The 144179-nt window shown below is 33.2% G+C and overlaps 5 protein-coding genes and 1 long non-coding RNA gene across 6 annotated transcripts in view; 4 read left to right on the top strand and 2 right to left on the bottom strand.

The window, feature by feature from the left end:
- Positions 1-3302, bottom strand: part of LOC127844042 (leucine-rich repeats and immunoglobulin-like domains protein 2) — a 14319-nt gene extending 11017 nt beyond the window's left edge. Inside the window, exon 1 of the mRNA XM_052373998.1 lies at positions 2382-3302. Within this exon, the coding sequence (XP_052229958.1) occupies positions 2382-2460 (79 nt within the window). The 5' untranslated portion in view covers positions 2461-3302. The remainder of the gene's footprint in view (positions 1-2381) is intronic.
- A 38867-nt stretch (positions 3303-42169) lies between these two features.
- On the bottom strand, positions 42170-45541 carry LOC127844039 (uncharacterized). The gene is made up of 5 exons (XM_052373994.1): positions 45280-45541; positions 44953-45145; positions 44289-44675; positions 43328-43723; positions 42170-43134 (listed from the first exon to the last, which is right to left on the bottom strand). Exons 1-5 carry the CDS (start codon positions 45403-45405, stop codon positions 42866-42868), a joined length of 1371 nt encoding a protein of 456 aa, XP_052229954.1. The 5' UTR covers positions 45406-45541; the 3' UTR covers positions 42170-42865.
- Positions 45542-52509: 6968 nt separating this feature from the next.
- LOC127846106 (low-density lipoprotein receptor-related protein 4-like) lies at positions 52510-126052 on the top strand. Its single transcript, XM_052377282.1, has 16 exons — positions 52510-52546; positions 64602-65073; positions 65239-65491; positions 65627-65792; positions 66147-66257; positions 120133-120288; positions 120521-120631; positions 120845-121007; positions 121240-121380; positions 121613-121730; positions 122123-122261; positions 122468-122587; positions 122895-123125; positions 124018-124210; positions 125276-125403; positions 126033-126052. The coding sequence occupies exons 1-16, from the start codon at positions 52510-52512 to the stop codon at positions 126050-126052; spliced, it is 2559 nt and encodes an 852-aa protein (XP_052233242.1).
- Positions 68457-69831, top strand: LOC127844048 (uncharacterized). The gene is made up of 4 exons (XR_008032529.1): positions 68457-68571; positions 68778-68897; positions 69183-69413; positions 69689-69831. It is a non-coding gene; the product is annotated as an uncharacterized LOC127844048 (long non-coding RNA).
- LOC127844046 (uncharacterized) lies at positions 77901-79746 on the top strand. The gene is made up of 3 exons (XM_052374015.1): positions 77901-78203; positions 78475-78649; positions 78829-79746. Exons 1-3 carry the CDS (start codon positions 78040-78042, stop codon positions 79072-79074), a joined length of 585 nt encoding a protein of 194 aa, XP_052229975.1. The 5' UTR covers positions 77901-78039; the 3' UTR covers positions 79075-79746.
- Positions 126053-127111: 1059 nt separating the features above from the next.
- LOC127844045 (uncharacterized) lies at positions 127112-129915 on the top strand. Its single transcript, XM_052374014.1, has 3 exons — positions 127112-127445; positions 127711-127885; positions 128078-129915. The coding sequence occupies exons 1-3, from the start codon at positions 127174-127176 to the stop codon at positions 128300-128302; spliced, it is 672 nt and encodes a 223-aa protein (XP_052229974.1). The 5' UTR covers positions 127112-127173; the 3' UTR covers positions 128303-129915.
- Positions 129916-144179: the final 14264 nt, after the last annotated feature.

Here is a 144179-nt window from a genome sequence, read left to right as displayed (position 1 = left end):
TTTTCGATTTAACTGACCATAATTTTTTTTACGCGTGATTATTCCTGTCATTGACTGCTACTAGATTGCCAACACGCCAAAGGCCTACTTTTGAAGAAATCACATTGTATCTGAGTCTAGGTATAAGAATAGATTGCTAACTCTTGCGGATTGTTTTGCCAAGTTACAGAGGCTATCACTTTAAAAAGGTGCATACTTGCCTGCTTACAGAGAATATTTATTCTTTTTTTTAATATCATAACTTTTCATTTGGTTATCCGATTTTTTGGATCGTAAAACTGATAACTTACATTCGGGTATGCACACGATAAACCACGTGCAGAAACAAATATTCGATTTTAATGAAACGAGTAAAATAATATTCCATATCAACTTATAAGAACATCATAAAAAATATAGTTTTCTCATTCGATGAACTTAATATTTCATATATTGTGTCTACACAATACTTGCGCCAAATCCCTCTTGGTTTATATCTAATTAATCAGAACTCAAAATGGTGTTCATTGACTGATAAAAACCGGAAAATTCACAATGATTTTCTAATTATGATAATAATTTTTTTATGACCAATGTGCAGTTTTCATGTGAAAAATGATTGTGCCATATATGCTGATACTTGTTTTCGGTAAAACGATGACCCAAACCGTTATACTATCACAAAACTGTTTGTCTTACAGAATATTTTCACTCCAACAAGTCACACAGTTATCATAGAATTTCTGAACATTTTGAGCAAGCAAGAATCTGCGATAAATGATAAGATTTTTTTTAATAGACGTCTGGATAATGCATCGAAATATTTATTGCTAATACAGGATACGTCTAGGATCAAATCCGAAAGAAAATGTATGTGTTTTTTTCCGAAGGCAGATGAATATTAATGATTAATGGATGCTTTTCGAGAAGTCACGGGTTGCGCTTTCGCCACAAATATGCAAACGCTCGATTTTACCGTTAAATTAAGATTAATGAAACTAAAAATACTTTCTTGTAAACACAATAACTGTTTAAATATTTTTTACTAGTTCTTGCACTCATATATAGGGACGATAATGCCATATTGAATAGTTCTTCTTGCGTATGCAATTGATCGTCGGCAAAACATAATTACACTCTTCTTAGGCATGTTGAGTTGTGTTTTGCGAAAAAGTATCTTATCAAATATGACTAGCACACTCTTGCTTAGGGCCAATCAGTCTGCTAATGAGACCCCGCCAGTTTGCGGGGCTTTATAGCAAATAGCTGAGCTCCAGACCAGAATAAGCGAGTGCTCTGGTATTGAGCTATGCTGGCCGCAGGGCGCGGCTCAATACATATTTTCTAAGGTATCGATCCTTGTTTACCGTTCGCATCTATCACACATGAAATTTGTGATATGATCAAAACAACCATTGCCTGCAAATGTAAGATTCTGCATTATCGACGTAGTTTAAGTTAGAAAAATCAAAATGTGTGTCAAAGTTACGGTTTTTCTTTTAATATTCAATGTTATCACTTTTTACGTAACCCATTTCACATCTTTGCCAGTGTTCATTTATGACATACAGCTACCAATATTGAAGTTGTTTATCGAACAGTTCCAAATTCGAAATCTGGTACAATTGTGAACAAATTCTGAATGTCAGCAAAATATCCAAAAAACGTGTTTTTATAAAAGCAATATTGTCAAAAACAATAAACATCTTCACATATTCACCCGAATGCTATCTGAATCAATTAACAGCAGATGAAGCGCAGCATTGTAAATATAATAGAGACGATATTCATAACAAATGCATGACCTCAAAAAGGTGACCCCTGGGGAGTAAGTAACTGCTATGTTTTTGACAGCAAAACTGTGAACCAGATACACATGACGTTCAGACCTACAGTAAACGTTCACTGGTATTGTGAAACTGTTTATTAAGATTCGGTTTAATGCCAGTAATAAAAACTCGTCGTTTTATCAACCTGGCTCGATATTGTTTATATCTGAATAGGAATGCTACTGTGGAGCCATGTGCATCGACTGACTTTTATCATTGATTGTTCTCACTTCAGTGGGGACCATTAAACTGTCTCATATAACAGAGATACTTTAAAAAAGGGCACTTATGTTGTGTCAAATCAACGACTTTTATAACAGATAGTTTATACTACATCAATAAACTCGTTTTAACACCAAAACAGCTGCAAATGATTTATAACGGTTAGTGAACTGTAATTTAATGGATCAAACGAATAATTACATTTTGGATTGAAAAACGAACGATGGATAAAGTGATCGTTTTGGGTAAAAAATATGCTGTTAAGGGGTTATTTTGCCATTATATGTTATGAAAACAAATAGGTCAGATCGTGTGCATTCTTAATATCAAAGCAAGGACAATGTAACTTACCTGGAAACTCAGAAACTACGAGTGCCGCGTTCATAAGCAAGACCGCCGCAATCTCCAACAATGTGACTGTACACGTCATGATCTTTGCTCTTGTTGTGTATACAATATGGTTATATCCAGTGTAATTGTTTGTTTTGTCGCATTAATATCAAACGCATTTACAATAAAAATGTTTTTAGCATCGATTTTATTAAAATTATAATTTTTATTAGTTTTTATGAGTTTTCATTTAGTTTAAGCAATCGTACAATTTAACACTCAAGTTATAAGAATATAAAATACTTGCGACTAGACTATTGCAAAATATATCAAAAACGCTAGCCGAAAAAATTTTCGCTTTTTCGAAATAAAATACTTCTCCATTCATACTGAGTTTAAGTCTTTCATAAATATTTATCTTTCCATCAGCAATCTCCTTCAAGTCTTCTATTCGTTTGAAATATGTGGTCATATTTCAGAACATATTTCAGAACATGAATCAATGTTAGAGCTAGACATTGACTCCGCTTTCCTATCACAAAGTACACCATCATCAGAATAAAAATGATCGATCTCTTTGATCGAAATTATTTCAAAGTTGGAGCGGGGCTAATACAATAATTTCCATAAACCTTGCATTTCGTCGATGGACGAAGTTCTTCAACTTTAATTCCATTCAATTGTCTTTTGGACTGTTTATCCATAAACTTTCATAACTTAAGCAACAACACCGGTCAATGTTTCGTACCTTGATAATCAAATTATTTGCCGCGGTGATATCCGATCGCGTCGATATATAATCTTCTTTATTTCCATAATAATGCATCAATTTACAAAGGCATTAGGCGTTTGCCAATAACACCTCACCGAAAGCACATAAGTTGGTTTTAAAAACTTGTATGAAAGCTTCCCTGATCCGCCATAAATCAAATATTCACGTCATTTTACATCAAACAATTTACCGCCCGTGTTATCATAATAAGCTCATGTTATTCCTGTTATACGGACATGTTAATAATGAATTTAAATTTTCGGAGACAAGGTTATAGCATATTACACACATTTGTTTTCAATAAAGCTCGTTCACTGTTTGCTTTAAAGCGATGTTATAACTCACCGGTATCTTAAAACATAGTTTCATCAATGCGGCCAATGATTAAACCGTCACTACATTGTTCAACTGAACGCTCCAATACAAACTGATGCTTACCGGCGAACAATCCCGCTTCATATGCTTTGTTGATTATTGGTTATCATAGTAACAGGGCGTCCTAGCCACCTCAAATAGTGCCCACTGCACTGCAACAAAACTAAAGAACGGAGCTAATAGAATGTAAAGAGGTGACGCGAAGTACATTCAAAATCTTATTTATTACTAATTTACCATCTGTTTGTTCCCGATTCAAAGATACATTTGGAAAATTTAAGACTGTACACGAAAATAATACCATTAACAATACGATGTATTAATTGTTTTTAATAACCTAAATTAAAGAAAGATAAATAATGTTATCCCGTTGGTTGATGTTAAAGTTGAAGATGGTGATGATGATGGTGAAATAATGTTGATGTCAAGATGAGGAGGAAGAACAAATGATGATGACGATGATGATGATGATGATGATGATAATAATGATGATGATGATGATGATGATGATGATGATGATGATGATGATGATGATGATGATGATGATGATGATGATGATGATGATGTTTCAGGTGGGTATTGGTCATATAATGTACATATGTGGGTATGTATATATCTAAAATATGCAAAATAAATGTCATATTTAACATAGCATGATATTTTTCCTCAAAACTGCGTCAAGCCTTAATAAGGGGAAAAATATTCGCTCGGTACACAAGTCCTAGGAATGTCTTGGATTTGTTTGTTTTGGTTTTTAAGGAGCTGTTGTTTAAACCGTATAGACAGTCTATTAAGTATGCGCCTCTGTTTTCCTCAAAAGTTTGCATGTATGCACTTAATTAAGTATTTAGAGACATACTTTGTCTCCCAGTCTATCCTGGGGGACATATTGTTTTTGCCCTGTCTGTTTGTTGGTTTGTGTTTTGGTTTGTTGGTTTGTTGCGTCAAACTTTAACATTGGGCATAACTTTGCAATATTAAAGATAGCAACTTGATATTTGGCATGCATGTATATATCATGGAGCTGCACATTTTGAGTGGTGAAAGGTCAAGTTTATCCTTCAAGGTCAAATGTCAAATATATGGGGGGACATAGTGTTTCACAAACACATCTTATTATAAATGGAAAACACAAATTTACTAAAAAGTGTGTAAGTGTACATTTTCTTTCGAAATTGTACTATGAATATTCTTTGAAATTATAGTAAAACCACACTGAAAATCACAAGCATTATATAGTTAGAAAGCGGGTGTTGTTTTTTTTCTTAATAATAAATTGTAAAGTGTGGAAAACATCAGTAAATACCTATTGACGTGTTGTTATTGTATCATATTAGTTAAGGTTGTTTCCATCTGTGGTCACGTGCGATATTGTGTGCATTCCCAACAGTAATGCAAAATGTATGCAGAAACCGTTAATATGATATTCCAATTATATTAAATCACCGATGCAATTGCTAAATGATGGCCTAAAACAACTATACCTGTTTATATCTTGTTTTGTTTTTTTATTTAAATATTAAGTATATCTATGCAAAGATCTTTAAATCAATCTTAATTTAAAGATAGTTGATATCTATTTGTATATAACACGTGCATGACAAGTTTGTTTGTAGTATTTCTTTCGCGCTCTAAATAACGACATAAATTGTTTTCTTCTAAGGTGTTGCTGCACTATTTTATCCTGGTATCATGTATGTGGTTGTTAGTGGAAGGTGTCCTACAGTATTTCCGGTTCGTTATGGTGCTGCGCACCTACATTCCAAATTTTATGATGAAGTCCATGATACCTGCATGGGGTAAGCAAATTTATATCTTTGAGTGAGGTATAAGTTAATTGAGCTGGTACATTTATCCGGTTGTAAATTATAATGCCTAGTTCGTGTCGATGGTAATTGACTTGAGCAATTTAACCTTGGATAGCCGCCTCTTAAATTTACTGTCTCTACATATGATCCCCGTTTTGCTGAATTAACTTCCGATTCGTCACCCCTAAGTTAATTTTGATTTACCCCCCAGACTAGTTGTCATATCTTAGTTAATTACGAGTTTTTTTTGTGCCAAGAATTGTGCTTAGATTAACTTATAGTCCTGATTGCATTCTTTGCAGGCATTCCACTCATTCCGGTTATCGTGATCCTGGTTGTTGATTATGATATGTATTACGGCGGGAAAGGATAGTAAGCTACCTAGTGTTTATATGAAATGTTAACATATAAGCCGTGCTATGTGTAAGAGGGCTTAAAGCATGTCCGCACAGGCTAATCATGGACGACACTTTCCGTTTCTTCTTACAAAAAATCAAGTTTATGCGGAAATTGTCGTCCCTGATTAGCTTGTTCGGACTGCATAAAGCCCCTTTACACAGAGCACTGTAAAAAGGGGGTTTAATGCATGAGCGTAAAGTGCCGTCCCAGATTAGCCTGTGGAGCCCAAACAGGCTAATCAGAGACGACATTTTCCGCCTTTACTGGATTTTTGCTAAGAAGAAATTCTTAATAGACGACAAAAGTGTCATTCGTGAAGAGCCTTTGCGAGCTGCACAGGCTAATCTTGAACGACACATTACGCATATGCATTAAAACCCCTTTTCACAGAGCACGGCCCATATGAATATAACAGGCGGCATTAAGTCCGTGCGTTCGTGTGAACCATTGTTTTTCCTTTGTCCGTAATACGCTGGTCATGAAATGACTCACAAACTACCTAAGCTAAGTTGAGTTACTAGGATACAAAAATTGACTGTGTTTTTTACTCTAAATAATTAACTAAAAGTGTTTTTCTTTACCCCAATAAGGCTTAGATTGATAACTCGGTTTGTAAATTGAAAACTATGTAGGGCGTACGGACGCTATATCAGTGGCGTTTTTCGTGTGATCGCAACTGTTTCTAAGATCAATTACCAATATCACGAACCTGCTATTACAAAAAAAGTACTCAAACAAGATATATGAAATCTGGGGCTAGTTTTTCTTTGAAAAAGCTATTTTCCTTAAAAATGCAATCGCATTTAGTGTACCGTTTCGACATCATTGCACCTGTGGTGGGGTATACTCTGTTTGGGACAGCCTCTCGTTGCCTTTTAAATACAATTTAATTTCCCTATTGCGATGGATACACTGTCTGTGGAAGGTTCGTGCTTATGAAATACAGGAAGATGCATACACCAAACAAATTGAACATTGGCAATCCTGACTTGATACGCAACGTGACTTATTTAGAGTAATACGATAGTTTGAATAAACTAGTCAATGAATGATTTGTGATACACTATTATAGTGTTCTTATATTATCTTGGTACTGTTTCAGTTGTTGGCTGTCTCGAGATCCGATGATTTATGGCTTCATTATACCGCCGGCCGTCATCATACTCGCTAACATTATCGTCTTTACAATGGTGATGTGTAACCTTTCCCGCCGGAAGAACAAACATATGTCGTCTAGCCAGTCGGAAAGAAAGACGGCCTTTCTGCATTTCCAGGCTGCCGTGTCCATTGTTTTCATTTTAGGAGAGTATCTTTCCTTTTCCTTATTTATATTTTTTTTCGTTATTTTTTCTAGTTAAAATAATCCAGTTTGGATTGGTTATTGGTATAAAAAGTGTGAATCATTTGCAATTACGTTAACGTAACTGATAGAGTCCATAAAGGCTAGATAGCGTAGTGGAAAAAGTCCGTAGTGAATATTGATCTTTATCGATCCCAACTCTTGATTTCTCCTTTGAGAGTATGCCTTGATATACTTAATCTATCAAGTATATTGACTCGAGCTCGTCTCAGACAGCCTAAAGCATCGGATTAAATTGACATCAATAGGCTTAAAATAAAACACAATTTCTTAACATATACTTATTCATACGAAATCACAGTTTTATGTAGTCAATTATAGTCAATTAATGGATCCAATTCGGGGTTTTCACGCTACTGTAAAGACTACTACCTAGCTATTTGTTAAGGAATAATCCGTATGCGTCTAAATTCAAAAACATTCAAAAACTTAATAACGTGCTATGTTGACATTTATTTAATTATGTTTCGTCATGTATCGTTATTTTATTGATATAAAAGGCATCTAAACCTAATATAGAAAAATAAAGGGTCAGCATGTGACTAGGCATAGCCAATGAGAATTGAGCATTATGATCTAGGTAAGATACAAATATAACTATAATGGAACTCAAAACTCCCCATTTTCTCATGTAACTGTGGTGTGCGTCAGGGAGAAAATTTATCGCCCGTCCTCTTTTCCCTTTTCCTAAATGATCTTGGGAATTACTAAGAATCTAAAGGCCACCATGGTTTAGAACTTACAAATCCAGAAAACGATATTGCTACTTTTCTCAAAATAATTGTACTATTATATGCAGACGACACAGTCTTAATTGCTAAAAATGCCCAAATACTACAAAACTGTCTGAAAGACTTCGCTGATTACTGTAAAACATGGAAGTTAAATATAAATAAGGATAAAATAAAAGTAATGATATTCGGATCAAGGCAAAATAGAAACTTCTCTTTTAAAATAGACAATACGTCTCTAGAAATTGTTAACTCATACAAATATCTAGGTGTTTTTTAGCAAAATCTGGTAGCTTCTCACTGCAAAGATACATCTTGCACAACAAGCAAGGAAAGCAATGCACCTACTCTATTCAAGAATTAATAACCTTAATTTACCAATAGATCTGATATTAAAACTTTTTGATAACACTATCCTGCCAATATTAACATATTCAGCAGAGGTTTGGGGCTATGAAAGCATTGATTTAAGAGAGAAAATACACAATGAATTTCTGAGAAAAATTTTCAATCTAAGAAAAAGCACCCCACTATATATGATATACGCAGAATTCGGAAGATACCCCATAGAACTCACTATAAAATGCAGAATGATTGCATATTGGAATAGATTAATAACTGGGAACACGGATAAATTAGCATATCTCATATATAAATACATGTTAAACCTTCCTAACTTTGAATCTAAATGGATAAATTACGTAAAAAACATCATCACACAAACTGGCAGAAATGACATCTGGCTAAATCAAGATCAAATCCAAAATAAAAAAATATAAAGTACACTATAGACCGTTCCATAATTTAGTCATTACATAATTATCTTCCCTGAATTCTCTCCGCGTCCGCCATTACACTGCTGCTTAACAATCGGTAACATATATAAGAGAGCACTGATTATCAACGGATGAATTTCTTTCTAAATTCTAAGGCCGTCATAACATGGTCTTGGTTGTCTTGGAAAACTAACACATTGACACATTAAAAAAAGCATTTAATTAATTTAAATGCAATATTTTTCATTTGATTATTTGCATCAATCTTTAAATCGTGTATGCCTTTGCATTCCAGTGTTGAATTGCCCCTTTGTTCTGCATAATCCGATTATCTCGTTTTGATCAGATATTGTCCAGACTTAACTAACCACATGGTGTTATAAACCACACTGGGTGGCGGATGACAGTCTGGTCATTAAACACAATTGATGATGCCACCATGTCTCATCTTCCTGGTAGTATTAAGCAGTCATTTGGTAAGATAATTTACCTCCGACATACTTAACAGTTGCGTAAATAAGATATGTTACATATTTTACAAATTAAAAGTTATGTCCAATATAGAATATCAGAAATTGTACACCGTAAAGATACTAGCCCGTTTAATTTATGAAAAAATAAAGTATTTAAAAAAAATAAAAATAAAACATTTAACGTATTTAGCGGGTATCGGTTTATTAAAACTACGTCATTCCGTATGAAGATTTGATGTTACGGCAATGCACGAACGATATCATAAAACAATAAATTATATTTGACACCAAACAGAGGTAAAAAATATTTAAAAATGTATATATGTATATAAATATATGTGTGTTAAAATGTTAGATATGTGTCACTCATACTTACTAGTAACGAGTGTTCAATTTACATGAGTACACAGTTCAATTTGCATCATATGAAGTTGTGTTTTTTCAGTTGTATGTTAATATTCCTCAATAGCGTCATTCTTTGTACAAAACCCATCAAATTAAAATTACATGTAAATACTGTCATGTCCTTTGCTTTTAATATGGCTTTGTAGTATGTTTATTTTCAAAGCACTCCTTACACTTTCTAACACTCATTTATTTATCACACTAGCGTCCTCATGCCATTGATAAGTATATTTTTATAATTAGATGTATTACTATTGTAATTTATTGAAGCTTTTCTGCAAAAAAAATATTACGGCTTATGAATAGAGCTCTTTATTGTATCAAATTGTCGGCCTTTCAGTCTTCAGATAATCTTTAATTTGATGCTTATGCCGCTTTTTTTAAAGTTGCAAATAAATGTATTAATAAATTCGTTTGGCGCTTAATAATATATTTTTGAAATATTATTTAGGTGTTTTTTTTTATCGGAGTTTTTTTGTGTGGATTAATAGACTAAACATTTGGTGTCGTTATCCATCTGTTTTGCGTTACTTCAAAGACCTATAAAATATAATTTTTAGTATGTTTAGCTTTATAGCTGTTAAATGATTCAAAGATGAAAATATAAATATATCACATAGATCGCATTCTCTTCATCTTCCGATTAATCACATAAAAGATCGTCAAGATCAATATCACTCTCTCATGATAAAAAGCTCGTTTTTTTAACGTGACAAAATTCCATCTAAAAAAATAAATATAAATCCAAACCACAATTTTTTATCTCTGAGATCAGTTAGAACAAGAAAAATAATGGAAGGCGTATCAAAAATATCATACTTAATATAATATGTAATGATTTTGGAATGTAGATTTTTACCAAATGAGATCAATTACAAACAATTAGCGATAATTAATTGCGCGAGAATCTTTTATAAGTATTAATTAAAATATAATCTGCTTGATGTTGCGGCTATTAAAATCAACACAACAATACATGCGTGAATTGTTTGTGAAACGTTAAAAGTATCAAGTCTAATCAAAGACATAGTATGAGCGACTGAACCGGCAAATTTTCGCCGATGATTACCACTTGATTACAGATAAAAAAACAAATACACGAAAGCATTTTAAACATTTTATTTGTAACAATCAATCTCAACTTCAAACAATCATTTACACAACAAAAATGTGATAATCGCCTCACATTAATTCATTAAGTAATTTTTTTATCCGACAACGGTGAAGCGGGTATTCTCTACGTCTTTGGCTTTTGGAATCGCAGACTCGCACAAGTTAGCAGCAGTGTAATGGCGGACAGTCACGTGACTGACAATATGGCGGCGGTCAATTTATCGATTATGGAACGGTCTATAAGACCGTTCCATAATTTAGTCATTACATAATTATCTCCCCTGAATTCTCTCCGCGTCCGCCATTACACTGCTGCTTAACAATCGGTAACATATATAAGAGAGCACTGATTATCAACGGATGAATTTCTTTCTAAATTCTAAGGCCGTCATAACATGGTCTTGGTTGTCTTGGAAAACTAACACATTGACACATTAAAAAAAGCATTTAATTAATTTAAATGCAATATTTTTCATTTGATTATTTGCATCAATCTTTAAATCGTGTATGCCTTTGCATTCCAGTGTTGAATTGCCCCTTTGTTCTGCATAATCCGATTATCTCGTTTTGATCAGATATTGTCCAGACTTAACTAACCACATGGTGTTATAAACCACACTGGGTGGCGGATGACAGTCTGGTCATTAAACACAATTGATGATGCCACCATGTCTCATCTTCCTGGTAGTATTAAGCAGTCATTTGGTAAGATAATTTACCTCCGACATACTTAACAGTTGCGTAAATAAGATATGTTACATATTTTACAAATTAAAAGTTATGTCCAATATAGAATATCAGAAATTGTACACCGTAAAGATACTAGCCCGTTTAATTTATGAAAAAATAAAGTATTTAAAAAAAATAAAAATAAAACATTTAACGTATTTAGCGGGTATCGGTTTATTAAAACTACGTCATTCCGTATGAAGATTTGATGTTACGGCAATGCACGAACGATATCATAAAACAATAAATTATATTTGACACCAAACAGAGGTAAAAAATATTTTAAAATGTATATATGTATATAAATATATGTGTGTTAAAATGTTAGATATGTGTCACTCATACTTACTAGTAACGAGTTTTCAATATACATGAGTACACAGTTCAATTTGCATCATATGAAGTTGTGTTTTTTCAGTTGTATGTTAATATTCCTCAATAGCGTCATTCTTTGTACAAAACCCATCAAATTAAAATTACATGTAAATACTGTCATGTCCTTTGCTTTTAATATGGCTTTGTAGTATGTTTATTTTCAAAGCACTCCTTACACTTTCTAACACTCATTTATTTATCACACTAGCGTCCTCATGCCATTGATAAGTATATTTTTATAATTAGATGTATAACTATTGTAATTTATTGAAGCTTTTCTGCAAAAAAAATATTACGGCTTATGAATAGAGCTCTTTATTGTATCAAATTGTCGGCCTTTCAGTCTTCAGATAATCTTAAATTTGATGCTTATGCCGCTTTTTTTAAAGTTGCAAATAAATGTATTAATAAATTCGTTTGGCGCTTAATAATATATTTTTGAAATATTATTTAGGTGTTTTTTTTTATCGGAGTTTTTTTGTGTGGATTAATAGACTAAACATTTGGTGTCGTTATCCATCTGTTTTGCGTTACTTCAAAGACCTATAAAATATAATTTTTAGTATGTTTAGCTTTATAGCTGTTAAATGATTCAAAGATGAAAATATAAATATATCACATAGATCGCATTCTCTTCATTTTCCGATTAATCACATAAAAGATCGTCAAGATCAATATCACTCTCTCATTAAAAAGCTCGTTTTTTTAACGTGACAAAATTCCATCTAAAAAAATAAATATAAATCCAAACCACAATTTTTTATCTCTGAGATCAGTTAGAACAAGAAAAATAATGGAAGGCGTATCAAAAATATCATACTTAATATAATATGTAATGATTTTGGAATGTAGATTTTTACCAAATGAGATCAATTACAAACAATTAGCGATAATTAATTGCGCGAGAATCTTTTATAAGTATTAATTAAAATATAATCTGCTTGATGTTGCGGCTATTAAAATCAACACAACAATACATAATCAAAGACATAGTATGAGCGACTGAACCGGCTAATTTTCGCCGATGATTACCACTTGATTACAGATAAAAAACAAATACACGAAAGCATTTTAAACATTTTATTTGTAACAATCAATCTCAACTTCAAACAATCATTTAAACAACAAAAATGTGATAATCGCCTCACATTAATTCATTAAGTAATTTTTTTATCCGACAACGGTGAAGCGGGTATTCTCTACGTCTTTGGCTTTTGGAATCGCAGACTCGCACAAGTTAGCAGCAGTGTAATGGCGGACAGTCACGTGACTGACAATATGGCGGCGGTCAATTTATCGATTATGGAACGGTCTATAAAGGGCATATTACTTGATCAATACCAGCAAACCTGGCATACCTTACTTCAACTCAACAAAAGGCTTAAACTATTCAATATTTAAGAATAAGATTGAATTAGAGAAATATTTAATCACATTAACTAAATATGAATCATCTTTATTTATTAAACTTAAACCTGGAAATCACTTTTTCCCAAATGAGACAGGTAGATGGACCAGTCAAGACATAAATGAGAGAACAAGCCCTCATTGTGCATGCAGAGATGTGGCGGATGAATTTCACTACATGCTTATATGTCTCTTTTTTAATGAACATAGATGAAAGTTTATAAAAAGATACTTCTACTGTAGAACAAATACGCTAAAATTTAAAGAATTGTTAACAACAAGGTCCTGAAAGGATTAAAAAAAATAATGTAAATTCAAAAAAGTATTATTTCAAACATTAACCCGTTGATACGTTTAACTTGATGTATATGTTAAATTATGTTTGTAATCTTTTATGTATTTCAACAATTAAACTTCATAAGACTAATTCATATCCACAAGGAAATATTACTTAAACGCTAACACGTTGATAAATTTATTTATGAAGAGAACAACATCTTGTATAATGCAGTACTTTTTGCATTTCGTCTCAATCAATAAATATTTTATAAGATGAATGCATAGCTTACATATTAGTATTACTACATCATAGTTCATGTTGAATACCTAACTTCATTCACTATGCATGTTTAAAATATTTTATGCATATTTTTTTTAATCTGGAAACCAATATCAATGTCACAAATTACTTATTTAATAAAAATGTTGTAAGCAAATTGTGATTTATATTTTAAACATTGCACTAGCCAAATTATATGCAATGTACATGTTTGTATCTCAAGCATATTGTTAACCTTGCTGGAATACTTCATAATATGTTTTTTAATCAAGGACACTTGACACTTATTACTTATTGCAGCACTTTTACTCAACCTCCATCTCCATCACCCATCCATGCCTTTGACCATTGAACTAAATAAGATTTCCTGTGCCATGTGTAAACTTACACAAGTACATGTACAGTAAAGTACTTTATGTCATGCAATTTCACTACTGCAGGTCAAATTGACACAATTTAGTACATTATTATATAAATCTACTTGCTGAAAGAAACAATAACATAAAGTCCTTTACTTACGAATCACATGGTCACTGGCAAAGGTCAAACATGGGTATGGTAAATCTGGCCGGACACAACATCGGTCAATGTCACGTGAATGGGTCACTTCACATTTGATCATTATTTCATTTAAACACACCAAAAAAAACAAGTAGAAATACCTTAAACAGACAATTACAGTCCACAAAATGTAAATCTATACATCACTTTAGTTAATATGCAAACTATGAATGAAAAACTCTCCACGATTATTCTACAGAGGAAACAGTGAAAACACAAACAAAACGAACATTTCTGACCTAATTCCAGGGTTAACGCACAGATCAGCGAAGCGCCGCAGACAAAAATAAATTAACTAATCAAATTCACCGGGTTTTAAATAGAACCGAATGGAAAAACCATAACTATAGTCTGTATCACTCAGTAATCCATGTAAACAAACAGGTTATTCAGGCCACTGGAAAAAATGTTTATTTCTCAGGTCAACATCATCATTCCTCCACTCAATTCAAATTTATGTCTCATATCTTATTTTATCTCCACTTCTTTTTCTCTTTTCTATGTTAAGTTTAACACCATGTCACAATTGTTAATAAGTCTTTGTAAAAGATGCATTATCACTGTATACTCATGTGTCACTATATTTGTGATTTGAGCTTAATAAAGGTTATGTTGTTGTTGTTGTTGTACAACTGCTAAACTCGTAATGTCCAGGTGAAATGTGTAGTTACTAATGTATGTGTGTCATGCCAGGACTTACATGGGTGTTCGGGTTCCTGACAGTAGACGATATTCGTATCGCCTTCCACTACCTGTTTGCAATCGTCAACGCATTCCAGGGACTGTGTGTGTGTTTCTTCTTTTCAACGCAAGGGAGAAACTGGTACAGATCTGTTATAACTATGTAATGCAGCGCGTGAACGGATTTGTGCATGTTAAACAATGTTATAAAATGTTTTTACTAATAAGATTGAAATATCTCTAAAAAATATAGTATCATGGAAATTTTTTTTTGCTGATTTGTGATCATTTCCCTTCAACACATTTGCTACGAAAAGGTCCGAAACATTGAGTTTACTACTGAAGTGTAGTTGTATTGTTGTTACATGTGTGTGCTAGCAAATCTTTAATCGTACAGACATAACAGATAATAATGTCATGATCAATTTAATTTTGGATATCGTTAAAACATAAAAAGCATCTGGCATTTGTGGTCGGGGAACACTAAGTGATTTTATTTCTTATATTAATCGAAATATATGTAAATCTCAACTTATTTCATCAATGTATCTACCACTTTTGGGCCAGACGCTTACAACCATAGCGAATCACCGGATACTTAACAAAAAGGCTACATAATTTAATCGAAACATGTATCGGAATGCCGCTTCATACAGAAACAAAAAACAAAAATAATACATATGGATGTTAATACAACGATTCTCAAATTCGAAAAGTATGAAAAATTTCACAAAGATTCTACATTTGCAACATTGGTATTTAATTAATAACGTCTATATCATTAACGGAAACGGAAAAACGAACACAAATGATTTAGTTGCGATCCCTTAACAATCATCTCACTCAAATTACACAATCATTATGTGAGTATTCTTCTTGAGAAAACTGAGCTTAATGCATGTGCGTAAAGGTTCGTCCCGTATAAGCCTGCGCAGTTTGCACAAGCGAATCAGGGACAAATCTTTTCCGGATGTTTTGTTTAAAAGAAGTCTCATCGAAGAACAAATCCAGTTTAGGCGGATAGTTAAACTGGTACTATGCTTAGCACAGATGCATAAATCCTAATTTTTCCACAACGCGACTAATTTGTATAGATAAACAACGCAGGAGGAAGTTATTTACGTCTATACTATTTACAATCATCAGAAACGGCAAACACACGCATTAAAATAAGTACGGGAATATTCATGCAACAAAATAAGTTGCGATCCCGGCTTGATATCTATCTCATTTAAATGATAAAACCATTATTTCATCATAACAGATAAGGATTGCTTGGAGAAAGTTATGTTGGTCTTACATAGTTTGTTGTAATTATTATTTTTATCATTTATTTTGTATAAGTGTTTATTTACTTATTATTATTTATTCTTTTATACCTAATGATAAAATATGACATTTCTGCAGTGATACAACAGCAGTAAAAGAAACAATTTGTTATTTTCACCGGTGAAAAGAACACATTTTCGGAACTCCTTTTTCTATTTTTAGATTATAATAAATAATTATATATATAATTCTATGATCACGAGTGAACTAAAATCGACATTTTACCGAATCCAACACATTTTCTTTTTATTTTATGCTTTTTCACCGTTTATTTACCTTTTTAAAAAGTTAAACTGGAGAATTTCGCTGGGATAACGACGTCATTTCGTCACACTAATGACCTCATTTTGTGTTTTGGAATGTATTGAGGCACGCCACGGGAGAAACTCCGAGAAAGGGTATCATGTCAGCAAAAGGAAACAGCTGTTAATTATTTTCTTGAAAAGCGGCATAAAAGAAACAGAAATTGTTTCATGTCAGTGTAAGATCGTTGGATATTTCACTCGTGATCATAGAAAAATAATATTTTCACTCGTGGCTGTGTCACTCGTGAAAATATATTTTCTATGATCACTCGTGAAATAACAAACGATCTTACACTGACATAAACAAATATCCTCTATTTATTTTTATTATTTATTTGTTTAATTTAGTGTCATTTATTTATTTATTTATATTTACTTGTATTTTTTTAACAATCATTAATATCAACATTACAGAAACAGAACGTTTGGCGGAAGTAATGTTAGACTTACATAGTTGTCCTTTTTTTATTATAATTATTATCATTTATTTTTATTAACTTATTATTTATTATTTTATTTATTATCATTTTTGTTTATATTTATTTTTATTTACCTGTTTTACTATTAAAATTATTTACCTTTATTACTATTAAACAATCATTAAAACATCATTACAGATAAGGAACGCATGGAGGAAGTTGTGCTGAGGCAGGTCATAGTACAAGGCGACCACCTCGGGCTCGGAGAACACCAGGCAGAATCACAGCAATGGCGATACCACAACACCGGCCTCAGCAACTGTGAGAAGGGGCATGATTTTGCTAGGACACGGTAATGAGACTTTTTTTATAAAAGGCGACTCGATAAAGAGACGAATTGATAAAAAGGCGACTCGATAAAGAGACGAGTTGATAAAAAGGCGACTCGATAAAGAGACGAGTTGATAAAAAGGCGAGTCGATAAAGAGACGATTTTAGAAAGAGACACTTATCGGTGTACGTTACGTGGCCGTCAATTTTCATAAATTACCCATATAAATAAGCCTTGCTCTGGAAAGAGTATACTTAATGCTTATCATGTGCGTAAAGTGTCGCATGTATTGTATTTTGCGTTGAAAGTAAGTCTCTTCTTGGAAAACACCCAGTTTAGGCGTAACGTGTCGTTCCTGATAAGTCTGAGCGGATAGTACTGACTAATATGGTATGACACTTTACGCACATGCATTAAGCGCTGTTTTCATACAAAGCGGCTCCAATGATTACTTGATTGGTTCATATTTGCATAGAACCAATTCGCAGTGTATGTAAGAAACAGTACTATGTAACTAAGCATGACTATATCATATCAATAAGATGTACATAGCATATATATATATATATATATAGGGACCAACTTGTATATTGTTTTCAGAACTATGCGAACGCATGTTTTCTTTGCATGTTTTGATCGTTTATTACATATCTGTTTTAAACCGTGGGTGCAGGTGTGTGTTTGTTTTAGCTCGCCTTTGCACAGCGTGCCCATGACGACATATTGGATACAGTAATGTTTCTGTTGTGATCCTATATTTAAATTGTTTAACTCGTTTCTGTAAGTTGATTAATTAGGTAACAACTACCTTCTGGTGTTTTGTGATTAAACAAGTCATACATCTTCTCCTATTACACCGAAAGTCCATGTGATTTAATTATTAGTATATATAGTATTGCAATGTGGTTGTCTACAATATTTATTTAAATGATGCACTTTGGGTCAATACTAGTCCCGCTCCGAGGGTTAACAATTCTACACAGATTTATTTTGAGAATTCTTTAAAAACTAGTCTTGTCTTTGACATGTGGCATCATCTTAAGGACATTTACGACATTTATTTTAATTATGTTCCTGGGATGAACGGTGTCCTCGACCCGGGGATCATCAGTTTTACTTCCCAAATTACACAATTTATTCAAATCATGCAAGAAGCTTGAAAATAGACCATTCAACAAGGGCTCGTAATTATAATATGAACACACAGCCATGCAAACATTTAAGTATTATCCGAAACAACAAGGTCACCAGCTTTTATATTGAGCATATCACCTCCGAAGTGGTCGTATACAAAGTGTATTACATATTCATGCCTCTGGGTTAAAAGCTGACCACGCCCGATGAGTATACTGATTTATAGTTATATGATATAGAAAAATAACTTCTGAAACGAAGGGTGGAACTTGTGTAAATATTTTGTGCGCTTAAACCTTATATTGATCGTATCATGATCCACTATTCAGCGTGTCAAATACATGCCCCTGTAGTAAAAAGTAATCACAGACCAGGCATCTCGAGTATTATACCTCTGTTCCTCAGGTGAGCGATCACGTATCCTCCGGGTCCTCTTATTTGTATTATATCTTTAAGCTCTTCTCTCCCGTTTTAATCACATTATAGGGTATGTTCAGGATACAATAAGTTGCTACGTACTTATGCTGATTTAATTAGCATATATACTATTAAGGTAGCGCACCCCTAATGGGCACATATCAAAATATAATCTAATTAATTATTTTCTTAATCAGCATCATTTAACTGAACTACATGCAAATTTGTAGGTAGGCTTTCCATGCTTCTAAAAAAATATACCGATTTTTTCAAAACCACCCCACGCTCGGCTTTTGTCCAGTTTATTTTCACCCCTGGGGTATATAAAAGTTCCATATTTCATTCAAATTTCCAAATATGGGCATGCAGTTGGTGTGTACAGATGCAGTAAAGGTGTTTAAAGTTTAAACAAGATGAAATAAGTATTCTTTTACAAACATTGATATTTTACAAATTTTTATCTATAGAAGAGCGCCATAAAATGTAAGTGATTTCAGTCCAGTAAAAATTGGGTTGGTTAAAAACAAAGTGTCATAAAATTCAAAATAGTATCATTTAAGTAATATTTTGAACTTAGTTTTTATAGATACACTAAAATACCAAGAAATAGAGATATTTACCGTTTACTTTTTGCAATAAAAATAAAAATGCAACATGCATGATTCATATTTTCAGCAGTAAATCATCCAATTTAGCCATAACGTTGTTTTAATTTTAAAAATTGAAACATATGCATGAAAATTGCAACATATTTAACAATAAACATAGCTTATATGCTATATTAAATCAAATTACGTTAGAAAATAAATAAAAAGCGCCGAAAAAAGTTTACGATGCCGGCAGGATTCGAACCTGTGCGAAGATCCCAAAAAAATTCTGGTCTATCGCCTTCACCACTCGACCACGACAGCATCAATTAAAGCTTAAATCAGATATAAAAAAATAAACAGTTCAAAAGGATCTGCGCTCTTTGAAGAAGTCGTATTTTTTAGATGATATTTGGTATATTTATTTTATATAAAGTCAATTTTAATTGTGAAAATACTGTATTATAAAGGAATTATGTAAACATATATCAAAATTCAAAGTGTGACGAAAAAAAATTCATCTCTCGGAAATCATTGAAGATCGGCAATGATCGTAAAATAAATCGCGGGAAATCATTAGGGGTGCGCTACCTTAAATAGCAACATTTGCATACTATATGTGTGAATTTAATATCTACACAATACATAAATACGGTTAAATACCAATATTAATATAATCTGTTATGATATGCTTGTGATAAAATGCCTATTCAACACATTTCAATTTATACCATAAATTTTCTGAAAGCTTTATTTATTTTATGTGTAGTCTTTACAAATCATAATGTATACTTTCATTATAATGAACACAGTGTTCCTTACGATTTCAGCATATACTTTATTGTATAGCTCCCGTTAGTATATCGAACATGCTATCACAAAATGAAAAATATTAACCGGGCCGTGCTCTGTGAAAATTCAATGCGTAAAGTGTCATCCCAGATTAGCATGTGCAGTCCGCCCGGGTAAATCACGGACGACACTTTCCGCCTTAACTGGAATGTTCGTGAAGAAGTTCCTTGATATAAATACAATTAAAGTGTAAAGTATCGTCCCTGATTAGCCTGTGTGGATGCACAGGCTAATCTGAGACGACAGTATACGCACATGCACAGAGCACGGCCCATATATTTTCTGTGACCAGGGCCATTACCCGTCAACCCAGATTTAGACTTAAGTTCAAAACAGGATTATTCTTAAATCTTGAATGTTCTGCCGGTATTGAACAGTTTAGTTTGAATATGACAAGGAACTCTACAGCTGATGAATAAATAGCCCTTTAATTCAAACATTCTATTTCTGACATAATCATCAGTGAGTAGTCCGTATGTATTTAAACGCCGAATGTATCTTCCAAAGATATTAGTGTTTTATTTTTTACCATGTCGAATAAAAGGTTGACGGGCCGCGTTCGACGGAGTTGACACTACTTTTATTATGCACATTCAACTTTTAATGTAATTACAATATGTTATAAACATTGGTTTGCCGCAAATGCAATCCATATATTCACCGTTACATATAGGTATGGAATTAAGTTGTAATATGTATGTGTATGTATGCTGTCATGGTAGTATGGTGAAATACAGCAAGCTAGCGTCTATTCAGCCAACTAGCTCCTCCTGTGCACGTGACACAAGTCAGGTTCAATAGCTTGTTTTATTGGAGTTTACTAATGAGTAGACGATATTCATTGGCCGTGCTCTGTGAAAAGGGTTTAAATCACCCCCTGTACGTCGATAAACCAAACTGAGTAGGATAATTCAAACTGAAGAAAAATAATATTCATCAAATATTCAAAATTGCAAAGAGTTCAAATTGTATTAACATAAAATCGGAAGGAATATTACGTAATTGATGAACTCGGAGAGAAAAATAGTTACAAGTCCACAAATAATATTCCCACTAAGGTTGTAATGGGATTCAAAGTCATTCCATATAGAAGTCGCAAGCTTTCTATGCTAAAATACCGTTAAAAGTCGTTTATCGTCAGTGAACATGCGCATAACGGGACTGGTGCAAATATTTCTATATTTTTTTGTTTTATATATTTCGAATGTCGTGTGTTTTCAAATCAATTGCTTATTTATTTTAAGTGCATGTTTTATTAAAACGATTTAAAATTGCTCAAAATCAGCGAATACTTCGTAACAATAAGTTTACCCATTAAAAAATCAGTTTTTCTTCTACCAATAGCAAACATTTCAACGCTAGATATGGTGTGGTAACATTGATTAAATGATATACAAAATGCTCGTTTTTATTTTTTGTGTTACAATACATTTTCATTAAAATTTCACGCGACGTTATCCGAACATTTACCAGCGAAAGCGAGATTGGCCTCGGGCAGCATCGGAAGAATGCCGTAGATTCCTGTTATATATAATGGAGTTTGTAAAATATGTCACTTATATTTATGTGTTTCTTTTAACTTTCAAAGGTCATTCCTTATATTTCAATAATTAAATTATATTTCATAAGTTATCACTTCAAACAACGTTTACTGTATTGCTTTACATTTGTAATTGAAATGGTGTGCTTATACTCGCATGTACCTGACTGTAAAATACCTATGCAATATACTCGCATGTACCTGACTTGTAAAATAACTATGCAATATAATTCTTATAGTCCGGGATAATAAATATATAATAGTTTGCATAAATTGTACACATTTACGCAAACCGAATAAATCCAATCCTGACTCAAGATCATCCGGTGAAAAGATGAAAAGTGTGAGAATAAATACTGGACTTTATTGATTCAAACGTACGAATCGAGAACGCGCCCAGACACATCCAATTGAGATTGTGACATTGAGTTGCACCAACAAGCTGAAATACATGCAACCTTATTAATAGACTGCTGTTGATACATTTATATGCCTATGTACACCCATGTGTATTGTCCAGCAATTCTTATTGAATGGTATGTGGCTAAGCCAAATAAACAAAGATATTTAACATGCCTATTATATCATAGACAATTTGCACAAAGTTACTACGGACGTATAGAATGCAGAACGTTCTGTCATCTTATACCGAACACCTATACTTGCGGCTGTCAGGATGGTGAACGACTATTTTTTATTGGGAAAAAGTGCCCTAGTGGTAAGATTGCTCATTACGTATAGTGTCTTTAATAAAAGCATAACTTATATATTTCTCGAAAACTTCAGCGTTCTCCTATTACGTGCACGAGGTCGTGTGCTTCTCCTGTTCTGCAATTTGGGTATTGGTTGTATTTGTCCTGGAGAAGATTTCAATTATTATTTTAAACTGGTTTAACCGGGATATAATTACACATTATTTGCGGGTATGTCAGTCCTAATTACAGATTATTTGAGGACGCAGAAGTACGTAAGGAAAAATGCACACACGCCTGAATATGAAACAACGACCCCTGCGTTTAATACATAATTTGAGTGAATGAAGTATTTAAGAAAATGTTTAATTTTAAGGAATATGTATTAATATAATATTATTTAATTATGCTTTGAAAACCAATAAAACATAATAGAGAAAAAGGATGAAACTCTATTTCTACAACATTATGACTATAAAATGCGATAATGCAATATTCGATACTTAGGTAAGATGATGAAACCTGAAGAGACAATCGAGGGTCATATGGAAAAAAGCATGGTTATTAAAAAATTTATCTGACACAAATTGTGATTGCTATGATAATGTCAATTATTAAAAAAAAAAAAAAATAATATAGCAATAACGCAAAGTGTATTCGAGCTTGGTTAATAAAAAAAAGTTTAAAGACTCAGGGTTGTTTGATGAATTAGTACATTATTCCATTGTGTGTTTGTTACATAATATTTATGCTATTGTGTGCTATGGTAACAGATGCAATGGATACAGAAATAATAGAAATCTTAAAACTGGATCGATAGCTCAAGGAAGAACGTCAGCTTAGCTGATGACACTTGGCTCGTGGATAGAGGGCAAAACGTAAAATATTCATTTTGCGATAACTCAGTAATGCAATAAAGCTCGATTAATGAAACATAGTATGTGAATAGAGGGCTATGTGGCGTATATGCGCGTTGTTTCAGATTTATTTCGTCAGGCGTGTGGTTGCTATTGTTACAAAAATAATTGAAAATTCATCCAAAACTAAATAAAAGTTCTTTAACTAGGTCAATTCGAGTTACAGAGGCACTGTTCTTACACTGGTAGTTGACTACTGTTTTGTCAGGGAAAAGGCTCTTGTTTTAGTTTGTTAAACAACCAAGTGTTTATGATAATGTGTCCTTATTTTGCAATGGACTGGTCTATATTACTTATCTTTATGGTAATTCTAAAATATCGGATAAGTGATATCTATCAATTATAGATGGTGATAACACGTTTACAAGACAAATTAAACATGCTATGAATAAAACAAATGAACATTTTTTAGGCTTTTCCTATAAGTCGTTAGAAGCCCATTTTTACAAATGGACTGCCATATCAAAAATGCAAATAACATTTTATGACAGTGTGGAAGGTCTTCAAATTTTCAAAATCACTGTCTAAATGATAGCAGATTATGATGAGAACAATTCTAAAACACTTATAATTATGACCATTAGTCCCTTTATAACTAAAAGGTCCAAATCCCTTTAATAATATAACAGGTATTTTATAAGAACATGGATATTAGTTTTACTTTCTTTGGTCGTTTTCAATTCTACAAACTATGAGTACCTGTTGGAAGTCATATACTGCCTCGTTACCCTGATTCATATACATGTACTTTGTAATTAACTTTTATTGTATTATTCAAACATGTGTTTTTATATGTCAAGGCAAACCGCAAGCACCAAACTACTTTACAGGATATGCATAGTTCATTATATGAAATCGTCAAAGAAATCGGGGGCCTAAACGCCAAAGCCTCAGCAAGACGTCTATGCATCAATTCATGAAACCGATGTTAAACATTATCATCATATTTTGTAATGAAATGCAAAAATTGAACAACAATAACCGTTAGATATGAGAAATGAACCTCGCGACATGATTAAACAGACTTCGTTTTTGTATACACATGAAAATCCACAGGCTGCGTGTACTACAAATTATAAACAATTTGCTTTATTATTATTATTTTCTAAAATTATCTCGATTGATTTGATTCAATTAGACATTTTAGCATCATGGCATCGTCGATAGTGATGAAATAAAACAAAGCAATAAAGGATATTTGTTCATGTCAGTGTAAGATCGTTTGTTATTTCATGACCGATTATAGAAAATATATTTTTACGAGTGGCGCAGCAGTGTGTATTTTGGTTTAGTAGTCTATTTTTTTTCTAGACTAGATCTATGTTTTTCTATGATTACGAGTGAAATGACAAACGATCTTACACTGACATGAACACATTGTCTGTTTTTATGCCCCTTTTTCAAGGAAATAATTAACAGTTGTTTCCCTTTCGCTTAAAAGTTACCCTTTCTTCCGTAGCGTGCCTCAATACAATTCAATACACAAAATGACGTCATTATACTAGCAAAATTCTCCGGTTAAACTCTTATACAATATAAATCAAAGCGCCGAAGGCACTGAAGATGTTCGCTATTGCATAATTTAACAAGCAATTCATTTTTCAAAATCAATCGCAAGTTTGAAATGAACACACGACATTCAACTTTATAAAGTGTGTGTCATAGCGCACGGATCGAGTTTTGTGTGCACTTTTTATCATCCTTATTATTTCATAGAAATAACTAAGACAAAATAAAAACAACATGCTTTTTGGAAGTTCTGAAAGCATAGAAAGTATGATGAAAATGGTAATGAGAACTTAATATAAAGAAAATTTGCAGTCACCATCATATTAAAGGAATATTTTTTCTAATATCAAATGACTATCTAACCAAGAATATAAATTCATAATGAAAGTTCCGTGTACAAAACTTTTGATTTTTGACACCTTATACAAATTCAAAATATACAATAATCTTCGTATCTTGTATATGGAGGAATAAAAGTATATAAACATTGCTGTTTATGCTTTACTTGTTACCCGAGCAGTTCACACCATGTCAACAACGCTGACATAAACATAGGTATAATGCACTAATGCGCTTTTAGGCATAGCTGTTTTTTTTTAATCAGTTTTCATCATAGTGACTTTTACATAACGCCAACAGACACGCATGAATATTTTCGAATATTTAATAAGCTGGTTCGAGATAAAACCTCTGAATTTTTGCTACATCACTGCGTTTGTGCTCAATTCAAAGGATGTAGCACTGTTCAGTGTAAGGAATTCCGGACTACTCTCTGTATGCCCAAACGACACAAATTGTGGCCCTGTTACAATTACGGGTTACAATCCATCTCGCAGAATTTCACTTTCGCCTCCAAGATGAGAAAGCAATCATTAGCGAAATAGTATAGTGTCACGATAAGAGAAAATCGTTTAATTATCATACCACAATGTTTGCCGTACTTGGTCAGCACGTCTGGAAATCATTCCTTAATGTGTCGATAGGCTGCCATTATTAACAAGTTTGCTATTTTGAATTCAATTTTGTATCAAAAAGCATTGTCCTTAAATGTGGCATTTTCAATTCGCAATGAGATTTGTAACGACCCTCGTCATGCGAAAAAGGGTCTTATTCCATATGCGCCCATCATATAAATAGCCGACTCAGCTATCCCTCCTTCTGGTAAGGAGAAACATAACATATTGAGTGATTTTTTAAAGCGAACAGCATCGTCTATGGCCTGACTGCGCAAAAGCACATGTTGGGTTTAACAAACGCTTGCCGAAACGCATAAGACCTATTTTCGCATGACGGCGCTATTGGCGTGTGATTTAAATGTGTCGAAAGAAAACTGCGTTTAAATCAAATATAAACATACGATATATTTCGATAGTGAAGAAAGATACTCATAACAAGGCATATGAGGACACATATGAAGTGCTCTCCCGTAGTATATTTTTTATCTACTCACACTAATGTGTGGTTTGACAATGCTAACACACATTTCATGTGGTGAATATGCAGCTTACAAGTGAAAAACACAACACAATAGTTTAACTTTTGTTTAATTGTATTTATTTATTTAGAAAAGTAAATTGCTAACTTTATTTCAAAGTAAGCGTATACGTCGACTACATTTTTAAAAGATATTTATTGTTATAAATATATTTTATATAATATATTTAGTTGTTTTCGGTTTTTTAGCGATTATAAAGCATTTTCGAGGTTGCCTATAGTATGCCTGTAGTAATCGATGAACTCATATCCAACTGTCTATGTATTGAGAACTGTGAATATAAACAAGCTAAACCTTCTACTAACCTTCTACTATTGCGTTGCTAGCACCCGTAAATACAAAAGATCGCCGCTATCTGTTGAGGACCAAAGAACGTTTTCCAGAAATACCCGTTGTAGTAGCATGAACGAGGTTACGAAACAGGTCATTCGTATTATTATTATAAATTGTTTGTTATATTCGGGTTTAGCGATTATGAAACTTTTTTTTGTTTTTGTCTATCGTATCGCTGAAGTTATTGTGGAACTTATGTTCAACGTTTTATAAATTGAGAATATAAATAAGCGTCAACTTTTTTCCGAATCTATTAATAGCCTCAATTTACGACCTGTACTACGTCATTGAGTTGTATGTGAGAGCGTAACCTATTGCGTTGTTATCGCCCGTGGACTTTCCTTTGTTTATCGACAGGCGCATCTATTAAAAGCCTCATATCATGAATGCCAAAACACCCGCGAAAAAGAACCACGTGACGAAATAGGACGCTAAACGCAAATATCATGCGACTTCGACTTTTATTATTTAAGAACGCTCCGCAATTCCTTTGAAGCCGGGGCCTTGTGATTGCCAATATCACGGACTCTAGATTACACGGATAAGAAACGGGACCGTTACGCCAAATATCTTGTTGTGTCTAAGTCACGTGACCGTGTCGTAACTATCGATCTTTTATCGAAGCGCCGAGGTTATACGTTTGATGTACCAACTCACGTATTTTGTTAAATTATAGTTTCATTTCTCGGCCGATTTTGACAAATTATATATCATTAGAAAGCTTACGTAACGTAGTTTTCAGATATATAAATATATATAAGTTTTTCTTCTGATTCCGGCAGCCCGGCTAGTTATAACTTTAACTTTTGCAAATATCATACCGTTTTGGAGTTTTAGAATCTAGATTTACGGTTGACATGTTCGTACTTTATACCGATTTGTAGTGTTTATATTTGGAGTTCAGATTTAAAAATAACATGTTGCTTAGGAAAATAGAATTCTGTATATGATAGAGAAAAAAAATGGTTTAAAAATGAAAGCAAGTAAGGAATGAAGGCGGAAGAAAGTAGCGCGCGGTCCTAACGAACCGAACTGATGCTAAGGTCTTGGCGATTATGCTTTTGTTTAGATACCGGCCATTGAATTTCCTATGGAATATATTGAAATATTTGTTCTAGAGGCATATCAATAAAGCTTAGTATTAATGAAGCTTAATAAATTAACGATTTCAGCTCTTGATTATAACACAGAAAGGGTGTTAATTTTATGATGAAACAGCGCATATTGCGGACCCTCTTGATATTTTTCGGCTTTGCATACTTCAAATATAATGGGTGTCAAAACATTCATCGTTTGTTGTTTATTATCAAAAAGGTAATTATGTATGGAATGAGTGATGTATTGGACGTCATCATTGATGACGTTCAATTGAACGAATGATAAAGGGGGCTAAGTTTCGTTAAGCTGGCGAGAATCACTGCGATTTGGGAGTCTTGAAAACTGGCCCAGCACTGTGCCTGAAATTTGACATCTACATGGACAAGAATGCGATCTACCTGTTGGCGTAGGCGTTATACCTGGCAAAAATCAAGTTTTCGAGTATTTTGTGTTTAAAGTTTTTTTGTGGGAACGGGCACGCGCTCAAATAAACATTGTGACGTCACTTCACAAACAGCGCTAGAGATCCGCCATATTGTAACGCAACAAAGAAACTCAGTGTCATTAATTCAATAAACACAGAAAAATATGATTGTGTTTAATAATCATTAATACAAATGTCTATATTTTGTGCAGCGGATGTTTATTCAGACAGATACGGCTGAATTATGTAAGTATCTTTGTGTACTTTACAGTAGATTTGATAGTGGTAAACAACTGCGTACCGGTAAAGTTCAATCTAGCCGATTTTACTACGCAAGAAATTTAAGTATCTCACTGGCATAATGAGCTTGACACATAAACAACAACCGGATCCGATTTACATCCACATAATATTGTGGGAATCCGATGCAATGCAAATTACTCATGTTTGATAACGTTTGATGAATTCGTTATATCAATATGCATTAACTTTCAAGGGGAATAATTTTAAATTGAAATGTGCGATTCAATGACAGTGTTATATTGGGATAATAAGTCGTTTAGCCGTTATCATGATAAGTATATTGTTTGTTGTGTTTCATTTTCATTAAAAACATACTTTTACTGTTTTTTCCTTAAAGTAAAACAGTTCAGTAGTCATTATATCTTGAATTTTAAATATTGAAATAGATGTCGGATATTTCATATTTTCGGACGTTGCTACGTAAGCTAGTTGTCAACATAATTATTAATATACTGATTTACCTTTTACGCATACAGTTGTGCAACTGTTGTCTACGTAATGATACGCTGTTTTATGTCTATAATGTCTTCCTGCCCCTGATGATAATAAGTATTTATCTCAACAAACCCCAGCAATGTCAATGGTCTGTCAACATAAGAAAAAAATTAGCTAAAGAAACTTCAGCGTACAATTTATATAGCAGTGTCCGACAAATCCATTGCCCGGAGCCCGGGGGCTACAGAATTTTTTCATCGGGCTACTGAAATGTTCCAGCTGACGCCCGCCGGGCTACTATAAATCTATAAGAGCGGTAGCCCGTTTTATTGACAGACATACGTAGAATAAACACGCTGACCATGTGTTTCTACACCGTGTCTTGTTTATAATCCGATAACAAAGTGCAATCAATTATCTTATCAGTCACCGATCACTTGCGGTAATGTCGTAAACAGTAAGAGTGAATTTTAATCATTCAATCAGAATCAACATTTGTCGTCTGCTAATAATATAATGAGAGCCGGTTGGATAGTTGGCGCACATGATGCAACATCATTTCGCAGTTTGGAATTTTTTGTTAACCGCAACAACGAGTAAGAGCGACTATGTTTTTGATGTCGTTAAATATCCAAGGATGCTGAACATTAAATAAATCAAAACAATAGCGGATTCTTCAAAACGGTAACGAAACCGAAAATGAATATTAATAACAATGCGGTTAACACCTGCTAATTAGTTTGCATTGTCAATTAATAATTGGATTGATCGACTGTTAATCAATAATCCCATATATGCCCAATTTAATTTTTTTAAACCAAATTATGGGAGGGTAATATAGACGATGAGAGTCATAAATTTTCTAAAGTGTCAATTGAATTTCGGCATATGATTCTATTTAAAGATATGATGAAATAAGCTCCCAATCAGGACCGTTCAATTGCAACTTGCGTAAATTACCTGCGACGGTTTGCACACGTTGTGTACAGCTATTTTAGGTTACAAAATTCTACATTTAATAAATGAATTTCTTTGTCCAGACAGGGACCTATACAAACGTATAGGCCCCTGGTCCAGATAAAAAGCGCACACAAATTGGCATGGGTGTATTTATTTGTAAATAAAAATTTCGTAGCGGGTACATCATTGAGATCATTTAATTTCCATTAAAAGTTTCGTTGTGAATTTCAACTAAAGTACCGGGGTATCTCGCGAATTATTTGGCATTGACATTTCCTCTTAATAAAATATAATGTAAACACGCTGTATCGTTACCGTTACACTGTATCAGTTCCTTCATTATTGAAACAATTATTGTATTGTATACTGACTGCACACTAGTGTCGTAACATACGGATGCAATACATAAATTCGGACAGAACTTAAAGTCGGACACAAGTAAATAAATGATTTAATACTCTTGATTTCTTGAAACTCGGTATTTGTTGTTAAAAAAAGCAATTGCATTGATTAACACCATACGAGTCAGTCGTATTTATCATCTAAACGCTTTATTTACGTTTCCAACTTAACGTGCTGTCCGAATTTAAGTACACATACATGTGCACATACATGTAATATCTACAATGTACATGTAGTATATGATTTTCTTTGGTACATTTACATTTAAGTACACGGTGCCTGTACTGTAACATTAATTAACGATATTGACTGTGTACATCTGACTACTTGCTGTATTATGTATATGTATGTATACATATTATGTATATATGTAAATGAAGAAATAAAATAAAGATGAAAACCTGCATCTTATCATTTTGTAGGAAAATTATATGGGCTACCAAATATTTTTATTGGTAGCCCAGTGGGCTCCCTGAAAAATAAGAAATTTGTCGGACACTGATATAGTATTGACATACCTGTATGATGAAGCCAACCCCGTATCGAAAGTCAACCAGAGTCGTAACATATTTATGTCACGCTATAAATCAAAGAATACTCATTTTCTTGGATACATTTCTACATATATTGGTGAATGAATATAAATTACTGCACCGAGGAATATTTTAAGGTTCAAATGTTTCAAATGCATCTTACAATAGATGAAAATAACTCTCATCAGTCTGAAATTCACAATGTTGACGCCATTGTCACTTTGTCCAAGACTAGTTTTAATTTGGATACTTTCGAACGACCTTGACATTTTTTGCTGAAATTGTAAACATTACTTTCGTTTTCTGAAATCTATTATTTGTGATTAACAACAAGTCTGGTGGATTATAAAAATGATTTCAGTGTGAATCGGGTAGTTTTAAATATTTACTTTGAGTTTGTATTTACACTACAATTTGTTCACAAAACAAGCCAGAATATTCTAAAATACCGGGAAATGTCATTCTGAATTTGAAAACACTTGAGCACATGGTATGTTACTAAAAGTAGAAATACCATCATATGACCGTGAAATCTCGGGAGATTCGCATTTCAAGAAAGTCTGTCACATCGCTGTTTTTCTCGATATGTAAGAGCAGAATAGATAAATTTTAAATGTTTAAGATAGTATTTTGTGAAAGAATGTATCAGTTAAATGTGAAAAATGTCAATCTTTCCAATCAAGTGATTGATATGGGCCAATAACTGCAATTAAAAGCTGTTTTGGACCGGTCTTTGTTAACTGTCGACTTTCGGCATTTTCTGGTTGACTTTCCTAATGGGGTTGGTCCATAACTATAAAGTCGCGCCAGTCAAAAATCATAAAAGCGACATTTAAAGTTATGGTAGCCAGAATTAGAAAAATATGTACAACTGAGCAATCAATCATGACACTCTGATGCCTCAGGTTAGTGCAGTGATTTTTCCACCAGATTCTCACCAAGGTGATCCCGGTTGATTTCACCACAATTGAATATATGTCAGTACACAAATAAATTATACAGCAGGTAATGACAATCGATAAATGTCATAGTTTTAATTTAATTGTTTGCACAAATTTGGACACTCTTAGTGTCTGAGATATGTTTGGTTAAATGACCTTTACAACAAAACATACATCTCTGAATCTGCGATACATTACAGTTAAAGTTTAACACATGTAAAATACCAGTATTCAGATCTGAAAATATCCTAAAAAACTCGTATGGTATGAAGTACATATATCTTGTGACGTATTTTCATTTTAAATCTTGAATTTAATGACGACTTGAATTTAATGACGACAAGTCGGACATGCAGTTAAATATTTTTATACGTATATCGTGTGACATAATTTCATTTAAACTCTAGATTTTAACGACATTAGTCTGAGGCGTGCGGCGTTATTTTATTTAACAGTAAAACAAAAATTAAGTAGACTATCAAAAAAATACAAAAAGTGTACTTGTAAATAAAAATAAAGATTGTACGTTACAGCAGAGCTCCAGATAACTTTTTTGAGTAATTGGGTTAATACCCACTACTTTTGAGTTCAATTGGGTATTTTCATATTCAATAGGGTACAAAAAAGTCGGTACCCACTACCGGGTACTTTAATTGACAATTGGGTACCTTTGTTTTAAAATTGGGTATGTTCATTGTCTTAAATTCTCACCTGCTTACCTGAATAAGCTGGTTGTAGTTCCACTCTTAATTGATTAGTTTCAGAGATTTTGTGTCATTATGTAGATGTATCCAAAATATACAGTCTTGATTTAAAAAAAAAAGTTCAACAATTTTTTCCACCAGTTTTCTTACAATGTAAGCACTGACAGCGATTGCCTCCGACATAATATCGTCAAGAATTAGTTTCACTATATTTTCCGCTTCTGATTTTGTGTTGCCTGCGGTTAAATATCTTAAAATTGAGTTTCTTTGTGCCTAGGATATGATGTTTCCATTTTTAAGGCCTCACGATTTCGACATTTTCACAACAATAACACGTAGTCACAAAGACACTTTTTTCCGTACATATTATTGTGCTGAAGGTTATACTGAAAGCGCTTGGACAAAGCGGAAAGAATCCGGGTATTTCGGACCAGGGTATTTCCGGGACAAATTTACTCGTTATGCAAAGGAAAAATATGATATGCGTAATCGGCAATTTCAATGGGGTTTCGGAACGCATGGTTTTATTTTTCTATGCGTAATCGGCAATTTTACATTGGGTATTTGCACAAATGCCCACCTTATCTGTAGCTCTGTTACAGTAATCTGTGAAACAACGTCATTAATAAAACAAAAAAATATGTTTGACCACAACGGTGGCTAATAATGTTTACGAAAAAATACAAACAATATAGATTTATCTATTACATAACATGTTAGAATTTTATCATGCATTTATAATCACTCATAAAGAGATTTCAATATACAGTTACATGCATAGACATTTTTTTTTAAGCCAGTGCCTTTTGAATTCAGAAAATAATCAAGATAAACCATAAAATTGGGAAAAACAGATAGTAAACCATAAACTTGAGAAAAATGAGGCATTATTAATATGATTATAAATAACAGAATTACAATAATATTGTTTGGAAGTGCATGATTGAGTGCATTTTAAAATTTATATTATAAAATGCTGCTTGAATTTCTTTTTACCTTTCATATGTAAAAAAAGAAATATCATCTGCTAGTGCAAAATATGACTTGGAAAGCTGGTTTATGGTCATTTCGTAGCAAAAGAGAAGAAAATAAGTGCATTAAATAAATGAATTCATATTTTTGTATCTGGAATAGTTGTATTTTAAATAGATCCTCCACCCTATTATGGCCGAATAAGGGCTAAATTGCTTTCCGACTTGAAATGAAAAGGCATATTGGTTGATTGTGTAGCGTTTATGTGCAAAATTTGAGGGCCAATTGATAAAGCTTGTTGATGCCAAAACAGGTAATAATAATAATTTATTATCAGGTACATGTACACAAGCAAATAAGTATATTTAACCCTTTCAGTGCGGGAACCGAATTTTAAAGGCCTTTGAAAACAGTTTGGATCCAGATGAGACGCCACAAAACGTGGCGTCTCATCAGGATCCAAACTGTTTGCTATTCTGATAGTATTCTTTGAATTTTTTTTGAAGAAAATGCTTATTTTAGAAATTCAGCAGACGACATTTTAGCAGACGACAAATTTCCCAGCATGCAAAGGGTTATTAAGATGCTTAAGGTGTGGAAGACTCATAATCAGGTTTGGTGTAACTCAAACCCTAAGCGTCTTGTAATTCCTTATGCAGTTTGTATAGATAGTGCCGCATCCTGACACGTAAAGCTTGTGCTTTGTTGGCAGCGTTAGTTGGCTGTTAACAGGTTCATTGTGGTTATCTCCACCATCAGTCTGTCCGTCTGTCCTAGCCACTATCTCCTACACCATAAGCACTAGAACCTTGAAACTTAAACACATGGTAGCTATGAGCATTATGTGCGACCCTGCAATATTTGGAATTTTGATCTGACCCCTGGGTCAAAAGTTAAAGGGGATGGGGTGGAGACGGGTCAGAGATTTTCACTCATTTTAAGCTTGACTAATATATATGAAATATATATAATGGAGCTATCCTGATCACGTCGGCGTTACCGTTAGCATGCACATGTTAAAGTTTGTGTACCATCCCATATATTTTCTTTGTCCTTTAACAAATTACTTTTATACTTTGCATACATGTACTTCTTTACCAACATGACCCTTATCTATAAACAAGAGCAGACAACTGTATCAAGCATTTTGACAGAATTATTGCCCCTTTTATACTTAGAATATGCATATTATTGATGAATCTATGTTAAAGTTTGCATACCACCTCAAATATTTTCTATGTCCTTTGCCATATTGCTTTGACTTATTGTTTTCATATTTTGCATACTTCATTACCAACATGATCCCAATCTATAAACAAGAGCAGACAACTGTATCAAGCATTTTGACAGAATTATTAACCTTTTATACTAAGAATATGCATATTATTGATAAATCTATGTTAAAGTTTGCATACCACCTCAAATATTTTCTATGTCCTTTGCCATATTGCTTTCATATTTTGCATACTTCTTTACCAACATGATCCCAATCTATAAACAAGAGCAGAAAACTATATCAAGCATTTGACAGAATTATTGCCCCTTTTATACTTAGATAATTGAACATTTTGCTTAAATTGCCATAACTTCTTTATTTATGATCACATTTGATTCATACTTTGACAAAACAACACTAACCTGACATACCACAATGCACTGCACCCAAACTATCCCCCATGCCCCACCCCAGAATCCCCCCCCCCAAATTTTATTTTTATAATTTATTTTTGAAACTTCATCTTTTAAATTACCACCAACCCACATAAACCACCCGTCTCCATGATGGCTTACATTAACCTGTCAAGCACTCGAAATCTCTTAAGACAATAGTTACGGTCAATCTCAACCATGCAGGGCCGCATTACCAACCCTGGGGCGCCCCCTGGGTCAAACATGCGGCATGGGAATACGCGTCGGCCTCTGCCGCACCATTTTTCACCAATTGACTACAAATTAATACTAAAGATTTCTTATGACAACACAGTGTCTCGACCATCCATGTTCACATTACCCACCCCAGGGCCCCGCCCACTTTGGTGGTAAAGATCCCAAGCTATTTCAGCATAATTAAAATCCAAGCCATTTTTGTGGTCAAGACCCGAGCTTTCTCACCATAATTAAAATCCAAGCCAGTTTGGTGGCAGAGACCCCGAGCTATTTCATCATAATTAAAATCCAAGTCAGGTTAGTGGTCAAGATCCTGAACTATTTCGGTATAATTAAAATCCAAGCCAGTTTGGTGGTCAATTTTTGTGGTAAAGACCCCGAGCTTTCTAACCATAATTAAAATCCAAGCCAGTTTGGTGGCGGAGACCCCGAGCTACATGTATTTCAGCATAATAAAAATCCAAGTCAGTTTAGTGGTCAAGATCCTGAACTAATTCGGTATAATTAAAATCCAGGCCAGTTTGGTTATCAAGACCCCAAGCTTTTTCAGCATAATTAAAATCCTAGCCAGTTTCGTGGGGGAGACCCTGAGCTGTTTCAGCATATTTAAAATCCAAGTCAGTTTAGTGGTCAAGATCCTGAACTATTTCTGTATTATTAAAATCAAGGCCAGTTTGGTGGTCAAGAACCCGAGCTTTTTCAGCATAATTAAAATCCTAGCCAGTTTCATGGCCGAGACCTCGAGCTATTTCCTCATATTTAAAATCCAAGCCAGTTTGGTGGTGAAGATCCTGAACTATTTCGGCATAATTAAAATCAAAGCCAGTTTGATGGTCAAGATCCTGAGCTATTTCAGCATAATTAAAATGCAAGCCAGTTTGGTGGTCAAGAACCCGAACTATCAGCATAATTCAAATCCAAGCCAGTTTGGTGGTAAAGATCCCGAGCTTTTTCAGCATAATAAAAATCCAAGCCAGGTTGGTGGTCAAGATCCTGAGCTATTTCAGCATAATTTAATTCTAAGCCAGTTTGGTGGTCATGACCCCGAGTTATTTCAGCATAATTAAAATCCAAGCCGTTTTGGTGGTCAAGACCCCAAGCTATTTTAGCATATATTTTTTTGGCATAAGTTTTTCTTACCCAATTGTTTTCGTACACACATTTTTTTCGTACCTATTTTTTTCTGTTTTTTGACAGAATAATGCCCCCTTTTATAGTTAGAAAATTGAAAATTTGGGTAAATTTTGTGTTCTGGTCTACTCTTATCCTATTTGTGTTAAGGTCTACTCGTATCCTAAAGTATCAAAGCTATAATGTCTACTTAATGTTATAAGTCATGTAACTGACATTTTTAAACATTTTATTTCTTTCTCATTTTTGTTTTTTTTTATTAAGGTGACATACATCAACTGTTTAATAATATTAAGTCTACCTTTTTGGTAAAAATAATGTTTTTACCAAATTTTCAAAATTGACATTACGGACACAGGTCATTTGCTGAATGAAAAAGTAGCATAACTGACATTTAGTTAAATTTTCAGGAGAAGGAAAAACTTCTTTATTGAAATAAAATAGGGATACTTACAGAGTGAAACAAACACATGGGATATTTTCAGATTTGAATACTGGTATTTTACGCATCTTTAGGCAGTTCTGTGTACCAAGGATAAATACAATATTTAAACATTCATGTACAATGCACAATACTAAAAACCTGAATTGTAACTGTAATGTATTTCAGATTCAGAGATGTCTGTGTTGTTTCTAAGGTCATGTGAAAAATTAAGTTTATATGTTTATAGGTTTAAAATTGCAAATTGTCCTCTTACTTGCCCTTGTATTTCAAGATAGAATACTTTCCTTCCCAGAAGAAAGAGATCTGGGTTTGAATCCCAGTTGGGGCTTCAGAGGATGATTCATTTAAAGAAAAATGAATATATTTGCTTTACTTTGTCTCTTACTTAACCAAATAACTCTGACAATGCCTTTAAAAGTATGCAGTTTTTGATAATTCAATAATGCAAGAAACATGTATAATTTTAGGGTAGACTAAGACAGCAAACTAAGAATGCGCATCCATTTTAGTTTTTTAAGTCAATACAACAATAAATGCATATAGGAACACATATTTAAATTAAAAATGCAACAATCAGAGGACATAATCAATTAAATAGTAAATGACTACTTTAAATATTTTTTAGCACTGTTTGTTTTTCAGAGATTTGTGAATATGACGTTTTATGTTCTTCCCATTGAACTAATGCAATATGTGCTTTGGAACTGGAATCATATAGTGTTGGAAAGCTGATGTTTCACGTCCAGAGGGTCCTTGCTTCCAGAAAGCTGAAAATTGTATATGATCTCCCCACTCATTCCATCCCGCGAAACCCTTAAGGTGTCGCAAGTCTAGTAAAATTATATGAAAGGTTATTAACCATAAATTATCAATTAATTAAAATTATTTAAAGATTCTTGAAAATCACGGTCAACTGTCTATGCATGTATATTGAAATATCTTTATAAGTTATCAGAGTTATAAATGTATAGAATTCTAAATTAAAACTCTGTATTATTTGTATTTTTTGGAAAGATTATTTAACCCCGTTGTGGTCTAATGAGAATGCTGTTTTTAATCATGTTGTTCCGTACACTACCATACACTCTTTATAGGACTACGAAATGACGGAGTTTTTTACCGGTACCCGCTAAATACGTTAAATGTTAAGTATTAGATTTTTTAAATGTTTAAAATGTACATGTATAGGTATTAAGCACTTATAATTATTATGATTAAGCTGGCTGACATCTATACAGTATTTAGTTTATGGCAATCTGTATGGGCAGATGACTATAAATGTTTTCAATACGCTACATATCTTATAAACGCAAAATTGAGTATTTGGCGTTACATTACTCCAAGAAATGACCACTAAAACCACGAGAAGACATGGAGGTATCATAAAAAGTGTTAACTTACCAGACATTGCCACCTGTGGTTAGGGACCAATATACAAGTATAGGTCCCTGCTGTGGCGTATGACACCATAATGTTATTTAGTATTGGTCGGCACAGTATATGATCATAACGAGATAATTGGTTTGTGCTGAACATAGGGGCAATAAAACCACAGATCTATCAATAAACAAGATTATTGAGGTATCTTTTATTGAACACCGCGATAAAAATGCTCAATCACGGAGTCTAGATTACACGGATAAGAAACATGGCAACATTCTCAGAATCATCACTGCCATATGTGTAATCACCTAACAATTCGTCTAAAAATAATCTATATATTTGAGTTGAAGACGATGTACTGTTGTATAAGTCTGAATAAACTATCTGTCTGCCTGTCTAAATCTAAGCCGTCATCGGCCCGGTGAAAAAACCCGATTTTGAATAGTTGGACATGATGCCCTGATGTCAAAATACGAAATGAACCGCGTAACACCGACCGTGATTTTCAAGAATCTTTAATAAATTGATAATTTAAGGTAAATAACATTTCAAATAAATATACATAATTACCTCGTTGATAATAAACAGCAAACGATGAATGTTTTTGACACCCATTTTATTTTAAGTATGCTTGCAAAGCCGAATAATATCGAGAGGGTCCGCTATATACGCTGTTTCATCATAAATTTGACACCCTTTCTGTGTTATAAACAAGAGCTGAAATCGTTAATTTATTAAGATTCATTTATAATAAGCTTTATTGATATGTTTCGTGAACAAAATACTACTATATATTCCATAAAAATATAATAATATGGCAAAGGAAATTCAATGGCCGGTTTCTAAACAAAAGCATAATCGCCAAGACCGTAGCATCAGTTCAGTGCGTTAGGAACGCGCGCTACTTTTTTCCGCCTTCATTCCTTAATTACTTTCGTTTTTAAACAATTATTTTTTCTATCGTATACAGAATTCTATTCTCCTAAGCAAGATGTAATTTTTAAAACTGAACTCCAAATATAAACGCTACAAATTGGTATTAAGTACGAACATGTCAACCGTAAATCTAGATTCTATAACTCCAAAACGGTATGATATTTGCAAAAGTTAATGTTATAACTCGCCGGGCTGTCGAAATCAGAAGAAAAACGTAATTAATATTTATATATCTGTTTACTACGTAACGTACGCTTTCTAATGATATATAATTTGTCAAAATCGGCCGAGAAATGAAACTAAAATTTAACAAAAGACGTGAGTGGGTACATCAAAATGTATAACCTCGGCGCTTCGCTGTACGCTAATTGTAAAAGATCGATAGCCACAACACGTTAAAACGCGCGGTGGTAAAACATAAAATGTGTATTTCTTGTGTTTAACACGCTGTAAATCCATAAATAACAACGGGAATATACTAAAAGTTATATTTGTTTGAAAGAAGAATTAATAAGCAACAAGATAACGTATGAACCAATAAAATCGGATGAATACTTTTTGCATAAGATTGAATTTACTACAGTAAGGGTCAAATACTCGATTCATCTCCTATCAATATACACTCCGTGCTATTACGTAAAGAATTGACCTCTAACTGAAGTAAGCAAAGGAAACGCAGCACCTAATCGACCCATTCCTTCTATGTGCGAAGGCAGATCGAATTTTACTAAATATGGTTTGCCTATTATAACACACATTATAATGCGGTAAATATGCGACTTACAAGTAAAAAACACTATAATTAAACTTTTGTTTTGAATAGAGATATTTAGAAACCAAAATTCCAAACCTTATTTCAAAACAGCAAGACTACATTTTTTAGAGAATATTCTTGTTATATTTAAATGTTTTTTAAAGGGGCCTTTTCACAGATTTTGGCATATTTTGAAGTTTGTCATTAAATGCTTCATAATGATAAATGTTAACATTGGATCTTAAAAGCTCCAGTAAAAAATCAAAAATAAAATTAAAAAAGAAAAAAAGGAGCCGGTACCAGGGCTCGAACCAGTGACCCCCGGAGTCATGGAGTTAGTCTGAAGTAAAAACGCATTAGCCCTCTCGGCTATTCCGCCGGATATACACAATTTAAGTATTGTATACGTTACATAAGCAATCTTCGTAGTTTCGTGAATTTAAACGACAACAACAGAACTCTCCAAATTATTCAATCGTTTCGCGTTGCAACGCTTTATAATTTTTAGGTTTTCAAATCGTCACAAGATACATATCATGGCTATATTGGACTATGGTAAATGTTCAGTAATACTGTTTCCTCACAAATATCATAACTAAAACGAAAATTTGCGAATCTGAAACAACTTTTTCAATTTTGTCAATTTACCAAACCGTGAAAAGTTCCCTTTAATATTTAGTTTCAGCGATAATGAAACATTTTTTTATGTTGTCTATCGTATCCCTGTAACAATTGTTGAACTCGTGGTCAACGTATTATTAATTGAGACTTGTGAATATAAACAAGCGTTACCTTATACTAGTGCGTTATTCTCACCCGTACTCCCCTTTGTTTATCGCCAGCCTCAGATTTATAAATGAGATGCGAAAATACTACGTCACGCAGACGCAGCAGAAAGTGGACTATTTTAAACATTCATAAACAATCTCCTCCGCGAAACGTACAATACGATCATTGTTTTTTTATTCTTTTCTTTAGAACACCATTCGAAACTATTGCATTTAACACGATATTAATGTAATGTTTCCATTTGTGACTAAACATAATTGAAGAACTCAAACCTCTTGCATAAATTAAACAACTCTTTCTTGCGCGGATACGCGTAATAAGCGGGAATTGGGCTCCTAGTAGCTAGGCCGTACCGACCTGAATTTTTCACTAAGCACTTCAGACGGTCGCTAAAGGGACCATCTAATAAACGGTGAAAAAAAACAACATAAAATAAAAACAAATTTTGGAATCGATGGAATATCGTTTTTACTTCACTCGTGATCATAAAAATTATATATAAATCTTGAAGTAAATATGAATCTGATAATTTAAAAATAGAAAATAATAGAAAATATAAAAAGTATTTCCGAAAATTTGTTATTTTCTCCGGTGAAAATAACAAATTGTTTATTTTCACTGCTGCTATTTCACCGCAGAAATGTTATATTGTATCATAAGTTATACAAAGAATTACATTTCGATGCATTTTGTATCGATTGGTTTTATTGTAGCAAGATCACTTGTCATAAAGTAAAAAAACATTATTTTTGTTTGATAAAACTAGACAAACCGTCAAGACAAGTTTGAGGATAATAGTGAAGAATTAAAGCCGGAGCATTATTTCATTTTTTTTATGTTTTTATAACAATTTATAATGCTTAAAATATATATAAATTATTGTAGATATGACCAATTTGCTTTTGTAAAGATTTTATTTAAACTTTCATTATAAATTGCGATTGCTTTTTTACTTCATACGCCGAAGCAAATAAATTGAATTTTAGTAGGCGAGCAAAATATAATTGACTCATCTCAAAACACAGTTTGTACAGCATTTATTATTTAAAGTTAAACAGAATTTATAATACAAACATATCACATAAATGCAATTACTCGTTGGATTATTTGGCAGAAACACTACTTGACTATACAAAGACAAGATCTAAATAGAGTTCGTAGAAAATATTACAGGGTACAACGAAACACGTTTATATCAGAGGATTTTATCATATGGTTTAGAGACTCAAGTCGTCAAAAGAGATAAACTGAAACAATTTTTTCATTGAAAATTTCTTTGAGTCTTTTTCTATATACTAGATATTGAAATATAATAGAAGTATCCATTTGCTTAAAATCTTCTCTTGGCGAGGGAAACACTTTAATAAAGCAATAAACCTGGTAATTTTCATAAAGGTTTAATAACAAATAACAATTGATGTATCATCATGAACTGCGCTCCAAAACTAGCGGTTTATTTGCGGTCGGTAAATACTGATTTTTATTTTAGTTTTGTCTTTCATAAAGAAAAAAACATTTGTGTAAGAAAGAATAAGCACTAGCAATGAATTGAATAATATTTATGACAAAAACGCCAACACAGATTAAATAATTGTTGAAGTTAAAAGAATAATCACTACCAAAGAACACAGGATCAAACATGTTTTACACGACAAATTAACAATAACAGTCATTCGTTCAAACGCCCAATACTATACACATATATAAATACATGGCACACTGTTTGTGTATTGAATTTAATTTTGAATCAATTGTCCATTCTCAATTAACAAACTAAGATACCATTTTAAACATTATTTAAGCATATTTAAAACAAGAGGCTTATCAAGTATACGGACAATGGCAATTAAATAAAGATGTCTCTGCGCAAGCAACATTAGATACTTATAACGTTTCGTTGACCCCATTGTTAAATTTTGCAAAACCTGCTTAGGACACACGTAATGATACTGAATGAAAACAAACACAAGTAAAAACATATGACGAATCCTAATTGAAACAACGAGTTAATCTCAGTGTCCCACCTATTTACAATCTCTGATAAACGTTGTGTATGATGGCTTGGGAATTGCCTCATTCTGTATCTCAAGGTAGTCTTTTTTATATAGCCAGCAAACGTGTGTAGTCTCATTAAGAATAACAAAATAGCAAACAAAATCGATATACTTTGCACACAAAATCTGACATTCTATAGCCGGTTCAGATGTTACAGCCGTAAATGTATCATCGGGACTATTGTAGCTCGCCATGCCTTTTATCGTCTGGAACGTAACGCCTAGACCTTGTTGACATGCTAAATAAACAGTATGCAGTGCATATATTAGTGTGTGAATCTTGGCTTTTATGTTCGAATATACCACTTTTGTCTTAATTAATTTTATAAATCATATCTTTACACATTAGCATTTGCTAGCAAGGGAAAAGGACATTATTTTGTTTAAAAGAAGTGGCTACGATTTTAAAGATATGTATCTTACTATACTCACTTGCAACACACATATTGTCCCCCGCAGAGTATTTGTATCCTTTCACACATTTGCACCGGCCGTCTCTACATTCGCTATTTTGTACTGGACAGCCTGTGATGAAGCATAGCGTATTTTCAATGGTCGAGGTCGTTGATTTACAATCGCGTTGAAGGATGATACTGCCTGGTTCATTCGTCAGACTACTCTCGGGTAGATTCGACAATGAATATTCAGACATGTAACATGTGTTTTCTACGTTCGTATATAATGCATTCTTGCATTCGAAAGTCGTTGCCTCGGTACATGATTGTTTACAATGTTCGTCGCTTATCGAACTGAACTGTTGTCGTATCACGTAATTTGTGATTCCCATGTCAAAGTAACGAGTGTAGATATCGGAGTAGAGGTGGCATTCTGATAAAAATAAACACAAAGAATACATGTGTTATTCATACAATATCATGTTGTATTGGGTAAACAACAAAGATATTTGAATTACGGTTTATGTGTCCTCTATTACGTTATCTTTTTATATTAGACGAATAAAATACCTATGTTTGTGCTTGCGAATGCCATAATATATGTAAATAAACAGTTAGCTCTAAAGTTCTAAACTGCCCGGTATATTTCGGTTTCTGCCCTTGGCTACCATAGTTCAATTTCCTATCCAGGCGCCTGTTTAGTGTTTGAGGGTGCCACATTTTTCATTCCCCAGCACAATACCACACCCCAATTGAATAGTTTATTTGAAAAGGCAAAGTGTCATAGAAAACATGTAGTATCCTTTATCATAGAACACATGTATTATCTTTTAATTTGATGCGATCAACTTAAAACACATATAAAACAAAATCATCCATAACTAAAATATATGATACTACTAAACAACGTTCGTTTCTTTTGCCCATAAATGAAAACCATTTGAACTAAAACTGACTATAAAATACAAAACAAAACATAACTGTAACCGCAAACATACCTGGAACGCATCGTCTCTTTGCGGGATCATAACTGAAGAATGGTAAACACTTGCAAACCCCGTGAAAGCAGTTGGAATAAGGCACCCAACAATCTGAATCATAGGAACACAGAGGCCACATTTCTGGACTTGAACATTCTCTCTCCAGCAAAACAAGTCCTGACTGTGTAGCGTAGTTCGATGACACAATTGAAGGTGCTTGCAGAACTGAGTGTAGGAGACATCTACTAGCTACTATATCAAATACGGCGAGTTTACAGATGAACGAGGCTAGCACACAAGCCGACATGCATTCATCTACTGAACTTAATGCTATGTCATTGTCAGGAGCTGGTGCGTAGTTATAGTCGTTAATTTGTACGAATAATTGACCATACGAAGGGCAATCTGAAATGTTAACACAACATTATTACTAATATTTTGTTTTTAAAATTATGTACTGTTTTAAAAAGTATATTGATAAACCATATAATCTTAAGTCAATTCGTCAAGATATAGTTTTCATTAATATCAGATTTACAGCAGAAAGCAAAGCGTCCATGACAAACATAAATTGCTGCTGGAATTAAAGTTTAACTTATTACTGTTATCAGCACATACTAAAATGAACATTATCACACATGCAAATGTTTTATTTCGTCTCCTAGTATCAAAGTATTTGTACCTGTGATTAAAACACATTTCTTTGCATTGTGATCTGCCACGTATGCATTGATGCACATGCACTCCATATTTCTGCATTGGGAAGAGGGATCCAGGCAATCAAGATCAGATGAGCAATTTTCTCCAATATAAGCCTGTGACGGTGTTGATGGCTCACAGACAGTAGAGTCTAGAGTTGATGTGGTGAACGGAAGCTTAAAATCAACACATCCACTTTTATAGATCAATAGGAAATATTAAATCCATATAAATAATATAAAGGATAGAGCAGCGCTAGAAATGGAATTAACTACAGCACATATTGCTATGAAATTGTTTTAGTTATTACCTCTGAAATTTGGCCGAATTTCAAACCATCTTGGCAGCCTGTTTGAACTACAGTCATTTTCGCTGAATTAAGGCGACATTGATTGGACGACATATTGTACATGAAGGACATACACATGTCTGACATTTCGCATTGTTTTGCACAATCAATCGCACTCTTTGAAATAACAACTTCTATTTCAAAGCCACATTGGATTGGGCATGCGTTTGGAGCAATTTTAAACTGTAGTGCCGCCGTCAGTTGAACGTTCGAAATAAGCAGCAGGACCACTGGAATAGATGTTAATTACAAACTGCTTATGATCTCTTATTGCGATTGTTACAGATGATAGATTTTATCATTGAGAAATGAACAGTGGTAAAACGAACGGTAAAACGCCTTTGCAAAAAAACGTCGCAAATGTAGAAAAGTTTTAAACCACAGAGCCAAATAACATGTTTGTCTTTAAGTCGAGCGTATGATGTCAATATGATTACATCAAAATTAATAAATGCTATTCATTTTGTATACTCTTGCAGAATGTCAATCGAACATAGGCATTATACTATATAGTGAATAAATTTACAAGACCAGGCTTGTGTGGCATTTTGTTTTAATAAAATGTATTGATACAATTCATATTTCGAATCGAAATAAGATAATAATAAGGTAATATTCATGTAATATATTTTATCAGTTTAAGGTTTGTTAATGCTTGCTCAAAAATTTAAGTTAATTAACTATAAGTATGTGCAAAATATTATAAAACAAACGTAACAAATTACATATATAATTATATATTTGATACAAAAGCTTACCTCGAAACAATGTTTTGAAGCACATGATTGAAAAATATAAGATTATTAGGCTTTGCAAGAATGAACACTCCTTCTCACGGCAGCGCAATAAAAGCAAATGAACGTTGCGACAGTATTAACATAATTGTATTTATTAGCACTTGGACGTGGGCTGTATAGCAGTGTTTATTCTATTAATATGAAACATAATGTCAATGTCTTTCATAACCGTACTTTAGTGGGAATTAGGTTAAAGCCGGAATAAGGCGAACGAAATTCTTTACGTAAACTAAACTTAGGATAATTTAGTATAACCTATTGCAAAATCAAATATTTGTCGTAGAATCAACCTTTTGAGGTTATCTTTTGAAAAAAGGTTTTCAAATATATCATATTTGCAATAATTAAACAAAATTTTGTAAAAGTAAACATTCTCTTCTACGAATACGTATTTGGCGACGTTGGTGTAAATAGTGAACGATGAACGCTTCTCGTGCTAAATACAACTTGATTAATTATTAACAATAAACAAATATGGTAAAAATTAATTGGACTATACCCATAGGCACCATTTTAAAGTTAAGCAATGCACTTTTATTTTATTTGTATTTGTAAGAGTGTTTGGGATACAGTACACAATAGTATTGTTGAATGTTTGACAACTTTTGAACGGCAGATCAAAGTAATAATTAAATAAATAGCTCCTTTTAAATATTTGACTTATTGAACTGAGTACAATGGTATTGTGTTTATACATGACTAATTATATAAATTGGTACTTTTCTTGAGAACACATAAATGATAAATAAGCACTTTAACTTATTTTAACATCTTAAAGGTAAATATGGTAACTTGATATTTGTATATATATATATATATATATATATATATATATATATATATATATTACTTTTTTAACACAAAATATACATGCAGTAAACAGGAACATATTAATTTTTAACACGTGATTGCATTGTTTTATAGATGAAAAACAAAATAAATTGGTTTGGGTAAAGGCTAAAAAGACATTAGGCAGGGTAGGTAGGTATTTTTTGTATTCTTATTTTTGGTCTTTGCGTTGGCTCACATGCTTTCGAAATGGCTATAATGCTTTAATATATTTTTTAAACATACATTTTTTTGTTTCAGAAAATGCCCATAATTCCATGATACTAACCTCTAAGACACGTCTTCATTCAGTTATTGAACCATCCATCCACCTAACAAATGGCAGCTCAAACAGAGCGTATATCAGATCATGTCTATACATATAAATAAATAGAGCTTCTGGAAAATGACAGTTCAATTCAATTTATTCGACACGTAATGCGCTTTAAACAAATTATCGTTGCATTAATAACGCACAACTGTACATGTTTCGTTCGATTCTCAAATGAGCATAATTCAATTTATAATCCGAAACACGTTTCCGAATTTTAATGCTAACGCGACATTAACAAATTCTAGCGTCAAATAAACAGTGCTTTATCCGTTGTGTCAATAAAAAGCACTCGAAAATTATGCAGACATGCAGAGCGTCGCATGGAAAGTGTGGGTGTGTTTAGTGTTGTATAAAAACATGAAGATCACGTCAGGCAATTTACGCATGTTCAGTGGAATAAAAACCCGCCCGATTGAACGTTATTGCACCACATCTTTAAATAGTAACAAAAGTCAAAAGGTATTTGATACTTAGGGAAAATGGCGAAAGTTTGTGTTTCTTGAAATTCTTGAGCACCTTAATCGTAAATATTTACAAGGTTTTGCTTTAAAACTGGAATATACGGGATTATCGGGTAATGGGTAGCGACGGGAAAAGTAGTAAGTATGCAGTAATGGATAGAAAGTATGGTTGATACGGATGTATTAAGGAATCGATCGAGACGGGATAATGCGTTTTTATGCGGGAAAGGGAAAAAACAAATTTAAATGTCGTTATCAATGACTTTATTGCTGTTTTTCCTTAAAGAGTCATAACGCACCATATGATGATCCGAGATCCGGAGCGCTCTATACTTTCAAATTGGCATTTTCCACTGCCCATTCATAATTAGGAGTATTAGCAACAGATCACGGTTATGCGAAGGCAGGTTCTTTTCAAGCCGCTATTGAAGGATGGTTGTACGGGGAAATAACAAACAGAAAACGCAGTCTGTCGAAAATGCTGTGCACAATGTGTAATTATTATAAATCGTGTTATAATGCACAATTATTAACCAGTTACTCATTAGTCAACGGTAATAGTCGAAGGGGTGTTCTTTGAGTTCCGTCATTTTCGGAAATTGGCATTTCATTCCGTTAATAATAATCTAAAATGTACTTTATTTGTTATAAGATTATGTATGCAAGTTAATCAAATTGTTTTCCAGCCATTCAGAAAATTGTCGAAAAAGGTAATTGGACTGGGATTTCAACCCATTATAAGTAGGCACCATCATAACGTTATGATAATTATTACGGTTATAGCTTTAACAGACATTAATAGCGATGACAAAAGTTACAAAACAATCATTTAGTATCAAACATCTATAAATAAATATCGACTTTATACGGATTAGAGTGACAGGTTAATAATTGTGCATTATACAGAAAACTAATATATACGTGTAATAAAAATTCCAATTCCATTTTGCGGGGATGTATGCGGGAAAATCGCGATATGATGTCGGGCACGTTGGGCTGGAATCCTTGTGGGTGTTTAAAAGCGCAAATGAAGACAGACGACTATTTGTCATAGACGCACGCTGGTAGTGGTGCAGTAGCCTCAGTGTAATAGAAGCCCGTTCGCACTCTGCACTTGTGATCGGTGCAATCCGCAACAAGGTATGGATGTTAGGAAACAAACACCGATCAAAAGCATGTAAAGCAATTGCACAAGAAGAGGATGGATTAGATTCCGGAGAGCAGAGCTGCTTCCATTGAGTATAATCTTCCCCTCTAGCAGGCCATGTGAGGGTAAGTCATCCTCATATGCCTCCCCTAGGTCTATGATGGCCTTATGATTTGCCGACTCAAAAACGGACGGGACCCAGACTAGTAATTTAGAAGTGGTAACTGCCAGTGGAGAAAACTGAAAGGAAAGTTCCGCTTTGATGTGATCAATGAAGGGAGTAGCACTATTGATTCTGAAGTATGCTTCAACCTGGTGTACGCATCCTTCCTCACATGTACAAGTGGCTCCGTCTCCCTCAGTACGATGGGCTTGTCGCGCTGCTATCCTGGGCATATTGGGCTTGACACCAACCTTACAAAACGGACGTAAAGCGTTAAAAAAGCGATTCTCCTGCGCGATGTTCATAGATATTGTGTCATAAATAATGTCAAATTAGATACTAAGTAATTACTCTACTAGCTATCTTTGATGCTTGGTTGAACCACATGAAATCGCTCCCCGATGTCCTCTCTGAGTGTTCTGTATGCAGCTTTTGCATGCTCAATCTGCAACAGAATTAAATGCAAAAAATAGTTTTAAATAATCTACTTATAGTATGTATCATTCAATACTCAAACATTAAAACAATTATTCAAAAAGTTATAACATACACGTACGCCAGTAATGAAACGTTTTTCATTGCCATCGCCGATCTCTTAAACAATTAAATTTTGTGAAAATTGAGAGGTATGTCATTCTGATAGTGTATTAACACTGGGGGCTGACGAGGTCAAAGCGTAGTCCGTTTCGCTACGACGTCGGGTATATGTTTTACTACGAAAACATTGTTTAACTACACATGACATCGAGAACGGATTACTAGTAATCGAACATTGTGTTTAAAACATGTAAGATTATGCTTTTCTAATAACAAAACTCTGAATTTAAGCACAATGACATTTCAAAGGTTACATCAAATTATAATCCATGATGTGTCTGGTTTATGAGGTAAATCATGAAATATACCGCTGATTTATCAAACCGAAGTCAAGCTTCACTTTAAAAATGCAATTAAGGTTTACAACTGCGTTTAATTGACACAATTTTACAATTTCCATATTGATCTAGGTATCATTAAGCCACTGGTGTGTTTAGAAATGTGTAGGGTGACTCAGTTATCTGAAATAAAGGCTAAATATTATTATTAAGCATGATAATGTCTCTGACAGTATACGTATATTCCTCGCTACGACAACGCTTTAGCGTGTATGCGTTTCTCACAAAAGACGTATTAGTTATCTCTCGAAGGCAAAATAAAGAAGAAAAAAATTAATACAGAGTCATGGAGTCGCTGGATGTTTCCTTTGAGGAAGAGGTTGTAACAACGGAACAACATGATCCGAAGCGCACAGTCGACATGGTAATGTACATTATTATGATATAATTAAATTCACGACTAGGCCAAAGGAAACGCTTAAAATCGAAAATCCATATATAAGATGACAGTTGAGAGTCAAGAACCTAATGTCGTCGGTCTCAATAAAAATGACGCATCTTCACCTCGTGACAATTCCTTATACGTTCATTTTGATAGAGACCGACGATAGGTTTTCAGCATACGGTACTCTTTATCAAATAACATTCGATTCTCGTTATCCATAACTCGCTTATCTCGAAACTTTGCTTATGTCAAAGTAAATCCCATGTCCCAACTTCGATCATTATTTATCTCTTTATCTCATACGGATTTTGATTTTTACATTGTATATATAAAAGCGATTTTCTTGAAAATCGGTTATCGTCAACTAATTTTGAGATGAATTTCATGTTCGTATACATGATTTTACCTGTAAAATCCACACCTGTAACAGCCGTAAGGTGTAGAAAGTAGGACCCCAATGGCAAAAATCCACAATTGCATAACCAATATATTGTTGTAAAGGTGCGGCAGTGGGTTTTTGTCACAGGTTATTGTTTACTGCGTACATAACGGCCGGTAAATTTACCTCGTGTTACAATGCGGTTAAGGCCTAGTCTCACTATGATGCCGGCGGAGCCCCAGTGCTTGATAAGGCATCTACCGGGATGAACCGGGGCGCTACCGAGATAAACCGGTGCTCCATCGGGTTGAACCGTGGACGACCGGGGACAACCGGGGCTCCACCGGGAAAGTGTTAAAATGTTTAATACCTCCGGGATGAACCGGGAGTCACCGAGTAGGACCGGCAACGACCGGTGTGGCACCGGGAATAACCGGGACTGTACCGGGAATAACCGGGATGGCACCTTAGCTCCACCCGGTGCAGTCCCGGTTGTTTCCAGTACCAAGCCGTTCATTGCCGATCCTTCCCGGTAACTCCTGGTTCACCCCGGAGGTATTAAACATTTGAATACTTTCCCGGTGGAGCCCAGGTTTTCCCCGGTTAAACCGGGGCTATGCCGCAGCTCTGCCGGGGTCTGATGCCGGTATAGCCCCGTTGAGTGTCGGCCTAGTGACGGTATACCGGGGTTCTTCCGGGACTCTGCCGGCTTTCACCGGGTTCAACCTTTTCATTTGGATGTTCATGCGCACAGTGAAGCACGGCATCTTTTGCACTGGGAAATGGCAGTCTGCAGTAACAGCAAACTGCATGTGATATGTCCTGAAATGGATACAGAAACTTCGTTGAGCAACCTATACATTATATTTGTACTTCGTAGCGCAACCAATACATACTCTGTGCGAAACCTATACATAAAGCGACTTGTAATTTCCTTCGAAACAAAACATTTGAATAATTAGAATACATGTTCGTAACTTGTTTTGTGCTTAAAATGTGTAATGTACACTGAATCAAAGTAGCATGTAGTTTTATTTAATTTACGTTACCATAATTGGCTATTTAACAGAATAACCACCTTATGCATTGCTTCAAATCAAAATATTACGATTTTAGCTCAAAATAAACATAAAGGTTGCAACTACGCGCATTTGTTATAAGTTTGTAAATGAAAATAAGTATCTACCATTACTGGATGTTCCGTTCTCTAATCCATAAACACCAGAAAAGATGAAAATCGCCTGATTAAATAGTGTATTTACACAATGTTTTCGTAGTAAAACATATACCCGACGTCGTAGCGAAACGGACTACGCTTTGACCTTGTCAGCCCCCAGTGATTAAGTTCAATTTATTCATGGCAGATAAACCACAAACACATACACATACACAATCATACATCATTCAAAAATATATCAAATAATAAACACCAAGTCAAATGCATGTTTCGTGCCCATCCTTGGATAGCCCATTAACCTACAAGCTTGTCCCATATGATGAAATTTAAAAAAAAAATACATATGATATATATGCGGGATAATACAACATCAGGATATAAGTCGCATGTGTGATGCCTGTATAAATGCCTCGCTTTTATCAAACCGTGATTCCATAATTAGGAGAAATCTAACTTACTTTAGCTAATGCTTAAATAGTATGTCACCGTGTAAATACCTTTGAGTATGCCCGGTATACGTCTAGTGCCTTATGTTGTAGTTGTGCACTTATCCCCGACAATATTGTTAACCCTTGGAAAATCACCATGAAAGCCATTATGAAGCTGAAGCTTGTGATGGCATGTAAGAAGGACGAAGCATCAGACCGAGAGGTTTGGTCCCACTTATCTTTATATTCTTGTAGGTTATAATTACTTCGGTTCACACCATGGGCGATGCATTTTAATGACTCAACGTGTCTCTTCGCCCAGCGTGTTTTAAACAGGTGCAAAGTAGCTTTTCGTCTCGTTGGCGATTGAACTCATAATTTCGTGTACAAGGCCTTCCGTTTTGGGACTATTTTTGTAGAATATGCATAATGATTTTATCTTGTCCAATGTATGGCTAATATCAGTTTGTGTGCATGAGTGTACAGTCACGAGTTTCAGGGCATAGCTATTGCAGTGTGTATATGGTGCATTTGTTGCAAATTCTTAGACACCTTTTTAAACCCCAAATCGATGACTAGACATATAGTCTGCTCCATTATAACATTGAGCCAGCATATTTTCTATCGGCATGTTTTTAAGCTGTTATGTTTGTAATAACGCCCAGTGGTGCCTTTAACCTCAACGAATACAATAAAGTCTTCCCTGATCACGTCGTCTTCACCCACGTATCTTATTCAAACGGGCATTATTTCTTTGTTGTATGAAGTCACCTCATCGGCGAGAACAGTATAATAAATAGCTCTTTGGATATCGCGCACTAACTTTTCTGTGGCCACATTTCCGATTTTATCAATGAAATCATTTTGAATGGTAGGAGACATGTATGTCGCATTCTGCCTCATGGGTTCATCATGGTGCCTTTTTAATGTTCTATTTTCATTGGCCCTATCTATCAAGCACGTAAAAAGTTTCCCGGGTTGATTCTAAAGTCTTCCCGTGTTTCAGCATTGGCACGAAGAGCTATACCCTGAAGCGCACAAATAATATTGCCATTATGATATACCCTATAATAACTTTTTTTTTTCAACTCGTTTTTGTAATTCTGTAATCACTACTCCGCGTTCCATCCGTGTTCAACATGGTATACAAAAACAACTCCAGTGACGAAACAAATACAAATAAACACATACTACATGGTGTCGCCAGAATGTGTGTGGGTGGACACGCTTCTCGCGTTGACTTTGAATTTACTTTGGATTCGAACGCAGTACTTGCTGTGGCATAAACTTCAGGAGCCGTAGTTTCTGCCGACGAGTTACCCAGGCTCGAGTATTAAGTTACTGGTCATATCAAAACTGATGTCAAATACTGATATAAATATCATCATTTAACGTTTAATTTATTAATTAATATAACATTAATTGTTAGTTAACTATTTAAGCTAAATCACGAGGTATATGACGTCACTGTACGCGCATTTGTTATATGTCTATTCAAAGTCATTAATTTCCCCTTTCTCAGAGTATGGCTCATAAATGAAGAGGTCTCTAAAGGATCTGTTTCCTGGAGCATTAATATCGTGATGCTATTGTTAAGCGCTCTGAATACAACCACATGACTTTATCTCATTTGGCTAATAAAATTGAACTTTTGGACTAATCTACAATGTAAACATTCTGCACACGTGCTGCTCATCGTTCATTGTCTAACGTGTTCATTGGAATCTAAGAATAAAATATGTTTAATCAAAATGCCACAACAATCACACTCACTTCACAAATGTGGGAAATTAAATTTTGAAAAAAGTAGTTTATACACATCCCTCAATATGTTGTTTCTATTTTCGATAAACATGTGGGTCGTGCTCTGTGAAAAAGGTTTAATGCATTTGCGTGAAGCAGTCCGCACAGGCTTATCAGGGACGACACTTCCCGCTTACATAATATTTTTCGTTTGACGAATGTCTCTTCTTAGCAAAGTTCTAGTTAAGGCGAAAAAGTGTCGCCACTGATAAGCCTCTGCAGACTCATCTTGGACGATACTTGACGCACATGCATTAGACACCCTTTTCACAGAGCGTGGCTCATATGCAAACATGGTGAAGACCTGCAGTTGCATTCATTTTTGCAAAATAAATACGAACGACTCAACCGTGTGTTAGCAATCGTTATTCCATTATTTATTATTTTTGAAGCCAGTGATAAAAAAGTTGTTGTTTTTTTCTGACATTCTGTCATTCTGAAGCAAGTTCAATACTCAAAGGTAACTCTTAACTTATACAAATCCACCTATCATGCACAGATTCATAGTTTTGTTTGTTTCAAATGTGACATTCAACTATTAAGTATTAAGTATGCTGCAAGAGGCCATTTGAATGTTAGTTTAGTTCTCACGTTGGTAGTTAAGCTTTTTATTCAAATAATAAGCAAGTGCGTGTCAAATAAAATCAATATTTGAATTGGACGAATCGTTCAACTGAAAATTACATCCTTTGTAAAAGTATATTCAATAAATATAGCTTTATTAGACCTTTTGATCGAATTTAGTATAAACTGAGTATATTTGTATCGTGTAAATCTACATAACAATCGTCACCAGTATCGGGTGTAAATTTTTTTAAGATTTAACAGAACACATCGTTATTACTCTGCAGAGTTTTAATTGATACAGATTGGGATATTTTAACCGCGGAACGCAATAAGCTAAAACAAAAGCTATTAATAGAAACATACCTAGTCACGGTCTGCGGATTTAAACTGCGTAGTTTCAAAACTTCCGTATTGAGATGTTGCTGCAAATCACTTGACTGTATGTCGATCGACCGATCAACTCGTTTGAAAAAAAATGTGGACTGGTCGGATTGTTATGACTATTTTTACTATTTATGAAGTCGGTGTTTCGGGTAAGTACTTTTTTCGTGCAAATTATTTATTGATTAAAACATCGCTGTAAAGTTTTGGTTGGTATCGCTTCAAATACTTTAAAAAAAGGCCCGTAAGAATTTCACTACAGAATAAAACAAATGTACGTGAAGTAACAAATACATAATTTATGTTTATGTCGTTAGTTTATCTTGTTTTAATGATTGTATTAGGATATGTCAGTAATTTCTGATTTGAACTTATATTTAAAAAATGAATGGTCATAATGACTTAAAGAAAAGTGGCGAACAAAGCTTTGTTAATTGACTTATATTGGAATGATAAACGTTTGAAAAGGCGTGTGATTAATTTTCTAAGCCTGGATTATTACATTTATTTATTAAAAATGTATCAAGAATTAGTAACAGCATGCAAAAAACTAAATATATTAAATAATTGAAGCTAAGCTAGTGGGCATGGTAAGATAATATTCTTCACTTTCCACGTCCTTTTTTATTTTTGATCATGCCTATATTTAGAAAAACAACAGAATTAATCATACAATAAAAAACCCGATTCATTTAATCACTTGTTCGTTTTGAAACGTAGTTAACTTGTTCACGTTCTCTAATAATTTTTGCGTGGCTTATAATTATTATACGTCATTGGTCAATTTGTTCGAACCGGCTTGCCAATTTCGTAAAGGGGCATTAAAACTCAATGAAAATTCGAAATTGCATTAATCAGTATAGAGTTAGCAAGCATCCTTATTTTGAATTAAATTTGGCATCGTGATAGTAATGTCTATATAGTGTCAAAAGAAGGCAATATATAGAGAATATTTGTTGGATTCGGTGGATTATCGATTTTAATTCACGAGTGATCATAGAAAATAATATTTTCACGAGTGGCACAGCCACGAGTGAAAATATAAGTTTTTTATGATCACGAGTGAATTAAAATCGATATTCCACCGAATCCAACAAATTTTCTTTTTATTTTATGCCTTTTTTAACAGTTTATATACATTGTTAAAGAGTTTAACTAAAGAATTTCGCTGGGACAATGACGTCATTTTGTCAAAGAAATGACGTCATTTCACAGTAAACAGTGAAAATTATCGATAATTTTCACTGATAATTTTCATTGTTTGAACAGTGAAATTATCAGTTTTAAATCACTGATATTTCCTTATAAACCACCGGAAAGCATAAAATAAAAAGCATTCATAGGCCATATTTGAAAAAATAAATGCTATTAGCACACGGGAATGTTTTTTTTTAAATGTTTTCGCTAATGCGTTATGAAAATATAACTTGCAAGCATTGACGAATATTTATTCAAACTTTATGGATTTAATACATGATTCCGCATTATGGAGCGTATCATTTAACAATATACGTTAATTCTATTTACTACCATGGTGTTAAATCTTAAAATGATATGGTTAATTGTACTTAAAAGTAATTACGCTTCGTCTAGATGTACACGATTAACTTCAGTTTTGTATAAACACTTCCTGATTAGATTCGGTTATCACTGGTATTTGCTACAATTATTAAACGCGTTATATCCAGTTGCTTATGTTTTGTTTATTTTATTGTTTAACGTGTTTAACTCTGAATAATTTAATAATTGCCATCGGTAAGTCGATGGTAAATAAAATATTAATGTCGCATGATGGCATTCTTTCATTATGGGAATAAGAACAACAGCCAATTTCTAATGTTCAAACAATGTTCGCGACAGCTCTTTTTTATTTGGATATTATTAACATCTGAAATCATGAACGCAGTAAGATGCGCTTCACTCCGCACTGAATTAAAAATGTTTAAACATAATCAGTTCGTGACAGTTTCACCTGTTCGTGTAAATTATTGAAAATAATGGACAGTCTTGATGTTACGATAGTCATTTAGAACGATTCAACAGTTTGGCCAAGAATTTCTAATTAAAAACAAAGAACTTAATTATGAACAGATTTGTGATTCGTGGTCAAGCCGCAAAGTCACATATCTACGAATCATTTAAAATACAAACGAAAGCTTTAAGATTAATTAACGAAGCAAAAGACGAATGTGTAACGAATAACGCCAATCAAACTTTTGTTGAAAACACTAAATATTATTTTATTGTAATTTATTGAGCAGTCCATTTTAAAATCGCGACAAATAGAACGCGTTTGTATCATTTCCTCGTTTTTCAATAAATTTTAACAGTTTATGTAATATATATTATATCTAGAATTAGAAGGTTGTAGAAACGGCGCAAGAGGCCGTCTGCCCCCTTTTATTTTGCCAAGGTCCTAAATATGTGTGAATTTGCCAGTGTTATGTTTGTGAACGGTAAAATAATAGACAAACTTGCCATCCCAGTTTAGTTTTTTAATCGCGCGTATATATAAGCAAACAGAAAAATACTTTGAAGAATCCGTTGTTGTTGTTGTTTAATTTAATTCAATCTTGCTTCAATTTGTATATTTTTTAATTGCTTATCACATTAAGTGTGACAATGTTTTCACACGTAATAATAATAAAACTCAATATTTCCGGAAGACGACATGTGACCCCGATCTTATAAGCTAACATTGGTGTTGACGCATGTTTGCAAATTTGGGAAAAATTGAAGAAAGTTATGTCTTACAAATATATTTAAACAACATTCTTAGTCACTTGTTTGCACATAAAAACGCGATGCATTTTTAACGCATAATAATTAGTTTTCTGGCACCGTGTCAGCTTAATACCAAAGAGGAAGATATAAAGCGCTATTCACAAATCGTTGATCGAGTCACAGTACTTTGCTTATCGATCGCGGTGTTTTAAAACTTTCCGTATTAAGTGGGCATTTTGCAAAAACTATTGTCCACTTTCCACGGCCTTTTAATTTTGTTTATGCCTATATTTATTAAACCCAGAATTGATAATGCAAAACATAAAACCATTTTTATTAAATCACTTGTTTGTATTGAACGTAGTTTACTTGTTCATGGTATCCAATAATTTTTTTCATGGCGTATATTTAGGATCTGGCACGAGTTGTCATATCAAACCAAATTTTTTAAACGAGTTCAGGAATTTTGTTAGTAAGCGAGCCTTTGGCGAGCATTCTTACGAATTTCCTGGACGAGTTTAATAAAATATGGTATGAAATGACAACGAGTGTCAGGTCTTTTTGATCACATGCTTTTAAATGAGCAAATTAAATAAATATCAACGCAAACACAACGATAAATCCCGAATGTTGTTTACATTTCGTGACGTCATTTTACGTTGCAACGTCATTTCAGCAAAATAACTAAATGCGATTGGTCAATCGAACGAAAATAAGCCAATTTAAACGCTTAAAAAGTATATTTCATGTGCATTCGTAATGGTTATATTACATGGGAAACATGGTATGACATGTAATAAATATATTATGCGTCATCGGTCAATTTGTTCTAACTGGCTTGCCAATGTCGTTTTGGCTCATAAAATTTCAATGAATATCTGAAAGTGCATTAATCAGAATAGAGTAAGCAAGCCTCCTTATTTTGGATTAAAAACGGCATCGTGATAGTAATGTCTATATAGTGTCAAAAGAAGGCAATATTACGCATTCATAGGCCATATTTAAAAAAAATGCTATTAGCACAAGGGAATTTTTTTGTTTATGTTTTCGGTAATGCGTTATGGTAATATTACTTGCAAGCCTTGACGAATATTTATTCAAACTTTAGGAATATAATACATTATCCTGCATTTTATAGCGTATTATTTTACATTATACGTTACTTCAGTTTTGTATAAACACTTCCTGATTAGATTCGGTTATCACTGGTATTTGCTACAATTAACGGGTAATATCCAGTAACGTATGTTCTGTTTATTGTATTGTTTCATGTGTTAAACACTAGATAATTAAATACTTGTAATCGGTAGGTCGATGGTAAATTAAATATTAATATCGCATTATGACACTCTATCATTATGGGAAGAACAACAGCAGCCAATGACTAATGTTCGAACAATCTTCGAATAGCTCTTCTTTATCTGAATATAATTAATATATGGAATAATGAACTAGTACGATGCACTTTACCCCGCTAATACGGCAGATAATCTGAATTAACAATGTTAAACCATAATCAGTTCGTGACAGTTTTACCTGTTTGTGAAAGTTATTGAAAATAATGGGCAGTCTTGATTTTAAGACAATGAGAACAGTTTAATAATTTCTAATTTAAACGAAGAAGTTAATTATAAAAATGTGTGTAGTGATTATTCTTCGTTAATTAATCTGAGATTCGTTTGTATTTTAAATGATTCGGAGATATGTGAAATTGCGGCTTGACCACGCATCGACGACGATTTGTCGCAAATAACGCCAATCATACTTTTGTTGAAAACACATAATATTGTTTTATTTTTGGAAGAAGTCCATTTAAAAAATCGCAACATATAATCATGTATCAATTTATCGTTTTTCAATAGAATTTTACAGTTTATGTAATATATATTATATCAAAATTTAAAGGGTTGTGGAAACGGCGTAAGCGGCCGCCCGTCCCTTTTTATTTTTTCAAAGGTCCGACAAATGTTTGATTTTGTTTTTTGTAAAGTACATTTTGCAGTGACTGTTTAATAAGCATATTTTCTGTGGTAAGTCTATTTTCTCGTTGATTTAACATCATCTTGGTATATTAAAATATAACGAAAAGTGAGTGTATGGTTATATTGTAAGTGTTCTGTTTGTGAACGGTCAATAACAATCATCCCAGTTCAATTTTTTAATCGCGCGTATATATTAGTAAACGAAAAGATACTTTGAAGAATCAGTTGTTCTTGTTGTAGTTTTTTAATTTAATTTAATTTTGCTTTAAGTTGTATATTGTTTAATTGCTTGTCATATTAAGCAATATGACAATATTTCCACACGTGATGTTTATAAAACCCAATGGTTTTGGAAGAAGGCATGTGATCCCCATCTTATAAGCTGCATTAGTTTTGACTCATGTTTGCAAATTTGTGAAGAAGTGAAGAAAGTTATGTCTTACAGATATATATTTTAACACTTATATTTATTTACATATATTCTTAGTCACTTGTTTACACATAAAACGCGACGCATTAAAAAAAAAACAATTAGCTGTATGGCACCGTAACAGCTTAAAACAAAACCGGAAGATATAACCTCTATTCACAAATAGTTGATCGAGTCACAATGCTTGCTTATCAATGGCGGTGTTTTAAAACTTCCCATATTGAGACGTTTAGCCATTCATACACGACTGTATATCGATATTACAAACAATTCTTTTATTGACATGTGGACGTTTCGCAATATTGTGACTGTATTTCATTTTTGCAGTCGATTGTTCGGATGAGTCTTTAGTTATTTTTAATGAATGATTCAGCATCGTCCCGTGTTTTTTTATATTAATTACATGAATTAAAATTCTGATTATCAAGACAATTATGGACATAAGAACAACCGAAGAGATTTAAACTGTAAACTCAAGCCAAAAAAAACAATATTTTTAATTGTATGTTGAAGTTCATTTTGTAATTTTATAATTTTATAATTGTTGTATGAGTTATTTGCATATTTGCAGTATTTGAATTTTGATTTAATTTTGATTTAATGTGATACTTTCGAAAACTTTAATCTGATCTTTTAAAACAATTAACTTGTGCAGTCATGTTCCTAGTTGATAAACCTGAATGGATACTAGAATTAATTCAAATATTTACTTTAATAATTATGTGGAAGTTATTCAAAATCCATTGAATTAAACCGAACAACTTACTGATTAAATAATATGTTCGCATTACCCATAAATCAGACATTGAAGCTCACATTTCAAATTATAATATCTTAATGGTGATTATTTATACGTTCAGCAATAAGATAGTGCTCAATGGTGACTATTTATACGTTCAGCAATAAGATAGTGTTTTCATGCGATTCCCAAAATGTATTAGATTAATTACAAGTTTGATATTTTAATAAACGCATATATAACACACTAATTATATATATCGTCTTTATAAATGCAATAATAAAAGACCTGAGAAAAGCATACGCTTGATAGCACGTTTTTAGAACACAATGTAACATGTCCGTCCACGTCGATTATTTGTTCTGGTCATAAAATCATCATTATTTTAGGATAGCAATATGGATATTCCTCATCTGATACTTCGCACTAGTACGCATTATATTAAATACTAATAATAAACTCCGCACCATTTTAAAGCGAGATTATACGATTATACGATTTTTATATGTGTTAAATTGTAATATTTATTGATAAAAAAAAATGGTACAATAACACAAAACAGGCAAGAAAAATTATACATCGAAGACGAATTTCATCAAATGCAGCAAAGACAAATTAGCTCCCCGAGCCGATTGTGACGAAGATATTTCGTACATATTTTCCTACAATAACCAAAGCATTCGTCTTTTATTAGGATCGGTGTTAGTGTTCGTGTGTCGTATGAATAGATATCGTTGCAGGAAATTAAAATGATTCGGATTCACATCGTACATGCATGATATACATGCTGGCGAATTCGACTGTACAGACATTTTCGAATTCAGAATTAAATATCTAGTTTATTTTGCTTTTTTCGTCACATGTTCTTCTTAACTGTTATTTTAATTTCCATAGAAATATATGTATAATAAGTTTTTTACTCATTTTATATAAAGTCATAAATATTTGACAAAATCGTATAATCTCGCTCTCTGACATTAAACTATAAAAATGCTCATCGTGTCATTAAACACTTTTTATTCCTATTGTCGTCAAGTAAACCATATTATGTAATTTAATTGATATGTGTATTGACTCACAACAAGACTGCACAATCCATAGCATCACAAATCACAAACATTATCACGTGTCATGTAACAAATACACAATCCGTGGGTAATTTCGTATTGAATAATTAAAATGCTTTACCACAAAAGACGCGCGTTGTTATTTATGCAGATAAATTTTAACAGTAAAAAAGCAAAATGTAAAAAAGCCACAAGTCCTACATTTGTAAAGATGAAAACCTAACCATACATTTACTCCATTGTGACTATCCGCATTAATAGTCTTTTGCACTTGATTTAAGTTAATAATCAAAACAAGAAAATCGTTATAAGCAAATAAGGTTATGTATCTAGTTTGTTTTGCTATACATGAGCAGTCTCATATGACATGGCATTTCAACTTTCTTATGTGTTAAAACTGTTTAATATATTGTGCATTTTTTAAATATAGTTGCAATATAATGTCACCTTAATAAAAAATAAGAACATGTTAAAACAGGATAGTGTGTTATAAAAAGTAAGCACAAGAAAATAAAAATATGTTGAACAATATTTCAAATTAATACAGCTAAGGAATTGACATTAATGATGTCTAAGTGTTTTGTCGTAAACATCGCTATCATATACGCATAACAAAACGAACATAAACAAATAATAGAATCGTCATGCAGTATATAAAAGTATCATGGGCAGGATTCAAATATTTAAGTTAGTAAATATTATATTCACAGCACACATGACAACGATATGCAATAGCAAATTATTAAAGTTTTACAACACTTTAACGATTGTAAGACTAGTCTTAACGTTAATTCGCATGCGAAGACAACTGCTATATTCATCAGTGTTTTAATGCTATTCGTTTTAAGTTTACATTTGCTTAAATCGTTTAAAGATAACAACCATATACGTAGTAATGTTAATTTATAAGAGGTATTTTGCCCCAGTGATTTAAGTGTTATAAAACTGAAGCGCAGTAAAATAACTGGTGCGTGGTATTTTGTATAAATACATCTACAGGCTTTACACTGACGGGATCTAAAAAAACAGGTCAACCAAATCAGATCAGAACAGAAAAGCATTTCAAACTTCCCTTTTGTACATACACTTTGGAGATAAAAACGGTGTAGTAACATATACAATGTAATATGACCGCATTGTTTTATGTCGAACGACGCGACAAGAAGACGGTTTAACTGTACAACTAACTGCATACAACGAGTGTTGAGCTATTTCTTATTGTCTGCAAACAAAAAAGGACTTCAAACCGTCTTACTGTTTTAGGAAAGAGTTACCGTAATTACTCTTAGTTTTCGGACACTTAAAATAATTGAAAAATTTAGGTACGAAAAATATTCAAAAATTAAGGTGTCGGAAAATTATAGTTATAATGTAATAAATGCAATAAATCAATCTCCACTAATTTTCTTGTGATTTACTCTTCTAGTTCTGCTTAAAAAATAGATGCAACTCCTGCCTGAAATGATATGGAACACAGAAAGAAAAAACAGAAAACATTCTTCGTCCACTGTATCAAATGCTGTTTGGTTAATCCTTTATTTGCTGCCGATATACATGTACATGGCTATTTACCCGTGTAAGCGAATGTAATAGTCTATTGCAATCAGGCATGCATCTGCCAGGTTTAAAGACCTTTATCAGGTTGTAAAAACCCATGATTGAAGTGTCAGCGAAAACAGTGCCAAAGTCTTTAGAATACGGCGGTAAAGTATAGTGTCCAAAAATTAAGAGACATTCATTATGGACGAAAACCCGTATGTCCGAAAATTTAGATACACGAACAATAATTATTTTTGCGAAAAAAGAGGTTGTCCGAAGACTTCGAGTGTCCGAATACTTAGAGTATTACGGTAACTATTCTAGTGTAATATTGTTCTTTAGGCAGATGACTCGTGTATATCACAAATCAAATATATGGGGTAAGGGAAAAACGTTATAAATAATTCATACACGTTCAAAAACATTCCCTATACAATGGGCCTATGCCGACTAAAACTTTATATCAAGAATCACTTTCTGGGTGCACTGAGTGTTTTCTAAGACACTCAGTTGGCCAGGCAAAAAAAGCATTGGACTGGTTGAAACAATGGTTTAATGAAAATAAAATAATGTGTTCGAATAATTAAGGCTCAGAGCGCGGATTAATAGTGTGATGAGATGACGTGTAATGTTAACACGAGAATATAATTTTTATATGAACGGACTTTTGAGCTTTAATAAGCTTCTAAATGTGCATTTAGATATTGTCATATGATCAGGTATAACAATAGATACTCATACTATAAAAGCCAATGTACTCTTTTATACAAAAGATTTCATACTGATTTGAAAACGTACTGTTTATAAAAGGGTCCGTACGCTATTAGTAAGTATGCATGTCTATTTGGTATATATATATTAAATCTGATTAGCACACGAGAGGCGTGTATAGATAAATGTCCTGTGATTACTAAGGAAATATAAAAATTAACCTTACAGCAACTTAACATTCAGTAAACATTAAGTATTATTTTCCTGCATCTTTTCTTGTAGAGTGTCTTGAATTTATTTTTTCAGATGCATTGTCAACGGGGTATCTGATGCTTGGATCCAATGTGAAATATGCTTTCAATGACAGGACCCATTTGCTCTCAATTCCGCTTCAGACGGAAAATGGAAACACTACCGTTTATTTTAACCGGACATATACGGTTAGTTACAATAACTACTTAACTCGGCCCGAGAGTATCGACGTGGACTACGGTCGGAAGCAGCTGTACATTTATGACCGCTACACAGCGACTCTTCAGAAGATAAATTTTAATCCCGAGAGCAGTAATCCGAATTTGACACTTACATATCTGCATTCCGGACTTTCTAGAGGAGAAGTGAAGATAGCTTTGGATTGGATCTCAAACAACCTGTACTGGACAGATCCAACATTTAGATCGGTTACAGTGCAGTCATTACGAAATGATGGGAATTACAAAATTCTCGTTTTCGATAACGTCGAGAAACCTACTGGAATTGCCGTCGATCCGATTCACCAGTTAGTTGTTTTTGGCGAGTTTTTTTCGTTCTCTGATTATAATTGAACGCCATCTTATTCAAACAATCTAGTTTTTATTTTTCAGTCCTAATAAGTATTTAAGTATCCATTCTTGAATATCATTTTATTAGTTTACACATACACTATTGTACGTTTGCACTGTAGATACTTATTTTGGAGCGATGTTGGGTCATTGCCGAAGATCGAGCGTTCCACTCTTACCGGAAGCAGCCGTAAAACCATAGTGTCCCAGGGGATAGCTTATCCAATAGCTTTGGATGTGGATATTGCCTCGTCAAAGCTGTACTGGGTTGACAGTTACCGTGACTCTGTGGAGCGATCAAATTTAGATGGTACAGATCGAGTGATGATTAAAAGATTGGCGCACTCGACATTTCTTGACATACAAGTCTTTTCCGTACGTATTATTTGTTTGAAAACTAACAAACAGAATTTATACCTAAATATAGTAAAATTCGTTTGTTTCAATTGGTTTTGGTTTTGTTACGTGTGTAATATAATATTAGTTATTCTATATAGAATTATGTTTCAGGACGTTATTTTAACAACAGATATTGACATCAACTTAGGCGGATTAGTGCGTCTATTTAACAAGGACACCGGCGAAGACGACAAAGGCAACACACTTGTCCGATCAGCTAAAATGGATTTTCACATAACCTGCGTAACTTTGTATGCACCGCAACCTACGACGACAGGTTAACCAAAATTATCACCGCATTAATTGTTTTCTTTTGAAAGCTTCGATTCTCTTAATATGCGGATTGAATAAATCTCGTTTTCAATACGATATTTAATAAATGCCATCTCCAATGCCCATATGGAATGTTTAATAGTTCTGCATGACATATTACATTATCGGCTTTAATGCAACGGGATATTGTAAATGCCTTAATGCAAAGCCTATTTATCACTTCCGCACGATAAAAACTTTTATTTAAATATTGTCGAATAGCAAGTATACGTTTGTTGTGCAAGATACTAATACTGTATATAATAAATTGTACGCTTTAGATGTCTAAAATTGATACAGGCAACATTCTTTTCTACAGATCACTGTGCAAGCAGTCCCTGTGAAAACATATGTGTGAGCGAATCTACAAGACCCGTGTGTCTGTGTGCGGAGGGTTTTGCGTTGAATTCAGATGGACGCACCTGTTCTGGTAAAGTTGGCCATACTACTTTGAATCTTTACTTTATGAAACAAACCGGCCAATCGTTAATCACACGGCAAATCACAAGATAAATATGTATAATTTGGCGAAAAACAAGTATTATTAAAACGAGACCAAATCGTCCAGGAACGTATAAGCCTGAATTGTTTCATATTCACATTAAGTATTAATAATAAAATTAACAATGATTATGAATGTTTGGTAAGTTTTTTCATGCATACGGTGAGATTTATTTCTCGTGATTGCAGAGACTACTGGTTCCCTTCATCGTGCATTAGTCTGGGCTACAACAACAACTTTATGTGCTGCTGATATACGAGGGATTCACGACGAAAGTGAATACATAACGTCTAACAAGACCTGTTTCTCTAATGTTGGATCAAACATAAATTGGATAACAGTCGGTATAAAACCAATTCTATATAAATGTTCAGAAAAAATATTTTAAAACAGAAGCAATTAACATAAATGGTGGAAACAATAGTATATTATCATGTGGCATCAATGCCTCATGATATAATATTAAAGCTAGAATATTCATTAACCTTTATTTTGAATTGACATGTGTAATTTAGTTATTGGATTTTTTTACATTTTCATGTTTACGTTTTATTTTAAGATTGTAATAATGCATAATCTTTAAATTTAGATTCTCACGATCGAAAGATAATTTTTGCGGACGGCAGTGACATATTTGCGATGGCATTGGATGGAGTTCATACAAAGCAACGTATCACATCAGCAACGGAAACCGTGACTGGTAATTTTCATGAAAACAATCCAAAATCGCCTACATAAATGTTGTTTGTAAATTTAAAAACAATTTTTAATGGTTAATAAATGTGAAATTTTAACTGTTAATGACATGGCTTAAAGTTATAAAACAAATTATGCCTTTAGGAAAATATATTTATTTTCCGCACCATTCATTTGAAAGAGTAGATATAATAGTATCGTTTAACACTTCAATCAGGCCTCGCAGTTGATTGGGGTGACAAGAACGTTTATTGGTGCCAAGGACAACCATCTGGAACTGGGAAAATAAATGTTTTCTCTCAAACAACTACAAACATACATACGCTTATTGCAAGTGGATTGGATAACCCAAAGGCTCTAAATATTATTCCGTTACTAAGGTAATAAACGTATAAACGCATGCGTTAAACGACGCAAAAACAGCATCACGTTGATTTATCGGCTATGATATCCCACTTAAATAGACAAATCAACCTATTAAACAAACAAACTGAATACAATGAAATGTTTAGTAGTCAAACTAAGTACGTTTCGAAAATAAAATATAATTAAACATTAACGCTAAGAAGATTCTGTACTATTCTGAACTCTTGACTATGGAAGATGTAACCTTTTTTAGCACAATGATATGGATAAATGGGAGATTAGGAAGCTATCAGATCAAGAAGGCCCATGTCCATGGAAACGATATTCAGACGATTGTAAGCTTTATGGACTTGTCAGAACCTCGAGACCTTACTGTTGATATAGCTTCCCAAAGGTTTGTGCATATATTTTTAAAAATGCATTTTAGTGAATGCGTCTTCAATGACATGGTTTGATAAAACAACAATAATACTGCAAAGTTTTGCTATTTATTAAATCGTTTATATCGTCTGTGATAGACTTAAAAACGGATGTTTCACAAATTTGATGGTACAATAATTCTTTCTTACTACATACTTTCTCTCGTAAGTCGTCGTTATAATATATTTTTATACTTTCAGACTGTATTTTATTGACGGAAACGCTTTAAAATCAGTGCAGTTAGATGGAACTAAGCTGACAGCAGTAGACGTTGGGGTTGCTATGTCTCTTCTGCCTCTAAAACTTCATTCATACAAGGTAATTGTAAGTTTCTAAATTTCATCTAACGAGTGCCATAATGAAGACGATATACATAAAGAGGCACAAGTATAACTTTTTCATTGGAAAAAAAAATATCGTGATGAAAAACAAATGTAACATATGACAATGGAGCAGAGGTCTTTATTGTTTATGTAAAACTAGTCACACATTGTTATGCTCATTTATTATTGTATGTTTCGGACTTGGTCATGTTGTTTGCAAAAACATGTTTATAGTCGAAATTAGAACTACAACAACTCTGTCAGAGTGTCGCTCACACGTTTTGATTTCCAGAATCACCTTCTTGTGGCTGACGCAGGCATCAATATTGATGTTGTTTCTCTGACAAATACAGGAAGCGCAACTTACACCCTTAATACTCTTGCATCAGTTACTGATATTTGTGTTGTTGATATCACCGAACAGCCAAAAGAGAACGGTAAATGACTTTGTAAATGTATTTGTAAATGATTTTCCTTGTTTTTTTAATTGTAACATTGCATAATAAACCTTATGTAAGTCGTAAATTCATTAAAAGACTCCATTTTGAAAAGTAATACTTGTATTTAATTTATTGCGTTAGCGATTGATCAAAACATATAGAAGGTGGTAAATACAGCTATGAAATATCTTCTTTTTTTAAAGGTCCTTGCGATGCTAATAATGGAAACTGTGAGCACATTTGTATTCCACTTGGTAGATACAGAATATGTCAATGTAGCTATGGTTTCATTCTTGATAGCAACAAGGAAACGTGTTCATCAGGTACTTGTCAGTTGCCCGTCTATTTGCTTACTAATCCGTTGAGAAGCGTAAATAAATCATACATAAAAATAAGTCTGATATTCTAACCTGTAGTTGAATTAAAGAAACACCGTGCTATTAATAAATATGGCACAACCGTAAAGCTTCGTGAAATAGTAACGTTTTCCTGAATTTCCACAAATAACGGATTCAATTAAGTACCGCTCATAAGATTTTGCATTAAATGATGTTGATGTACCATTGATATGCTAATTTAAAACCACGTGTTCCACTTTGTTATTGCAGAACAACTGTCGGACAATTTTATGTATGTTTCGGATTGGACCCATGATAAAGTATATCAAGTTTCTCTAATAAATGACGCTGTAAACGCCCTTGATAGTTCGACCGTCGATGCCCCTACTGGAGTACTTTATAATTCAATAACGAACAGAATCTATTGGGGTGATACCACATCGAATTATATTCAGTCTGCAAATGTCAACGGTGCGGGATATTCCGTGTTAATTGATGTTGGTACGTACATAACTTAAACACATAATACTAACTGTATTGCTCTTTGGTTTAACAGACGTTTAGCTTGCATAGCTGCTGCTTTTGCAAAAGCGTATTAAGAAGAGTACTGGCCCATTTTCGGCACGTCTTAAGATCTAATACACCTTTCTGCGCTTATATGGTTTATCCGTGCACATCATTATTCCCAGTTTGATATAGGTTACAGACACAATCATTCATTTTGATTGAATGTTCCTCAGTTTATAACAGTTATGTGTCTATCCCTTCTTCCACAGGGGCGTATCGTGCACACCCCGACCGGCTGGCTATTGACTACAGTACGGGAAACATTTACTACACTGCTGTGAACACGAGTCAGTTGCCAGCAAGTTTCACCGGAATCGGAATTGTGTCTCCTAATGGTCATCATAGAAAATTGATCTCGGAAGGTGTAAATCCGAGAGCAGTTGAAATTGACCCAAGCAAAGGGTGGGTAAACATATACAAACATGTATCGAACACAACACATAAGTTATGATTTCAAGAAAAGAAGTTTCTTTTAAAATATAAAGACCTTTATCTTACTTAAGCTTGCCATGTAGTTAATGAAACTGAATAATTTGCTTTATAATACAATTTAATACATAGAACAAGAGATATAATATCAATATATCATAAGATATATGATATGAACATGCTACCGCCGCCTTAGAATAGTCAATGCAATCAAAACGGATTTAAATCGGTAGAAAGCCATGCCAAACCTTACATTTAATTTCAATTAATCGAAAACACTGACTTGTAAAGAAACATTCATCACAAAGTAAGCATAGTAATTAAATTACAATTCATGAGTACTACAAGATAATAAAAATTTGATTATTGTCATTTAATGTTTAGCTTGGTTTGATGTTTAAATGAGCAACACATTTGCACTTCTGTTTGGCGCGATTAAATGAAGTTAGTATCAGAAAAATGTATTTCTGCTAACAATATGTCGGATATTGGCATCCTATATTTAAATTACCAGATTAATGTAATTGACCTTAAGAAATCTATGTATAAAATATCCGATTACACTTGGGATGTATTTGCATTATATTAATTTATAATACTACATGTTCATATTTATTTTCACAAAAACTACATTTGTAAATGTTGTCGGTGCAACTTATGTCTTAAATGTTATGTCTTACATTGTATGTGTCTTTTCTTTACAATGGTAAAAATATAACCATAGTTTTTTGTCGTCATATTCGTAAGTAGTCTTTAAATAAAAGTCCTTCTTAGCGAAACATATTTAATGATAATTATCTAGTAATCATCAAACAAAACTATTTTTACGACTACATTTAAATCGTGATTCGGGTTTTATGGAGGGTTTTCTGTTGAGTGTATCCTTCTTTTGGACATAAAACATATATTGTATGGATGCTGCAATGAATGTTTGTGTTTGGTATGCTTATAGTTTTATTTGTATTAATATTTGAAATTTCTGTTACCAATCGTTTAACCAAATCCACTTTAGGTTTCTGTTTTGGACCGACTTTGGTACATCACCTGCAGTATTAAAACGCGCCCACACAGACGGCACCAACATTGTTACACTGTATTCAGCAATGATATGGCCTAACGGGATTGCCATTGACAGATCGGGTATCACATTTATGTTTTCTGTTTATTCTTCAAACTTGATGTTTGTCTATTTGAAGTTAAAATTATATACTGATGTTGCTATTATATATTTTTAGATTTTAAACATTTACTTTTCGGATACTGAAAAACACGTATCTGATTATTTCATTTCGTGCTAAGTTTATTTTTATTGTCTTCTCTTTAAATTGGTATAAATTGAATATATATATCGCTTATCGAAAATGTATGCACACATAGAGACAGTTACTACTGGTCAGACATAAAAGGTCTCGTCAATTGTAGTTTACATTTATATTACACGGTACAAAAAGCCCACAATGTCTCTATTTTAATAGGCATTAGAAATGTGTGATAGACAATATCTTCAGAGATATAAGAAAAATGTCATCAGATAATATGCTAATGTAAGACATTTTGTATAACATTAGCATTGTGCTTTTTAAACGACAAAATATATCCTTAATTTGTAAAGGCTTGAGTAACACATACTCATTTTGAAATAAATACGCGTTTAATTCACTTGGCATGCATTTCTAGCAATTCGTTATTAATGGGACGAAAATCTGTTTGGGTAAATTTCTGAAACAGAAAGGTCTCTCTAGTATAACGATAAATAGAAAAAATTCTTTTCAGACAGAATATGTTTTGTTTTAAATTAATTGTCGTTTTCAGCAAGCGCATTGTACGTTACCGATGGCAACACGAACGTAATCTACCGCTGTGGGTATGAGGCAAACACGTGTGTTCAGTACTTTAGTGACCCTGGATCTCAACTTATGGACATTAAACTTCTCGGCAACTATCTCTATTACACTGCTTGGAATAAAGTGTAAGGTTATTTTGCGTATGCAATGTCATAGAGCATTTCACGAAGTACTTCATCTCATGTCGTTTGACATTAATTGTCACGTTCCTTTGTATATACTTACAATTTATATTATATTGATTACGTTTTAGCAAAATGAAATCAATACCACTAATCAAAATACATTTACTTTGATATATCAATATGTTATTTAACACGGAACTAATTGATGCAAATAATCTTTTTCACAATACTCTTTATTCAAATGATTTTTAAATGTAACTCGCTTTGCAAAAATGTATTTCAATCATCTGTTTTCAGGTACATAACTAAATTGCACAAAACTAACTCAAGCGACATCGCTAAGTTCGCAAACAATGCAGAACTCGGCAGATTGGATTCCATTTCTTTGTACTCTTCATCCTTTATCCCAACAAATGGTAAGATTATCTTAAATATGTGTTGAACATACAAAACGGCATGAATTGGCTTTTTTAATTAAATAAAACAAATGTGTATACAATCCTTTGTATTTATTTACCTACGATCAACTAATTTACAAATAGAAGTGTCGATATTAGTTTTATTTGTCATTATCATGATCAGTTACGTTTAATTGATATGTTCATTCATTCACATAAATGACGAATATAATTTGTGCTGGTCTTAACCTAGTTTACCATGTATTAGAAATTTTAAAGGGACTGTCAACCACGAATGACGAAAAAAAGAAAACTTCATAAATACGGTATTTTTTTACAATTATTATTTTATATTGATTAAAATTTCACGACTGGTATATTACATAACTTGAAAAAAGTTATATTTTCAGTATATTCGGTAATAAAATTTCGCAATGTGAAATCGAAAGTACATCGCGAAAATAGGTGACATAACGATATACACACTATAAATAACGCAAGTAGATTGATCATTTTATATAAAAATATATACAATTCACTACGCATGCACAATTTGCTTCCTGAGTTTACCACGTGACGATGATGATCAATCTACTGGCGTTATTTATAGTTATAAAAGGTAGTTACCTGGTAGACATACCAAGTAAAATTTATTACCGAATATACTGAAAATATGAAAACTTAACAACTTTTTTCAAGTAATGTAATATACCAGTCGTGATATTTTAATCAATTTAAACTAATAATTGTAAAAAAAATAAGGTATTTTACAACTTTTCTTTTCTTCGTCGTCGTGGTTGACAGTCCCTTTAAACGAATAAGCGATTTTCGTATTTGTTTACCATTCCGTTCAAATGTATTTATATGGGCTCTACTGAATATCTGATGAACAATATCCATGAGCGGAACCAATTTAGCATATAATGTCGCATTACAACTTAAACAATTAATATCATATTCTACAATATCTACAATCATAAACAATTTCGGATAATATCATAACTTTAATGAATATTATAGTACAGTCGCAATGCATCAATAACAATGGACGAGGAAACTGCAGCACGTTCTGTCACCCAACACCGAACAGCTTCACGTGTGGATGTCCGGATGGAGAGCAACTGCTGCCGGATCGAAAAACCTGCCCTAATGGTATGACGTAAATGTTACGTTTATTATACATAATTATACATAACATATTTCAACGCTTTTTTAACACAAAAACGGCGAAACACAAATTACCATCTTGCTTAGCGTAATTGTATGCACGTATTTAGCAAGTATAGGGTAGTGATATAGTAAGTTTCCTTTCCAGGAGTGTTAAAGTCTTCCTTTCACGACAATAATTACTTTTTTTCTTATTTATTTCTCACATTTCTTTACAATGTAGTATACATCGATAATACCAAAAAAACGGAATACATAAAAAAGTGTTTGAAAAATGTACCTTTTTGTACTTTAACATGTCAAATATTTAGCGTATGCGTGAATACATTTTAAACAATGTTAACAGTGTCAATGTCATATAAAAAACTTTGTGATTTATCGCAAAACATAAAATTAATTTTAAAAAAAACGAAACAGAAGGTTTTTTTTATCTAGAAAAATAAAAGGAAAAGAAAATATTTTACAACAAGGTGTGTTGTAATCGAATTGTTTTGAGTATTTGTTTTTCTATTGAGAAGGAATTTTTAAAAATTGTTTTGCCATAACATTTGTCTTAATAGCATTATTCATGTTTTGTAGAAGGTATGAATCACCTGAATTGAACCAATTTTTATGCTCTCCCAAAAAAAAATTGAGGGAGCATATAGTCGCCGCTTCGTCCGTCCGTCCGTCCGTGTGTCCGTCCGTGCACATTTTTTGTCCGGGCTATTTCTCAGCAACTAATGACCGGAATTCAATGAAACTGTATGGGAAGCTTCACTACCAAGAGGAGATGTACATATTATCAGCGGGTTCTGGTCGGATGATTTTTCACAGAGTTATGGCCCTTTGAAAAATTCCATTAACTGTACATATAGTGCAATTCTTGTCCGGGCTATTTCTCAGCAACTAATGACCGGAATTCAATGAAACTTTATTGGAAGCTTCACTACCAAGAGGAGATTTGCATATTATCAGCGGGTTCTGGTCGGATGATTTTTCACAGAGTTATCGCCCTTTGAAATTTTCCATTAACTGTACATATATTGCAATTCTTGTCCGGGCTATTTCTCAGTAACTAATGACCAGAATTCAATGAAACTTTAGAGATGTGCATATTATCAGCGGATTCAGGTTGGATGATTTTTCACAGAGTTATGGCCCTTTGAAATTTATATAAAAAAATTATGGTCCCCCCAACTACTGTACCCTCAAGACGTTTCCTTTTATCTGACTATATAGTGCAATATTGTGACAAAAAAACCTTTTGGGAGCATCACCCGTCTCCGACGGTTTCTTGTTTTTGGTGTTGTTCATATTTATTTTTTACGAGGGCAATCTCAGGTTCAATTTTTATTCTTGTATTTAGGTTTCAATAAAGTGAGGAAAAGTTGGTATGCATTTTTTAGATTTCATTTTAAATATAAAAGATTTTAATAGCATCATTATAAAGTTAAATACATCTGAGTGTATTTTTTTCAGTGCATCCAAAGAACCCATTGGTTTTATTAATTTTAATTAATATGTTTTTACTGACAAGAAATGTTTCCATCTTTTTCCATATCATTTGGTCTCAAAAACGTAGATCGTCCTATTTTGTAAATACAATAATTACTCGTGCAAAAAGCCTTTTTTTTAAACACATGAACTTTTTTGCAAATTATTTGAGATAATTCAATATATATGTGAGATGGGTGAAGAAAAAGTTTGCATTGAAAAAAAAACACAATAAAAACACAATGATAAAATAGAAAAGGATCGTTAACATACAAATTAAACACAATACCTATGAAAAATAAAACAACAACAGAAAAAGACTATGCATACACATTTTAAGTATCCCTTTGTCATTGGCATAATGCGAAAACAAAATTGGACAAAGAGATGATAATGTGTGTTGCTTAAAGCAGGTCTATCTATACCTATTTTCACACCATTTTCTTGGTAGGGATTTTGTAGCAATTTTTGCTAGTTATTTTTCAAAGAAAATATGTATAGGTATTTTAAGTTTTCATGATGGTATATAATTTAGGCATGTAGTTGTTATTTTTTATAGGGCTCATTTTAAGTGATGCCATGTTTTTACTTACATATGTTGTTACACTAATAATAATGTAAAGTAAAATGTAGTTAATTTGAATTTATTTATATTTAAATCTAGATTCCATATTATTATTAATTAATACTATATATTTTATCGTGTTTAAATTTCTTATTAAAATTCATTGAATATTTGCTGTCACAGACATATCATAAACGTTCAACATCATGTATATTAACATCTTTGTTCTTGATAAACTTTATCATCTATTGTAGTGCATCTTATTACAATGGTATATTCGTGCGCAATGTTATATAACGTTTGATTTTTTAATACATACAATACGTTTCTAACAATAAATGTTACATGATGGCTACTCAGCATGTAAAGTATAACCTCATATATAGAGATAAAACAGCTTTTCCAGATGTGAAATACCAATTTAGGCATGTTTCTGTTATATTTTATAGTGTTCATTTTATTTTATGCTATGGACTAAGTTAATTATTTTGTTGCATTAGTATCAATGTAAAGGAAAGGTAGCTAATTTGAATTTTTCGTATGGGTAAACAATTTATTTATATTTAAATCTAAATTACATTTAAAATTGAATTATTAAGAGGTTTATTCAAGACTTTTAGTTTCTTATTGAAGTATTTTGAATATTTACTGTTACAGAAATATTATAAACATACAACAGAAGGCAAACACAAAAAATAAAAACAAAACAAAATTATATATGTATCCTCTTACAAAGTTTAAGAAAGGAAATTCATTTCTGTTTCAGAAAAATTATGAACATACAACAGAATGCAAAGACAAAAAATAAAAAATAAAAATTATATCTGTATTCTCTTACAAACTTCAAGAAAGTAAATTCATTTACGATACTACGTGGATGTCGCAAACAATTTATAAAAAATGCAACAACATCGAACAACAAATCAGAATATGCTTAAAAGTTGAAGCAATACAAAACACACAATTTAATATAACAGCTGTGCTGTAAAAATGTGTTACCTTATCGAAAAGCCCCATCGTTCTATTATATTCTGGCTGTTCTATTTTAAAACAATTAAGTCGTTACAGCAAGCACTGTTTTCTAAAGCGTCTTTTCGATCATTTTCAAGTAACTTCAAACTCTCAGTTCGTATAATATGAATTTGTATAATACACATGCATAATCAATTTGAAAACTTTCTCTACAGCGTGCTTCAATTTAGTTCAGAAGACAACTTACAACCAGATTATGAACATTGATGATATTTCTCACGTACTGCTAAATTTCTGAGTGAAAGATTTAACCACTGACAGTTAAAAATTATTTTACTACACAATATGTGTCTATATGGACCGAGTATATACACATTAGTATATAATCTTACCTACTGTTTTACAACTACACATGTATATATATCTTAACGCCCATACACATTTAACACGCATGCGTTTAAATTAAGTTAGATTTAATGTTTAATATATCAGTTTTAATTATTTTTTACAATTATAATTATTTGAGCTGAACTTTTTATATAGCCATGCCCACTTGTTTTACACTAAGATTTTATGTATACATAAACGCATATACATGTTTATACACGACTTTTGAGTTAGATTTTATATTTGTTTCAATATATATATATATACATGATTATGATATGTTTACAACCTGGCATTCGTTAGAAATGGGATTACAAAAGATGTGTTTGAGCTATGCTTGCTTGAAGCGAAGATTTTCCACGCTTGACTTGTATGTCTGTTCAACGCTCTGCAATGTTCATCTCAATTCATCTGTATACTTCACCACAAAGATTAGGTTATGTTAACATGTTCATATCAAGAAAGCTTTTGTAATGGGCAAACTGGATCACTCGTATGTCCCCTCGTGCATTTTTATGGTGTACTTTTCCATCCCACGACCAGACAGCTTCTTGGTCAGATATGGTCCTCTTTATTGCCATGAGTACTTTCTGGTTGATTTGAGTTAAATCCTCATTTAAGAAGATGCCGGTCCCTTTAAATTGTCGTCTGTTTGACATGATGGTACTTCTTTTAAGCCTAGACACGAATTTAACTATAACCAGACGTGTATGACCGTCTCTGGGTCTTCCTAATTTGTGGGCGATATCAATGTCTGATGCTTGTAAGTTCATGTTTTGGATTTTTTCGTTCAATATGCTTACACTCTTATTGGTGGTTGTTTCAGCCGATTCATTTTTATTTTTCTCTAAAGTTTCAGACAAGAATTACTACCAGATCATTACCCTTTTTAAAACAATTATTCGTCATGGGCACTAAAACTAGTGTGAAAGTTTAACTCTAATGACCTGGTTAAAAAGTGTGATATATATTATAAATTTAAAATCTATAAAATATCTCTAGTAATTCTAGCACCACGTATTGATTTATTAAACAATATATTATGTTAAATGGTGTGATGTTATTTGTGTTGCAGCTACAACAACAACATCAACAACTACCGCATCGTCTACATATGCATTTTCATCAACAACAACCACATCGTCCGCAACAACTCTAACAAAAACTCCAACAACACAAACAACACCAAGTTCTTTCATGACAACTTCCACGACTTCCAGTACGACATCTCCTGGAATTGGTGACAGTAAAAGCAGCGACGACAATGCTGCTGCCTCCCAAATCATGTACATTGGAGCAGGAGCTGGTGGAACTGTAGCTATCGTCATTATTGTCGTCGTAATCGTTATCGTATTAATAAAGTATGTTGACCGTATATTTAAATGGTATCGTATAACAGTTCATAGTATGTGTTTTACTTGTTAGCTAAAATAACGCATTTATGATTTAAATGGTTGTAAACGAACAGATCAACGCAACGTTATCATTTCATTACAGTAACTATGCTATTTTATGGCATACAGGCTCGCGTATGTTCCTCTAAGAAACACGATTAAACTTTAACGTTAGAGTGCACGTTTGTTTATTGAAAAGTCATTGATGCAATCCTGCTATGTATTATTCATGGTTAAGATGCAGAAGAAAGGCCAATACTGGTGCACGGTACGAACATAACCCACAAAGTGGTCTAGGCAACGAACGGTTCGAGCATAGTGCCGTGTATGGGGATGGAGCTGTAACCTTCCGAACGAAAGTCGAAAAGCCATACTCCGTGACGGGTGATATCGGAGGCGTATCTCATTACTCGGTAAACACAAACAAAAATGTGTTCGCAAATACATTATAAATGGAATTGTAACATATTTCAACGTTTTGCCTTTTTTTTTTGATGATCTTCAGAAAACTTTTAAAAGCACAGTTTTCTATGTGTGTTTTCATGAGATATAAAGGTTGCGTATGACTGAAGAGTATTATCCTTGTTTTCAGAGAAATGAAAACACATACAGTACACTGCAGGTCGAAAACAACATATACGACACGATCAATCGTATCAGTGATTGTCCGACCACTGATGCGCCTCCTCCACCAACTGATTGGGGATACATGCCTCGAAGCTCTGAGCTCTCTGGTGTGTATTTAACACCATCTGAGGGACGCAGATCAGTTACGAATTCGTCTGACCATTTCTCCGACAGCGGTAGTAGTGGTCAACATTTTAACTGGCCGCGTTGATACTTAAAAATGACATGTATTTGATATACATATTTGCACGTTTTTGAAATGGACGCCATGTTAATTTTTTTTTTGGCAAAAATAATATTTTTGCTGCCTGTAATTAGCAACCGTAGTTTGAGAAAATTAGACAATCAAATACTTAAATAATTATTTTATTAAATAAAAACAAGTAAAGTATGTAAGATCAAATTATTCAAAATTATTTATTAACTATATGATAGCAATACTTTGTAAATTTAAACAATACTTGTGTGAATACGTTTTACAACTTAATAATACTGTTTTATATCGTTGTGTTATTTGTAAATTATGTCATAGGTAAAGAAAACACGTTTGATACACATTTGTATATACACAAAGTATAGGTTTTGTTTACTACGTTCTTATATGCACAACTGAACCGTTAATGAGGATTCGATGAACATTTCTATGTTGTTTTTTGTTTCTGATGAGACGAACATATTTTTCATATCATCATTATATGAACATGTTGTTAGCAGTGATATAATATAATCAATAGAGTGATATTCACATTTTTAACTCTCATTATAACAAATCAATGAATGTATTTCTACAATTCAATACCCATGCTGTAGTCGTCTCATTGATGTGTATAGGCCTGAATATTTACCATTTGATTGAAGACAAATACATATGTATAGGACGATCAAACGTGACCATACAGTATATAAGAATACTCATAGTCTGTATTTAATATATGAACGACAGTTAATGCACATATTTATTGAATGTATGCAGCATAGAAACGCATCTTTAAAACTGATGAGATTAGCTTCAAATATTCACACATATATTCTACCACTAAAATAATTAAACTATGCAATTAATATAATACTTCTTTATCTTATAGCACTCTGAATACTCAACGTAATGTTTTATGTGTTTGTTTAGATCATTATGTGTGGTATATTGTAGTCTATATATTGTATACACTTATTGTTTAGAAAACTTATATATGTGTATAATTCATCCGTATGGTTTTATATATAACCTATGTATACAGAATGAATATGGAATGCTAGACACAAGTTTATTTTTTCAGTTTCTCCATAAAGTAAAGTGTATGTGTAGTTATATTCAAGTACGAGCCTGTTTTATTTATTTCTACAATGATAACATTTTTAAACTCATTAACTACTTATTGCATTTAATGATGTGTTCACCATCACTGTGCTTTACTTATGTATCACACCAGTTCAAAATAAACTCTAAAACTGTAAGCAATTTTAGTTGTGTGCACCTCTTTGAAGAAGCCGCCATATAGCAGTCCCACTGCCCGTCGCTGCGCCTGAAAAATAACTTGGCACAACTGTAAACTAACACAAGACAACGTTTCGCGTGTGAAATCACTCTCCATACCTGATAGGGCTATGCAACTCTTAGAAGCAGAGGTAAAATCAGATAATAAAACCTGAAAACGTGAAATTCCAGTCCCTGATAAACCTTTATTATACATTGGAAAAATCAAATATCTTTGCACCAATGTAAAGCATAATAGGACAGAATGTCGCCAGTAAACCCGTCTCGTCTCTCCACCTCAAAGGTAAAGGTGATCTTTAGAGATTGAAAAAATTATATCTAAGCAATATCCTTTCCATCTTTAGAGTTTGGAAATTTCTATCTAAGCAATATCCATATTTTGATGGATTTTGAAATAACTTTGCACAAATGTTATCCATTATGAGATGAAGTTTAACTTTTTTTCAAAAGTCTAGGTCATACTAAGAGGTCAAGTGAAAATTTTGAAAAGAAATATTGCAGGTGGAGATTTCTGTTTTATTTAGACACATGCATAATTAGACATAAAAGATCTATTTATTCACACGTGTAAACAACAGCCATTTTCAAAGTTTATTAAAGCAGTATTCTTTTAATGTATGTTAATTGTAAGTCTTATTTAAACCACGAATGTTTAGCAATTACCGCTCAAATGTGATCGCAAATGCGGATCGTGTTGAGTTTTAATATACTTTGTCCTGTATTGCCTATTGTGGTAATAATTCTTATTTATTGGATTAAGCCGCAAAATACTTGCATGATATGAAACAAACCGTTCTAACAATAAATATGCCCTGCTTATGTGCAGTGCTTATGTGCAGTGTTTTTGTTACAAATTCAGATACTTAAATACTGAAAATCCGCGTCTTGAAAATATATATTACGTTTATATGTTTATACAGTATTGCTGTACTTGTCATAACAAAGTGTGTAAAGAACATAGTTCATCACCACTTTATCAGGCGTCGATCGCCTGGAATAAGAGCGCAGTCATTTATTTTACTGCTGACATAAACTCAATTTGATATTATTTCTTGTACATCTTCTAGAAGGTATCGCTGTTTCCGTATTCGTTTCTTTAATTTTATTTAACTAAGCTTTATATTCATATTAACATTAAACATGTTAACACATCTTTTTCTTTTTTGTTGCACGCTTAGCTGTCTAAAGTATCAACATCAATATCATGATTGGTAAAGCTTTAATACTTCATCTTGATTGTTGTTGGTGTGTATGCCGCTATTTTCAAAAACGCTATTGCAGGTTTAGTCCACGTTGTTACCTATGTAGTGGTGGACGTTGCTGATGGTTTTTTATGTTAATAATCCCGATACGTTGGCACAAACACACTTTAAATCACTATTGCAACTAACGTTGATGCATTTATATAAAAAAAAATAAGTCAACATTTTGTTTCGAAGTATATTGCAGAAAAAAGCCTAGAAATTAACGATCCATTTGATGAGCTTTAATGTAGTCATAATTCTAAACACACATGACGGCCTCATACCCACAATTGTAAATTATATTTGTCTTGCAGAAACGTAAACTGGTTTGAAATCAGTACAGATACATAAAAATCTCTTTGTAAATAAGCAACCTGTCTTTGAACTTTTGAAGAATGAATCATTGTTATGTATAACTATGGTGCAGAGTTATTTGTGACATTGACAAATGCGATGTACTGCGTCTTTTTTAAAGTACTGTTGCCAAGAATCATACTCTGTACCTATTGTAAATATATGTAATGCACTACACTAAATGCGTAACGTAATTTTATACAGACATACAATTAAGAACTGATGAACTTAATTAACTAGCAAATACATATGCTAGTTAATTAATGTGTTTACATAGTAAAAACAACAATCCGAAATACCAAACATGCAAAAAAACTAGTATTATCTATACAAAGGTGGTTATCACACGACAAACTTTACTCACTGCGAATTGTCTTTAAGGGAGCTGTAATGGTGTGATCCACTAAGAAATTTTGCAGCGAGTAAAGTCGATAATATATCTATTATTTATACAATGTAAACGCTTATCACTTTTCGCCATTATGGCTTCAAAGAAACGTGTAAAAATAATAGTGGGTACAGCATAGCGAACTATTATTGTCTCGGCATGGACGTCACCATCTTTTTGGTCATCTGCTATACACCCCAGGAAGCCCGATACCTGGTGAGCAGCGTAGTTATAATGTATTTTCGCATGAACTTACATAGGGTAAGTTAATTGGAAAAAAATCAAAGTCCAATTTGATACAACAGTAACTGTGAATTAACGTTGATAACAAAAGTATTGGCCTACATGTAGAAAAAAATCCTGACAAATTTTCTTTAAAAATGAACGAAATGTGGCTCCCTGAAGTAGAAGATCGGGCAAAATGGGCATTTTCAGGCATTTAGGGTAAACAAACTGCTTCAATTTGCAAGCCTTTACAATTATTAAAGGATTTATACAAACTTACACATGTCTGCCATAACCTCTCAGCATGGTTTCTCCAGAAAACTATTTCTTTTGGAGAAATTGGCGTTTTTTAATGAAAAACATCAACATCTCCGGTATCAATCGTGATATATCGACTATCTTTGGAATCCTCCGTAAAGGCGTAAAAGAGTAGAAAACTGACCCGTCTACATCATGCCTATTGTTTTGCTTGGATTGTTTAAAATCCCACTCTCGACACCATATTCCTGCGTTAATCGCTTTGAGAAAAAAGCATTCCCAGATAAGTTCTACTTTTTATGATTTATTAATGCTATAACAGGAATATAAAAGCTTAACGTGTCTCCGTTGTAACATGTATCGCATGGGATTTAATTTGGTTTGAATTTTACATCGCGTCAACAGTAGTCAGTAGTTCACTAATATATCCGACTCATTAGTAATAGATGAAGGCCCCAAGTCTGAACAACTAAATCAGTTACTTGGGTTGGACGGTGGTCTCATGATACGGAATATATTGGTTCGTGTCCCGTGAAGAGAGGTAGAAGCCTTTTTGCCAACACCTGTTTCAATTAGTACAGACAACTTCCGGTATGTAGCACAGATATATATTAATATCAACATAAACTGGCATACATAGTTCAGAGTCACAAATGGATACCAGGGTGCGATACCCTAGCTCTTTCTAGGACATGTCTATGAACTTTCTTGGTTCTTTGTCGTGCTCTGTGTAAAGCACAGATGCATGGGCTACCATCTGTGTTTCATACAATATAAAGAAGTGAAACTGCAGCTGCTGGAGCAGTATTGAATTTTCATTAAAAACAAACACTAATAAAAACACAATACCGCCACCAGCCTCTGAAGGCTGAAAATATAACAACATCGAAGATATGTACGGGGATACACGCTACTGCATCCACGCAGCAACAATCAAACTGTTGTGCAATGCAATATAAAGAAGTGAAACTCCAGCTGCTGGAGCAGTATTGAATTTTCATTAAAAACAAAAAATAATAAAAACACAATACCGCCACCAGCCTCTGAAGGCTGAAAATATAACAACATCGAAGATATGTACGGGGATACACGCTACTGCATCCACGCAGCACACATCAAACTGTTGTGCAATGCAATATAAAGAAGTGAAACTCCAGCTGCTGGAGCAGTATTGAATTTTCATTAAAAACAAAAAATAATAAAAACACAATACCGCCACCAGCCTCTGAAGGCTGAAAATATAACAACATCGAAGTTTAACTCTAGTTGGATCAAATCAAGGAAATTCTCTCTGATAAGCCCACTTCCCTGATCGGGATTCGATTCTAAGACTTTTGGATTGGTGGTCAAGCGTAACATCACGGACCCACAATGCATCAATCAACATCAGACATAGGTTACTAATGACTACTTGTTATGTATCCCGGTGGCAGATTATAGAGCGATAGAATAAATGTAAAGACTTTATTTTATAATTGGACACACAGTATTTAATAAATGATATCCTTTATCATTTTTCTTTTATTTTAATCCTTTGGTTTGTGAGTACACACCAATTTTTATAATTTTCAATAATTGCCAGAGTTAAAGACAAAAAGAAAATTTATAAATGCAATATTCAAAATTTGACCATGCAGTAACATATCACTTTAAATTGGTCACATATTTATATTGTTGTGGGAAAACAGAGTCAAATGCGTAAAGTGTTGTCCCAGATTAATGAGGCTTATCAGGAACGATACTTTCCGCCTAATGAATTGTTGTTATAAAAGACGTCCTTTAAAGGAAAATACCACAAAAAGGAAAGTGTCATCCTAATAAGCCTGTGCAGACTGTACAGGCTAATCTAGGAAGACATTTCGCACATGGATTAAACTGTGTTTTCCCAGAATGAGGCTAATTTATTTATTCTCACTTGTGGGATTGTTGATATTAGGGAATGTTCCTGGGCAAGAAACAATTCCGTAGCCTTGACGTGGTTTGCAATTCAGGGGCTCATGACTTAATGAAGTAATGCTGCAATATAGCTGAAAATTAATGTCGAATATAACAAAACAATTACATAAAATTATAGAATTGTAGCTGTGTGATGTTTTTAGTAACATTCTATCTTTATCATTTTCGTTTCAGTGACAAGGAGCAAGTAATACAATTAAAAGATCTGTGTCGCCGTAGGTTGCTGCATATAGCACAATGCCTAGATAAACAAAGGACGATGGTTAATTGTCTCAAGCTGAAGAGGTTTTATTGCAGTAGTCTGTTATGTGTAATTCAGTTATATTTCGATCCTCTCATTGGTGATGGTGCGTGGAGTATACTCCCACACAGGTCGACATGCAACACTTGCGCGATATGTACTGGATATAGTGTCGAGTGTAATATCGTGCGTCGCGCGTCGTATCGTGCGTCGAGAAAATGTCGCGTGTCGACCTAGGGATTTTTAGATCGACATGCGACATTTTCGCGACCTTTGCTCAATAAAGTGTCGAGTGTCATATCGCATGTCGCGCGTCGTATCGTGCGTCGCTCAAATGTCGAGCGTCGCGCTCGAAGGTCGACACACGACATTCAAGCGGCATTCAAGCGACGTACGATACGATGCGAGACAATTCAGTCGACAGTCAAAATTTTCTGCAATATTTTTTTCTAAAACCCAGCGCGATATGCGACACTCAAATCTTGATTGTAGCATGAGTGTCGCATGTCGACTTCAAATGTCGAGTATCATATCGTGCCTCGCTTGAATGTCGCGTGAATGCCGTGCGTCGACCTCGAAGTTTGACACGCGACAATCAACTTGCCCCATCCGGATTCCGTAGATATTGGAGGTATTTGAGCATACTGCTTGATTTTTTGTCGGCGACTCTAAAACAAATAAACGTCGAACGACCATTTGTCTGTCACTGTTGACTGAGGGTCATGTTTTCGTTGTCGGCATTGCATTGTTTTTCTCTTGGGATATGTGTGAGCTGTTCATTAATTAAAATTTTAATCTTGTACGAGCCTTAATTTCTCAAGATTTGTTGCTGTTGGGTGTATTCATTATGCCCAATACATTTTATAATACTGTTATCATGTCTCACAATTTATTGAGGTAATGTTTTGTCCATAGTGTTGCATCCCTATCACAATTATACGATACGACACCCTGCAGTGATAATTTTAAACGGTAAATAGTATTATCGATTTGCGAATCTGAATAGTATCTTCCCGTTTGAGAGAATCGCCTATTAAGTTCTATGTTATCTTTTAACTTACCTAATGATTTTGATTTAACTAGAACATAGCTTACTTCAGCACATGTACTAAATGATATAAACAAAAAAGTTAAGCCAAGCAGAATTGAGTCAAAACTATTTGATATTTTACACGGGACAAAAAAGCAAAAACCATTACCGTAATTCTAAACTGAAAATTATCCTTATTGTCTCATATATTCATATTATTCAAAGATAAGGTCGCGTTTTCAACAATACAACAAAGCAATAAAAAAGTAGTCATTAAAATACATAAGATACTTTCATGAAACTTAATGTACATATCCAGCTATGTGTTTTCAGTAAAAAAAGTTTCTTTTTATGTCAATCCCTTCTTCTGTTCGGCCGTCTGTTGTTTACCCGTACGCTATATCTTAAATATTTCTTAACTAAAATGACCTTATAGATAAAAAGTGTTTATGTCTGTCAATTCCTTCTTCTATTCACCTATCCTTTTGCATGTCCGTTCTTAAGACCGCAAAACTAACAAGAAAAATACAAAATGGCTAGATTGAACATTACCGGTACGCAGTTGTTATCCAGCGGGGGTTTGCGGTAGCAACCGATACTAAAGAAATATATAGGATAAAAAGGATTATTAGGTGTTGCGTTAGGTGTTAGGTGTTGCGGGTAAGGGTTAGGGTTCGCTTTTCAATTCTTTTTTTACGTATCGGTAAAATGCAATTGCCCCTACACAATTATAATTTGATTAGATCCTGAGCATTTTCACTAAGCACTAAAGATTTTTTGACAGAGCTCGGTGAACAACAAAGCGCCATGCGAGATTTCAACAAGACTTTATTATTTCCATGACTCTGACTCATATTCATGACTGGCACGTAGCTGTGCATAGCCAGTATAGGCCCGTGTCTGCACATCATTATGAAACCTCGAAAAAAATGATGATGACCGGCGTCGTGTCCTTTTCCATCGGGTTGCAGTATTTCACATATAAAGACATATCAGCCGTGTACACATGATATGCAGCGCACCTCTAGTGTGAAGATCAACAGCTGGACCGAGAGGTCAATCGATGGAAGGTCCGATGGCGTCTTGTGGATGCAAACAAATGTCCCAAATCCTGTTTGATGCTCTGAACGTTTGTGGAAGCGGTCAGTCACTTATTCAGCTGATACTTACAGAATTTCTCACCGTGCCTGCAACATCAGCATCTTGCGAGCGGTCCTTCAGCTCTATGAAGCGAATTAAGACATACATTTGCTCTACCAAGGGCGAGGATTGCCTCACAGCGCTTGCAGTAACCCACATCAATCGGGAAAGTGTAATGGACAATGAAAAAGTGATAAATACTTTTGCCTTTATCAATAGTCGGAACATGCAGTTCTTCTTACCAAACTTCAGCTATGCCAGTTAATTGCTATTTGTTGCCACAACTGTTTATATGTTAAAATGTTTTTAACCAAACAAAAAGTGTATGTTTGAAACCTGTAATGAGAAAAAAACGCGTTTGCGCCCACTAATGGCCTTTTTTCCCGGGGGAGGGGGGTATGCCCCCGGACTCACTAAAATGTGCCTGTTACGCCCCTGTATGATCATATAATTCAAAGGATTTCATTATCACGATAAATACATTTTCTTATTCAATGCATACAGAAACTCGATATTTATTTAATAAACACAAGGTTCCATCAAATACTTATTCCAATCAAAATTTAACACTGTTTTTCAACTGTTCATTTAGATTTGTATTAAATTGAATACTGATAATGCAGCAAACATTTCGTTTAACACTGAATTTCTTCACGATAAATTAGATTTGAAGTTTTGAAGATGTAGCTTTAAAGTGCATCATGTTCAAAATTACGACGTCATCGGGTATTAAGTCGATCGCGGAATCTGAACAGTTTTTTACTCTGACGTTTGTACGCCCTTTGAAAGAAGTATTTATGGTTTGAATGTATTTAATTGTATTATCTCGAATTGTGAAATATCAAATATAGAAATATTTAACCAGGTTTTCCGAAGAAAAAACTGGTTATTAAATTGGCGATGTCGGCGGGCGGGCTGGCGGGCGCGCGGGCGGGCTGGCGGGATGGCGGGCTGGCGGGCGAAACAAGCTTGTCCGGGCCATAACTTCGTCGTTCATTGTCAGATTTTAAAATCATTTGGCACATTTGTTCACCATCATTAGACGGTGTGTCGCGCGAAAGAATTACGTCGATATCTCCAAGGTCAAGGTCACAATTTGAGTTTGAATGTCAAAAATGGCAATTAATGAGCTTGTCCGGGCTATAACTTTGTCGTTCATTGTCAGATTTTAAAATCATTTGGCACATCTGTTAACCATCATTAGACGGTGTGTCGCGCGAAAAAACTACGTCAATATCTCTAAGTTCAAGGTCACAATTTGAGTTTGAAGGTAAAAAATGGCCATAAATGAGCTTGTACGGGCTATGACTTTGTGATTCATTGTGAGATTTTAAAATCATTTGGTACATTTGTTTACCATCATTAGACGGTGTGTCGCGCGAAAGAATCACGTCGATATCTCCAAGGTCAAGGTCACAATTTGAGTTTGAAGGTCAAAAATGGCATAAATGAGCTTGTCTGGGTCATTACTATGTCATTCATTGTGACATTTTAAAATAATTTGGCACATTTGTTCACCATTATTGGACGGTGTGTCGCGCAAAAGAATTACGTCAATATCTCCAAGGTCAAGGTCGCAACAACTAAAAATAGATTGATTTTGAAACAACTATGTAATTATGAACAATCAGTAACAATGCACATTTTGATTTTGAGTTGTCTCTCTTTATCAGACTTTTTTTCTAATTGAAATCAAGGTCAATTTTACACAAGGGGGTTAACAATACACATTTTGGATTATCTCCCTTTATCAGACTTTTTTCAACTGAAAACCTGGTTTTGTGACAATGTTGTCCTTGTCTAATTTAAGCTCACTGTAATAATTGCGTTTATATGAATCTATTTAACTTATCTAATTTAAAACTATTAAAGCTGTCCTATTTGATGTGTTTTTATAACGACGAGAATATATCATAGTTAGTTTCTAATGCACAGGTCTGTATATAAAAATGTTGTCGTTATATCGTACTTCAATTGACGCGTGTTCTCTTACGGCGCTTTGATTTGAATTGTTATGTTATAAACTTAATTTGTATGTACATTTAAATGGTTCAGTTTAAACAAATTTTTGTAAACAAGCATTTTAATGCATATAATTTCATACAACATTTATATTGAATAATAACATTGTTTGATATGTGAAAAGAATTTCAGAGAGAGTAATTGCCGCCTGACCAAACTGTTGCGGTCAAAAGGGATTGTAAGTAAGTAGGCACATTACTTGAGTGCATTGCCTACATTTATATTTATTTATGTTGGCGTCTTCTTGAGTGAAAGATTGCCATCCTAGCTCAATATAAAGATCTTCTAATTATATTAGGCGCGTGAATCCAGATGTTATTCGCGCGGCTTCGGGTTCGAATTTTTTAGTTCGTCTTTTTCATATTGTGCACGGTCAAAAGCAACATCTGAATACTCAAGAATTGGTCTTACAAAAGAAACGTTTTATTTTCTCGAGAGTGTTTCTGTCAACAATTATTTTAATCGACGCATTATATCAATTCGTTTCCATGCATTTTCCTTTTAAAACGATATATGCGCTTGCCAAGTACAGCCATTAGACATTAATACACCTAAGTGTTTATGAACATTGAAAATTTGTATAATTATGTTCTGCTTAGCCCAAAGATGGATGAGATGGTTTATTAATTTTAAGAGATATAAGCATTGATTCGGATTTTGATGGGCTAAAGGATACTAACCATTTATCAGCCCAGCCGGAGATTCTATCATTGTCTGATTGCAATACGGTTCAGTTTTGTTAGGCGAATTTACGACCATGAAAATACTAGTATCATCAGCAAACACATGTATGTTTGCTTGTCTGTCAGCGATGATGTCATTTACGTACATAAGAAACATATGTGTACCTAGACTAGAGTCTTGGGGTACTCCGGCGAGTATTTTAATAGGAGTTGAATGCGCTCCCGGTAAGATAAGTGTTTGCTTACGATCAAAAAGATAATTACACCAAAAAGATATAAAAGATCTTCTCGATTGCTTGCGTGTTGTAGTTAGTAAAATAGTCCTTTGTGCCTTTCTTTATTAAAAACTTTACTTCTATAAAAAAATACAACTCTGACTTCAAGGCCATTGTCAAGAACTCTGCAAAATGTATTGTTAATAAATGTAAGCTGATTCACAGTCGAATCACCAGGAAAGAAGCCCGACTGAGAGGGCGCAAAAAATGAATTTGAATGAAGAAAAATAAAATGTGTTTATATAATATTCTCTCTTCTTAATAGTATTCAACAATAATATAGGTCGATAGTTACACGCTACGGATGGATCACCCTTTTTGAAAATAGGACGCACACATTAGCATGTTTTCCAACAAGAATGCATGTTTTAGTATTTAGATAAGAGTTGAACAGATCACACAATGGGTATATTAATTGATACATTGAATCTTTAATGATTTGATTATCCAGTCCATCAGGACCGGATGCTTTTCCGAGCTTGAGGCATTTGATTTAGTCAATGACTTCTTCCTGTGTAATATGAATATTCTGAAGACTGTTATCGTTTGAGTTGTTCATAGGAGAAAGATTGCGGTTGCTTTCGTCAATTGAACATTGGCAAGCAAAATACCTATTCAGCATATCAGCTTTTCATGTGTCATTTGCTACAAAGATGTATAATTGTTCTTAGAATAGATGTGGAGTTGAAGTATATATGTTAGTAGGGATACATTTTCTAAGTGTTTTCCACCAGTCTCTGGCGCAAAGGTCAGATGACATGCAAAATTGTTTAAATAATCGTGTTTGTAATTACATAAAAGTAATACGACCTCATTCCTGACACGACGGAAATTTTACCAGTGCCTATCACTATTTGATTGTTTAGCTTTTCTGTATAGACGTTTTCGTTGTCGGAGTTTTTATATGTTTTAAAAATATTTCTGGGTGAACTATAAAGTTTTAATCTCCATTAAACTGCTTTTGAATTGCCCGTTCCAGGGCAGTTGCCTGAGTTATGTTCATGTGTATGCGCATTTTATTTACGAGTGTGATTTTGGTTTGTGCATTTGTGTTGTGTCTCACTATTTGGCCATTAATTCCTTGCAATAAATAAAGGGCCGCATAGAATAATAAGTTTAATTTACCTGCAGCTGAACTTTGGTTATGTTTATCAACTAAAACAAACTTCAAACAATAAGTATGTTACATGTTATTGTACACCGAAGTAGGTGCGGGAGGGGAACACCCCCTCCGGCAATCGGGAGGTTTGGAGGTCCTCCCTCTAGAAAATTTCGAAAGTGAAACGTTAAATCCTTCATTCTGGTGAATTTTTATCTGTATTTAGAGACTGAAGTTATAAAGCATTTTTATATGAAATTTCACTTTCATTGGCCATATTCAGTGACTGATCGACATGAATATGATATAACATACATATATTCCCCACTACTGATTTTCAATGACAACCTTTTTCGATCAGTCACGGATATACATTATTTTATACGGTGTAACCCGACACTAGTATGCGCGCACACACTTTGTTTACATATGCAACAACAAATTTATGGAATGTAAAATCAACAAAAAGAACGGTATAAAATATCATTATTTATTGGAATCATTGAATCCTAATACAATTGATGAATTGTTCGATTCCTATATTCTACCATTAATAAATCATGTAAAATAAAAGGGAAGGACTTTTTTCAAAATAATTGTTGTTCTGCTACTATTGATAGTACCAGAGGCCTAGCATTGCTCTAAACGTGATTATTGTGTATTAAGCAACAAATACTGATTAACAAAACTGGGTCGTCTCTAATCTGCATCAATAATAAACATAAATCAAATGGTATAACTGGTTAATTTTATTTTTAAACTATTTTTAACAAAATAGTTATCTTTTTTCTAAACGATTTTCAGAAACATATAACAATGAAGGCTTCATAAAGACCCTTTAACCACAAAATACGGCACTCTGGTCTCAAAGTCCCTAACAATGTATAACAGGACGTTGAAGAAAAAAATATGGACTTATTTTCCCATTATGCTCAAGATCCGTCACACTCAATGGACATTAAACGCTAACGTCCACCTGATCATATGTTCTTACGTTTTAAATTCATTATAACAACTGTTTAAGAGGACACATTTCCTAGTGTGAAGTTGTACCGACATATTTAAAACATTGTGGAAAGTTCTGTATGTGGAACAGAATAGATGCCATTAAGTGTTGGTAAAGTACAAAAAGCATAAGTGATAAGTTGGTTCCCTTTTCCTATAAGGAATAAGGAACTGTTCCTTATTCCTTATTCACGCGAAACATATGTGTTATAGGGTTTTAAAGAACAATAATGCAAACATTTCTGAAGTAAATCAAAACAAAATAATTCGAATACATTTACTTTATGTATTACGTTACATATTCATGTTTCTTTTTCGCGCTTGCAAAGGATATCTTGTTTAAACCGAACCAATATTTTTCTAATTCGAATACTAACTTCACATCAACAAAACCTAAAACATATGCTATTATTTTACATGTATGTCATAAAACAATCATTCTTGTACATTTTAACATGTTTGTTTTTATTTATAATCCAGTTCCTAATACGAGGCTGAATAAGCCTTATTCAAGCCGAGTAAGGAACTGGCATTTGCTTTCTTAAACATCAATGAAATTGATCCAAACTTAACCACATATCAATAAACATATTATTTATATATTTGTTGTATATGTAAAATTATAATTGGAATACATTTGTACTAAGTTTTAAGTGATGATTATCCAGTTCCAGTTTGAATAAGGAGTAAGGAACTGGTTCCTTATTCCTTATTCAAATCGAATAAGGAACTCAGTCTGGAATTTTCTTTCTATAAAGTCAAAATGAACCAACGAGACGAATAACTCAACGAAACTTATTGTAAATGTATGTCGAGTGTAACAAATATTAATTGCAGAACATTTCTACTTTGTTTAATTTATTAATAACATAGTTCCTTATTCAGTTTGAATAAGGAATAAGGAACTGGTTTCTTATTCCTTATTCAAATCGAATAATGAACTGGAATTTTTATATTAAACAAAATATTAAAATGAACCAAGGGGACCAATAAATTAATGAAAATCATTGTAAATGTTGGTTGGGTATCAAAAAACATTAATTACAGCACATCTCCATTAAGTTTCATTTAATGATAACCCTGTTCCTTATTCGGATTGAAAAATGAATAAGGAACTGGTCCCTTATTCCTTCTTCAAATGGAATCAGAAACTGGCATTTTCATACTAAATAAACTATTAAAATGAACCAAAGAGACCAAAAAATCAATGAAAATCATTGTAAAATTAGGTTAGGTATCAAAAACATTTTATTGCAGTTCATCTCTACTATGTTTCATTTAATGATAACCTAGTTCCTAATTCGGATTGAAAAAGGAATAAGAAACTGGCCCCTTATTCCTTATTCAAATCGAATAATGAACTGGCATTTTCTTACTTAAACATCAATGAAATTGATTCAATATTAACCACATATAAATAAACATATTATTTATATATTGGTTGTATATGTAAGATTCTATTTGCAATACATTTCTACCAAGTTTTAAGTGATGATTATCTAGTTCCTTATTTAGTTTGAATAAGGAATAAGGAACTTGTTCCTCATTCCTTATTCAAATCGAATAAGGAACTGGATTGTTCTTTCTGTAAATTATAAATCAAAATGAACCAACGAGACGAATAACTCAACGGAAATTATTGAATACGTTGGACGGGTATGAAATTATTTATTGCAGTGTATTTCTACTTTGTTATATTTAATTGTAACATAGTTACTTATTCGATTTGTATTCCTTATTAAAATCGAATAAAGAACTGGTAACTTCTAACTTAACAAATAAGATAATATTAATTAAAAAATATGTATTTATTACAGAACATTTCTTTTTAGTGTTCTTGTGTTATGATAACCTAGTGCCGTTTTCGCGGCTGAATAAGGAAAGCGTAAGCAGTTGCAGTATCTAAAGATATCACTTATAAGTTATAACCACCGAGAACAGTGCCATTTTGTCGGTTCTCACGACATTAAATCGTGCTCCAATCTTTAAGGTGGCCGGATGTAACGTAGGCATCCTAGAGCAATGTAACGCGCTTTCAGAGATAGAAAATCTATTGAAATAAAGCCAAACAATTACAGCTATGTAAGTTTTGGTTTTCAATTGGAAAAAAAAACACCAACAGAGAAAAACAGAGGAATTTCGATCAAACTTTTCAGTCTAATAGAGGCACATTGACCGCTGCTTCCGGTTCAGTCTCGCTTTATTGTGACATCAGTGACGTCGCACTGATGACAACTCTGTCCGGTACTTTGACATTCGTCTTGTACCGAGGTCGAAAGTCGCCGAATTTAACGTCGATCTGCATGTGAGAGAAAAGGAGTATTCGCACAAATAATATATCAGAAGAAAACACACTTTTACAGATAGGATGCGCGCCTTTTAGTTTCAATTATAAAATAAAATATTGAGGCATTTCGATGAAACTTTTCAGTCTTATAGAGGCGCTCGGACCGCTGCTTCCGGTGCAGTCTTTTTTTTATTAAGACGTGTTGAAATCATTTTGCATTCTTAATCATATCCCTTGATAACAGTTTTCGTATGAAAACGGAACAAGATATCTAAAACATGTTTAGTTTTCAGCTATTATACTAGGTAGAAACATATTGCTTTAAATATTGTTAACTTCGAATCTACATAAACCATGATTTTCATCGACATTTTATATTAAATGGTTAATTTGAATTTATGTTTGAGTAAGGCAATACACATACCATCTTAAATATAACATATCCGAAAGTTATCGTCCAAAATACAGGCTTCCGAATAAGGAACTAACCTTACGCCAAATTCCTTATTCAGAGGCCATAATTTCGGATACTTAAATTCGGATAATTTTTTAATTGCACAGCTTAATATTGGTTATTATTGGCGATTTTCTGTGTAAGATTTGTTACTCATATCTCTGGTACAGTTCTTGAAGTCTTATCTGACCCTGAACTTCGGTCAATTTTGGACGATAACTTTCGGATATGTTATATTTAAGATGGTGTGTGGGTCATTTAAGCTTGAATATGTTATATGGACGTATTCTGTCAAATTTCTTTTTATATTATATGTGACGATACACGCTGAAAACAAGTATTATGAAGACGATAATAAGGAAATGGTATTGTCTTACTCAAACATAAATTCAAATTAACCATACAAGATAAAATGTCGATTAAAATCATGGTTTATATAGGTTCGAAGTTAACAATATTTAATGCAATATGTTTCTACCTCGTATTATTTAATAATAACACAGTTCTTTATTCAGTGCGAAAAAGAAATAAGGAACTGGTTCCTAAATAAGGAACTGGTTCCTTATTCCTTATTCAAATCGAATAAGGAACTGGCTTTTTTATACTAAACACACTATTAAAATGAACCAAAGAGACCAATAAATCAATGAAAATCATTTTAAATTTAGGTTAGAAACATTATTGCAGTACATCTCTTCTATGTTTCTTTAAATGATAACCTAGTTCCTTATTTGGATTGAAAAAGGAATAAGGAACCAGCTACTTATGCCTTATTCACACTGAATAAGGAACTGCGTTATTATTTAATAAAACAAGTTAGGAATATATTTTAATTCATGTTTTTAACTACGAACCTTCATATAACATGATTTTCATTTTCCTTAAATGTTGACCAGTTTGAAAACGGCACATTGACTAGCTGTGAAGCAACTACCCGTGTTTTTGTTAACCATGTTTACAAAATACACCATCGGGGGCGTCGCTGTATACTAGCCCTGGGTATTGCATTTACGGGGGATTCGCATGCAGTACTTACTGTGGCATGCACTTCGGGAGCGGAAGTGTCTGCCGACGGGTTACTCAGACTCGAAAACTCTATTGCTGGTCATATCAAAATTGATGTTAACAATTTATTTTTTTATGTTGCTAATTTTTACTTAATACCGGTCCAAAACAAGATCATATTGTTACACTATATGGCCTGATACACACGTTAATATAAATAATTTAAAAGGTCTGTCCGTGAATAATATTATGCATTTTAATATTAAATAACTATTTTACTTGTAGCTTTTTTAGTAAATGATTAATTTATGTCAAGTATTATAATCATTTCAAATGAAATCATAATATTTCATGTTTAATTAATTGCACGTATTACACAAATCCAAACCAGGACAAACAAGTTTGGAACATTATACCTGTTGCAGGAATAGGCCTAAAGAAATCTGAAATCTTCTTCTTCATATCGGAGACTATCTGGCTAATCTGGTCATCCCCCAACTTGATGACCTTCCGCTTCTATGTGTTAACTTGTATCGACATTTTTATACAGATCATTCATGCGAATCTTTCCATAAACAAACGAACTAACACAATAGCTAAATAAGTTCGATCGCTTGAACAGACAGACGGACGGACGGACGGACTGAGAGACAGACAGACAGCAGACAGACAGACAAATATGAATCACCATAATTACTATTTAAAAAATAATAAATATTTATATGCAATCATAGTTAATGCACCATTTAAGATGTAGCCCTCATGTTTCTAAGATTGTGTGCCATTCACTTTTCTGTACTGATGTAGTTCTGTAGTTTTACAATACCATTACAAAAAGACCAAACAAAACGTTGAGAATAAGCAGCAAATATGATCTTTTAGACAAACAAAGCGATTCATCAGCAAAAATTTATTAATTTGTGTTAAAATTGTTTGAAACTAGTTTATTCAAAAGAGAATAAAAATAAAAGAAAAATGTCCGCTAACTAGTACCCATCCAGCGCACTACTAAAGCCTTGAAAAAATAGCACTCATTTCTTCAACTATTAAATTCAATGAAAGTTTCAGATAAGGTTTTCAAATTATCACACACAATATTATTGCATTATTTGAACTGCCTTTGTGTGATTTCTGGGATGAATAGGGTCTACTGTATGACATTGCAGATGATTTGTCCTTGTAATGATCTTTGAGAAAATATCTTATTTTTTTCAAACATATAATAATAACATGTAAGATTTAGCAAAAAAAATTATATAAACATGATAAATACTTACCAAACTCAGATGCATATGGTAGTGAAATGATATTTGAAAAAAAGACTGACTTTGGTGACTGTATACTTTGATTGTATGACAAATTCATATCAAAGGGGGAGGACTCGACAAATTTATAGCACCCACAATCAGGTTATTGTATTCACAATTATAGTTGTCATAGCCTTTAGACATCTTAAATTTGACTCGGGTATAAACAGTATAATGTTTTGTAATTAAATTAAAAACAAGACTATTGAAAATGATTTCTTTCATTAAACTATAAAACACTATAAAATACTGATATAAATATCATCATTTAACTTTTAATCTATTAATTTATACAACATTCATTGTAAGTAAACTATTTCATTAATTGTTAGTTAACTATTTAAGCTAACCTACCTTCCACCTTCGTCAGGACCGGCTTCTAAGAGCTCTTAACATTTTGCTGTCAAAAATTCTGTTCATTTCAACAATTCAACGGTTGAAAATTGTAAATAAAAATTACGCGCTATCTTGGAAATGACTTTATCGAGAAATTAATTATATGGTGACCTGTCAATAGCCTATTGAATTCAACATTATTGTAACGCTAAAATACGAATTCTCACTTGATACCGGTAAAAGATAAATAACCGGCTTTTGCGTCGAATAAATTTGGGTTCCACCAATAGAAAAAGTATTTCTTTATCGTCAAAAATTTTGGGTGCGGACGCAACCAACGCATCCCCCTTCCCCCCTGGCTACGTGTATTAATGGAGAGAACAGAAGTTGTCCACTAGTCAGACTACCATCCCTACCGATTAGTTCATTCTAGTGGAGGAGAAAGTTTATTTGCTCTGGTATGGCATTCACTCTTAATCCAAATATAAGTTTACTTTCCTGGGTGTAGCGAGGTACAGAGGGCCCATTTAATGTTCATGCGAATTTAGACTACCAACATATAATAACAAACTTAAACCCTAAATTAAATAACTTAAATGAGCATAATGAATCAAAGAAACGTGTTGATGTAGCTTAAGCAATAATGAGGATTATACATCATTAAGTCAATGGCGATGGAAACTATCCAATGACAAGTCAGTAAATTGTACAAGATTGGATAATTAATAATCATTTGCTTAATAATAAAGCAAAATGGAAATAGCTAAGTTAAGTTACGCTATCCATACCTTTTCCGCTAGCGAAACACACTTATGAAAGATGCATTTCGCTCCAAACAAGAGTAATACAATTTTTAAAACAATACACTTAAATCACGAGATATATGACGCCATTGCACGCGCATTTGTTATTTGTCATTTCAAAGTCATTCAATTGCCTTTTCTCAGAGCATGGCTCATATATGAAGATGTCTCGGGAGGAGCTGGTTCCTGAGACATTAATATCTTGATGTTATTTTTAAGCGCTCTGAATACAACCACATGACCTGATCTCATTTGGCTAATTACATTAAACTTTTAGACTTATCTAGAATGTAAAAATTCTACACACGTGCTGTTCATCGTTCATTTCCTAACGTGTTCATTGGATTCGAGGAATATCATATGTTTAATCAAAATAAAACAACTCACTTCGCAAATGTGGGAATTTGATTTTTTTTAATTTTTATTTTATTCACATCTCTCAATATGTTTTGTGTATTTTCAATAAACATATGGGTCGTGTTCTGTAAAAAAAGGGGAATACGTGTGCGTGAAGAGTCGTCCCAGATGAGACTGTGCAGTCCGCACAGGCTAAACGGGGATGACACCTGCCGCCTCTGCGATATTTTCCGTTGGGAGAAAGTATCTTCTAAGCTAAAGTCTAGTTAAGGAGGACAGTATAATCCTTGAAAGGCCTGTGCAGGCTTATCTTGGACGACACTTTACGCACATGCATTAGACGCCCTTTTCACAGAGCGCGGCTCATATGCAAACAAGGTTAATACCTGCATTTGTATGCATTTTTTATTTTTTTTATTTTGAGGCAAATTATAAAAAGGTAGTTTTTCTTTCTGACATTCTGTCATTCTGAAGCAAGTTTCAATGCACAAAGGCAACTCACATGATATAAAAAATACATTTAAAATGCACCGATTCTCAGTTTGTTTTTTTGTTGTTGTTTTTTGTTTGTTTTTATTCTGTGGCATTAAAGAATAAAGTTTTGAAGTATGTTTCAAGAGGCCATTCGAAAGTTAGTTTGGTTCTCACGTTGGTTGTTAAGCTTTTTTCCAAATAATAAGCCAGTGCGTGTCAAGAAAAATCAATATTGAAATTGGATTAATCGTTCAACGGAAAATTACTTCTTTCGTTAGATTGTATTAAATAAATGTAGAATTATTAGACCATTTGATCGAATTTGTTTCGTGTAGATCTGCATAACAATCTTCACCAGTATTGGGTGTCAAGAAATTTTAAGATTCAAACTTAGCAAATCGTTATAACCCTGCAAGGTTTTGATTGATACAGATTGAGACATTAACAGCGGAATGCCATACGCTAAACAAGCTATTAACAAATCATACCTAGTCACGGTCTGCGGATTTAAACTGCGTAGTTTCAAAACCTCCGTATTGAGATATTGCCGCAAATCACTTGATTGTATGTCGATTGACCGATCAACTCGTTTGCAAAAAATATGGACTGCTCGGATTGTTATGACTGTTTTTGCTATTTATGAAGTCGGTGTTTTGGGTAAATACGTTTGTGTTCAAATGATATATTTATTAAAACATCGCTGTAAAGTTTTGGTCGGTATCGCTTCATATACTTAAGAAAAGCCCGTAGAAATTTCACTACAGAATAAAACAAAATTGCATGAAGTAACTAATACATAATTTATGTTCATGTCGTTTGTTCATCTTGTTTTAATGATTGTATAAGGATATGTCAGTTATTTCGTTAGTTTATCTTGTTTAATGATTGTATGAGGATATGTCAGTTATTTCTGATTCGAACTTAAAAAATTAAGGGTCGTAATTACTTCTAGAAATGTGGCTAAAAAAACACTGTTAATTAGAATTATATTAGAATGATAAACGTTTGCAATGGCGTGTGATTCATGTTTTCTAAGCCTCATTAACAACATTTATTTATTAAAAATGTATCATGTATTAGTATCAGCATGCATAAAAATAAATAAATAATTGAAGCTTAACTTGTGGGCAAAGTACGGGAATAACCTCGACTTTCCACGTCCATTTTTATATTTGATAATGCCTCTATTAAAAAAAACAGAATTAATAATACAAACATAAAACCATGTTAATTAAATCACTTGTTCGTTTTAAACGTAATTTACTTGTTCATGGTCTCAAGTAATATTGTACGTAGCTTATATATATTATACGTCATCGGGCACTTTGTTCGAATCGGCCAATGTCGTCTAGGGTCATAAAAACTCAATGAATATTTGAAAGTGCATAAATCAGTATAGAGTTAGCAAGCATCCTTTTTTTTATAAAAATGGGCATCGTGATAGTAATGTCTATATAGTGTCAAAAGAAGGCAATGTTAAGCATTCATAGACAATATTTGAATGTTATAAGCACACGGTAATGTTTTTGTTTTGTTAATGTTTTCGGTAATGCGTTATGGTAATATTACTTGCAAGCCTTGACGAATATTTATTCATACTTTAGGGATTTTATACTTTATCCTGCATTTTGTAGCGTATCATATTATACCTTATCCTGAATTTATTTTGTAGAGTATCATTTAATATATTATCCTGCATTTTATAGCGTATCATTTAATACCTTATCCTGCATTTTGTAGCGTATCATTTTACAATATACGTTACTTCTATTTACTGCCATGGTGTTTAATTTTGAAATGGTAGATTAACTGTACTTAAAAGTAAGTGCGCTTCGTCTAGATGTACACGATTTAATCTCAGATTTGTATAAACGCTTGATGGTCAAACTAATTATATTCGGTTATCACTTGTATTTACTACAATCAACGGGTAATATCCAGTTACTTATTTTCTGAACATTGTATTGTTTCATGTGTTTAACACTCAATGAGTTAATACTAGTCATCGGTAACTCGATGGTAAATAAAATATTAATTTCGCATGATGACACCATCATTGTTGGAAAAACAACAACAGCCAATAACTGATATTCGAACAATCTTCGCGATAGCTCTTTTTTATTTTGATATTATTAATATCTGAAATCATGAACTCAGTATGATGCACTTCACGCCGCTAATACGGTAGATAATCTGAATTAACTAGGGCACACATGGGTCAAAAATATTCTTCGGGTCGGGTCGGCGGGTCAAATATATATACCCGAGAAAATTCGGGTCGGGTCGGGTCAGATAATACATAAGTACATTAAAATAAAATTGCATTAATTGTCATAGCATGTTTTAGCGTTCTTAAATATACAACTGTTTGTCAAGTATATTGTTTAGAATATTATACTTTTTATTATTTTGATTTATTTACATATCAATGAAATACTGAACTGCATATAGCTATTTATTAGGTTAACGCAACGTTGTTGAACTTAATCAGCAAATTAATGTTAGAATTACTTGGAATAGCAATCAAAAGTGCATTGATAGGAAAAACAACCTGTCAAGAAAAAATATAGCTTGCCTTATTTTGAAAAGAGAAGCCAAAATAACTTTCACTGTAAGCTCCCATTGCCTTTTCTACTTTGAAGTCGATATGATTTATAAAAAAGTTTCGTTTATTTAACGTCGCCATTTTGGGATGTGAATAGCAAATTTTATTCGACGTTATTGCTTTCGGTGCGTAACTTCTATACATGTATGACTATTTGTAATAACAAAACTGCTTAAAATGATTAAGGATGTGTTTTTACTTCACTTACTTAAAAAAGAGATGATTTGACTATACGTTCAACATGTAATCTTGTACTTCGTAGCTTGTGACCCGAACTGGTTTCGTTCGCAGAAACTTTGACCCAGATCCGCGGGGTTTTTTTTGACCCGCGGATTTGGGTGTTTTCGGGTACCAGTTTGAGCACTAGAATTAACCATGATTAACCATATTCAGTTCGTGACAGTTTTACCTGTTTGTGTAAGTTATTGAAAATAATGGACAGTCTTACTTTTAAGACAGCCATTTAAAACAATTTAATAGTAAGGCCACGAATTTCTAAATTGGAACAAAGACGTTCGTTGTAAGATTTGTAGTGCTTATATTTCGTTAATTTATCATAAACCTTTCGTTTGTATTTTAAATGGTTCGGCGATTTGTGAATTAACGGCCTGACCACGAATCAACTACGAATGTGTCACGAATAACGCCAATCAAACATTTGTTGAAAACATAAAATATTCGTGTATTTTAGTTAATGAAGCAGTGCCTTTAAAAATCGCAACAAATGGAACAAGTTTGTAGCTAATCTATGTTTTTCAATAACTTTTAACAGTTTGTGTAATATATATGATATCTAGATTGAGAGGATTGTGGAAACGGCGTAAGCACCCGCCCGCCCCCTTTTATTTTGTCAAGGTCCGAAAAATATGTGATATTATTTTATTTGGCAAGTACATTTAAGAGTGAATTTTTAACAAGCATATTTTCTTAAGCAAGTCTATTTTCTCATTGATTAAACAACATCTTGATATATATTAAAATACAATAAAAATGAGTGTGTGTCAATTTAATTTGTTTAATGGAATTTGCCAGTGTTCTTTTTGTGAACGGTCAATAATGGACAAATATTCCATCCCAGTTAAGTTTTTTAATCGCGCGTATATATTAGCAAACGGAAAAATACTTTAAAGAATCATTTATTGTTGTTGAAGTTTTATAATTGAATTAAATTTTGCTTTAATGTTTATATTTTTTAATTGCTTATCACATAAAGAGAGACAATGTGTCCACACGTGATGTAAATAAAACCCAACATTTCCGGAAGATGGCATGTGACCCCGATCTTATAACCTAACATTAGTGTTTACGCATGTTTGCAAACTTGGTGAGAAGAGAAGAAAGTAATGTCTTACTTATATATTTTAGCAACGTACTTAGTCACTCTGTTTAAACATAAAACCACAGCGCATTTGTTTGATAAAACACATTATTCACTTTCCGTTACCGTTACAGCTTAATACCAAACCGCAGGATATCAAGCGCTATTCACCAATCGTTGATATAGTCACAATGCTCTATCGATTGCGGTGTTTTACAACTTCCCGTATTGAGACATGCAGCCACCCATACACTACTGTATATCGATATTACAAACAATGCGTTTATTGAAATGTGGACGCTTCGCATTATTGTGACTGTATTTCTTTTTTGAAGTCGATTGTTCGGAAAAGTCTTTAGTTATTTTAAATGAATGATTCAGCATCGAAAATTTAGAGACAAAAAATAAGGTTTCGGCAAATTATAGTTATATTGGAATAAATGCAATAAATCTATGTTCACTAGTTTTGTTGTGATTCACTCTTCTAGTTCTGCTTACAAAATAGATACAACTTCACAGCTTTACTAACTCTTGCTTGAAATGCTATGGAACACCCAAAATAAAAAGCAGAAAACATTCTGCGTCCACTGTATCAAATGCTGTTTGATTAATCCTTCATTTGCTGCCGATATACGTGATTATTTTCCCAAGTAAGCGAATGAAGTAGTCTATTGCCATCAGGCATGAATCTGCCAGATTTAAAGACCTTAATCAGGTTCTAAAATCCCATGATTGAAGTGTCAATAGATAAGCAAAAACAGTGTCGAAGTCTTTAGAATATGGCGGTTAAGTATACTGTCCGAAAAATAAGAGACATGTATTATGGACGAAAACCCGTATGTCCAAAAATTAAGAGTCACGAACAATAATTATTTTTGCTAACACAAGACTTAAAGTGTCCGAAAAGAGTAATTACGGTAACTATTCTAGTGTAATATTGTTCTTTAGGCAGATGGCTGGTGCATATCACAAATCAAATATAAAGTAAGGGAAAAACATCATGAATAATTCAATAACATTCCTTATGCAATGGGCTTATGTCGATTAAAACCTTAAATCAAGACGCACTCTCTGTGTTAACCGAGTGTTTTCTAAGACTTTCAGGTGGCCAGGCAAGAATAGCATTGGACTGGTTGGAACAATGGTTTAATTAAAAACAAATAAATTGTTCAAATAATTAAGACTCAGAGCCCGAATGTATAGAGTGAGGATATGACGTGTAATGTTAACACGAGAATATATCTTTAAAAATGCTTTAAGAACAAAATTATTTTGAAAATGATTGCCTTTTATATGAATGGACTTTTGAGGTATAATAAGCTTCTGAATGTGCATTTACTGAGTGCCATATGATCATGTAACTATGACGATTCGATCCTCATACTATAAAAAGCCAATGTTCATGTTTATAAAATGATTTTATACTGATTTGAAAACGTACTGTTTATAAAAGGGTACGTACGCTTTTAATAAGTATGCATGTCTATTTGGTATATATATTAAATCTGAGTAGCACTCGAAGGACGTGCACAGATATATGTCCTGTGAAGAAAGCCTCTTCTCAGCAAAATTCTAGTTCAGGCGGAAAGTGTCGTCCCAGATAAGCCTGTGCAGGCTTATCTGGGACGACACTTTATGCACATAAATTAGACCCCCTTTTCACAGAGCGCGGCTCATGCAAACATGGTGAAGACCTGCATTTGTATGCGCTTTTTGCGAAATAAACGCCAGCCGAACGACTAAACCGTTTGTGAAACATCGTTATTCTATTTCCTTTTTATTTTTGTGAAGCCAATGGTAAAAATGTTGTTTTTCTTTCTTACATTCTGTCATTCTAAAGCAAGTTCATGTTACAAAAATCCACATATCACGCACAGATTCATAGTTATGTTTGTTTCAAGTTTGACATTAAAGTATAAAGTATTGAAGTATGTTTCAAGAGGCCATTCGAACGTTAGTTGAGTTCTCACGTTGGAAGCTATGTTTTTTTTCCAAATAATGAGCCAGTGAATGTCAAGAAAAATCAATATTGAAATTAGATGAATCGTTCAACGGAAAATTACTAACTTCCTAAGAGTGTAATAAATACATGTAGCTTTATTATACCATTTGATCGAAATTAATTTAAACTGAGTATATTTGTTTCGTGTAGATCTAAATAACAATCGTCACCAGTAACGGGTGTCAAGAAATTTTAAGATTCAAACGTAACAAATCGTTATATCCCTGCAGGGTTTTGATTAATACAGATTGAGACATTAACAGCGGAATGCAATAAGCTAAACAAGCTATTAACAAATCATACCTAGTCACGGTCTGCGGATTTAAACTGCGTAGTTTCAAAACTTTCGTATTGAGATGTTGCCGCAAATCACTTGACTGTATGTCGATCGACAGATCAAATCGTTTGCAAAAAATGTGGACTGTTCGAATTGTTATGACTCTTTTTACTATTCATAAAGTCGATGTTTCGGGTAAGTACGTTTTTGTTCAAATGATTTATTTATTAAAACATCGCTGTAACGTTTTGGTTGGTATCGCTTCAAATAATTAAGAAAAGCCCGTAGGAATTGCTAACCAGAATAAAAACAAATGTACGTGAAGTAACTAATACATTATATATGTTTATGTCGTTAGTTTATCTTGTTTTAATGATTGTATTCTGATTCGAAGTTAAATTTAAAAAATGAAGGGTCGTAATTACTTCTAGAACTGTGGCAAAAAAAGCTTTGTTAATTAGAAGTATATTAGAATGATAAACGTTTGCAACGGCGTGTGATTCATGTTTGCTAAGCCTCGATAACTACATTTATTTTTAAACAAGAATTAGTAATAGCATGCACAAAAAAAAATATATGAAATAATTGAAGCTCAGCTAGTGGGCATGGTACGGGGATAATCTCCACTTTCCACGTCCTTTTTTATTTTTGATCATGCCTATAATTTAAAAAAAAACAGAATTAATAATACAAACATAAAACCCTATTTATTAAATCACTTGTTCGTTTTGAACATAGTTTACTTGTTCATGGTCTCCAATAATATTTTGCGTGACTTATATATATTATACGTCATTGGTCAATTTGTTCTTACTGGCTTGCTAATTTCGTCTAGGGTCATAAAATCGCAATGAATATTTAAAAGTGCATTAATCAGTATAGAGTTAGAAAGCATCATTATATTGATTCAAATGGGCATCGGGATAGTAATTTCTATATAGTGTCAAAAGAAGGCAATATTACGCATCCATAGGCAATATTGGAAAAATAAATGCTATAAGCATACGGGAATGTTCTTTTTGTGAATGTTTTCGGTAATGCGTTATGGTAATATTACTTGCAAGCCGTGACGAATATTTATTCAAACGTTAGGGATTTAATACCTTATCCTGCATGTTGTATCGTATCAGTATACAATATACGTTACTTCTATTTACTGCCATGGTGTTAAATCTTGAAATGGTAGGTTAATTGTGCTTAAATGTAATTACGCTTCGCCTGGATGAACACGGTTAACTTCAATCTTGTTAAGAACTCGACCCCCACATACCTGCTATAATGAAATTATTTTATTACTCTTATTATGTAACTGTGAGCACTTTGCTACTAAGCAATACTGTAAATTTTGCAATGTATACATGTAATGCTTCTATCACAGAATCTTAGTATACAGTTATTAGCACTTGTTTATCATGCAAAATTGTTAAACATGCATTTTCATCTACTATATATATATATATATATATATATATATATATATATATATATATATATATATATATATATATATATATATATATATATATATATATATATATATATATATATATACTGTTGATGTACGGTGTGGAGGGGAGGGGGATGCCCTCGACCCCCACATACCTATTGACGAGGTCAATAAAATGTATAGAACGGAAAAAAATATATAAAAAATAACATTCCCGTGTGCTTATAGCAAATATTAAATATTTTGTGAAGAAGTGAAGAAAATTGAAGTGAAGAATATATTTTAACAACATCCTAAGTCACTTGTTTACAAATAAAAACGCAATGCATTTGCTCAATTTGTTCAATAAAACACAAAAATAACTTTCTGGCACCATTACAGCTTAATACCAAACCGCAAGATATCAAATTCTATTCTCAAAACGTTGATATAGTCACAGTGCTCTATCAATTGCAGTGTTTTAAAACTTCCGTACTGAGACGTGAAGCAATCTGTACATGACTGTATATCGATATTACAAACAATGTCTTTATTGACATGTGGACTATTCACAGTATTGTGACTGTATTTCTTTTTTTGTAGTCGATTATTCGGATGAGCTTTTAGTTATTTTAAATGAATTATTCGACATCTTCTCGTGTTTTGTATATTAATTTACATGAATTAAAATTCTGATTATCAAAATCATGATGGACATAAGAACAACCGTAGGGATTTACACTGTAGACTCAAGCCAAAAACTTACTTACTTAATCCTCTTCGCGCCTATTGGAGCATAAGGCCTCCACCAAAGCTCGTCAATGCATTCGGTCCTTAGCCCATGTCCGCACTTGGCCCCAGCTCCAAATTTCCTTTCTCATCTCCTTTTCAACTAACCGACATTTACCATGCTCTAAAATATCCATTTTGCATAGTCGAAAGATGCACATACTGGATATTTTAAACATGATATTACAAAGCATTGCAACTCGAAACGATTGAATAATTTGGAGAGTTCGATTGTTGTCGTTATATTTTGTGATACTGCGAGGATTGCTTATAAAAAGTATATAATACATCTCTCATGGTATGAGCACAGATGGCGGAAAGGTCTTTTAGGGACGATTTTTTACTCCAGGGCTCAAGAGGTCAGTGGTTCGAGCCCTGTTGAGGGTTACTTTTTTCTTTCTTTAATGTTATTCTTGCTTTTTTACTGGAGCATTTTAAATCCAATGTTTACATTTATCTATATAAAGCATTTAATGACAAACTTCAATACATGCCAAAATCTGTAAAAATGACCCTCTAATTTCTGCGTATTAGCGTTACCAAATTCACAGCATTTAGACGACGTTAATAATCCGTTTGAAGATGTGCGTTTGAAATTATTTAAAAAAATAAAACTAGAAATGGCGCGGCAGAGGCCGACGCGTACCCCCACGCCGCATGTTTGACCCAGGGACGCCCCAGGATTGGTAATGGGGCCATGCATAGTTGAGATTGGCCGTAATGTCATAAGAGATGTTCAGTATAAATTTGAAGTAATTCGGTGTAGAAATGAAGAAGTTAATGTAAAATAACTTAAAAATGAGTGAAAATCTATACCCTAATTTCTCCTCCTCATCCTGCTCTCCTAACAAATCTAATACTGAATCAACTTCACTGACGTCCATTTTGTACATGTCATCCTCATTGGAATGACTTATGAGATGGCTGAACATGCTCTCTTATAACTAATCTTCTTGCTTCTGTTTTGAAAAAGTTAAGTTTTGAGGTTAAATGGTTGACTAAATAGTAGCGTCTCAGAAATTGTCTATCGCAATCTTGTACACAACAATGAAAATGTTGAATTTCACATCTGTCTTTGATGTGCCTGTTCAAAGTCCACCTTGCTTTAAATTGTTTCTCACATTTTTCCCACTTGAACATTTTGACAGATTTTCAGTAATGCGTCTAAAAGTGTAATTGAACAAATTGAAAGTTTTAGCCCTTTTATAGATTCTTGAGGCTCTATTCCATGAGTTTCTCATGCTTTTTTTGCTTGACTGCATTCTATCTCTTCTCTCATATACAGGTCTCCCTTTGCGCCAATATTTTATAATCCCTTGTATAAACATTAGATGGATGAGCTTAACCATTTCACGGATGAGTTAACACAAACAATTGACTACTAAATACATCTCTGCGGCACTTCTGTGTAACTCTATATGTGTTTTCAATACACAAGCTTCATTGTTGAAAAATTCCTTTGTCCGATGAAAATGCTTGCACTTCTTCTGATTGGGTAGATAACCACATAATAGATTTCGAAATCTTAACGCGGACCCTAGGTTCAAGGTCAAGGTCACAGTGGTAAAAAGTTTCATGCGCATTTAAAGGTCTTGTCCAGATACACATGCGTACCAAATATGAAAGCAATATCTGAAGGGACACAGCAGGTATGAGCCTTTTTCGAATCGCAGTCGCAGATTTCGAAACCTGAACGCTGACCTCAAGTTCAAGGTCAAGGTCACAGGGGCCAAACATTTTATGCGCATGGAAAGGTGTTGTCCAGATACACATGCATACCAAATATGAAAGCAATATCTGAAAGGACACAGAAGTTATGAGCCTTTTTCGAATCGCGGTCGCAGATTTCAAAACCTGAAAACTGGCCCCAGGTTCAAGGTGAAGATCACAGAGGTAAAACATTGTATGCCCATAGAGTGTTGTCCAAATATACATGCATACCAAATATGAAAGCAATATCTGAAAGGACACAGTAGATATGAGCCTTTTTCGAATCGCGGTCGCAGATTTCGAAACCTGAAAACTGACCACAAGTTCAAGGTCAAGGTCAAAAGGGTAACAAATTGTATGCGCATGGATAGGTGTTGTCTGGATACACATTCATATTAAATATGAAAGCAATATCTGAAGGGAAACAGTAGTTATGAGCCTTTTTCGAATCGCGGTCGCAGATTTTGAAACCTGAAAACTGACCCCAAGTTCAAAGTCAAGGTCACAGGGTTACAAAATTGTATGCGCGTGGAAAGGTGTAGTCCAGATACACATGCATACCAAATATGAAAGCAATATCTGAAGGGACACAGTAGTTATGAGCCTTTTTCGAATCGCGGTCGCAGATTTCAAAATCTGAAAACTGGCCCGAGTTCAAGGTCAAGGTCAGAGGGGTAAACAAGTGTAAGCGCATGGAAAGGTGTTGTCTAGATACACATCCATACCAAATATGAATGCAGTATCTGAATGGACACAGTAGGTATGAGACTTTTTCGAATCGCAGTCGCAGATTTCGTAACCTGAAAGCTGACCGAAAGTTCAAGGTCAAGGCCACAAGGGTAAAAAAATGTATGCGCATGGAAAGGTCTTGTCCAGATACACATGCATACCAAATATGAAAGCAATATCTGAAGAGACAAAGTAGTTATGAGCCTTTTTCGAATCGCAGTCGCAGGCAAATCTCTGACCCGGCCCCACCCAAACCCCCATTACTTTTGACCCAAGGGTCAGATCGAAATTCCGAATAATGCACCGTCGCACATATGCTCATAGCTACCATGTGTGTAAGTTTCAAGGTTCTAGTGCTAATAGTGAAGGAAATAATTGTGGCCAGGACGAACGGACGGACAGACGGCGGAGATAACCACAATATCCCCACGCTTTTCAAAAAGCGTGGGGATAATAACATAATTGAAGATATAAATGTTTTGTTAACGCATCTAATATTTCAACCGTCAGACATATACCAGGCAAGTAATTCAACATTAAAACATAAACTCTATTCACTTTCCGAAACAGGGCATATGCTATCTTTAAAGGACGAACATATAGACACTTCTTTTAACAAGAATGATTGCATCTGATAGTCCTCCGAGTTGTATTTTATATGGGAGCTCAGCACCGCATGTATTACCAGGGTCATGTAATATGTTGAGCTGTTCTCGTCATAATCGCGGCCTTGCCTCGCCGCAAAGACTACCATCATCTCTACCGGTTGTTTCATGTTAGTGAAGGAGATATTTTAGATGCTCCGGGATTGCATCCAAATATATGAGCCACGCTCTGAGAAAAGGAGGTTTAATCGATGTGCGTAAAGTGTCGTCCAAGATAAGCCTGTGCAGGCTTATATAGGACGAAACTTTACGCACATGCATTAGACCCCCTTTTCACAGAGCGCGGCTCATATGCAAACATGGTGAAGACCTGCATTTGTTTGCGAAATAAACACATGCCAAACGACTTAAACGTTTGTTAAAAAATCGTTATTTTATTTTATTTTTATTTTTGTGAAACCAATGATAAAATGTTGTTTTTCTTTCTGTCATTCTGAAGCAAGTTTCAATGCTCAAAAGTAACGTTTATGTTATAAAAATCCACGTATCACGAACAGATTCATAGTTATGTTTGTGAGACATTAAAGTATTGAGTATTGAAGTATGTTGCACAAGCCATTTGAACGTGAGTTAAGTTCTCACGTTGGTAGTTAAGCTTTTTTTTTAAATAATAAGCCAGTGCATGTCAAGTAAAATCAATATTTAAATTGGATGAATTGTAAAACTGAAAATTACTTCCTTTCTAAGAGTGTTTTAAATAAATATAGCTTTATTAGACCATTTGATCGAAATTAATTTAAATTGAGTATATTTGTTTCGTGTATATCTACATAACAATCGTCACCAGTAACGGGTGTAAAGACATTTTAAGATTTAAACTAAACAAATCGTTATTACTCTGCAGAGTTTTAATTGATACAGGTTGAGACATTTGAACAGCGGAATGTAATGAGTTATTAAAGCTATTGTTATTAAAGCTATTGAAAACAAAATACCAATTCACGGTCTGTGGATTTAAACTGCGTAGTTTCAACACTTCCGTATTGAGAAGTTGTCATAAACCATGTTGACTGCATGTCGATCGACCGATCAACTCGTTTTCAAAAAAATGTGGACTGTTCGAATTGTTATGACTGTTTTTACTATTTATGAAGTCGGTGTTTCGGATAAGTACGTTTTTGTTCAAATGATTTATTTATTAAAACATCGCTGTAAAGTTTTGGTTGGTATCGCTTCAAATACTTCAGAAAATCCCGTAGGAATTGCTAACCAGAATCAAAACAAATGTACGTGAAGTAACTAATACATTATTTATGTTTATGTCGATAGTTTATCGTGTTTTAATGATTGTATTAGGATATGTCAGTTATTTCTGATTCGAAGTTATATTTAAAAAATGAAGGATCGTAATTTCTTCTAGAACTGTGGCGAAAAAAGCTTTGTTAATTGGAAGTATATTAGAATGATAGACGTTTGCAACGGCGTGTGATTCATGTTTGCTAAGCCTCGATAACTACATTTATTTTTAAACATGTATATAGAAATAGTAATAGCATGCACAAAAATAAATATATGAAATAATTGAAGCTTAGCTAGTGGGCATGGTACGGGGATAATCTCCACTTTCCACGTCCTTTTTTATTTTTGATCATGCCTATATTTAAAAAAAAAAACAGAATTAATAATACAAACATAAAACCCTATTTATTAAATCACTTGTTCGTTTTGAACATAGTTTACTTGTTCATGTTCTCCAATAATATTGTGCGTGACTTATATATATTATACATCATTGGTCAATTTGTTCGAACCGGCTTGCCAATATCGTCTAGGGTCATAAAAACTCAATGAATATTTGAAAGTGCATTAATCAGTATAGAGTTAGCAAGCATCCTTTTTTGGTTTAACATGAGGATCGTGATAGTAATGTCTATATTGTGTCAAAAGAATGCAATATTACGCATTCATCGGCAATATTTGAAAAATAAATGCTTTAAGCACACGGGAATGTTCTTTTTGTCAATGTTTTCGGTAATGCGTTATGGAATATTATTTGCAAGCCTTGACGAATATTTATTCAAACTTAATGGATTTTATACCTTATCCTGCATTTTGTAGCGTATCATTTTACAATATACGTTACTTCTATCTACTGCCATTGTGTTAAATCTTAAAATGGTAGGCTAATTGTGCTTAATTGTATAAACACTTCCTGGTCAAAACTAATTATATTCGGTTATCACTGGTATTTGCTACAATTAACGGGTAATATCCAGTTACTTATGTTCTGTACGTTGTATTGTTTCAAGTGTTTAACACTAAACAATTAAATACTTGTCATCGGTAAGTCGATGGCAAATAAAATAGTATTGTCGTATGATGGCACTCTATCAATAATGGAATAACAACAACAGCCAACGACTAATGTTCAAACAATCTTCGCGATAGCTCTTTTTTATTTGCATTTAATTAATATTTGAAATCATGATTTCAGTAAGATGCACTTCACTCCGCTAATACGGCAGATAATCTGAATTAACAATGATTAACCATAATCAGTTCGTGACAGTTTTCCCTGTTTGTGTAAGTTATTGAACTGATGGGCAGTCTTGATTTCGTTAATTAATCATGAATTCTTCGTTAATTCATCCTAAATCCTTCGTTTGTATTCTAAATGATTCGGAGATATGTGAATTTGCGGCTTGACTACGCATCGACGACGAATCTGTCGCAAATAACGCGAATCATACTTTTGTTGAAAACAAATTTTATTATTTTATTTTTTGAAGCAGTCCATTTAAAACTCGCAACAAATAAAACAAGTTTGCATCAATTCCTCGTTTTTAATAATTTTTTACAGTTTATGTAATATATTTTATATCTAAATTTAGGGGCAGTAGAAACGGCGTTAGCGGCCGTCCATCCCTTTTTATTTATTCCAAGGTCCGAAAAATGTGTGATTTTATTTTTTGTAAAGTACATTTTACAGTGACTGTTTAATAAGCATATTTTCTGTAGCAAGTCTATTTTCTCGTTGATTTAACATCATCTTGGTATATTAAAATACAATAAAAAGTGAGTGTATACCGATATTATGTTTTTACATGGTAATAGTGTAAGTGTCCTGTTTGTGAGCGGTAAATAATTGACAAGTATTCCATCCCAGTTCAATTTTTTAATCGCGCGTATATATTAGTAAACGAAAAGATACTTTGAAGAATCCGTTGTTGTTGTTTTAGTTTTTTAATTAAATTAAATTTTGCTTTAATTTGTATATTGTTAAATTGCTTGTCACATTAAGCATGACAATGTTTTCACACGTGATGTTTATAAAACCCAATAGTTTTTGAAGAAGGCATGTGACCCCGATCGTATAAGCTTCAGTAGTTTTGACGCATGTTTGCAAATTTGTGAATAAGTGAAGAAAGTTATGTCTTACAAATATATATTTTAACAAAATTCTTAGTCACTTGTTTACACATAAAAACGCGATGCGTTAAAAAACATAATAATTAACTTTCTGGCACCGTAACAGCTTAATACAAAACCGGAAGATATAAAGCGCTATTTACGAATCGTTGATCGAGTCACAGTGCTTTGCTTATCGATTGCGGTGTTTTAAAACTTACTGTACTGAGATGTTTAGCCTTTCATACTCGACTGTTAATCGATATAACAAACAAATATTTTATTAAAGTTCTTGCGTTTCGGTTTATTGCGACTGTATTTCATTTTTGTAGTCGATTGTTCGGATGAGTCTTTAGTTATTTTTAATTAATTATTCAGCATCGTCCCGTGTTTTTTATAGGTATTAATTGACATGAATTTGAATTATGATTATCAAGACGAGAATGGACAAAAGGACAAAAGTGATTTACACTGTAGACTCAAGCCAATAAAAACGCAATATATATTATTGTATGTTGAAAATCATTTGGTAATTTTAAGTTGTTTTATGAGTAAGTAGTTTGGCATATTTGCAGGATTTACATTTTGATTTAAAGTGATACTTTGGTCATTGTTGACTTGTTCAATTTAGTACATTGCTATTTTCTAAACGTTGTTGGTATTATTATACGTATTTTATATACAGTACGTGCTCGGTATAAAGTTTGAATGACTGCGGCGCACTGTGTCTTGTAAACAAGTAAGGGCTTTAAGTTCAATAGTAATCTGCTCATTTGGGACAACACATACTAGTTAGGATTTTGAAAACTTCCTTGTTTGCACGTCTGCATAAGTTATTGAAGCCACTTTAATCACAAACATCCACATTAGCCTATGAGCGAATTCGTTACAAATGTTAGTTTGGCACGGTTATAATGTGTGCTACGTTTTGTTGACAAGGCCTTTATTTTACTAAACTTAATTGTTTGCCTTTGTATCGCAACCGTGAATTTAATTCCGATGTGTTGATGAAGCTTTTGTAGGTATAGTGGTTGTGTGGGGTACATGGTGTCGCTCTCAATAAATTGTTATATACTGATTTGGGTTGTGAAACAAACGATCTTTAAGTATCCCATTTTAATGCAAAACGATTAATAGCATTTCATCACAAATCACAAACATTATCACGTGCCATGAACCATGTACACTATACGTGGGTAATTTGGTATTCAATAATTCAAAAGCTTAATCGCCAAAGAAGCGTTATTAATGTTATTATTATTGCTATCTGTTCTTAATGCAGATAAATTTTTACAGTAAAAAAATCAAAATGTAAAAAAAGTCACAAGTCCTACATTTGTAAAGATGAAAACCTAATCAAACATTTACTCCATTGTGACTATCCGCATTAATAGTAATTTGAAATTGAATTAAAGTTAATAATCAAAACAAGAAAATCGTTATAAGCAAATCAGATTATTATGTATCTAGTTTGCTTTGCTATACATGAGCAGTCCCATATGACATGGCATTTTAACTTCCCTATGAAAAAGTGTTAAAACTGTTTAATATATTGTTAATTTTTTAATGTAGTTGCAATATAATGTCACGTTAATAAAGTATAAGAACATGTTAAAACAGGTAAGTGTGTTATAAAAAGTAAGCACTAGAAAATAAAAACGTGCTGGACAATATGTCAAATTAATACAACTAAGGAATTGACATTATTGATGTTTTAGTGTTTTTTGTCGTAAACAAATCGCTATCATATTCGCATAACATAAATATTTTAAATATATAATAAAATCGTCATGCAATATATAAAATTATCATGGACATGATTCAAATATTTGAGTTAGTTAATATTAAATTCACACCACATATGACAACGATGGGCAATTGCACATAATTAAAGTTTTACAACCATTTACGATTGTAAGACTAGTCTTAATTTAATACGCACATGAAGACAACTGATATATTCATCAGTGTTTTAATACTATTCGTTTTAAGTATTACATTTGCTTAAATCGTTTAAAGATAACAACCATATACGTAGTAATGTTAATTTATCAGAGGTATTATGCCCCAGTGATTAAAGTGTTATAAAATTGAAGCGCAGTAAAATAACTGGTGCGTGGTATTTTGTATAAATACGAACAACAAACATCTACAGGCTTTACACTGACGGAATTTAAAAAACAGATCCATCAAATTAGATCAGCACAGAAACAAAATATATCAAACTTCTCTTTTGCACATAAACTTTGGGGATAAAAACGTTGTAGTAACATATACAATGTAATATGATCACATTGTTTTATGTCAAACGACGCGACAAGAAGACTGTTTAACTGTACAACTTATTGCGTACAACGATTGTTGAGCTATTTCTTATTGTCTGCAAACAAAAAAATGACTTCAAACCGTCTAACTGTATAATGAAAGAGTTACCGTAATTACTCTTAGTTTTCGGACAATTAAAAATAATTGACAAATTTAGATACGAATAATATTCAAAATTACAGGTGTCCGAAAATTTAGAGACAAAAATTAAGGTGTCGGAAATTATGGTTATATTGAAATAAATGCAATAAATCAATGTACACTAATTTGCTTGTCATTTACTCTTCTAGTTCTGCTTAAAAATAGATACAACTTTACAGCTTTGCTAACTCCTGCCTGAAATGCTATGGAACACCAAAAGTAAAAACAGAAAACATTCTGCGTTCACTGTATCAAATCCTGTCTGGTTATTCCTTTATTTGCTGCCGATATACATGGTTATTTACCTAAGTAAGCGAATGAAATAGTTTATTGCTATCAGGCATGCATCTGCCAGATTGATTTAAAGACCTTAATCAGGTTGTAAAAATCCATGATTTAAGTGTCACTAGATAAGCGAAAACAGTGCCAAAGTCTTTAGAATATGGCGGTAAAGTATACTGTCCGAAAATTAAGAGACATTCATTATTAACAAAAAACCCGTATGTCCGAAAATTTAGAGTCACGAACAATTATTATTTTTGCTAAAAAAGAGGGTGTCCGAAGTCTTAGAGTATCCGAAAAACTTAGAGTAATTACGGTAACTATTCTAGTGTCATATTGTTCTTTAGGCAGATGACTCGTGTATATCACAGATCAAATATATGGGGTAAGGGAAACACGTTATAAATAATTAATAAACGTTCAAAAACATTCCCCATACAATGGGCCTATGCCGATTTTAACTTTAAATCAAAAAGCACTTTCTGTGTTAACTGAGTGTTTTCTAAGACTCTCAGTTGACCAGGCAAAAAAAGAATTGGACTGGTTTGAACAATGGTAAATGAAAATAAAATAAATTGTTCGAATAATTAAGACGCAGAGCGCGGATTAATAGAGTGATGAGATGACATGTAATGTTAACACGAGAATATAATTTTAAACATGCTTTAAGAACAAAATTATTTTGAAAATGATTGCCTTTGATATGAATGGACGTTTGAGCTTAAATAAGATTCTGAATGTTCATTTACTGATTGTCATATGATCAGGTATAACAATAGATACTTATACTATTAAAAGCCAATGTACTGTTATATAAAATAATTTCATGCTGATTCGAAAACGTACTGTTTACAAAAGGGTACGTACGCTATTAGTTAGTATGCATGTCTATTTGGTATATATTAAATCTGATTAGCACACGAAGGACGTGCATATGCCCTGTGATAACTAAGGAAATACAAAAAATAACCTTTTAGCAACTTAACATTCAGTTAACATTAAGTATTAATTTTTTGCATCTTTCTTGTAGAGTTTGTTGAATTATTTTTTTCAGATGCATTGTCAACGGGGTATCTGGTGCTTGGATCCAATGTAAAATATGTTTTCAATGACAGGACCCATTTGCTCTCAACTCCGCTTCAGACGGAAAATGGAAACACTACCGTTTATTTTAACCGTACAAAGACGGTTAGTTACAATAACTACTTAACTCGGCCCGAGAGTATCGACGTGGACTACGGTCGGAAGCAGGTGTACATTTATGCCCGCTACACAGCGACTCTTCAAAAGCTAAATTTTAATCCCGAGAGCAGTAATCCGAATTTGACTCTTACATATCTGCATTCCGGACTTTCTAGAGGAGAAGTGAAGATAGCTTTGGATTGGATCTCAAACAACATTTACTGGACAGATCCAACGTTTAGATGGGTCGCAGTACAGTCATTACGAAATGATGGACATTACAAACTTCTCGTTAACGAAAACGTCGAGAAACCTACTGGAATTGCCGTCGATCCGATTAACCAGTAAGTTACTTTTTTGGCTTGTTGTTTTCGTTGTTTTATTATAATTTAACGCCATGTTATTCAAACAATCTAGTTTTCATTTTCCTTTCCTAAGTATTATTAAACGTAGGTTTACAAACAGTGTTATTTGATATCCTCAACCACTCAATTAAGGACAACTACAGTCAGCGGATGATTATTCCTCTTTAACAACTGTATCGAACTCATAAAACTTGAATATTGACATAATGCATGTTTCCAGAACAATATGCTTAATTATTATGTCGCCATTTCTAAATTAAAAAAGCTCAGTCAACAATATTTTCTTTTTAGCAAGAGATAGTTGTCTCTGTGGATATAAAAGCTTCTGTTATGAGCAAGTCCATTCTTGAATATAATTTTACTGGTTTGCACATACACTTTTGTATCTTTCGATTTAAGATACCTATTTTGGAGCGATGTTGGGTCATTGCCGAAGATCGAGCGTTCCACTCTTACCGGAAGCAGCCGTAAAACCATAGTGTCTCAGGGAACAGCTTATCCAATAGCTTTGGATGTGGATATTGCCTCGTCAAAGCTGTACTGGGTTGACAGTTACCGTGACTCTGTGGAGCGATCAAATTTAGATGGAACAGAACGAGTGATGATTAAACGATTGGCGCACTCGTCATTTCTGGACATACAACTCTTTTCCGTATGTATTATTTGTATAAAAGTAACAAACAGAAATGATACCTAAATATCTGAGTAATATTCGTTTATTTTTATTGGTTTTATTTTCGTTACGTTTGTTAAATAATAATAGTTATTCTAAATAGAACTATGCTTCAGGACGTTGTTTTAACAACAGATATTGACCTCAACTTAGGCGGATTAGTGCGTCTATTTAACAAGGACACCGGCGAAGACGACAAAGGCCAAAGCATTGTCCTATCAGCAAAAATGGATTTTCAAATTACCTGCGTAACTGTGTATGCACCACTACCTACGACAACAGGTTAATCAAAATTATCACCGCATTCATTGTTTTCTTTTAATAGCTTCGATTTCGTTCATGTGTGGATTGAATTACTCTCGTTTTCAATAGTATATATATATTAAATTCCGTCTCAAATGCCCATATAGGATGTTTAATAGTTCTACACGACATAGTACATTATTGGCTGTAATGCAATAGGGATATTGTAAATGCTTTAATGCACAGCCTAATTATCACTTCCACGTGATGAACAATTTTATTTAAATACTGTTGAATAGCAAATATACGTTTGTTGTCCAAGATACCAATAATGTATATAATAAATTGTACGCTTAAGATGTCTAATTTTAAAACCATACAGGGAACATTCTTATGTACAGATCATTGTGCAAGCAGTCCCTGTGAGAGCATATGTGTGAGCGAATCTACAAGACCCGTGTGTCTGTGTGCGGAGGGATTTGCGTTGAATTCAGATGGACGCACCTGTTCTGGTAAATTGGTCATACTGTGTATCTTTACTTTATGAAACACATTAACAAACGTTTAGCACACGACCAATCACAAGATAAATGTGTATAATTTAACGAAAATCAAGTATTATTAACAATTAGTCCAATTCGTTGATGAACGTATTATGTTTCATTGGTTCATATTCACATTATGTATACAAGTTATGAATGTTTGGTAAGTTTTTTCATGCAAACGGTAAGATGTGTTCTCGTGATTGCAGAGACTACTGGTTCCCTTCATCGTGCCTTAGTCTGGGCTACAACAACAACTTTATGTGCTGCTGATATACGAGGGATTTACGACGAAAGTGAATACATAACGTCAAACAAGACCTGTTTCTCTAATGTTGGATCAAACATCAATTGGATAACAGTCGGTATGAGACTAACTCTACATAAATATTAAGAATAATTATTTTAAGTGAAATAATTAACATAAATGGTGGATAAAATGGTATATTACCGTGTAGCAACGATGCCTAACGATGTAATATCAAAGCTAGAATATGCATTAACCTTTATTTTGTATTGACATGTGTTAGTTTTTTAACATTTCCAAGTATGCAAATTTATTTTAAGAATGCAATAATGTATGATCTTGTAATGTAGATTCTCACAATCGAAAGATAATCTTTGCGGATGGTAGTGACATATTTGCGATGACATTGGACGGAGTTCATACAAAGCAACGTATTACATCAGCAACGGAAACCGTGACTGGTATTGTTTATAAAAACAATCGAAAACGCCTACATTAATGTTGCTTGTAAATTTAAAAGTAAATTTAAAATGGTTAATAAATGTTAAGCTTTAAATGTTCATGATATTGTTTAAAGTTATAAAGCATATTAAGCCTTTAGGAAAAGTTTGTTTTTTACTGATCAATTCTTTAAAAAGACTAGACATAATTATATTGTTTAGAACTTCAATTAGGCCTCGCAGTAGATTGGGGAGACAAGAACGTGTATTGGTGCCAAGGACAACAATCTGGAACAGGGAAAATAAATGTTTTCTCTCAAACAACTACAAACATGCATACGCTCATTTCAAGCGGCTTGGATAATCCAAAGGCTCTAAATATTATTCCGTTACTAAGGTAAGGTAAAACACGTATTAATGCATGCATTCAACGACGCAAAAATAGCATCACGTTGAATCATCGGCTATGATATCCCACTTAAATAGAAAAAAAACTAATAAACAAACACACTGAATAAAATGAAATATTAAGTAGTCAAACTAAGTATGTTTCGAAAATAAAAAATTAACGCTTAGAAGATTCTGTACTATTCTGTACTCTTAACTGTGTAAGTTTGTACCTGTTTTAGCACAATGATATGGATAAATGGGAGATTAGGAAGCTACCAGATCAAGAAGGCTCATGTCCATGGAACCGATATTCAGACGATAGTAAGCCTCATGGACTTGTCCGAACCTCGAGACCTTACTTTTGATGCAGCTTCCCAGAGGTTTGTGCATTTATTTTTAAAAATGCATTTTGGAGAATGCGTATTCAATGACATGTATTGATAAAACAAAGATAATACTGCAAAGCTTTGCTATTTTTTTAATCGTTTATATCGTCTGTGATAGACTTAAAAACTGATGTATCAAAAATTTGATGTAACAATAATTCATTCTATATGCAACTTATTACTTTGTCTTTTAATTCGTCGTTATAATATTAATTGATACTTCCAGACTGTATTTTATTGACGGAAACGCTTTAAAATCAGTGCAGTTAGATGGAACTAAACTGACAGCAGTTGACGTGGGAGTTGCTTACTCTATTTCGCCTCTAAAACTTCATTCATACAAGGTACTTTTTATTTCTAAATGTCTTCTTACGAGCGCCTTAATGACCACAATTATATATATATATATATATATATATATATATATATATATATATATATATATATATATATATATATATATATATATATATATATTATATTTATGCCTCAATTTAAAGAGGAACAATTATGCATTAGTCTTGTGATGAAAAAATTAACCGTGATGAAAAACAAATGCAACATATGAACATAGAGTAAAGCTCTTTATTTATTTTGTAAAACTAATCACTCATCGTTATGCTTACGTTTTATTGTATGTTTCGGCCTAGGTCATGTTGTTTGCCAATAAACGTAGTCGAAGTTATGTCTAAAATAAAAGACTGTCAGAGTGTCTCTCACAAGTTTTGATTTTTAGAATCACCTTCTTGTGGCTGACGCAGGCATCTTTATTGATGTCTTGTCTTTGACAAATACAGAAGACGCAACTAACTTTCTTAATACTAGTGTATCAGATATTTGTGTTATTGATATCACCGAACAGCCAGAAGAGAACGGTAAATGACTTAAGAAATAATTTACCTTTTTTGCTTTCTTTTCTTTTAAATTTTAACATTTTAAAATAAACCTTATGTTGGTCCTAAATTAATTAAATAGACTCCTTTGTGTGAAGTAATATTTGTATTTTTGTTTATTTCGTTAGCAATAATTCAAAATATATAGCAGGCGGTAAAACAGCTATGGACTTTCGTCTTTTTAAAAGGCCCTTGCAATGCTGATAATGGGGACTGTGAGCACATTTGTATTCCACTTGGTCGAAACAGAATATGTCAGTGTAGCTATGGTTTCGTTCTTGATAACAACAAGGAAACATGCTCATCAGGTACTTATCAGTTGGCCGTCTATTTGTTTACCAATCCGTTCAGGAGCTAATGGAAATTATACATAAAATGAGTCTGACATTCTAACTTGTAAGGGAATTTAAAGAACCCGCGATATTGATAAACATGGCACAACTGTAAAGCTTTGTAAAAAATGTGTGTAACAGTTTCCTGAATTTCCACGAATAACGGATTTAAATAACTGCTGCTCATATGATTATGCATAAAACTTTAGTATTACAAGATGAACTAGTTTATGTACCATTGATATGCTCATTTAAAACTGCGTGTTCTACTTTGTTATTGCAGAACCACTGTCGGACAATTTTATGTATGTTTCGGATTGGACCCATGATAAAGTATATCAAGTTTCTCTAGTAAATGGCGCTGTACACGCCCTTGACAGTTTAACCGTCGATGCCCCTACTGGAGTACTTTACAATTCAATTACGAACAGAATATATTGGGGTGATACCACATCGAATTATATTCAGTCTGCAGATATCAACGGTACGGGATATTCAGTGTTAATTGATGTTGGTAAGTACATATCTTAAATACATAATACTTACTGTATTTATCTTTGGTTTAACAGAATTTAAGTTTGCATAGCTGTTGCTTTTGCAAAAGTGTTTTTGAATCTAAAGTAATCGCCGGTTTTCGACCCGACTTTAGAGCTAATATACCTTTCAAGAATCTGCGCATATATGGTATTACAGTGCGCATCATTATTATCAGTTTGATATTTGTAACACACAATTGAAATGTTGTAATTGCGCAAAACAATTATTTCGTAATTGGTTTCCACTTATGAAAACGTAAAGCTTTTTTAATTTCAACATATTTACACAAAACAACAATAATCTCTAAAAATCTTAATCACAATTAGCATATTGGAACGGAAACTGCAGTTCAATGCGGTTATAAAACAGACGTACCGAATGGTATCGCAATATAAAAACAAACGAAACTAATATTTATTTATTTCATGCTCCATACCGTTACCAGTTGCGAAAATATAGTTTCCTTCATCTTTCTATTTCTACTATGTTTAAAAGGTTTTAAAATAATTTTAATTGATTTTGAAACCCTCTGCGTATATTTGGCATGTATACACTAACTTGTATTTTGCCCACTCAATCATTGAGTTTCATGAGTTTCATATTGCAACTGATCTCTTCTTTTTGAATTGTAGAATGAATAGCAACAGTGTAGCTATTTACGGCACTTTTTAACTATTTATCATGATAATAATTTAGATCATAATGCCTAAGTATGATTCATTGTTTTAATTTCAGCTATTTTGATTTAAAACATGTCGTTGTTATTTACACCTAATTGTGTGTTTTGAAACAATTGAATTTATCATTAATTTTGATTAAATCTTTCCCAGTTTATAACAGTTGTTTGTTGGTATTTTCTGACTCCACAGGGGCTTATCGCGCACACCCCGACCGACTAGCTCTTGACTACAGTACGGGTAGCATTTACTACACTGCTGTGAGCACAAGTCAGTTGCCAACAGGTTTCACTGGAATCGGAGTTGTGTCTCCTAATGGTATCCATAGAAAACTGATCTCGGAAGGTGTTCATCCGAGGGCAGTTGAAATTGACCCTAGCAAAGGGTGGGTAAATATATACAAACATGTATCGAACAAAAGACATATGCAATGATTGATAGATAAGCCAGTTTTAAGAAGTGTCTTTTAAAATATAAAGACCTAAGAAAACCCCAAGAACATTATCAGGAGAAAAAATCTTACTTAAGCTTGCCATTTAGTTCAGGAAACTGAATAATTAGCGACATAATACAGTTTAATACATAGAACAAGTGATATAATATAAAGATATCATAAGAGATATGAAATAAACATGCTATCGCCGCCTTAGAACAGTAAATGCAACCGAAAGGGGTTTAAATCGGTAGAAAGCCGTGCCAAACCTTATATTTAATTACAATTAATCGAAAACACTCACTTGTAAAGAAACAATACCACAAAGTAAGCATACTAATTAAATTAAAATTCAAGAGCACTACAAGATAATAGGAATTTGATTCTTTCCATTTAATGTTTTGCTTCGTTTGGTTTACATGAGCAACAAAATGTATACTCCCTTTGACACGATTAAATTAAGTTAGTAGCAGAAAAATGTATTTTTGCTAATAATTTTCGGATATTTGCATCGTAAATTGAAATTAATAGATTAATGTTATTGATCTTAAGAAATCCATGTATAAAATATCAGAATGAATAGCTGTGATTAATTAGCATGATAATAATTTATAATACTACATCTTCTCATTTAATTTCACAAAAACTACATTTTTAAATGTTGTCGTTGCAATAATAGGTTGTATCTTAAATGTTTTATCTTACATGTGTTTTCTTTTTAATATTCATTGTTTTGTCGTTATATTCGTATGTAGTCTTTAAATAATAGTCCTGCTTAGCGAAACATATTAAATGAAAAGTATCTACTGAGCATCAAACAAAACTATTTTAAGACTACATTTGAACCATGATGTAGTTTTTATGGAGATTTTTCTGTTGAGTGTTTCCTTCTGTTGGACATAAAACATATGTTCTATGGATGCTGCAATAAATGTTTGTGTTTTGTTATCTAATGGTTATATTTGTATTAATATTTGATATTTCTGTTAACCAATCGTTTAACCAATTTCCATTTAGATTTCTGTTTTGGACCGACTTTGGTACAACACTTGCAGTATTAAAACGCGCCGATACAGACGGCACCAACATTGTAACACTGTATTCAGCAATGATTGAGCCTAACGGGATCGCCATTGACACATCGGGTATTACATTTACGTGTTATGTTTATTCTTCAAACTTGATGTTTGTCTATTTGAATTTTAAGTTATATAGTGATTTTGCTATTAAATGTATTTAGATTTAAGTTTAAACATTTACTTCTCGGCATAATGAAACACATGTATCTGACTATTTTCTTTCGTGCTAACTTAAATTGTACTGCTCTCGCTAAATTTCTATAAATTTAATATATATCGCTAATGCAAAATGCATGCACACATAGGGACAGTTACTACTGGTCATACGAGAAATGTCTTCCCAATTGTAGTGAACATTTATATTTCACGGTACCAAAAGCCCACAATGTCCCTATTTAAATAGGCATTAGAAATGTTTGAGAAACAATAGCTTCGGAGATATAAGAAATGTGTAAACAGATGATGTTGAAATGCTAATGTAAGGCAATATTGTATAGCATTAGCCTGTTGCTTTACTTTGAACGACAGCATAAAGCTTATATTGGTAATGGCTTAAATATCACATACTAAGTGTGAATTAAATAAGCATTTTATTCACTTTTTGTAATTTATGGAACGAAAATCGGTTTGGGTAAATTTCTGATTCAAAAAGATCTCTTTAGTAAAACAGATAAATACATGCAAATTAATTTCAGATAGAATATGGTTTGTTTAAAATAAAATGTCACTTTCAGCAAGCGCGTTATACGTTACCGATGGCAAAACAAACATAATCTAACGCTGTGGTTATGAGGAGAACAATTGTGTTCAGTATTTTAGTGACCCTGGAGCTCAACTCATGGACATTAAACTTCTAGGCAACTATCTCTATTACACTGCTTGGAATAAAGTGTAAGATTACTTTGCTTACGCAATGTTATAGAGCATTTTACGAAATACTTTATCTCACGACGTTTGACATTAATATCCACAATTCCTTTTAATATACTTACAATACATACTGTGTTGATTGCGTCTTAGCAAAATGAAAGCCATACCGCTCTTCAAATTTAAATTAATTCGATTTATGAATATATTATTGTACGCGAAACTTATGTATGTAAATTATCTCTGTCATATAACTCCTTTATAAAAATGATTTTGAAATATTACTTGTCATGAAAAATGTTTTTCAATCATCTGTTGTCAGGTACATAACTAAATTACACAAAACTAACTCAAACGACATCGCTAAATTCGCAAACAACGCAGAACTCGGCAGATTGGATTCCATTTCTTTATACTCCTCAAACTTTCTCCAAACAAATGGTAAAATCATCTTAAATATTTGTTGATCATCCTAAATGGCATGAATTGGCTTTTTTTATTTAAATAAAAGAAATTTGTATACAGTCCATTTTATGTTTTTACCTACGATCAACGGATTTAAAAAAAGGAATGTCGATATTAGTTTTTTATTGTCATTATCGTGATCAGTTAAGTTTATATATATATATATATGTTCATACACATAAACGACGAATATAATTACGCAATTTTAAACAAATAAGCGATGATGCGGATTTGTTAACCATTCCATTTAAATGTAATGATATGGGCTCTACTCAATTTTCTGATGAACAGTTACCATGTTGTAAGTCTTCCTTTAACGACAAAACATCCTACCAGATCATTACCCTTTTTAAAACACTTTTGGACACTAAGAAAAGTATAAAAGCTTCACACTAATGAACTGGTTAAAAAGTTTGTTATATATCATCTGTTAAAATTCTATAAAATGTCTAGTAATTCTAGCACCCAGTATTGATTTATTTAACTGTTTTATTATTATGTTTAATGGTTTGGTGTAATTTTTTTTGTGTTGCGGCTATAACCATAACCTCATCATCCACATCAACAACAACATGTGTAACAACAACAGCGAAGACAACATCAAGTTCTTTCATGACAACGTCCACGGCTACCAGTACGCCATCTCCTGGAATTGGGGACACTAAAAGCAACGATGACAAAGCGTCTGCCTCCCAAATCATGTACATTGGAGCAGGAGCTGGTGGAACTGTAGCTATCGTCATTATTGTCGTCGTAATCGTTATCGTATTAATAAAGTATGTTGACCGTATATTTAAATGGTATCGTATAACAGTTCATAGTATGTGTTTTACTTGTTAGCTAAAATAACGCATTTATGATTTAAATGGTTGTAAACGAACAGATCAACGCAACGTTATCATTTCATTACTATGCTCTTTCATGCCATACAGGCTCACGTATGTTCCTCTAAGAAACCCGATAAAACTTTAACGTAAGAGTGCACGTTTGTGTATTGAAAGGTCATAGATGCAGTCCTTTAATGTATTATTTGTGGTTTAGATGCGGAAGAAAGGCACAAACGGCTGCACGGTACGAACATAATCCACAAAGTGGCCTCTCTAACGACGGGTTCGAGCATAGTGCCGTGTATGAGGAAGGAGCTGTAACCTTAAGAGCGGAAGGCGAAATGCCATACTCAGTGCTGGGTAATCTCGGAGGCGTAACTCATAACTCGGTAAACACAAAATGTTTTGTTTTGTTGACAAATACATTTTGAATGGATTTGTAACCTATTTCAGCGTTTTGCCTTGATATTTCTCTTTGATGATCCTCAAAAAAGCACAGTTTTCTATTTGTGTTCTGTTGCGCTTACAATGCATTGATATACAGGTTGCGTCTAACAGAAGAGTATTATCCTTGTTTTCAGAGGAATGAAAACACATACAGTACACTGCAGGACGGGAACAACATATACGACACGATCGATCGTATCAGTGACTGTCCAACCACTGATGCGCCTCCTCCACCAACTGATTGGGGATACATGCCTCGAAGCTCTGAGCTCTCTGGTGTGTATTTAACACCATCTGAGGGACGCAGATCAGTAATAAATTCGTCTGACCATTACTCCGACAGTGGTAGTAGTGGTTAACAGTTTAACTGGCCGCGTTGATACTTAAAAATGACATGTATTTGATATACAATTGTGTACGTTCTTAAAATGGACGCCATGTAAAAAAAAATTGTTGGCAAAATTATTTTTTTGCTGCCTGTACTTAGCAACCGTAGTTTTAAAAAATAGACAATCAAATATTAAAATAATTGTTTATTGAACAAAAGCAAGAAAAGTATGTAAGATCAAATTATTTAAAATTATTCATTACTATATGACAGCAAAAATTTGTAAATTTAAACAATACTTGTGTGAATACGTTTTACAACCTAATCGTTGTGTTATTTGTAAATTATGTCATAGGTTAAGAAAACTCGTTTGATACACATTTGTATATACACATCGTTAATGAGGATTCGTTGAACATTTCTATGTTGTTTTTGTTTCTGATGAGCCGAACATATTTTTCATGTCATCATTATATGAACATGCTGTTAGCAGTGATATAATATAATCAATATGGTGATATTCACATTTTTAACTATCATTATTGCAAATCAATGAATGTATTTCTACTATTCAATATCCATGCTGTAGTCGTTTTGTTGATGTGTATAGACCTGAATATTTAACGTTAAATTGAAGACAAATACATATGTATAGGACGATCAAACGTGACCATACAGTATATAAGAATACTCATAGTCTGTATTTAATATATGAACGACAGTTAATGCACATATTTATTGAATGTATGCAGCATAGAAACGCATCTATAAAAATGACGACATTAGCTTTAAATATTCCCACATATACTCTAACACTAAAATAATTAAACAATTGCAATAAATATAATATTTCTTTATCTTATAGCACTCTGAATACTCAACGTAAATGTGTAATGTGTATGTTTAAATCATAATCTGTGGTATACCAATATTGAAGTCTATATATTGTATACACATATTGTTTAAAAAAAATATATATGTGTATAATACATCCGTATGGTTTTATATATTACGTTTGTATACAGAATGAATATGGCATTACTAAACACAAGTTTATTTTTCAGTTTCTCCATAAAGTAAATTGTATGTGTAGTAATATTCAAAGTACGAGCTTTTTTTTTATTTCTACAATGATAATATTTTTGAACCCATTAACCACTTATTGCATTAAATGATGTGTTCATCATCACTGTGCTTTACTTATGTGTCATACCAGTTCAAAATATACTCTAAAACTGTAAGCAATTATAGTTGTGTGCAGAAGAAGTCGCCATATAGCAGTCCCACTGCCCATCGCTGCGCCTGTTAAATAACTTGTCACAATGTAAACCGACACAAGACAACGTTTCGCGTGTGAAATCCCTCTCCATACCTGATAGGTCAATGCCACTCTTTGAAGCAGAGGTCAAATCAGATAATAAAACCTGCAAACGTGAATTAAAATTACAGTCCCTGAAAAACCTTTACCATACATCGAAAAAAATTCACATATCTTTGCACCAATGTTAAGCATAATAGGACAGAATGTCGCCAGTAAACCCGTCTTGTCTCTCCACTTCAAAGATAAAGGTCATCATTAGAGATTGGAAAATTTATATCTAAGCAATATCCTTTCCATCTTCAGAGATTGGAAATTTCTATCTAAGCAATATCCTTCTCATATTTTGATGGATTTTGAAATAAATTTGCACAAATGTTAACCTTTATGAGATGAAGTTTAACTTTTTTTTAAAGTCTAGGTCATACTAAAAGGTCAAGTGAAAATTTTGAAAAGAAATATTGCAGGTGGAGATTTCTGTTTCATTTAAACACATGCATAATTAGACATAAAAGATCTATTTATTCACACGTGTAATCAACAACAATATTCAAAGTTTATTAAAGCAGTTTTCTTTTAATGTTTGTTAATTGTAAATCTTATTTAAAACACGAATGCTTAGCAATTACCGCTCACATGTGATCGCAAATGCGGATCGTGTTGAGTTTTAATGTTATTTGTCCTGTATTGCCTATTTTGGTAATAATTCTTATTTATTGTATTAAGCGTAAAATGTTAGTTGCGTGGTTTGAAACAGACCGTTCTAATAATAAGTATGCCCTGCTTTTGTTCAGTGCTTATGTGCAGTGTTTGTGTTACAAATTCAGATACTTTAATACTGAAAATCCGCGTCTTGAAAATACATATTACGTTTATATGTATATACAGTATTGCTGTACTTGTCAATTGTATATGTTAACTATTACAAAGAGTGTATAGAACATAGTCCATCACCACATAATCAGGCGTTGATCGCCTGGAATAAGAGCGCAGTTATTTATTGCATTGATGACATATACTCAATTTGATATTATTTCTCATACATCTTCTGGAAGGTTTCTCTGTTTCCGTATTCGTTTCTTCGATTCTGTTTAACTAAGCTTTATATTAATATTAACATCAACCATATTAACACATATTTTTCTTTTATGTTGCACGCTTAGCTGTCTGAGGTATCACAATCGAGGCTGATGAAACGATGATAATTCTTTAAATCCATGAAATGGCGTCAGCTACATATATTATATATTTACACATATTCCCAAAAAGATAAAATGCATATAGAGTTCGTGATATTATGTTACAAAAGTAATATTATTAATAAAAAATAGAATCAATTTGAATACATTTTTTTTTTACAATTACTAAAATGTGTTTCTTGTAATCATGAATTATATGTTAACAGAAGTTTAAATAAAAAGTATAGCAGTGGTTGGAACTACAAATATTAGGCACATAACGTGTATTCAGGCATTAGCATTGGTTCCTTTTTTAAATCCTTGCTTAACATGTGTTTAATCCATCACAATTTAGTGATAAAAAATTTTGAAAGAGCTACGATATAGTTATATCGTTTTTTAATACTGTTTTAAAATAACATGTTCACAGTTTATTAAACTTGCAATTTAGTTTGCATTATATTCAAACAGTGAAATTGACAGTCCTGACTACGAGACAGATAAATAAAATCGGTTCATTATTAAATGATCCTATATACAAATTCGAAAATAATGCATTCTTTTCAACCATAATTTGGCAACTACGCGTATGAATAAGGTAGTTTTTCAAAACTTAAAAAAAGAGTGGTGCAATGGTAGTATGTTACTTTTTGTTTTCGGGTTCGGGTAACGTGGTAGGCTTTTTTAAAAGTTGCTTTGTTAGTAGAATAATTTTAAACTATTCCATATTCCATAATTTTAGTAAATGCGTTTCATTACATTAAACAGTTCAAAAACGGTACACAATTACGCGAACAATTAATATTAATCCATAACAAATACGTTAAACAAAATAATGTAAGTAATCAAGCTGTCACTTTTTTCATTGTGTGTACATGTTTCGTATTTAATCGTGGTCAATATATTAATGGTTCATTTTCCGTGTGGTACCATGCGTGTGTCTATATATAAATATGTTATATTCTAACGAGATTCTCGTTGTTAAACATACTGTAACGATTCGGTTCGATGCATCGAAAGACCGGTTCAACGAGGCCGATGCGATTTCGATACCAATTACGGCCAATTTTGATTCAATTCACTGCAATCCCGATTGATCCGCATTTTAAACCTTACTTTCCAAATCCGTCGTCTAAACTTTCTTTTCATTTGTCATACGTCTTGTGATTTGTTAATAGCCAATATGGCATCCAATGGATGAATGAATAACATGCTCAGCATTACATCAGTTGGTAAAATGGCTTCTTCAACCACGCTGACAAACGTAAGAATAACTCAACAGGAATTTTTGAATGATCAAACGTGACCATACAGTATATAAGAATACTCATAGTCTGTATTTAATATATGAACGACAGTTAATGCACATATTTATTGAATGTATGCAGCATAGAAACGCATCTATAAAAATGACGACATTAGCTTTAAATATTCCCACATATACTCTAACACTAAAATAATTAAACAATTGCAATAAATATAATATTTCTTTATCTTATAGCACTCTGAATACTCAACGTAAATGTGTAATGTGTATGTTTATGGCAATATGGCATCCAATGGATGAATGAATAACATGCTCAGCATTACATCAGTTGGTAAAATGGCTTCTTCAACCACGCTGACAAACGTAAGAATAACTCAACAGGAATTTTTGTTCAATAAATTTGTTACTTATAAACCAATGTTGCGTTTTTAAATTTATTTTAAAAAATTAACACTTTAAATGTACAACATAATAAGTTAATAACAAATACCAAACATATTAATTCATGCCTTGACAAACCAAACATGAAAAATAGTAAGCAAAATAAGCAGCAAATAGTTTAATTTGAATCGAATCGAAAATAATCGAATCGGACCATTTGGTATCGAAATTGAATCGAATCGAATGACGGGTGAATCGTTACAGCTCTACTGCGGATGTGTATGGAGGAATCAACAGCGCTGCACGAATAAGCAAGGCGATAACCACAGAGACATATACTGATTTGGCTACAGCTTTAATTTTTAATACTATGTTTAATTTATTGATTTATTGACACCATTATTCAACTGATTATTTACTAATATAATGTACTAGCGTGCTCACAACTTGAAATATTTTTATCAGCTTAAATAAATACCATTGCTTTTGAAATTTCATTCAATATGAACAAATAAATAATAATTATAAAAAACTGTACAATGCTTCGCTATGTAATTCAATGATCACATTATTCTTTACAAATGTGGGAAAACATTTTATATAAAAGCCGCGCAAATATTAAAGGTATTTTACGACATCGACAACATAAATTTAAGTACTTATTCATACTTTAAGAATGTATCATTTTTTTCTTTATATTAATATAATCTTATGTCAAATAATAGTCCTGTCCATTGTGCAGCAAGCAGCTGTCTCAAAGTGCACTTTAGGCTTTCTTATAACACGGTCATTCGTTTTCTTATGTCCGAGCGTCGTCCTCCTACCAAATAGGTAACGATATTACCGGTTACAGAATGACCGTGGGATTATTCAATTCATCTAAATACCTTTGTCGTTCAATGTTTTGTTTCACGTTGAATGCAAAATCAGATTTTCTGCTGTTTATTTCTTTCCTCTTTCAATATTCGCATGCATTTTTCTAAGATATATACTCCGAGCGAATATATACACCTTAAACATGTTTTTTCTGACATAATACAGTTACTGCTCCTATTGTCGGGCGATATTGAGCTTAATCCGGGCCCATATAGCAGCTGCTCTCTCAGAGTTCTGCATATTAATGTGCGTTCAATTAGAAACAAACTTGACTATATTAAAAACTTGTGTGATTTCGACATACTATGTTTTACCGAAACTCATCTTACCGATATCGTATCTGATAATTACTTAACAATTGAAGGCTTTAATATAGCGTTCCACCGGAAGGACTATACAGCGCATTCAAGCGGTTTACTTATATACGTGAATCAGTCTATATTATCGCGCCGCATGGTTGAGTTAGAATGCCACGCCTTGCACTGGATCTTGATAGAAATTCAAGTCGTCAATTTCACTGCATTGTTGTGCTGTTTCTATCGTCCCCCAAGCGCTAATGTATCGTTTTGGGATGATTTTGAAGTAAGTATCGATAAAGCTCTAGACGCGAATTCAAACTTATGGTCGAAGACATTAACGAGGACCAACTTAAAAACTTAACGCGCTTAAAACAAGCACTGGCACTATTTTATTTACGTAATACGATTACACATGCAACCAGAGTCACGGCTAACACTTCTACCTTACTTGATCCTAAAGTTGTATCCAATACTTAATGTGCTCGATAGCGAGATTATTCCCGTCTGTTCTTCCATCAGTGATCACCATGCAACGGCCGTACATATTAAAGTTGAATCAGTTATCAGCAAACCGACCATGAGACATGTTTGGCTATATAAACGAACAGACTTCAATCGTTTAAATGCGTAAATTGATAGCGAAAACTGGAACTTCATTAACCATACGAACATAGACGAAGCAACTTTATTGTTTACGAACAAACTACTTGAATAAATGAACCTGAGTATCCCATTTAAACATGTCACAGTTCGTCCTAACGATAAAACCTTGTATGATTCCATGATACGTTCTTTTACGCGGAAACGCGATCGCCTCAAATCCCAAGCGATAAAACACCCGTCTGCAAACAATTGGGCTAAATTCAAGCATGTTCGCAATAGAGTTAACAATATGATTAAACATGCTAAAGAACATTTTTTCTCAAATATTGAAACTACTTTAAACGACTTACAATTGTCTAACTCTAAGCAATACTGGAAGCTCTTAAAACAACTCATTCGCTCACATTCTCATTCTGATATGATACCGCCCTTAAAAACCATTGATCCTGATGGAAATGTAAATATTTATATGTCTGACGAAGAAAAGGCAAATAATAAATATAATAATTATTTCGTTTCAATATCAACGCTGGACACGTCTTCCGGAGTTCTACCTGACTCTAGTGTTTTTGCGTTTAAATGCTAAGACGAAGTTTCAATTACTGAATCTGAAATAAAAGATATAATTAAGATTTTATTTACTAATAAAGCGGTTGTTGAAGATTTAATCAGCCATTTAGTTCTTAAGCGTACGTGTTCCTCAATAGCAAAACCACTTCGCTTGCTCTTTAACAAATCATTACAAGAATGCACATTTTCTGCACTGTGGAAGAAACAATGGTCATGCCCTTATTTAAGAAAGGAGATGCAAATACTCCCTCGAATTATCGTCCCATCTCACGTTTAAGCTGCCTTGGTAAATTAATGGAAAGAGTTGTTTATAAGCATCTGTATAACCACTTTGTTTCGCATAACCTTATATATTGTAAGCAGTCGGGATTTCTTAGAGGTCACTCTACTGTCTTCCAGCTTATTGATATTTTCGATCAAATAGGTCGTTCTCTTGACGATAAAACAGTTACTTGTATGTTTTTTTGTGATATTTCCAAGGCATTTGACCGCGTATGGCATCAAGGCCTCTTATTCAAACTTAAAGAAAATGGGATCAGTGGTAATTTGTTAAAATGGATAGAGAGTTATTTATCTTACCGAACTCAAAAAGTATTTGCCAGATCCTCTATGTCCAATATGTTGTAAGTAAACGCTGGAGTTCCTCGAGGCTAAGTCCTTGTTCCGTTATTTTTTCTAATTTACGTTTATGACATTGTCAATAATCTTCTTAGCATCACCTGTTTGTTCGCAGATGATACGTCTTTATCTTGTACGACATCCAATTTAAGTGATCTTGAAGGTATAGTGAATCATGATTTACATCAGATAAACTTGTGGGCCAAAAGATGGCTGGTTGACTTCAATCCACAGAAAACGGAAGCAATTTTATTTACAACCCAAAAAAGTGTTCGATTACCTCAACTTTCCTTTGATAACGTTCCGTTTAATTTTGTTGAAAGTCTAACTTTAGGACAAGACGGCAAATGGCATGATAATATTAATAACATTTTGAAATCGGCATCGAAAGTAATGGGAATAATGAGGTCTCTTAAATTTAAAGTTTCCAGAAAAAGCTTAAACACTATATACGTCTCTCATTTGCGCCCAATACTTGAATACGCGTGTGTCGTCTGGGACGGATGCTCTTTATACGCAAAGGAATTATTAGATAAAATTCAACACGAAGCTGCGCGAATCGTCTCCAGTCTAACCAGATCTGTGTCACTCATTAATTTGCACAACGAAGTAAAATGGCCGTCTCTTGATAGAAGACGACAGTGTATAAAACTAATTAATATGTACAAAATACATAATGTTCATAGTCCCACTTATTTGGCAAATCTTCTCCCACCCACAGTTCAACAACTATCATCACGCTGTCTTCGCAACGGAGACGACTACGTCATTGTATCACGGCGGACACAATTATATTCCCGTTCCTTTTTACCCTCTGCCATAGATCTAGGGAATTCCTTAGACATAAATATTCGTAACAGCAATACTCACATTTTAAATCAAACTTGAAACGCGTATTTTTCGCAAGCGAAAAGATTTCCCAATATTTTTTTACTGGGAATAGGAAATCCTCTATATTACATGCTAGATTAAGAAGTAATTGCAGTGACCTTAACTTCGACTTGTTTCAAAACCATTTGACTGCTTCGCCTGTTTGCTCCTGTGGCAGCGAGATAGCAAATGCCTCACATTATTTCTTTGAATGCACTAAGCACCACGGACAGTTTCTATTTAATGCATTGTGTTCATTTCACCCTATAAATTCTGATGTTCTTCTCCATGAAAAACAATCATTGAACGACGAGGAAAATGTCATTATTTTTACTGAAGTGCAAAGATTTATATCAGAGACGAAGCGTTTTGCATAGACGCACTAGGACAGGACTCATTATTGTGCATTATTGTGTATTACCTTGTATCATTATATTTATATTATTTGTACACCAAAGTGTTTTTTTTATTATTGATTATTATTATTATTATTATTACTTTACTTATATTATTATTATAATTATTATTATTATTATTATTATTATTATCATTATTATTTTTTTAGTATTACTATTCACCCGATACGACTCGAGTTAGTCTGTTCAACAGGCCTTAGTTTAACGGAGTTAGCCTGTACGGACAGGCAATGGTATTGCCATCATACCATTTGGTATGGGGTTAGTCTCTAGATAACCTGGCTCAAAGATCTATAAATAAATAGTCTATTTACAGATAACGAAGGAAAAGTGATTAGGCTACGGTATCTCGATCTTCTCAATTATTTATAAAGAATAATGAAAGAAAAACGCCTTTTTAGGTACTAAACCAATAAAGAATGGAAATATTGGTTATATATTTATATTTTATTCCATGAATTTAGAATATAGAATTGAATATAATAAATGATAAAGTGAATCTTGTTACCGCGTGGTTTATTTGTAATACCTGTGAAATGTACAAAAGATTCATAATATTGAAAAACACTATGCATGTGTTGATACATGTAGTTAAATTATATTTACGTATGCAATAGCAAAAAAATAACAAACAAGAAGTGTGAACGTCTATTTATCTAATTATTAATTAATTCATTCATTTATCGTTTCATCCGTCCGTCCGTCCATCCGTTTGTTTGTTCGTTGGGGCGTTCGTGCGTTTGTTTATTGTTTGTTGGTTGGTTGGTTCGTTCGTTCTTTGGTTCGTTCCTCGGTTCGTTCGATTGTTCGTTTGTTTGTTCTTTTGTTATTTCGTTCTTTTTTGGTTTGTTCTTTGGTTATTTCTTATTTTCGTTCGTTCGATCATTCATTCGTTAGTTCGTGCATTCATTTATTTATTCATTTATGTATTTTAGTTTTATGCTTTTGTTTTGTATTTAATTATTTATTCGTTTATTCATTCATTAATCTTTCCATCCCTTAGTCCGTCCGTTTGGTTTTTCGTTACTTTGTGCGTTCGTGCGTTTGTTCATTGGTTCGTTTGTTTGTTCATGAGTTCGTTCGTTCGTTCTTCCATCGATCCATCGATCGATCGAACCATCCTTCCTTCCTTCCTTCCTCCCTCCCTCCCTCTCTCCCTCCCTCCTGCCAGCCAGCCAGCCAGCCAGCCATTTATTCATTCATTCATTTTTTTTATGTATTTAATAATTTATTTTCTTTTTTTGTGTTCAACTTTTTAGCTTTTTTTAGTTAATTAAATGCATTTATTTTCTTTTTAAATATATTGGTGTAACAAACATACAAAATAAAATAAAATTATAAAAAAACGTCCTAAATTGAAATAGTGTATATTACTAAAAATATATATTTAATAGAAAGGCGATTAAACCATCCTGGTCATTAAGTAAGATGCTTGATAAATATTAAATTGATACGATTATTTGCCATAATGTATGTCTATGTGAATGTGTGTACATTCAAAACTTGTCCGTATGTAAAAGTCTTAAGGGAAATAACATCGGTGAAGTACCATGGGTGCTTTTCACAGTATAATACAAGTTTAACTCTCACAGACGAGAAAAAAAATCAAGGCACGTTATTAAATAACTTAATAATTTATGCGCAAAGTTGGTTTCTATCACAGCACATACTACATTTGAAATAAACATTCACTTGCAAGACATCTAATCGGACAGAGATGCGATTATATTCTTTTATAAAATACGATTTTTAGCCTGAACTTATATGTTGACTTTTAAGTAAGATATTATCTGCATCCATGGGATACTTATTTGCTGTTTTATTATTTACTTAATTGTATGTGTCGTCCTCAGTTATCGCCAGGTGTCTAGAAAATCACTTCTTCGACTTTGATGTCATCTATACTCTTCAATTAAAAAGTCAACGGCGCTATTTTCAGACGATTTTTTATTTCAAAATTGGATTCCATATTATTTTGCCTATGCTTCCTAAACAAACATTCGCTATATTCCAGTAACCCATAATTCATTTCGGCATAACCAACTGGTGACTTCCGGTTAAACGTAAACATTTATTCTTCTTGCGCAATAACGAAAATAATCAACTTCGGTGAATACAGTATGTATCAAAATGTCTTTTTTGTCAGATAATGTAGGATATGTTACCTTAATTATATTGAATTTGGTGTATATGCACATAAGTAATTGCTTTCGATGGGTTTTCAGACGAATTTGATTTTTTAGTGGTACAGTAGTGGGTTGGGGTGAATAACACATTTTCATTATTCGTTTAAAATTTCAGAACAACGATTGATGAACAAATGTTTTGTTTCAGATTCCATTTTGGCATCCATCAAATATGCCTAATTGTCATGGACGAATAGCACGATGGTCCTGTTAACCAAGACTTTGTGTGTGCCTGAAAGTTATATATGTCCAAGGCAAGTGTATACTTAAACTAAATCCAGCAATTAATCTGAACACCTTATTATAAGATTCTAGAACGTATACCTCTATACTGATAATATATAAAATTAACCAAATACTACATGTTGGAATACGGAATTCAGTGTACATAGTTCAAAATAATTTATTTTGAACTGAACCAGGGACATAATTATTATGTTGTATATGTCTCTGACTGAACACAGGTATATATATACCAACTTGTTGAAGTTTTATCTATTTTCTTTTTTAACAAACATATTTTATGTTAAAAAATAATTTTTACTTCATATTCACTTACCCGGTATTGTACATTTTTAAATATCATAACTCATATTTTTGCTTTGTTATTTGTACACAATTTTTGTATAAATAAACATCAAAAAAGTAAAAGCACTCCAGTTAAAATGTGCTATTCTTTTGTTGTTTTCAGACTTGACAAGGATAAGTCGAACGATTTGTTACTGGCTATAAGGTTCGAAGCTTTGTAAGAGGTAAATGTACACCATCACACATCACGGAAGGTGTTGTTATGCAGCCAACTATTACAACCGCAGTGACAGACAGGGACTCTGGTGTTAATAGAAAGCTTTTTATCTTAAAGAACAATATAAACAAACGATTTTATATTTATTTTTGCATAATCAAAACAAAGTGTATGTATTAACATAAGTGTAAACATGTATTTATGTTTTTTGCTTCTTTGTTATTTCTGTTATTGATGAGATACATAATTATGCAATCTGATTATGCATGTTAATAAAACAGTGGTTTCATAACAAACAAGAATTGTTTTTGAATTTGTATCATCCGCACTTAAAATTTTGTATATGGATGGGTGCAAATTCCTTGATTTATGGTGGAATCCTCACAAAACACGGAGTTTCATGTAGAAATCTTCTATAGTATCTGAGATAGAGTCCTGAAAAGTTACATCATAAACAAACAACAGGCAATAACTCTGATTTAAGAAAGTGTAGGGTTATGGTTCTTGTTCACTACAATTTTCCTCATTGAAAAGTTTGTGACATACGGATGGACAGACAACGCCAATTCTATATCCCTTCTCCTATGGCGGAGGATAAAATATAAACCCAATGATGCTTGTTTGTGGTCTTTTAATTTAAGTTTCTTTAGTTTCCAATAACATGCTCACATGGGTTTCTTAAGTATATCAAAATAAACACTACATAAATAATTTCATTACATAATAGTAAGCATACAAATTTCATCTGTTAAATACAATACAATATAAAAGCATCAATTAACACTTAACAAGTTAGCATACAAATGCCTTTCATTTGGGTTTTACTATACCAAAAAAACATATTAAATTGTACTACCGGTTATACATGAATACATTTCAAATGAAACCTGAATATCTGAAAATACTCAAAGATGCTTAATGAAAATACTCAACAGCCTCAGTCATAAAAGGGAGAGCCCTGCAAGATCTTATTACCACTGCACCAAGTAATAAACATGAAATGTTGTTCGATTTGTTGAATTGTCAAAATGTTTCATGATATTTTTATTATTTTTTTCAATCTTTACTTTGATTTTTTTCTTTCACTGCAATACTTGAACAATCATGTAATTCCACAGAACAGGTATGTAGTTTGTCAAGGCTGGGCCATTAAAAATAGTTAAAAGAACATTACAACGTGTTACTTTAACATTTTCTATTTCTGTAAGCGGTTCATTTTATATCAAGATATCACTTCAAGTCTGCTTTCAGATACTTTCAACTCCTCCCTGAAAAGAAAAAAAATATAGATAGTTAATTATATGCAGGCAAAACATTTAAATAATATTAATACGTAAATACACATAACACACACCACATTAATAATGAAAACCAAGTAAATCATTTTTTTAATTGAAAGTTCATGTACATAGTTACAACCATAAAATTATTTGATGAAAAGTTGAGCAAAATAACTCATTTTCAATTTGAATGACTTAAATACTATGTCTGGTTTTAAATGGTTTTGCTTGTTGCACAGATAATTTGCATGATCACATATATATTAAAATAGAATTTGTTAAAAAATATATGATTATGAATTAATGATATAGATGAACATGTGTATACAACAAATAGAGAATATGAGCAAGTACCTCAAACAAAATATGCTGAGCAGCCTCGCGAACTAAGCTTTGGAAGGAAAGGCGCAGTCATTCTAAGCTTGCATATCACATCATATAAAATTATGTCCAGCAAAAGATAGTTTCTAGGCTACGCATCTCTTCGAAGTAAATGTAAATTCGCTGTTCTATGTTGTGGTGCGCAAGAGAATGTCTGTCTGATATGTTGAATCTTCTTAGGTGTAATAGTAGTTTGCACACATCCATGGTCCATGAGGCATCCGATATCTTAAAATAGACAATATATTATATAAATAAAAATGAAGTATTATAGTTTAGTCATATGAATTTTAATATTTGGTATCATAATTTTACTACACAAGTGTCCTTAAGTAAATAGAAATAACATGTTAAGCTGCACAGTGACAATAATTACATTTTATTTCCAGTAGCTATATGTCAACTGTTGTTTACCATACAATATATTATAACCAAGAATGTTAAATGTAATAAAAAAATCTTCAGATACGTATTTATGTGTTTTACAGCCGTGTTGCTATAGCGGTTATAGTGTTTAAATTCTCCACACAGTTCTATTATTCAATAAATCAACATTAATATACTTTACCCCACCCACAATAAACATCGATTATTGTGTATTCAAACAAGTTATTCATACGGCTAACAACACATCAAAATCAATATTATACATATTAACAAGGGACACAATTGTCACAAAACCAGGTTTTCATTGTGAAAAAAAATCTGATAAAGGGAGAAAACTCAAACTGAACTTTTAAAATGAACAAACAAAATTAACCCCCTTTGTAAGTTTTTTTTTTTAATCTATTTTTAGTCGTGGCGACCTTGACATTGGAGATATTGACGTGATTTTTTCGTGCGACACACCGTCCCATGATGGTGAACAAATGTGCCAAATGATTTTAAAATCTCACAATGAATTACATAGTTATGACCAGGACAAGCTCATTTATGGCCATTTTTGACGTTTGAACTCAAAGTGTGACCTTGACCTTGGAGATATCGACGTAATTATTTCGCGCGACACACCGTCCAATGATGGTGAACAAATGTGCCAAATGATTTTAAAATCTGACAATGAACGACATAGTTATGGCCCGGACAAGCTTGTTCCGCCCGCCCGCCAGCCCGCCAGCCAGCCCGCCAGCCCGCCAGCCAGCCAGCCCGCCCGCATTCGCCAATCTAATAACCAGTTTTTTCCTTCGGAAAACCTGGTTAAAAATAGTTATCAAACACATCCAACGATTGTTTCCAATATTATTTTGAATGATAATTAATTTTCTTACCTAAAACGATGGTTTGACAATTTGCTTTTACAACGGCAGTAACGGAATTTCCGAATTACGATGAAACCGGAAGTCACCAGTCTACAACGGTATTATGGTCTATTGGAAAGTGGAGAATGTTACAACAATAAAACAGCGGAAGTCTACATTGTGTATTAGCAACCTGATGTGGTGATCCTTTTCTTATCCATTTGAGCGTCAAGTTATCTCATATACCGGGTAGATCAGACATCGGCCGGCTCCCTTATGTATTAGTCTGACTTAAATTTTCTGTCGTAAAGTATTGTGGTTAGATTGTCCAAGAAACGCAAATAGTCATAAATGTGTGATAAGAATGTGTGGAAAGACTTCTGCGCCTAAATGAAATACTTAAATACCATATAGTTCAATCGTTGAGAACAGACGTATGCTACATACATGCCAGACGTCCCGATCTTGGCGGGACAGTCCTGCTTTTAAGGTGTTTGTCCCGATGTGGCACAATTTGTCCCGACATTCGTAAAAAATGACCTTTTTCTATAAGTTCATAATAAAATTCGCTAATCAAGCTCTGTCTGGCTAAAATTACCATTGCTAATCCCTGTATTGCCTCCAATTAACAAACCATATCTACTAGTCAAGTGACCCAGTGTTGTTTTTGACACCTTATCAGCGATCTATCGGCAAATTATTGATTTCATCGCGCTTTCACACCATGGTGTTTTTATGATAGGGGTCACTAATTGCTAGCGATAGATGCATCGTAGTGAAAAAAAGCAGACTGCTTTTGTATTTCATGAGCCCATTTGATGTGTTTGATATACGACTTAAAACTTTAAAAAAACAGTGATTTAAATAGAAACGTTTTATTTCAACCTTAATTTTCACGATCGGGATATGCACCGAGCATCTTTAAAAAAGGATATTTCTTGCTACCATTATCGTAGTTTCAAAAAAAAAAATACATGTAAAAGAGTCAGTTGCTTTGGTAAATTAACAACTTTTTTTTAATGTAATTTCGTATTAAATCTTTAAACTAAAGACAGCCACACTTAAGATAATCAATATACTTTTAATATAAATTGAAACAAAGAAAGAGTCAAATAAATAATCTGTGGCATTTGTTTTCGCAGTCTCGTATTGTTAAGCAATAGAAATTACAGTTATCACCATTATTAAAAGCGGCTTTATCACATCAAGGGTCCAATAAACAGGACAATGTAGCATGACATACCGACATCAATCACCCTGTCGGCATGAGATGTCATAAAGTACCCAAGGCACCCTTCCTCCTGCTCTGTGACGATATCACCAATTGATTTTTGTGACTTCATTCAACATTCATTTTGTTTTAACGTGGCAGCATTAACATAATATGCATTTAATATAATACAGTACAAATAATACAAAATATATAAAGAAATGAAATAAAAATAGATAAACATAAAAATGATGATGATGATAACGAACGCTGAAAAGCTCGAACGCACAAACGAACGAACGAACAAACAAATTGACGGACGCATGAACAAACGAACAAAATAACAAACGAGCGCACGACCGACCGACCACCGACCGACGGGCCGGCCCGCTCGCTGACTGACTGACTGACTGACTGACTGACTGACTGACTGACTGACTGACTGACTGACTGACTGACTGACTGACTGACT

Source organism: Dreissena polymorpha, chromosome 9 (genome assembly GCF_020536995.1).
Source record: "Dreissena polymorpha isolate Duluth1 chromosome 9, UMN_Dpol_1.0, whole genome shotgun sequence".
NCBI classification, from domain to species: domain Eukaryota; kingdom Metazoa; phylum Mollusca; class Bivalvia; order Myida; family Dreissenidae; genus Dreissena; species Dreissena polymorpha.
Note: the sequence above shows the minus strand (reverse complement) of the source record. Positions and strands in the feature narration are given on the sequence as shown.

Bases quoted from the DNA above. Each gene is read 5' to 3' on its own strand.
- LOC127844046 (XM_052374015.1), top strand. From the start codon at position 78,040: ATGACAACTTCCACGACTTCCAGTACGACATCTCCTGGAATTGGTGAC. The intron at 78,204-78,474 runs GTATGTTGACCG...TTCATGGTTAAG, and splicing joins ATCGTTATCGTATTAATAAA to ATGCAGAAGAAAGGCCAATA. The intron at 78,650-78,828 runs GTAAACACAAAC...CCTTGTTTTCAG, and splicing joins GAGGCGTATCTCATTACTCG to AGAAATGAAAACACATACAG.
- LOC127844039 (XM_052373994.1), bottom strand. From the start codon at position 45,405: ATGTCAGACATGTGTATGTCCTTCATGTACAATATGTCGTCCAATCAA. The intron at 44,676-44,952 runs GTACAAATACTT...TTAACATTTCAG, and splicing joins GAAATGTGTTTTAATCACAG to ATTGCCCTTCGTATGGTCAA. The intron at 43,724-44,288 runs GTATGTTTGCGG...TATTTTTATCAG, and splicing joins AAAGAGACGATGCGTTCCAG to AATGCCACCTCTACTCCGAT.
- LOC127846106 (XM_052377282.1), top strand. From the start codon at position 52,510: ATGAAAGCCATTATGAAGCTGAAGCTTGTGATGGCAT. The intron at 123,126-124,017 runs GTAAGTACATAT...CTGACTCCACAG, and splicing joins TTCAGTGTTAATTGATGTTG to GGGCTTATCGCGCACACCCC. The intron at 124,211-125,275 runs GTGGGTAAATAT...ATTTCCATTTAG, and splicing joins GAAATTGACCCTAGCAAAGG to ATTTCTGTTTTGGACCGACT.
- LOC127844045 (XM_052374014.1), top strand. From the start codon at position 127,174: ATGGTTTGGTGTAATTTTTTTTGTGTTGCGGCTATAACCATAACCTCA. The intron at 127,446-127,710 runs GTATGTTGACCG...TTTGTGGTTTAG, and splicing joins ATCGTTATCGTATTAATAAA to ATGCGGAAGAAAGGCACAAA. The intron at 127,886-128,077 runs GTAAACACAAAA...CCTTGTTTTCAG, and splicing joins GAGGCGTAACTCATAACTCG to AGGAATGAAAACACATACAG.